Genomic DNA, 141,069 nt, shown 5'->3' with positions numbered 1-141,069 from the left:
AAGAGTTTTGTCTAAGCTGCAGGCATGTCACGGTAATGATAGTTCAATTTATCATTAGATAAAAAAGAAGTGATATCTGGCTTAGCCTCAATGTATCATCATTGGGTCATCATTGGGTCATGTGACAAAGCAGACATTGAATCTAAAGTTTTTTTGTTGTTGTGTGACCTACAGTAAACTCAAGATCACATGTAGGACACAATTCAAAGTAGACTGAACTGTGTATTTTTTTTGTGCACTTTTGTATCAAGTTTGAAGTCTCTCTTTATTAACCACATGCAGACAGTTCATGTTCCAGCTTTGAGTGCAATACCCTTACAATAGCCTTACATTACCGTTACTACCCTTACATTTTTGGAATTCCTGCAAAAAAATGCTCTGCTATTTATATGAATTGCACTCATAATCATATAAGAAAGTTATGAAGATTAAGTTATCACTCCTCGTCTATATTTAACTGAGGCATAATTGCAAGCATGACTACTCCCCTTGTAGTCCCCCCCTCTCTCTCTCTGTATGGGTGAGTGTTTTTGTTAGGGAAGACTGATTCTTCATACTTGGCTTAAACTTTATGGACAATAAAGATCCCATTTCAAAGTACAGCAGGGTGTTGAGCCTGGGGCCTTGGCTGAGTGTTCCTGGGAACAGCCCTAAGCAGAACTAGTGTATGTCTTTAGCTGACAGTGCTTCAACAATCCCTTGTACTGCTAGCATGTGCTTCATACTTCGCCCTTGCAACGTGGCTCAGCGTACTCACCTTTTCACACTGCCTTCATCCAACCATGAAATGGCTACCTACTCTCTGCCATGGGATTGCACCTCCTATCTCTGGTTACCAGAGCTTCATCTTTCTACCACACATTAGCCCTTTCTTTCTCAAATCTTAAAATCCCCTTAATCTGGCAAAAAGTCAGTCAATACATTCCCCTACGATTGTCATCCAAAATGATTCGAAATCCCATCACACATCATATTTTATATTACATTTCAAATTAAATTTGCCGCTAAGTCAAAAACACATGATGTATATGTGCATTAACCTTTTTAAACAAACCACAGTCATTTTTTTCACAACCGGTAAGGAAATTGTATTAGAAAACATCGATATTGCCACATGATACCACATATCTGTAAACACTACGTCTGTTTGGATAAAATAAATTGTGTTATGTCATATGATATGATGCCCTGACTACAGCAAATGAGGGAGACGGATGCAATATTTTCATCAAAATTGTGTAAATGTTTTAGGAAAACAGTAAATTGCTCAGAGAAAAAAAAGTATTATCTCGTATTCTCACATAGGCAAGGCCCGTTGGTGTTGACACCTACAAATCAATGTCACTTGTCTGCACTGTCACCTATGACCCTTTGCGGTGAGTCCAGACCGCATGCTTCCTCAACACAAACCTAATTCCCGTGCAGATTACGCATTCTGACTGTAAAAACTTGTTACATTTTTTACTGATCATGAGATCACCCCCTCAGCAGCAAATTGTCCCCTTAGAATCGGGCCAGCCTATTGGAAACATAATTAATTCCAGCAGTTTTCGCATCTTCCAAGTGCGTCACTTTTAATACTCCATAATAGCATCACTGTTGAACTTTTGTTTATTAGATTAGGTTTGGTCCAATCAATTGCGTGAAAGTGAGACCCACTGTCTCTCAGATAGTGTCTATCTGATAGTGTGTCTATCACTTATATGCACAGCTGCTTTTATATCACCAAGATCTGTCCTATTGGGCAGGGTCATTTTACACGAAGCCATGGAACTACAGATGTGTTCTTATCTTGGGCCTGTGTTTTAAAAGACAAAGAGACAAAAGGAGAGAAGTGGCGCTGCTTCTGAATTTCCGTTCACTGAACATGCGTCTCCATGTGCTGCCTTGCATCAACGGTGTCGGTGTCTTACAAAGGAAATACAGTATTTATGTACTACTAGTGAATCTCTCCTGGGAGAGAATACTCAGAGGTCTTTTGTTGTGTTGCACATTTTGCAGGGAGGTGATCAGAAGTTGACAGGCCACACACTGATCACTGGAATGATAAATCCAGTTCATGCACAGTGCTCACAATGAGATGTACAGTAGTAAAACATTGTCGGACACAGTGTGCAACCATGGGAGAAATGCATTCCCTAGCATGTACAACAACATTGATGATAATAGTTTCTTTACTTTTGAAAAAACATTTCCTTTATTACTTTTCTTTTCATTACCTTCACTACATTATTGTTCATTATGATACCTCATGACGGTATGTACAGTAGGTACACTACATAGTCAAGCCCTGCTACTTTGGAAATATTCGTTTTGTCTGATTTGTAGGCCTGTTGAATGAAAAAAAAACTTGAGAAGAAATGTGTTCCTATATGAAAAACACTGAAATGGTTTATTAGTATATAGCGCCACATTGTGGAAATATATGTAAAGAACGCTTCAGAGAGAAGAGAGGAAAGAATTCATGACCAGCCTTGGCTACTCTGTAGTGTGAGCTTTGATGTCATCAATTATTTAATGAGATGTGCCATGAATTTATAAACATAGAGATCATATTAAAACCCTATACGATTCGATTCCATGCAGTATTACAGTATTCTACATTAAGGATAATGTGGATGCTACAATAATTTCCAATATGCTACATGTAATCTCTCTGAACGTTCTGCGCCCCCCTGAACCAGTCTCTGGTGTCACAGGTCTGAATCAGAATGAAAACCAGTAGCCTACTGCTGCGGCCGTCCAGTGGACCATAATTGATGTGATGATCGTTGCTTGCGAGTGCGACTTTGGTAATCAGCGGTTGAGTAGTTGAGCAGCCTCAGAGGCGAAGCGATGCCCCACTCCCGTCAAAATCTATCCACGCGAGAATATAGCGATAATCAGACCATGTGGGGATTTTTTTTTGCATGGAGATATTTGAGAGTGTCGGATTTGGTCAACAAAAATATGTGATTGCTAATTTGCTAAATGAGGCTTATTTGATCGAATACAAGTGCTGTAATATATCTAGGTTGTTACGAATATTCTGATATAAGTGGACGCACGTGGCATTTTGGCAACTTTGAGAAAAACGACTTTATATTTGAGTTGTGTCTGTCGTTCACACACGAGTATCTGCCCTCTCATTGGCTACAATGTTCCCACCTGATCTCACCTCCTTTTCCTGTCTTTGCAACGACTCCCATTGTTAGAGCGGAAACAAGACCATCTCGTCATTAAATATATATATCATTTTATTTAACCTTTTTTTAACTAGGCAAGTCAGTTAAGAATTTTTTTGATTTTACAATGACGGCCTGCCCCGGCCCAACCCCCCTAACCCGGACAAGGCTAGGCCAATTGTGTGCCTCCCTATGGGACTCCAGACAACAGGCTGGTTGTGATACAGCCCGGGATCAAACCAGGGTCAGTAGTGACACCTCTAGCACAGAGATGCAGTGCCTTAGACCGCTGTGCCACTCGGGAGCCTAAACACATTATATAGAGTATCTCTGATAGCCTACTCAAAATATGTTAGTGCCGGAAGAGACATTTCAGTTGAAGGCATTCAGTTGTACAACTGATTAGGTATCCCCATTTCCCTTTTCCTATTCAGAATCCTACCCTAAACCCTTACAATAACCTTAAAGGCCCATTGCAGTCAAAAACATGATTTTCTGAATTTGATATATATTTCCACACTATGTGGTTGGAATAATACTGTGAAATGTTGAAATGTATGATGCCCTTTTTAGTTTAAGAGATGTTTGAAAAGACTGCCTGACATTTCTGCCTGTTTTGGTGGGATGGAGTTTTGGCCTGTCTGGTGACATCACTAGGCAGAAAATGTGTTAATAGACCAATAAGGAGAGTTTCAAACCTCTCTGCCAGTAACAGCTACTTTTCAGTTTTCATCTCCCCACTCAGACCACTCCCAGACAGTCATAGTAAAAAGCTATTTTTGTATATTTTTATTGAGAAAATTCACAGTAAGGTACTTAATTGTTACCCAGAAATATTGATATTGAGATAAAAACGGCTGCATTGAGCCTTTAACCACAACCATAACCCTTACCTAACCCTAACCTTAACCCTTACCGTAACCATTTACATTTCAAATTCAATTGGGTAAGGGCGTCCCAAGGATCCCGATAGCAAGGAACACTCAAAATAGGTTGACCTTCCGGTGATTTGGTGCACGTCTGCCTCGTGAAAATGTTCTTGATTTAATTTGCTTACCGCATCACAGATGCATTTGGAAATCTTCACGAGCAATGCATGTATGCAAAGTAGCCAAGGTTACTACCTGTGTTATCTGCTGCTTCAACGGGGAAGTGAAGGGCAAAAAGTGAAAATATGTGTCAAATGACATGGTGCATTTGGTCGCATGTTGGATCTTGCCAAGAGGTGGACCATAAACAGCTATTGGGAGAGGGTGAAGCAGATCATTTTGCACAACCCAAAACCCCTAATTTCTTATATCCTAAAACAAATGCACCAAGTGGTTAACAAGGTCCATTCATGTATAGGCTCATGTATAGGCCGGTGACTTTTATCAGCACCTCCCAAGCTGAACACTTCACTCCCCATCCCCCACGACCCAGAGCCCGAGGGTCTAGGCTACCTTATAAACCAGCCTCTCAAACTCTCTCTGACCTGTGTGCCCTGGCCCTGATTGGTGGTTGCTGATAGGTTATTAGGGGGCAGGTAGGTTATTAGGGGGCAGGACACCTGGCAGCTCTTCAGACTGTGCAGGCCACAGTCTCCTCACTTCTTCTCTGAGTGGACTTGTGGGATGGGGGTGCGTGGAGTAGTGAGTTGTTACTGTTATTGTAACTTGGTGTGTTTATTGTTACTGTTGGGTGTAGTTGCTGATAGATGCTTCCATATTTAGCTCTATTATACAGTCCTTTGCTATGAGTGTTATTATTGCTCCAGTTGTCCTATTGTTGTTCGTAGTCCATTGCGTTCTGTGTTATTCTGGATCCATGAGCTTATCCTGTGTCACAGAACCACATCCTTTCCACGCCCCTATCTGTTGTTTGTGTGTCTATATGGCAATAAAGTGTTCTTGTGTCTAACTTTGAGGTTGCCTTATTCCCCTCTGACCGGGGGAGGTACTAGTGGGTCACAGATCAGCCCAAACGGAGAGTCGCTCTCGTTCAGGTAGGTTAATGCTACCCCAAGTTGATATGGTTGATATTTTTTTAAATGGGCCTATTACAATAATATATTGGAAATATGGCCTATTTTGCAGTGTACCATCTACAAGTTTGTTTTGTAGTGTCAGATCTAACTGAGTGTCCACTATCACCGTTTATGTGCCCTAGTTCCCATAGCCTCTAGTAAGGTGTCAGGGCTTATAGGACAGTGACCTGGAGAAAGATATGCAGTGTCATTCTAAACACACGTAACGATTTCTTTCTAATCTAGGGCCTTTTTAGGGCCATTTTTACAATCAGAGAGCATTATCCTCTAAAATTGCACATATCCTCATAGTCCTCTATTTAGTCTCTTAGGGACAGTTTCTCAGACACATATTATGAAAAATACATACATAATCATTATTCTATTATTTAATTAGCATTTGTAGGCCTGTGACACCCCAGGCCCTTCATAAAACCAGGCCAAGGTTTCCAAGTCAAGAAGACAACAACAATATTCTTCTTGTGGGGCATGTTTGAACAGTCATGCAGCTGAATATTTGTTTTATTTCACACACTAACCGTGTATCATGAATTCATAGTAACCGTGAGTCATTATTATTTGATTTTGTCTTAACCCGCAAATCTGGGCTTTGTGTTTGATTGAATGTGACTCTAGGATGCCCTCTAGTGTGACAGCGCACCTCTGTAAATAGGCTTTTCAGCTGAAGCAAGGATTTACTTAAAAACAGCTCCTTTTTTTTTAAACCAACATTTATCTAGGCCACAGTATTTTGATCTATTTAGCCATGGGCGAGGTCGGTGGATTTTATTTGACCAATTCTGCGATTCAGAAGGCTACAGAAAGAGTGCTGGAAACGCCTATGCTAATGTATTTCTGACGTTGGTGTGTTTTATTGGGGCGGAGCTAGAGACCACTGACACGTAAGGATCCTGCATTAATTCCAAGGGAGAAGCTACATAGGCCCACATCTTTTTAGTCGAGAAGGATGTCCTTTTTAAATATAACCAGCTGCTAATATTTTCTATTTGGATTGATGTATATAATTACCCAAAGAGTCACACATTAGGGTGGGTGTAGGCTGGCGAGAGGACTTACGTAGTCTATAGTCAACGTTGAAAATGAGATTTGCAATGTTTATTTCTCTGCTGAGGCCGATCGGGCCGGTTATTATCGGTGTTTCTTTGGGATTTACCTTAAGTTTACTTAGTGTGAATTGGGTAGAGGAAACTTGTGTCCTCGACGGGAAAGCGAGTGAAGAAATACGTTTGGCCCAAGATGGGAATTCAAAAGGAGCGAGGAGACCCAATTCGATATCGACAGTGGATGCCGAGGAAGATTTTGAGCCAAGAATAGTGCCATATAAACCAGTCCAACAAAGCCAAACAAAGCAACTTTTTCGGTAAGCATTCAAAAGAGATGTTTAAAACCCGAAAAGGTCAAATGTGTTATTATAAACATGCTTCAACAGTGTAGCCTACTTATATCTTATTTTTCCAGTTGATTTCTACAGTCTGTTTTACTGTCTGACGCTATTGCCCCACAACTTTTTTCAGAATGGATATTTTATTGTAAATTTTCCCAGAAACTCCTTACAATGTTGCCAATTGTCCTTCAGCGGTATATTACGAGCCTAGGTTAATTTAGGCATGTGGCGGTTTTCACCTCTTTCTTCGTCAGTTGTTTTTTTTTGGCATTATTTTCAACTCATAGATGTCAAGCACACTTAAACGACATCAGTTAGCAATTGATGAACAATATAACATTACATTGGAAATCAGTCCGTCTTGGAGTCTGCTTTTATTATGCCCACTAAAACAGAAACATCTGTGAAAGGCCAACATTCCTGAAACTAAATCACTAATTTTACAACCTTCACCATATCTGTGCCCTTCAGTCTCCAGCTACCAGACTACAGTATTTTTGGCCATAACAAATTATAGTAAAGTTCTATTGATGTAGTCTACCTACTGTATGTGAAAGAATATTTGGAGAATTGCTTTTAATATGGTGTCATGTGCTTGCCTAACCTTGTGTAGCATGCACAGTCAAGTTTTGCACCATGGTGTAGTTGTGTATTACCCTGGATGTAGAAAATAGTCAAGTTTAACAAAAACCCTTGAATGAGTAGGTGTGACCAAACTTTTGACTGGTAAATATATATATATTTAGTGAAGAAAAAGTGTAAAACAAATCAAAATATATTTGAGATTCTTCAAAGTAGCCACCCTTTTCCTTGACCGCTTTGCACACGCTTGGTGAGTATATACCAAGCGTGTGCAAAGCTGTCAAGGAAAAGGGTGGCTACTTTGAAGAATCTCAAATATATTTTGATTTAACACTTTTTGGTTACTACATGATTCCATATGTTATTTCATAGTTTTGATGTCTTCACTATTATTCTACAATGTAGAAAATAGTAAAAAAAATACAAACCCTGGAATGAGTAGGTGTCCAAACTTTTGACTTGTACTACTATACTATTCTCTCAACCAGCTTCACCTGGAATGCTTTTCCAACAGTCCCAAACCATCTCAATTGTGTTGAGGTTGGGTGATTTGTGGAGGCCAGGTAATCTGAAGCATCACTCTCCTTTAAACAGTTGATGTTGAGATGTCTGTTACTTGAACGCTGTGACGCAATCATCTGGGCTGCAATCTGAGGTGCAGTAATGAATTTATCTTCTGCAGCAGAGGTAACTCTGGGTCTTCCTTTCCTGTGGCAGTCCTCGTGCGAGCCAGTTTCATCATAGCGCTTGATGTTTTTTTTACAACTACACTTTAAGAAACTTTCAAAGTTCTTAATGTTCGGTATTGACTGACCTTCATTTCTTAAAGTAATGATGGACTGTTGTTTCTCTTTGCTTATTTGAGCTGTTCTTGACAATTTATGGACTTGGTCTTTTACCAAATAGGGTTATCTTCTGTATACCACCCCTACTGATTGGCTCAAACACATTAAGAAGGAAGTACATTCCACAAATTAACTTTTTAAGAAGGCACACCTGTTAATTGAAATGCTTTCCAGGTGACTACCTCATGAAGCTGGTTGAGAGAATGCCAAGATTGTACAAAGCTGTCAAGGCAAAGGGTGGCTGCTTTGAAGAATCTCAAATATAAAATATATTTTGATTTAACACTTTTTAGGTTACTACATGTTTCCGTATGTGTTATTTCATAGTGTTGATGTCTTCACTATTATTCTACAATGTAGAAATAAAGAGAAACCCTTGAATGAGTAGGTGTTCTAAAACTTTTGACTGGTACTGTATGTTTACGTACAGTGCCTTGCAAAAGTATTCAGACCCCTTGGATTTCTTCACATTTTGCTTCAAAGTGGGATTAAAATGGATTTAATTGTCATTTTGATAAATTAAGAGCTAAAATATAGTTGTGACAAGTATTCATCCACTTTGTTTAGGAAAACCTAAATTAGTTCAGCAGTCAAATTTGGAATCTGTGTGAAATGATAGCGGTTGAAATGATTTTTGAATGAATAACCCTTCATCTGTGCCCCATACATACTACATCTGTATGGTCCCTCAGTGAAGTATTGCATTTCAAGCACAGATTTAACTACCAAGACACGGGAGCTTTTGATAAGCCTCATAAAGAAGGGCAGTGATTGTTAGATGGGTAACAATAACAAATCAGACATTGAATATCTCTAAGCATGGTCAAGTTAATAATTGTGTGGGGTTTATATATTAAACCACCCAGACACATCAAAGATAATCGTCCTTCTGCTCAGGGATGTTACCATGAGGCCATTGGTGATTTTAGAACGGCTACATTGTTCAATGTCTGTGATGGTAGAACACTGATTATGAATAAACAACATTGTAGTGACTCCACAATAATGACCTAAATATTCCAAAACTTTTATCTTGTATGCAACGAGGCCCTAAAGTAATCCTGTAAAGGAATACATTTTTTTGCCAAAATGCAAAGCCTTATGCTTGGTGCAAATCCGGCACATCAGAGGAACTGCCTCTTTATTTTTGAGCATGGTGGTTGCTGCATCATGGTATGGGTATGCTTGCCATTGGCAAATACTGAGGTGTTTTTTAAAGGATAAAAATAAATGGAATGGCGCTAAGCACATGCTAAATCCTAGAGGAAAACCTGCTTCAGTCTGCTTTACACCAGAGACTGGGAGAAGAATGTACCTTTCAGCAGGCCAATCGCCTACAACACAAGGCCAAATCTACACTGGGATTTCCAAGACGACAGCGAATGTTCCTGAGTGGCCAAGTTACGGTTTTGACTTAGTCATGTGAAAAAGTAGGCACAGCCCCTGATTTTCAATATTTTTTAAACATATTTGGCAGATGAATATGTAATCTTCACTTCAACACTATTGACAGATAAAGGAAACCTAATTTACAAAATACACCAAAAGATTATACTTTGCAATCATCTATTCATCAAAAATCAACAAATGTACACTCCTAGCTTCAATAGATTGTGTTTCCCCCTTTGGCTGAAATAACTTAATGTAGCTGTTTCTTTTAACTGTCTATCAGTCTCTTACATTGCCTGGGAGGAATTTTTGTCCACTCTCCTACAGTACTGCTTCAACTGTCATGTTCCGAGGGCTTTCTTGCATGCATGGCCCGCTTCAAGTCCCCCTACAGCATTTCGATAGCATTGAGATCTGGGTTTTGCCATTCCAAACCCCTCAATTTCTTATTTTTGAGCCATTCTGTTGCAGCTTTGCTTCTGTGTTTTGGATCATTGTCCTGTTGCAAGATCCATGTTCGGTTCAGCTTCAGCTTTTTGACAGATGGCCCAACATTCTCCCCAAGAATTCTCTGGTACAATCTAGAATTCATTGTTGACTCAATTAGAGGTCGACCGATTAATCGGAATGGCCGATTTTTAATTAGGGCGACTTCAAGTTTTCATAACAATCGGAAATCTTTTTTTTACACCTTTATTTAACTAGGCAAGTCAGTTAAGAACACATTCTTATTTTCAATGACTGCCTAGGAACGGTGGGTTAACTGCCTTGTTCAGGGATAGAACGACAGATTTTTACCTTGTCAGCCCAGGGATTCAATCTTGCAACCTTACGGTTAACTAGTCCAACGCTCTAACCACCTGCCTCACGAGAAGCCCTCCTGTTACGCGAATGCAGTAAGAAGTCAAGGTAAGTTGCTAGCTAGCATTAAACTTATCTTATAAAAAACAATCAATCATAATCACTAGTTATAACTACACATGGTTGATGATATTACTAGTTTATCTAGCGTGTCCTGCGTTGCATATAATCGATGCAGTGCACATTTGCGAAAAAGTACATTCTCTTGCGGTCATTGTACGCAGAGTCAGAGTATATGCAACAGTTTGGGCCGCCTGGCTCATTGCGAACTAATTTGCCAGAATTTTACGTAAAATTATGACATAACATTGAAGGTTGTGCAATGTAACAGGAATATTTAGACTTATGGATGCCACCCGTTAGATAAAATACGTTTTGTTTTCAAGATGATAGTTTTCGGATTCGACCATATTCATGACCTACGGCTCGTATTTCTGTGTGTTATTATGTTATAATTAAGTCTATGATTTGATAGAGCAGTCTGACTGAGCGATGGTAGGCACCAGCAGGCTCGTAAGCATTCATTCAAACAGTACTTTTGTGCGTTTTGCCAGCAGCTCTTCACAATGCTTCAAGCATCGCGCTGTTTATGACTGCAAGCCTATGAACTCCCGAGATTAGGCTGGTGTAACCGATGTGAAATGGCTAGCTAGTTAGCGGGGTAAGCGCTAATAGCGTTTCAAACGTCACTCGCTCTGAGACTTGGAGTAGTTGTTCCCCTTGCTCTGCATGGGTAACGCTGCTTCGAGGGTGGCTGTTGTCGATGTGTTCCTGGTTCGAGCCCAGGTAGCGGCGAGGAGAGGGATGGAAGCTATACTGTTACACTGGCAATACTAAAGTGCCTATAAGAACATCCAATAGTCAAAGGTATATGAAATACAAATCGTATAGAGAAATAGTCCTATAATTCCTATAATAACTACAACTTAAAACTTCTTACCTGTGAATATTGAAGACTCATGTTAAAAGGAACCACCAGCTTTCATATGTTCTCATGTTCTGAGCAAGGAACTTAAACGTTAGCTTTCTTACATGGCACATATTGCACTTTTACTTTCTTCTCCAACACTTTGTTTTTGCGTTATTTAAACCAAATTGAACATGTTTCATTATTTATTTGAGGCTAAATTGATTTTTTGGCCCTCCAATAATCGGTATCGGCGTTGAAAAATCATAATCGGTCGACCTCTAGACTCAATGATGGCAAGTTGGCCAGGCCCTGAGGCAGCAAAGCAGCCCCAAACCATAATGCCACCGCCTCCATGCTTTATGGTTAGTATGAGGTTCTTTCGTTTTTGCCAAACGTGGTGTCTGGCATTGCGGCCAAACAACTTCACCTTTACCTCATCTGTCCAGAGCACATTGTTCCAGTAGTTTTGGTCTTTACCCAGGTGTTGTTTGGCAAACGTCAGTTGTGTCTTGAGGCTTCTTCCTTCCTGAACTCCCATGTCAGATCTTGGGCTGAATTTGGTGGGATGACCTGTCCTAGGTAGATTGCCAGTAGCCTGGAATTTTATCCATTTGTAGATGAGCCGTCGGACAGTGGAATGATGTACTTCAAATTGCTTGGAAATGCATTTGTAACCCCTCCCAGACTCATGGGCATTAATTATTATTATTTTGAGGGCCTCGGATAGTTATTTTGCTTTTGGCATGATGTGTTACCACACACCCATATGGTTATGACCGAACCAGACCAAGTTTCTAATCTTAATGGAAGGCTGGACCCTCCTAAATTTCTCTCCAATGATTTTCTAATCACTTGCACCTGGTTCTAATTTTAGCCATTTTATATGATGGTAAAGGTAGGGGTGTACTAACTGTTTCTGCATAAGGAAAATGCATTTGTTTATTTTAATTGCGTAACATTTTCAAAGTGAATTTTCTTGTGTGTGGTTTGTTAAATTGGGTTACCTTTCAACGAATGTGGTGGGAATTTAGCTCAAATATGCATGTGTCCAATTATGTAAAATAAAAATATCTATATACTTTCTAGGGCGTGTACGTACTTTTCACATGACTGTATATCTGCTTAAATCTTTGATAAGACTTGAAATTGACTGTCTAGCCATGATCCCCAAAATTCTGCCAGCTTGAATAATTTTGAAAATAATAATGGGCAAATATTGTACAATCCAGGTGTGCAAAGCTCATACAGTATAGACTTACCCAAGTTGACTCGCAGCTGTAATCGATGCCAAATGTGTTTCTAACATGTATTGACATAGGGAGCTGGATGCTTATGCAACGACTATATATTTGTTATTTAATTTCTATTAATATATTAAATGTTCAAGTTTTTCCTTCCACTTGGACATTAGTATTATGTATAAATTGTTGCCAAAAAAGAACAAATCAATTGTAATCTCACTTTGTAACACACAATGTGAAGAAATCAATGGTTCTGAATACTTTTGCGAGGAACTCTTAAAAATATGTACAAAATCTCTGTATAGTATGTTTTTTTTTGTACTTGATTCTCTAGATTGAACTTTTCCCATTGAAGATAGCAGCAATCGCTTAACGTGCCGATCCATAGTTGCTACATACATTTTTGGATTGATATGTACCCATCTGATTCTTGAAGAATATAACATAAATGCCTCATGAGCTTAGTACAACTGTCGTACCCCAAAAAATAAACTCCAATGTTTTGTAAATGTAAACGACCGCTGTTTTAATACCATTTTGATATCATGGATGATTGGTCCTTGCATCCATAGCCTAGGTTCCATTTGTCCAGCCTCATCCCTCAACTTTTTCCTGAAACTGTGTTTTGGGATGACACTTAATGTTTTCAATTTAAGGATCGCGTCTTTTTTTTTTAATGAGTGTGTATGCTTTCCAGGGCTAAGTACATCAGTACAGAGCTGGGGATCCGGGAGCGCCTCTTCGTAGGGATCCTGACGTCCAAAAGCACCATCAACACAATGGGAGTGGCCGTGAACCGCACCATCAGCCACCACCTGGACACTGTGGTCTTCTTCACAGGCATGCGCAACCGCAAAGTGCCCCACGGCATGTTCGTGGTCACCCATGGGGACGAGAGGCTCATATGGAACATTTTCCAGACCATCAAGTACATCTTGGAGCACTATGTCCATGAGTATGACTGGTTCTATCTGGCCCAGGACGACACCTACACAGAGGCAGACCGGATCAAACAGCTGGTGGATCACCTGAGCATAGACCGGGAGCTTTACATGGGCAGCCCTGAGGAGTTTATAGGTGGGGAGATGGAGGGGAGGTACTGCTACGGTGGGTTCGGATACCTCCTGTCCCGTACCCTGCTGCTCCGGCTCAAACCCTTCCTGGAGAACTGTAGGAATGACATCCTGAGCGCCAGGCCTGACGAGTGGCTGGGCAGATGCATCATTGATTATGCCAACACCAACTGTGTGGATGAGCATGAGGTAGGCTGTGTATTGCTACTGTCTTGTACAGACGAGTTCCATGAAGAGAGTTCTGTTCCATGGGTTTATGATCCCTTTGTCCAAGAGAATGTTTCCCGTAAATAGATTAGGCCTAGTCCTAGAATAAGAAGCATGTTTAAAGGAGATTCTCTATTCAGTAAGGAGATTCTCTATTCAGTTTTTTTTTTTAGGCCCCGACTAGGCTTAATCTGTGCCCGAAAAAGCATCCCCAAGTGTTTCTCAGTAAGTGAATGTTTCTTGTGTCAACAAACCAGAGCTGTGTTGAATACATAATATGTCAAATACTTGCGCTGCGCATCATTTAGTTCGTCCAGTCCAATAGAACCAATGTATAGTCACAAAAGTGGACGTTCAAGAATTGAACATGTGTATTTGGCCCAGGTCTGCTCTGAATAGAAACTACAAGCCAGTGAGAGGCAGTTGACATCTCCCCCCCCAAAAAGATGAAACGGAGCCTGACTTTATGAAGCCTCATAAACTTGACTCATTATCTGTCAGTGTAGTCGGCTGGTTCCTGCTCCGTAAACGCTTGAGACACACGCACACCATATAGTAAAGATTGAAGGCCATATACTACAACATCAAAACATAAGAGCCATCTTTCAAGATCCACCAGCCTCACGTTAGAACACTTTCTTTCCAAACTATATCTGTAGTTAAAAAGTAGCCTCCGTAAAGTGTATACTAGTGACATCTATAGAATAAAGCATGTTGCACCATATTAGTGCTAAAACAGAGTTACAACACCAGTGTTTTAGCACTGCATTCTCTGTAGAGACAGAATTGCCTGTCTTCACACTGTGGCCCCTGAGGGTACTTGTCCCCTCTGCTGTGACGGGGAGCTTTGCTTCTCCTGTTCTGCACTGACAGTCAGGGACCCAGTGGAGCCCTGTCACAGTCACACTGCTTGTCCAAGTGACAGTTTAAAGACTGTGCACCTTAGATAACTACATTGATTTAATCTGTTTGTATATGTTACCCGTTTTGGCCCATAGTGTGGCCGCATGCACATTACACCTGCATTTGTTCCAACAATATCACCAGTTATACACCATTCTACCGCAATACTATTTAGAAGTAAATTTTTTTTACATAATGAGTAGTTAATGCAAGACAGTTTGAGTTTGCCTAAACTTTTTTTCTGTGGCATGTTACGTTCTATACCCTCTTTAATTGGGCTTCCATTTTTTTTTTTTTTTTTTTCTCCTGTGGTCTGGCATTTGAGCAGGAAACCATCTTGTTTAAGAGTCTGTATTGGAACAGAAACGGAGGGCCTGTTTCACTGCTGCGTGGTCATCTTGCCTCAGGGCCAGCACAACTCCAGGAGGGAGAAAGGAGAAGTAGGGGAAAAGTCAGATGAAATAACATGGGAGAGTGTTATGTGGAAGTACAACTCACATTGTGTAGACTGCTTTGAAATGAACTTTAATCACCCAAAGCTTTACTAAAAGGTCAAATTTGGAAGCAGCAAAACAGTGAGTGCATACATTATTTCAGCCAGCTCCCATTATTATTTTGGACGTGCCTAAAACCTCCTATGTCCATATGCCCATAAGAAATGTGCCGGTCGGTGATTCTCGTATTTATATATCTTTAAAAAATATATATAAAAAAAAATATTTTATTAGGATGATTCAACGTCCTTGGCTTCATGGTGAGAGCGCCCATGGCTCGCATGCAATTTAGGAGCTGTCTGCTATTTCTGGAGAAGTGCGACTACGATCTGTAGAGCGGATGTGATTTATAAAACATAATATTTGGTAGCAGTAGCCTATAATGATGAGGGGACATCACCCCCTCTTTATATTGAATTTGAATCTTTGCTTGGATCTCCTGTGAAAAGTTTGGAAGTGCGTAAAACCCTCCAGTCTACATTGCCTCACTATTATGTCCTCACAGGGAGCGGTTGTTGTGGCTGTAACTATATTTAGACGGCCTATTTAAAACGAGCTGTTTTGATTTTTATAATCATTCACTCGCTTTTTAAGCCGTGTCAATAGTGACTTTAATCTTGCTTATTGACAATGTTTGGCATGTCCGTCGTTCAGACATGGCAGACAATGCAATTTTACAGTTGGCCTAGACCCATATATCAATGAAAAATGCTATGGTAAACAATACATCTCCATATTGAAGCCGTCGCAATTACTTCTTAGAACAATATGCCTTGCAAACATGTTCAACATATTTAGCAAATATGGGACAGGCCTACATACATTTTGTTATTTTGTTTCTGTAGGCTATTTAACAAAGTAGGCTATAACAAAATACATTCAAATCAGCGTTGATGACAACGCAAAACATAAAAGACCGTAAATACACAACTTGAAGCAAGCACATATTTAGCCATGGAGCAGCTTCTGATTGGCCAGTGAGGGGTCAAGCCTCCACCTACACCACCTGATTCCATGCGTTATTTCATAGTTGATGTCCTCACTATTATTCTACAATGTAAAAAATAAAGAAACTCTGGAATGAGTAGGTGTGTCCAAACCTTTGACTGGTACTGTATGTACATTTTTGTTTTGTTTTCAGGGGCTGCAGTACTACCATTACGAGATGGGCAAGAACTCGGATCCGAGTAAGGTGGAGAATGTGCAGTTTAAGAATGCCTTGACTGTCCACCCGGTATCTGACCCTGAGCAGATGTACAGACTACACAAACACTTCACTGAAATCGAACTTCAGAGGACATACGATGAGATCGAGAAGCTGCAGGTAAACGATCTGATCCTGAACACCACAAAACATCCTTTGTTCAGTGAACACCGACGGTCAGTCTCCCCTGTCTGTTTTCATTTAACATCAAGCGCTGAAGGCTTATTTCAGTTGAATATTTGTTTTGTGAATGACTGTTTTCTTGGTTGGACATAAGGGGCAGTTAAAGATATGCTTGGGAACTTTGCCAACTAGTATTTTTTTAAACCTCCTGCTTTGGGCTGGATGAGTTGTGTAGTTCATTCATGCAGAATTCCCTAGTTTGAAAGTTTTCTGGAAGCCTTGCGGTGCCATTTTCCCCAAAATGTTCCCCACGTGGGCCAGCTCCCTAGCAATTTGAGTTCATGCCAATGAGATTCAGCCCCTCGCCATTTGAGTGACAGCTAACAAGATGTACACACAGCAGAGGGAGAGAGAGAGATGATGTGCAAATATCTGCATGTGACGTGGTATGCAATTTTCTAAGACCACTTTTGGCTCGTGAGCACTACTTTCAGAACTACTGGCTGAAACATATATGAAAGTACTGGAGAATCTCTTCAATTGTAGCAGTACAGTATCACTGTCAGTATGACTTTAGAGGTATTTTTATATCTGTACATCTCATGTGTCCACAGGCAGAGATAAAGAATGTGAGCAAAGTGGCTTTTGATGGCAACCGGAGCGCCCAGTGGCCCATTGGGATCAATCCTATGTTTGAGCCGAAGTCTCGTTTTGAGGTCCTCCGATGGGACTACTTCACAGAGGAGCAGGTGTATTCATGCATTGACGGCTCCCCCAAGTGTGAACTGCGTGGCATTGATCGGTTGGATGTTGCCGACGTCATCGAGATAGCCATGGGGGAGCTGAACAAGAAGTACAAGCCTGTCCTCCACCTGAAGAAGCAGCAGCTGATCAACGGCTACCGCCGCTTTGATCCCACTCGGGGCATGGAGTACACACTGGACCTGCAGCTGGAGGTAGTCAACCAGAAGGGCCGCAGTCGCTCCATCACCAAGAGGGTCCACCTGGTGCGTCCTCTGAGTCGCATCGAGATCATCCCCATGCCTTATGTCACAGAGGCCACCAGGGTTCATATCATCTTACCGTTGACTTTTCAGGAACGGGGTGCCGTCAACCATTTTCTAGAAGTGTTTGCCACCAATTTGTTTGAGACCAGTGAAAACGCCATCTTGACTTTACTGTTTATCTACGACCCATTCGAGGCCCAGCAGGTCAACCAGAATGACATATTCACCGGTGTTAAAGCGCAGATCAATGTATACGAACGCAAGTATCCGGCAGTGAAGATCCTGTGGATAAGTGTCAAGACAGAAACCCCTTCTCAAATCAAATTCATGGACATCATTTCCAAGAAGCACCCAGTAGACACGCTGTTCTTCATCACCAACGTCAACACCAACGTCAACTCCGAGTTCCTCAACCGTTGTCGCATGAACTCCATCAACAACTGGCAGGTGTTCTTCCCAATCCACTTCCAGGACTACAACCCAGACATCGCCTTCCACAACCAGGAGCCCCCACCCACAGTAGACCTGGTCAAGGACGCCGGACACTTTGACCGCAGTTCTTTCGAGGAGGCGTGCTTCTACAACTCCGACTACATGGTGACGCGCACGCGCATGGCCTCCGACGTGCAGGAGAACGAGGAGATCATGGAGACCTTGGATATCTACGACATGTTTGTCAAGTACTCCATCCTGCATGTGTTCAGGGCTGTGGAGCCGGCTCTGCACCAGAAGTACCGCCACCAGGCCTGTAACCCGCAGCTCAGTGAGGGCATCTACCACAGGTGTGTCCAGAGCAACCTGGATGGCCTGGGATCCCGTTCCCAGCTCGCCATGCTGTTATTTGAACAAGAGCAAGGAAATAGCACTTGATCAACACCCCCCTTAGAAACTTTACCTAGTATGTGTGCGATTGTGTGTATGCGTGCTTGTTTGTTTTAAAACCAATGCAGTACATTCCTAAGCGGGAAACCTTTTTTACTAAATGTTTACAATAAAAATGTGCTGTCCGTACAGAAAACGACGATGGAACCAAATGTGGTTTAAACCTTCGGATTTGGTGGTCATGTTGGTCATCTCATTATTTTAACATGTTACAAAAGTTCTACATACCTTGGTGGCTCTTGAGGGTATGGCTTCAAACCTGCACAACTTTTGATACTTGCTCATTTTGCAGTTTAGTAATCACTACTAAAGCACATCTGTGTGCCTTTTTTAAAAAATGTCTGTCAGTCCTCTTGTATTTTCATGTCTGTTATCATATCAAGCAAAATAAGTAGAGATTTTTTACATCGTATACATTTGATCAATATTTGAGTCCCTTACTTTCACATGACACTTCTCACATTTGAATGAATGAGCTGGCATCTGCAATATAGATTCACTCTACTCACATGTTAAAGGGGAGGAAGCTTTATGTCACTGACGTCATCAGATGCAGAATGAGATTACTGTTGGGTTGTGAGGATTGGATGGTATGTGTTTGTACTGTAGGTCCCCATAAGTGACATCACAAACAAGCCTGTAGATGTAGAGCCTCTTCAGGAGGTTACAGTAAAAAAAAACGATATGATTGTCTCTTACTTAGAATAGGGAATTATGGCATCTTTATCCATTACATTTATATCTGCTACGTTCTGAATGTTTTAACTCTGAATACACCCCTGGTCAGATACGTTTTGTCTGAAGATATTTTTGGGAGAGTCCTTGTTGAGGCTGACGCACAGTTCAGACGCTGAATTTTTGGTTAATCGAACTGAATAGAAATTAAGAGGTTGAGAGGTTTTGCTTGACATACCGATTGGTTTCATACAACCGTTTTCAACACTGCAGACTTCCTTGTAGGCTTTGGGTCGAATTCAGGCACAACACCTCTTGTTTTAAAGAAGTTCATTGCACTAAAATGACAAAGACAGACGAATCCCACACCTATGCAGCGCGGAAGTTAATGTTTGAAACGGTGAATATGATCGGTTTAATGTGTATGTTATAGGGATGGGCATTTTACAATTGAATGTTCGTGACACCTTTTTTTCGAGTACTCAAATAACCCAAATCCTAATTGACCAAAATATATATTAAAACAAAAATGCAAGTGCCATTTTAAAATGAATTTATTGAAGCCGTAATATTAACTGGTTATATTATGGAACACAATATTCAAAAAGGCAGTAATCTCAGCAGTGGGCTTGCTTGTAGAACCCTGTGGCTGTTCAATGGCTTAGCCTTTTGTTAATTTTTAGCAGACAATACGCTCTTATTTCCAGAGCCCTTATCACAGTCAAAACACCTATTTCATAGTTTAAAAAACAAACATGTTGTAATATATATATAACAGAATAAAATGGAACGGAATATTTTTCCAAATGAAAAAAAGTTGCCAGTGCAAAGTGATGCGCATTGCATGTCGAACAGTTATAATCAGTGATCATTTGAAACGTTTCTAAATGGATGAACACTCACATTGAACACTGCATGGTGATGAATTATGGCCACATCTGTTTGTTGAGTAGGCATATACTTATTTATTCAGATAAATACGCTCTTCGTCTTCATCAAACTAATGTTTTTGCATATGTTAAGTGTGGAACCTGTATGTTTATGGGGGTTATGGCCTAGGCTAACCAATTCTAAATGGCACTAACAGTTCGCAAAGTAACTTTGGCGGAAATAGTCAGGACACAATTATTCTAAAACTGCAGCTCGTTGCTGGAACACATTTTCGAACTTCAATCAACCAGTCCATTTTGAATTTGTAAGTGTATTCATTTGGCATGGAATGTAGCTTGTGTATCCAATCCGTTAGATACGTGTTTATAGGCATTTGTTTCTGTAGGCCCAACGCGAGCTTGTGTGCGCACGTAGCACTTGTGTGGAGGGATCGGTCAGAACGCAATTGCGTGAATGGGACATGGAGGGGAAAGGGTATTTGGAGAAGAAAGGTGTGATGCTTGGCTTGGTTTCTTTCTCTCCCCCCCCCCCCGCAAATGCACATGTTCATATGGAACACAGGAGTCGAGACAAATTTGAACGTTGTCCAATAGACAAAATGTCACTTGCCCGTTTGGGCAGCCACAAAGCACATTCTACCAAATAGTTTTACAGTGGGCAATTTGGGGGGAAAAAAGTGATCTCTGGTTAAAGATTGAGCTTTTACGTCCGTTGGAGTACTAATTGACTCATGCCTACTCCGTTAACGCAACGTGTCTTCAGATTTCCTGTCTCCCAGTCCCATCAAACTTAAAATAAACAATGATGTTAGCGATATTACTGTGCAACGTATGTTATATTTTTTCCCCAGATATTGCAAATAAATCTGTACGTTGCAGTGCCCATCGGTTATGAATGTTTCAACCTCTGTGTTGAGAAGGGACACACTCTGAAGTGATTTTCGTACCAGGTTAGGAGAGTATTTTCGCTAACCCTTTTCCTCAGGCTCCTAACTTGCTACCTTAAATCTCCCACCCTGCTGCGTAAATTCTCCTAACCTGCTACGAAAAAGTAATCTAAGTGGCGTGAGAAGAATGTCCAGTGTTGAGAAGTCGTGTTTTTGCCATCTGTTCCGGGTTTCAAAGATCACCAAAAACTACTAACCATGAGCCTTAGCGTTTCTGCCGCCACAGAAACAGACCCTGGATCTGTTCTAACGTGACCAACAACCTGTGAATCAGAGGCCATGATTGTGCTTTTGTTGTGCGTGGTATACCTGAATATACACTACCGGTCAAAAGTTTTAGAACACCTACTCATTTTTACTATTTTCTACGTTGTAGAATAATAGTGAACACATCAACTATGAAGTAACACACGTGTTAAACAAATCACAATATATTTGAGATTCTTCAAATAGCCACCCTTTGCCTTGACAGTGTTGCACACTCTTGACTCTCTCAACCAGCTTCACGAGGTAGTCACCTGGAATGCATTTCAGTTAACAGGTGTGCCTTTGTTAATTTGTGTAATTTCTTTCCTTAATGCATTTGAGCCAATCAGTTGTGTTGTGACAAGGGAGGGGGGTATACAGAAGGTGGCCCTATTTGGTAAAAGATCAAGTCCATATTATGACAAGAACAGCTCAAATAAGCAAAGAGAAAAAACAGTCCATCATTGACTGACCTTTGTGTCTGAAAGTAATCTGGAAAAGAACTTTGAAAGTTTCTTCAAGTCCAGTTGCAATAACCATCAAGCACTATGATGAAACTGGCTCATGAGGACCGCCAAAGGAATGTAAGACCCAGAGTCTGCTGCAGTGTATAAGTTCATTAGTTACTAGCCTCAGAAATTGCAGCCCAAATAAATGCTTCTGAGATCAAGTAACAGACACATCTCAACATCAGCTGTTCAGAGGAGACTGTGAATCAGGCCTTTCATGGTTGAATTGCTGCAAAGAAACCACTACTAAAGCACACCAGTAAGAAGAGACTTACTTGGGCCAAGAAACACAAGCAATGGACATTAGACCGGTGGAAATTGGTCCATTGGTCTGGAGTCCAAATTGGAGAATTTGAGTTCCAACCGCCTTGTCTTTGTGATGCATGGTGTGGGTGAACGAATGATCTCAGCATGTGTATTTCCCACCATAAAGCATGATGGAGGTGTTATGGTGTGGGAGTGCTTTGCAGGTGACACTGTCTGATTTTATTTAGAATTCAAGGCACACTTAACGAGCATGGCTCCCACAGCATTCTGCAGTGATACACCATCCCATCTGCTTTGCGCTTAGTGGGACTATAATTTCGTTTTTCAACAGGACAATGACCCAACAAACCTCCAGGCTGTGTAAGGGCTATTTGACCAAGAAGGAGAGTGATGGAGTGCTGCATCAGATGACCTGGCTCCCACAATCCCCCAACCTCAAACAAGTTGAGATGGTTTGGGATGAGTTGCACCGCAGAGTGAAGGAAAAGCAGCCAACAAATGCTCAGCATATGTGGGAACTCCTTCAAGACTGTTGGAAAATCATTCCAGGTGAAGCTGGTTGAGAGAATGCCAATAGTGTGCAAAGCTGTCATCAAGGAAAAGGGTGGCTACTTTGAAGAATCTCAAATATTGTTTAACACTTAACACTTTTTTGGGGGGTTACTACGTGATTCCATATGTGTTATTTCATAGTTGTGATGTCTTCACTATTATTCTACAATGTAGAAAATAGTAAAAATAAAGAAAAACCCTTGAATGATTAGGTGTTCTAAAATGTTTGACCGGTAGTGTACATAGTTTGAAATTACATTTGATATTGACATTTCCCTGCAACATTTATGGAAGTTTTTTTATTTTGATAAGTATTATTATGTATTTAAATGGTAACACATTGTAGCCCTCAATATCTAATGGTTTGCTATCAAACATAGCTGCACACCCCAATTCCCGCTCAGTATTGTGCAACCAGAGGCCTTTTGAGCGGATGCAGCTGGTACTAGAAAAATATGTGCAATACTGTATAGATTATAACAAAAATGTACTCCAATCAAGAACAAGGATTACATTTTTGTGACGTGTCGCAAGTTGAATACATGCTCTAAATTATATTTATTTAAAACTTATACCAAGGAAATATCCTGTGTAACAACACTGAATGTGACAAGAACTACATTAAGACTTAACTTGCATTACTGTTTTGTGTGTTAATACACCACATTAGATTTATATTGTATTATACTGACAAACAAAACGGACACAATCTATCATGACATGAAAACCTACTTAAAATAAATAACTTTATTCCCTTAAGTCTTGAATTTTAAATGTATGTCCTGATTTTTTCCAAGTGGTTTTGTAATTGCATCCACAATTCTTAATGCGTGTCTACTTCACCAGTGACTATGAGGTTACATTATGCAAATTCAGAAGGCTGAAGCTCAAATAGAGATTCCAATTTGTTTGCTTTGTATCTCTGTGATATATTTGTTCTGTTATTAGCTTTGTTTACACATGGTAATAGTGTGCGTGATAGACGTTTCCTATTTTTGTATTTTACACAATGTATTTTCTTTTTACTACCACTGTAATTCCATGTATTGGATTCAGAGTTTGATCAATCATTTTATTTACCAGTAATTTGAAGTGTCCGGTGCACTGTATTATGTTTCTAATGGTAGTGTTAACCAAAGCCATTACTCATTGAATTGAGAAACCGTGGCAGGTTAGAAATTCAAACCATATCCTCCCTTTTTTAAAGCAGCTGGCCCAAGGCTATCCAGATATATATATGAAAAGGTCCTGTATACAGTACAAACTGATGTTTTGCCCCCATCTTAGGACATTTGTTACACAAATGCAGAACAGTTCTTATCTACCAACAGAAAACCAAAATACTATATTGGTAAGTCTTCTGTTACAAAGATTTTGCATGTCATGTTAATCCAAATGAGTTATGTAGATAAAACACTCAATGGTATACTGAAATCTTCAATGAACTGTGAATTATTGTAATAAACTATTTCAGTATGAACATTTTGTCTTAGTTCCTTTTTTTCAAATGTGTAGTTTGGTGATGAACTAGCGTGGGGAAATGGTGAGCGGAACATTACATTGAGGCAGTGGAGCCAACAAAGCCAAAGTTGTCCTTTAGGTGTCAGCAAAACAGCACATAACCATTCAGCCACGGCCAAACGTTGGCTGTTTGTCAATATTGCCAAAAGTATGTGTGACGACCAAATTTTTGTTAAGTGTTTTTAAAACCACACACTTTTTCAAACTTTCAAAGCCAGTACGCTATATTTGGTATATTCTCAATCTTATTTTTACTTTGTCTTGTATCAAATGTTCTTTTCAAATTTGTTTGGGAAAAATGAGAAACGCTAAATGATATGTATAGCGGGTGTATTTCAAGGGCCCAATACATACTACCCCCAGGCATGCTGTGAAACCACCTAACTATATGGCAGCTGGGATCAAATTGTATGTCATTATTTTGCACTCCATTATTTTGCACTCCATTTTGGACTTTCTCCTCCCACAAGGGAGGGTTCATCTGAAGAATTCAGACTTGAGGGTTGTGTCCCAAATGGCAACCTATTACCTATATAGTTAATTACTTTTGACCAGAGCCCTATGGGTAGTGCAATACATGGGGAATAGGTTGGCCATTTGGGATGCACCCTTTTAGGTGAGCTGAATTACTAAACTTTTGCTGTTCAACTTTCACATTAGTTACACCAACTTGTTATCAAAAACGCTCTTGTTTGTTCCTGTTGATGCTCTGCAGAGAAACGGTTGAGTCACACTCAACCTGTTGTAAATGTATGAGCAACGTAAGTTGTCTTCTCCTCTGTCTCTGAAATGATTTTGACGACAGTCGCAGTGAGTATTAATAAAAACACCTGACGGCTAAGCTCCTTAAAGCTCGAGAACAAAGTGAAGAAGGCAAGAAAGAAAAAGTGAATTTACAATAGTTCATATAGGAGGCATTTTAATGTACCAATCTAAACTTTAATATTTGTACTTACCATAACATTTATAAAATGTGTTCTAACAGAAGAAACAGTTACAATAGCAGACTTCTGAACAAAATGTCTTCAGCATTCTCCTGTAAATCTTAGTGAATTTCCATTGGTGTCATACTGTTTGATAGAATTGCTCTGATCCGTTTTTCATCTTGAGCTGTCGACAGTGTGACGGTGCATGCTGCATTGCCATTTCACTCAATGAAACCCCTATTGCTGTCATGTGGAACATTCAGACCAAAATGAGAAATTCGCAATACACATTGTTATTACAGAGAATTGATTTTGATTGTGTGAATATACAATATGTCAACAGTATTTGTGAAACTGAACAAGCAGAGAAGAGCGAAATTCAGGGAAAGAACGAGCAGAGTGGCAAATTTAGTAATGGTAATGTACAGAATGTTGTCAACTGGGGAAATCAAGCAAGGTCAACTCCAGCTCCACAGCCACCATTTAGTTCCACTGTAATATGCACAGATGTAATATTACATACCAAATTATTTCAGAATTCTATGGACACATTCTCAGACAAGCCAAACATGTATGCTATACACACAGGAAATCACAGGCCGACTGAGGCTTTCCTGTATCTATACATGCATGACCGCCTATACATGACTGTAACAAGTGAAGTCAAGCTTTACATTGATCATTTGACCCCACATTCACCCTAGTACAGCATCTCCTCAGTGTGTGACCTGTCCTTCAGTGTTATTGATGACAGAGGAGAAACTTGGTATAGGGTGCCATCAGAGACCATGATTGGGAACTTTTGAAAATGTCATAGTGACACATGATTATGAATATTTTAAAAGCCATGTATGGCCCATGATTACTTAACATGGGCAAGAGTAGATTCTATTTACGCTGATGAATGGGTCATTTCATTGTGGACTTGTCAAACAAAGCACAGCTCGGAGCACTCAGCAGGGTTACCGATATTAAAGGCCCAGTGGGGTCAAAAATGAGAGTTTCCTGCGTTTTATATTTCCACACGGAGGCTGGAATAATACTGTGAAATTGTGAAAATTATGATAGTGCCCTTTTAGTGTAATGGCTGTTTGGAAAGACCGCCTGAAATTTCAGCCTGTTTTGGTGGGATGGAGTTTTGCCCTGCCTGGTGACATCAATTACTTCATAGACTAATAAGAAAGAGTTCCAAACCTCTCTGCCAATAACAGCTAGTTTTCCCCTCTCCACTCCCAAATTCTTGATTGAGAAATTCCTATTTGCTAAGAACCTTTTTCTTTATTTTTGACCATTTTAATTTAATCACAGGATGGTACTTAATTGTTATCCAAATGATTTGATATTGAGATAGAAATGGCTGCATTGGACCTTTTTTAAGATCACAAGCAAAAAAAAAAAAAAAAAAAGTTATATTCAAACATCTTTATCTGTTTATGTGATCATGTGCTGTAATGTGAGGTATAAATGAATAACCCAGCAAAATACAAAATCGTATACCTACAGTCGATTTTCAGATAGTAGTCAAAGTGATAGGCCTTTCGCTGAGGCTGTTCTACACGGGAGTGGACAGCAGTTTTAGTCCAGGATAAACCTTTACTGTAACAAATTCACTATCTAAGCCAAGAGATTGTGCAGGAGACATAAAACTATTATTTTGGAAACAACTTTGCTTCCAACAGGGATTTATGGGAAAGGACTCTTCTGGCCCTTTCTTTAAATAGAGGCGCTCAGCTACTACAGACTGTGGAATGTGCTCAATTATGTGTATTATGATTCATCCATGTCAAGGGGATTCACAGCACAGCTTGTTGCTTGCTATTCATTGCCTTTTTGAATGCTGACCTAATATGGACACCGTAATTGTTGTAAGAACTTCACCCATGCCCAAGTCAGTAAATAAAATTAAAATAATGACAGTAATATTAACCATATCTATGTGCATTTTGTTGCTTGGAGCAAGACAATTCCAATCATCTTTCTGACTGGTTTCGCTAATAAACAAAAATACGTCAGTGTGATTACTACAATCATAACGGCTATATATATATTTTTTAATCATTTTCTCTAAAATATATAAATCAATTACAAAAAATAGTATTAGTGTTATATTAAATTAATCATTATCCATTTAAAACAGTGCTTTCTCTTTGTGTTCAGGTTGAACCTATGTAACTGTATAATGCTACTCTCTAAAACACCTTTCCCATAAACCAGACATGTCAATCTCTCCTGGCTCAAAGTAGAGGAGAGATTGACTTCCTCACTGCTTGCCTTTGTGAGAGGTATTGACGTGTTGAAAGCACCGAACTGTCTGTTCAAACATCTAATACACAGCTCAGACACCCATACATACCCCACAAGAAATGCCACCAGGGGTCTCTTCACAGTCCCAAAGTCCAGAACAGACTCTGGGAAACTCACAGTACTACATAGAGCCGTGACAACATGGAACTCTCTTCCACACCAAATAACTCAAGCGAACACTAAAATCAGATAAAACAACACCTCATGGCACAACGCGGACTGTGAAGAGACACAAACACGTACACACAATCTAACACACTCACTCTACACACACACACACACACACATATTTGTAATGTGGTATTGTGGATTTTATACATTTGTAATAAAAGAGTAATAATGTAATATATTGTATGATGTGTTTTATTTATGATTTAGGCTGTTGTGTTTGGTTGTGATGTAATTGTTTTTAACCCTGCTTGGACCCCAGGAAGAGTAGCTGCTACCTTGGCAGCAGCTAATGGGGATCCTAATAAATACTAAATAGTGTATAGCTGGTACGCAGTATGGGCCCTATCATCAAAGCGAGGGTAGTATGGTTTTAACACGCTAAAAGATCAATGTAATTCCTCTGATTTTGTTTGATATCTCAGTATAATGGTTCGATTGAATATGACCACCTGTCTTATACTCATCTTGTATACAATATAAAGGGGAAATTAAATTAATTAAATAATTACATATTTTACAATGATTCAAAACAGTGAGCTGAGTGAGAACTTATTAAGAAAAGTACAGAAATCAAGATACTGGAGTTGAGTATAAATGAATCAAGATGGCTCAAAATGACATGCAGTCCTTGTCTTGTTCCCATGTGGTGACCATGTACCAAAATAACCAGTATAGAAATCGCAGAGTGGCCAGCTGTCAATTGGAGGAAGATCGAAGGTGGGCGTCTCCAGCTGGACAGTAATGTGGGGTCCAATCTGTGCCTACATACAAGTGGTCTGTTTGCAGCACAGGTTTGGTGTTCAACTTTGGCTGTAGCTTTTTCACTGGTGACAGCAAGAAATATATAGAACTGAGGTCCCAGGGTCTGTTTTGATGCCCGATCCAGCCCAGAGAGGACAACTTTTGTTGTCATCAGGATGGAAAGATGGCCACTGGCTTTAGCAGGCAAAGTCCTCAAACACTCCATGTGGCTGTCCTTGGTGGTGGGGGAGATGGTGGTTCGGTAGAATCGTATTGGCGTAAGCTCCTTCAGGATGACTTCTGGTCATGGTCATATCACTGGACTCCTGGTGGCCACAAAGACCACAACACAATAAGATATACAAAATGGGCCAGTTTCCCAGACACAGATAAATATTAGTCTTGGACTAAGGGCTCTATTCAATTCGTATCGCGGAAGATCCACGTATACATTTTAAGGTAATTTCCAATTGAGCCAAAATATGCAGCGCTTACTGTGAATGCAGTCTCAGCGACCGCGAGTACATTAAGCATCTCTACTGATCGGTGTCCCACCCACGGGACGGTTGAGCTAATGTGCGCTAATGCAATTAGCATGAGGTTGTAAGTAACAAGAATATTTCCCAGGACATAGACATATCTGATATTGGCAGAAGGATTAAATTCTTGTTAAACTCACTGAACTGTTCAATTTACAGTAGCTATTACAGTGAAATAATACCATGCTTTTGTTTGAGGAGAGTGCACAGTTATGAACATGAAAAGTTATTCAAATTCCAATTAGGCACATTTGAGCAGTCTTGATCCAAAATGTTGACCAGAAATGCAATGTTTCATTGGATCAGTCTAAAACTTTGCACATACATTGCTGCCAACAAGTGGCCAAAAACTAAATTGTGCTTGGGCTGGAATAATACATTATAGCCTTTCTCTTGCATTAACAAAATTATGGTACAAAAAAATAAAAAATAAACGTTTTTTTTCTCCTTTGTATTTTTTTTTAATACCAGATCCAATGTGTTATATTCTCCTACATTAATTTCACATTTCCACAAACTGCAAAGTGCTTCCTTTCAAATGGTATCAAGAATATGCATATCCTTGCTTCAGGTCCTGAGCTACAGGCAGTTAGATTTGGGTATGTCATTTTAGGCAAAAATTGAAAAAAGGGGCGGATCCTTAAGAGGATCAATCGCGCTCTAAAGCAGATCTTCAGCGCTACGGATTGAATAGAGCCCTAAGAATGTTCAATGGAGGCTTAGTCTGTGTCCGGGAAACTGGCCCTAACTGATGTACAGTTTAACATTGGCTCAATAAACCAAAATTACAATGCCTTTGAATAAACCAAAATGATAATACCTTTGATGTAATGGTAGATATTTCATGTAGATGATTTTTTTACATCAAGGGAAAATGGAGGATTTTGGATGATTTTATATGAACTCGAGAAGTAAATTTGTTCCTCATGAGAGAGGGACCTGGGTATTGGAGTTGCCTCTGGGGGGATGTAATCCTGTACAATGGGATAAAACAATATTTTTAACAGGAGACTAACCTGATGTCCTTGAGAAAGACATGCAGTGATATAGCTTGTAGTGATATATACAGATGTATAGTGATATAGCTTATAGTGATATATAAAGATGATATATAAAGATTTGTAGTGATATATAAAGATTCATAGTGATATAGCTTGTAGTGATACATAAAGATTTATAGTGATATATAAAAGATTTATAGTGATATAGCTTTAAGTGATATATAATGATGTATAGTGATATATATAGATTTATAGTGATATATAAAGATGTATAATGATATAGCTTGTAGTGATACATACATATTTATAGTGATTTATAAATATTTATATTGATACATAAATATTTATAGTGATATGTAAAGTGATATGTAAAGATTTATAGTGATATAGCTTATAATGATATTTAAAGATGTATAGTGATACATAAAGATGTATAGTGATATAGCTTGTAGTGATATATAAAGATGTATAATGATATAGCTTGTAGTGATATTTAGATTGACAACCGTTGTGCCAAATTGTTGTACATCACGGCTAGAGTGAACTGAACAACCCCATTTTTAGGAGGTTCATTCTCCCTTCATGCACATACTATAGATGTGTAGGCCCACAACATGCCTGATGCATCATGCCTACCCTCCACAAGCAACACACTCACCTTACTGGCTTTCATATCTTGCAGATCCACAGTTGCAACAGTGGTCGTCTGTTGTTTCTTCTCATCCTTCTGTGGCCTCAGCAGACGCTGCAGCCTGTGCTTGATCACCTGCATGAAGGGATAGAAGAGAGAACGTCAGGAGTTCACTCCATCAGCACATCTGACATATCCCAGTGCTCAGCGAGCGGAGGCTATCCATATCATTAGCCTCGTATAACACGAGTGAATACATTCACGCTTGTAATTGACACATTAGCAGTGATCGGAGTCCTCACGTAAGAGTTGAAAAGGTCAAAGTCCCACTGACACTGATTAAGGCTGCCATTTTAGAATGGTGTCCTTGGGGTTTACAGACTAAGAACAGCTGGAATGTGTGTAGGGTTGTAAAATTCCAGTAACTTTCCCGAAATGTACAGGTATTACAGAAATCCCGGTTGGAATCAGGTGGGTATAAGCAGGAAATCCGGAATCCTCCAACCAGAATTTCTGGGAAAACTAACAGAATTTTGCAACCCCGAATGTGTCATCTTTTGTGAGCTTCATGCACATACACTTATAAGACAATGTACCTCGTAAACATAATCCAAAATTTCTAAGATTGTCAAAATACTGGCTCCAATGAACAAGCCCATCTGGCCTCCAATGTCACCTGAAAAGAAAGACATTGTATTAAGATTCCTCCTTCTGGTATGGTTCCAGGTGATGCCAATGATTATTCATATTTCAAACCCATTATCTGATTCCAAATTCCATTTATTACTAGAGTCAAAGAACCACTGTCAGGCAGTTTCTATATTAAGACTCATCTTAAACCACATGAAACACCAATTGTTGAAAACTTTGAATAAAACAATGGCGAGAGAGAAAGGGGTCATGGCAGAAAAGAGAAACTCACCTAGTAAACCTGCAACATCGTATGCTTTTTTTTGTTCAATTGTTTCATAGTTAAGAGCCTCAAAGAAGATGTCCAACACCAGAAAGTTGTCTCTGGAGACGGAGAACATTTTAACATTAAGAAAAGATAACTGCATATGTTTATTATACGTTGTTATAACCAATAGTGAAGTGTTATGAAAAATAATACAACTTGCGCTTTCCTTTTAACCTCAACCACAGCACTATAATATTAACAGGATAATACGTCAAAACATATACTGTACCATGTCATTTTTATGGCCATCATAAATTGTCACGATGGCACTTTCATGCCTTAAAGCAATTAAAAGTAATCAAGTTAATGACTGTCAGATTATGCGGTCTTTAAGATTTTAACAGCATTGAGCAGTGAACATGAAAAGCATGGGCTGCGTCTGAAATAGCAACCTAGTACCCTACTTTTGACCAGGGTCCATAGGTCTCTGGTCAAAAGTAGTGCACTATATATGAATAGGGCGACATTTAAGACACACATGATCTGTAGCCAACCCCTGAGGGTATCTCCATTTTCCAGCGCTGATGTCTTCCAGGTCTTAGTAATATAAATCGTCAAGTTAGATCTACCTGATATATTCCTCAGACTTGTCGTATTTCCTGGACAGGTAGCGAGCGGAGCCTTTGCTGGGGATCTTGACCATGGAGAGCTCCTTGCCGTAGCGGGTCAGGTTACATGGTGTCTCACAGGGACAGGTGTCCCCAGTGCTCTTCTGGAGAAGGGCTGAAACACAGAGCAGATTGTTACATCCTGGGTTTGCGACATAGCCTGGAACACAGAGCAGAGTGTTATAGCCTGGGTCTGGAACATAGCCTCGAACACAGAGCAGTGTGTTAGCCTGGCTCTAGGATATAGCTTGGGTCAGTAGGCCAGTCTAAAGCCAGGTGATCCTAAATGAGCTATAGGCTCCAGTGACGATAGAACAGCTGCCATGCACAAAGTGAGGCCCTTGTTCTCCTGCATGGGCACCATCAAATAGGATGCAGGTGTGTTTGGGTTCCATCTTTGCCTCCCTAATAACCACTGTTGATGTATTTCAGTTAGCAAGTTAAAGGGGAATTCTGTTACTTTTTATCCTCATATTCATTATCTCTAGTGTCTATGTGCTGGAGATAATGAATATGAAAATTGGTGGGATTTCCCTTTCATATAATTCAATGTCTACTAGTTTCAAGTTTTTATTGTCACATGTACTGTACTAGTACTGTGAAATGCCTTTCATGCTCTCTCTTTCCCAACAATGCAGTAGTTCTATTTAAAAAATGAAGTAGACCAAAAAAAGAAGAACACGAAAGAGTAACTCATCTATATACAGGGTTAGTTCCAGGGTCAGTGCTAATATCATATTTACAATGGGCAGGGGTACTGGAGTGATACGATTAGATATGTATAGGGGTAAGGTGACTAGGCATCAGCATATATGATAAACGGAGTAGCAGCAGCGTGTATGATATTTGAACGTGAGCGTGTGTGCGTATGTAGAGTCAGTATGAATATATGTGTGTGTGTGTGTGTGTGTGTGTGTGTGTGTGTGTGTGTGTGTGTGTGTGTGTGTGTGTGTGTGTGTGTGTGTGTGTGTGTGTGTGTGTGTGTGTGTGTGTGTGTGTGTGTGTGTGTGTAGAATGTGCATAGAGTGAGCGTGCATAGAGACAGTGCAAAAATAAAAGAGTCCATGCAGATAGTCCGTGTAGCCATTGTGTTAGCTATTTAGCAGTCTCATGGCTTGGGGATAGAAAGCTGTTCACGAGCCTGTTGGTGTCATACTTGATGTTCTGATACTGCTTGTCGTGCGGAAGCAGAGAGAACAGTATATGGTTGGGGTGGCTGGAGTCTTTAACAATTTTCCGGGACTTCCTTTCAACACTGCCTGATATAGAGGTCATGGATGTCAGGGAGGTCAGCCCCAGTAATGTACTGCCTGTCCGCACCACCCCTTGTAGCTCCATGCGATCGAGGGAAAGGTGCCGTTGCCATACCAAGCAGCGACGCAGCCAGTCAAGATGCTCTCAATGGTGCAGCTGTTGAACTTTTTAAGTATTTGATGGCCCATGCCAAATCTTTTCAAACTACTGAGGTGAAAGAGGCGTCTTCTTCATGACTGCTTGTATGTGGTATGTGGACCATTTTAAGTCCTTAGTGATTTGGACACAGAGGAACTTGAAGCGCTTGACCCACTCCACTGCAGCCCTGTCGATGTGAATGGGGGTGTGTTCGCTCCACTCCCGTTTCCTGTAGTACACGATCAGCTCCTTGGTCTTACTGACGTTGAGGTAGAGGTTGTTTTCCTGGCACCACACTGCCTGGTCACTGACTTCCACACTGCCAGGTCACTGACTCATTGTCGCTGGGGATCAGGCCTACCACCGTTGTGTCATCAGCAAACTTGATGGTATTGGAGTCGTGCGTGGCCATGCAGTCATGGGTGAACAGGGAGTAAAGGAGGAGACTAAGCACACATTCCTGTGGGGCCCCCGTGTTGAGGGTCAGTGTGGCAGAGGTAATGTTACTACATGCTTAATATACTTACTGAAATAATGGCTATTTCATTGGGTGCACACGCTAACACATACAGTGCATTGACTTTTTCCACATTTTGTTACATTACAGCCTTATTCTAAAATGGATTAAATCGTTTTTTCCCCCCTCGTCAATCTACACACAATACCCCATAATGACGAAGCAAAAACATTTTTTTAGAAATATCATATTTACATTTGTATTCAGACCCTTTACTCAGTACTTTGTTGAAGCACTCTTGGCAGTGATTACAGCCTCAAGTCTTCTTGCTTGGCACACCTGTATTTGGGGAGTTTCTCCCATTCTTCTCTGCAGATCCTCTCAAGCTCTGTTAGGTTGATTGGGGAGCGTCACTGCACAGCTATTTCAGGTCTCTCCAGAGATGTTCGATCGGGTTGAAATCCGGGCTCTGGCTGGGCCACTCAAGGACATTCAGACTTGTCCTGAAGCCACTCCTGCGTTTTCTTGGCTGTGTGCTTAGGGGTTGTTGTCCTGTTGGAAGGTGAACCTTCACCACAGTCTGAGTTCCTGAGCGCTCTGGAGCAGGTTTTCATCAAGGAACTCTCTGTACTTTGCTCTGTTCATTTTTCCCTCGATCCTGACTAGTCTCCCAGTCCCTGCCGCTAAAAAACATCCCCACAGCATGATGCTGCCACCACCATGCTTCACCGTAGGGATGGTGCCAGGTTTCCTCCCTATGTGACGCTTGGCATTCAGGCCAAAGAATTCAATCTTGGTTTCATCAGACCAGAGAATCTTGTTTCTCATGGTCTGAGAGTCATTGCCTTTTGGCAAACTCCAAGCGGGCTGTCATGTGCCTTTTACTGAGGAGTGGCTTCCGTCTGACCACTCTACCATAAAGGCTTGATGGTGGAGTGCTGCAGAGATGATTGTCCTTCTGGATGGTTCTCCCATCTCCACAGAGGAACTCTGGAGCTCTGTCAGAGTGACCATCAGGTTCTTGGTCACCTCCCTGACCAAGGCCCTTCTCCCCCGATTGCTTAGTTTGGCCAGGCAGCCAGCTCTAGGAAGAGTCTTGGTGGTTCCAAACATTTTCAATGTAAGAATGGCTATTGTGTTCTTGGGGACTTTTTTTTGGTACCCTTCACCAGGTTCGGTATCGGAGATCTACGGACCATTCAATCAACCTCATGTCTTGGTTTTTGCTCTGACATTTACTGTCAACTGTGGGACCCTATATAGACAGGTTCGTGCCTTTCCAAATCATGTCCAATCAATTGAAATTACCACAGATGATGATCATTGGAAATAGGATACACCTGAGCTCAATTTCGAGTCTCATAGCAAAAGGGTCTGAATAGTTATGTAAATAAGGTATTTCTGTTTTATTTAATTTTAATTTTATTTTTATCCCCTTTTCTCCCCAATTTTCGTGGTATCCAATCGCTAGTAATTACTATCTTGTCTCATCGCTACAACTCCCGTACGGGCTCGGGAGAGACGAAGGTCGAAAGCCACGCCTCCTCCGAAGCACAACCCAACCAAGCCGCACTGCTTCTTAACACAGCGCGCCTCCAACCCGGAAGCCAGCCGCACCAATGTGTCGGAGGAAACACCGTGCACCTGGCCCCCTTTGGTTAGCGCGCACTGCGCCCGGCCCGCCACAGGAGTCGCTGGAGCGCGATGAGACAAGGATATCCCTACCGGCCAAACCCTCCCTAACCCGGACGACGCTAGCCCAATTGTGCGTCGCCCCACGGACCTCCCGGTCGCGGCCGGCTGCGACAGAGCCTGGGCGCGAACCCAGAGACTCTGGTGGCGCAGCTAGCACTGCGATGCAGTGCCCTAGACCACTGCTCCACCCGGGAGGCCCTGTTTTTCTTTTTTAATACATTTGCACCCAAAAAAATTTGACCTGTGTTTGCTTTGTCTTTATGGGTTATTATGTGTAGATGGATGAGAAAAAATTATAATTTAATCCATTTTAGAATAAGGCTGTAATGTAACAAAATGTGGAAAAAGTCAAGGGGTCTGAATACTTTCCGAATGCACTGTACATGCATGAACATTTTCTCATTCACAGCAATAAAAACAAATATTTGCACAATCAGAAAGAAACTCACATGCTACATAAACATAGACCACAATACATGGCTTACTCAAGCATCCCTCTTTTCAAGACAAAATTAAATTCAGTTGGACAAAATGGCCAGTGTCTATGACCTGATAACAGTAATTCCAATTTTATAACTCTTATAATGAGGTTATTTGTATGCAGGGGCAACACATAATCTATTCTTGGACTGAGGCACACAAAAAAATCAACTATACAATACAAATATATAAATAATGTTTTAAGTTATTACCTTTCACAATGGGTGAATTTATTCTGATTATTTGAGTGGAGAATATAACCGATATAAATAATGAACAGTTCTTGTAAGATATATCTAGATTTAGCTCACCCACCCATTAAATGGGCTTGGATTCTTTTTGAAGAAGATGATAATTAAATGTCTGGCTTATTAGGCTTGAAAATCCTAATTGTACTAATATATCTCTCATCACACAATAAAGCGTCTCTTTTATGACCGTCATAATATCTTTGAGACAAGGCACCTCTGCACAGAGATAACCCGAACCAGCCAGTGGGGAGTCAGCCGCACCGTATGGAGTTGGTTTGGTGAAGGAATATCAATGTATTGTGAAAGCTCCAACGTGAAGTTGAGTAAGGAGTTGGGTAACATCGGTGTCACTCACAGCTTGCGCATTTCCTTCTCCTACAATTGACATATCAACATGGAGGCAATTTCATTTTGAAATCTTTACCCAGGCTATCTCCACCCATACACTGAAACCCAATATTTCCTTATAAAGTGAGTCAACATTCTGAGTTACTGATTTCACTGTCGTTTTACTCTATTATAATAGAAAATAAAAACATTTCTTACCAAGCGCCTTGTCAACACACTTGATGTTACTGGGAGTGCAGATATCGGCAGTTCCTGGAGTACAAAACATGAAATGAGTTTGATCAATCAAAAACAAAATGGTCACCACCCGTATCTCTGCCAACATGGACAATTCTCATTGAGAACAGAACACTAGCTTATCATTCATCTACGAACGCAGACATGGGAAGATGAGTTCCAGGGATAGGGTGTCCGCCTCTGATTGCATCGAGAAATGGAGCACCGGGGCCCCACCCCAAAGGCATATTTAGAAAGTCTAAAAACCAATCAACGATTTACCTTCTCACCGTGACAAACACAGCGCAGGGGGAACTAACGATAGGAATTCATCAGGAGCACAATTAATCGCGGGAAATATGTGTGGCAACGCAGATGACAAAATGTTCTTTGAGTTAATGTTTTGAGAACAGTCGCCTTTCCAATTTGCATTAGGGAAGATTGATTTGGTGACATTAAAGTCGGGGGCACAGAGGAGCAGAGTCGTCATTATGATCAGGGTAGCAGGAATGCACAGGAAATCTTTCACCATATTTTCAATGGAGAGAGGTCAGGTGTGTCTGTACAGGGGATTTTCATCAAGGAATTAAAAGAAGCAGATTGGTATACCACATAGGACTCTAGTCATGCCTAGACATACATATTGACACAGTGTGTGAACATGAAATGGTTAACAGGGGAAAATATATAATATCAGTGACCCACTGGTTGAATCAACGTTGTTTCCACGTAATTCCAATGAAATTAGGTTGAACCAACGTGGAATAGATGTTGGATGGATGTCTGTGCCATGTAGGGAGTGAAGTTTACAGTAGACTACTTACCGGGCATGTGCACCATCCTGCAGTTGCACTCCCGGAGCACCTCCTTAGTTTCGCAGCGCAGGCGGCAGGCACTGATGCTGTAGGTGTCGTATCCCGGGATCATCTGGTCACTGGTGGAGCGGCAGTTCCCCCAGGGCTGGGGCAGGTAGGTCAGCTAAACACAGAGTGATTGATTAGAGCCGTGTCTGAGCCACAGGGAGGAGAAGTGGGTAAAGTACTGAGGAGGTGGTAATCTGGGAGAAAGCAGTGCCGGGGCCTACCCTTTGTTCCTGACATGAAACAAAGGTCTGGAATCCCGGGGAGACTCCGAAGCCCAGCTGGTGGATGTAGGGAGGCTCATCCTGGCTGTGGATCTGCACGCGGATCCCTGCCTCTAACGACGTCTCATCTTTCGGGATAAAAGAGGCACGCGCAGGCAGTACAAAGACACACATACAGAGTGGATTCAATCAGCCTTTTATTCATCAATCCTAGGGGAGGGCTAATTTTCACTACGCCTATCTCAGTCATGAGAAAAATGAGACACTGACAATGTGTGTGTGCGCCTGTGTGTGTGTGTGTGTGTGTGTGTGTGTGTGTGTGTGTGTGTGTGTGTGTGTGTGTGTGTGTGTGTGTGTGTGTGTGTGTGTGTGTGTGTGTGTGTGTGTGTGTGTGTGTGTGTGTGTGTGTGTGTGTATAGTATATGACTAACAGCGCTGTCAACAGATGTATCCCTTCCAGTAATCATTTTACGAAAACATTATTCAGGATGGTGGTGCCATTGCAAGAATGTATCGCTAGGGTCCCATACAAACATGATTCAGAGATTTATGACAACAGAAACAGGATCCCGCAACATCACATAAGATTTATGGCTTACTTGTCTCTTTCCAGATGGGGAGATACTCGTCCTGTTGAATATCCAACATAATCTCCAGGCCATTTCCCATTCCACCTTGCTTGGTTTTCCTGGATGTCGACTTGTTCCCGTTGAAAGTATAACATTTTCCATATCTGGTGTAGACCTACAGGAGAATATGTTCATGTCAGAAATGTCACAATAAACATGCCAATATCCATCTCTACTATGACAGACATACTCGTGAGGTGTCGTAATGAAGTTGAAGATATGGCCTGGAAAATGAACAAGATTGTCTACGTGGTTTACATTCTCTGTCTGTAATAAACCTAGGAGATGTGTTTTGAGGGGAGTTATATACCAACAGTCTTGATCTTTACTGATAAAAACATATCAAAAACACAAATTGTAACTTATACCTATATTTTAAGATACTTACTGTATGACTACGATAAAATTATCCATTCAGGATTCCACAGAAATCCACAAAAATCCTTTTAATCTACGTGAATAAGAAAATATAAAAAAACAGAAGCATTTGAAACTGATGTACAATATCATTCGAAGGCTTGACAGCAGCCTTTTAAGGAAGTGAATTTTCTTTGTTTATGGGCCTCATCTCACTACAGTACAAGCCAAAGTGACACATGTCTATTATTTTGACTTGACACCATAAACCTTGTGAAATGAAAGAATGACAGATGAGAAAATCACATGACAAACAAGATGAGCAGATGAGACAGCGGGGTTGACAGTAAAATAACAACGGTGTCAAATCCAGAATGTTTCTGTAAAAACAAGCCTGTTTTTACTTCAATATCACCCCACTTAGAGTTGCATAATTCCAGTAACTTTCTCAAAATGCCCTGGTTTTCCAGAAATAGCAGATGGAAGATTCCCGGAACAGGAGGGAATAAACAGGAAATCCAGAAATCCTGGGAATTATCAGAATTTTGCAACCCTAAACACAAGCCTTATAATGACTGGTGTGACGACTAAATTAGGGACAAAAATGAGACAACACTGATAGTTACACACAAATTAAAGCCACGGTTGAGCTATAAAACCTGTACACTGTCATCTGGCTCTGCAGCTGGCTGTTGTACACCATCCATAACAGTCATTAAGACCAGTTTTGTTGTTGTTTGACTCCCAGATTGCCCCTTTAAGCACAAATCAAAGTTTATTGGTCGCCTACACAGATTTGCAGATGTTATCGCGGGTGCAGCGAAATGCTTATACAGACGCTTACAGTTGAAGTCGGTAGTTTACATACACTTTAGGTTGGAGTCATTATAGCTCATTTTTTAACAACTCCACAAATTACTTGTTAACAAACTATAGTTTTGGCAAGTCGGTTAGGACATCTACTTTGTGCATGACACAAATAATTTTTCCAGCAATTGTTAACAGACAGATTATTTCACTTATAAATCACTGTATCACAATTCCAGTGGGTCAGAAGTTTACATACACTAAGTTGACTGCGCCTTTAAACAGCTTGGAAAATTCCAGAAAATGAAATACATCAACAGGTACACCTCCAATTGACTCAAATTATGTCAATTAGCCTATCAGAAGCTTCTAAAGCCATGACATCATTTGAGTCAATTGGAGGTGTACCTGTTGATGTATTTCAAGGCCTTCAAACTCAGTGCCTCTTTGCTTGACATTATGGGAAAATCAAAAGAAATCAGCCAAGACCTCAGAAAAATAATTGGAGATCTCCACATGTCTGGTTCATCCTTGGGAGCAATTTCCAAACGCCTGAAAGGTACCACGTTCATCTGAACAAACAATAATATGCAAGTATAAACACCATGGGACCACGCAGCCGTCATACCGCTCAGGAAGGAGACGCGTTCTGTCTCCTAGAGATCAACATACTTTGGTGCCAAAAGTGCAAATCAATCCCAGAACAAAAGCAAATGACCTTGTGAAGATGCTGGAGGAAACAGGTACAAAAGTATCTATATCCAGAGTAATACGGGTCCTATATCGACATAACCTGAAAGGACGCACAGCAAGGAAGAAGCCACTGCTCCAAAACTGCCATAAAAAGCCAGACTACGGTTTGCAACTGCACATGGGGACAAAGATTGTACTTTTTGGAGAAATGTCCTCTGGTCTGATGAAACAAAAATAGAACTGTTTGGCCATAATGACCATCGTTATGTTTGGACGAAAAAGGGGGAGGCTTGCAAGCCGAAGAACACCATCCCAACCGTGACGCATAGGGGTGGCAGCATCATGTTGTGGGGGTGCTTTGCTGCAGGAGGGACTGGTGCACTTCACAAAATAGATGGCATCATGAGCCAAAATGATGTGGATATATTGAAGCAACATCTCAAGACATCAGTTAGGAAGTTAAAGCTTGGTCGCAAATGGGTTTTCCAAATGGACAATGACCCCAAGCATACTTCCAAAGTTGTGGCAAAATGGCTTCAGGACAACAAAGTCAAGGTATTGGAGTGGCCATCAAAGCCTTGACCTCAATCCTATAGAAAATGTGTGGGCAGAACTGAAAAAGTGTGTGCGAGCAATGAGGCCTACAAACCTGACTCAGTTACACCAGCTCTGTCAGGAGGAATGGGACCAAATTCACCCAATTTATTGTGGGAAGCTTGTGGAAGGCTACCCGAAACGTTTGACCAAGTTAAACAATTTAAAGGCAATGCTACCAAATACTAATTGAGTGTATGTAAACTTCTGCCCCACTGGGAATGTGATGAAAGAAATACACGCTGAAATAAATCATTCTCTGTACTACTATTCTGACATTTCACATTCTTAAAATAAAGTGGGGATCCTAACTGACCTAAAACAGGGAACTTTTACTAGGATTAAATGTCAGGAATTATGAAAAACTGAGATTAAATGTATTTGGATAAGGTGTATGTAAACTTCCGACTTCAACTGTATTACCAAACTGGGATGTTTACTAAAACATAGTACACACATTTACATTACATTTAAGTCATTTAGCAGACGCTCTTATCCAGAGCGACTTACAAATTGGTGCATTCACCTTATGATATCCAGTGGAACAACCACTTTACAATAGTGCATCTAAATCTTTTAAGGGGGGGGGGGGGGGGGGACCATACACACCTACCATACGGTTCCTTTGACAGAAAAAAATTTCAAATCTACTGTATGATCGTTCAGTAAATGGGTACACATATAGAATATGTAGCCTAGTATGTAGGAACAAAACAATGTTGTCAAATGATTCAAAGGCATACAGTATAATTGTGGCTAAATCAATAGTGTATGAAGAGAACAATGGTGTGCAAGCCGCCCTCTTTGACTGACGTGCTGTTAGTGTAAATTGGTTTAATCTGTGGAAGGCTGGCACAGAGCAAGCAGAGAAGGTAAGCTGTACCTATCATTGATTTAGCCTGCTTCATTGACATACTTAAGCCTCCACCGCTGCACTCAATCTGATCCAGCAGGCTACAGAGGGATTCAAGTTTAGAAATGTAAAAAAAAGAAAAAAAAGTAAGAATACTCTCTTACAGAGAGTCCCCGAGTTCTGCTCTAAAACTTTGGCTGTTTTGAGAATGCCGGGGTGTTCACAAATGATGTCCCCAGAGAGCAGGGGAAGTTTTCCCATCATCTCAGCCTGGAAATCGTTGCTGGCAGAGCCTCCACTGATTCATTTCTCAGCTTTAGAGCCTCTCTCTCGTCGCTCCAGGAGTCTGTGTGATTGATGGTGCATTTTCTCCGTGTTACATCTCGCACCAAATTTAGCAAAGTAACAGCTCTGACTTTGTCAATTCCAAGGAGGAACAAAGTATCCTCAAATCACACTGAGGGAGTTCTAAAAGAATCCCTCAAAGGCATCTATAGCTATACACCTTTAAGGTAAACCATGCTGTGGACTAGTGTTCTTGGTAACTTTTAATGAATGTAATAGATAGGTACATTCATGACAAAACTTCTACAATGTTCTCTGTCAAGGTATTGGTTATATTTAACAGATAACCCTGTAAGCCAGATGTCCAGTGACACAAATTTCCTAGGTGGCAAAGGTCCGGATGGATATCGTCCTTTATCAGCGTTGTGGTACAGCGTAGGAACAAACACAGTCGTCTACGACTTAGGAAACATGTTGTTATATAAAATGTACATTAAAAACATTCAATCAGACAAGACACATTTGAATTAATTACAACTTTTTTTCTTCAGAATGTAAACATGTGCATCATTGCATCAACTTTGCTGAAGACCAAAAGTGATAATTGAAAACGTGGCATAATTGTCTATCCAAAAAAGTGTACTGTGAACCAATCGTAGATGGTCTTTGAATAAAAAACAAACACGTTTAAATAAAATAAAATGCATGTTTTCTGGAGAACAAAGGAGAGTTTAACACAAATAACAATTTGAATGTCTCTATGGGCCGTGCAAACTTAATGTAGAAGTCACTCTGGGCCTTGCATCAATGAGAGAAATTACACTTTCTGTCTCTGTCTCCTTTGGCACAAATGGTGTGAGAGCAACTCTGAGACACTGGTGCCGTTGTTCATTGGTGAACCTGGAGCGGAATTTGTTTTAAATAAAGTTAATTGTGGAGAAAGCTGATTCACAGCTGTATGCGGAGCCAAACATGGTCAGGATGTATAGTGCCAGTTTCTTGAGAACAGGGACATCAGCTGCAGGCACCATCTTTCCCCAGAAAGTAACAGGGTCACAGTCACCAGTCTGCTCCTTCAAAGACACATTTTTTTGCAGCTCAATCAACTCCATTTGCAGTGAGGCAACATCTACCCATCTGAAGATCTGTTTTGCTTCTTCTGACAACTTTGTCACATTTGTGACCAAGAAGGGGTTCTGGATGAGCAGCAGCAGTTCTCTTCCAACCGTGAAGTCATCAAAGCGAGCCTTGAAGTTTTCCATCAGCTTCTGGATGAAATCAACATGGTTTGGGAACATCTTTGTCTCCCTGCATTTGCACCAGAAGATTGGGGATGTGGACAAGTTCTCCCTGGAGATCATTCTTGAAAAGCTCCAATTTCTTCTGGAAAACCCGGGACTGCTGTTATCATATCACACACTGTGTTGTGCCATCCCTGCAGTTTAACATTCAGTTAATTAAGGTGTGTTGTAATGTCTGTCAAAAATGCAACTGTTCCCATCTTCTCCTTATCTTCCAAAAACTCCAAAAACTGAGTTGCCTTGTCACTCTTTTGCTCTGATAAGAAAGCTTTGATTTCTTCCTGAATGGCCCAAAAGTGTTCCAAAACCCTGCCTTTGCTGAGAAATCTTACATTGTTGTGCAGTAGTAAGTCAGCAAAATTGGCGTTGACCTCTGTCAGAAAGCCTTGTAGAAGGCGGTGTTGTAGGGATGATGTTGCTCTCAAAAAAATTGATAAGTTTCATTATCGTTGTCATGACCTCAGGATACTCTTTTCCCAGACTGGCACACAGAACAGATTGATGGATGATGCAGTGGTATGATGTCAGGTCAGGGTGGTCCTCTTTCAAATGTGCAACCAGTCCCCTCCCTCTTCTTATCATGGCTGGAACTCCATCTGTGATGATGGAGACCACAGACTTCAGATCTATCCTGCTTTTTGTCAGCATCCCTTTGATGGCCTCATGGGATATCCTCTCCCCGTGTGTGTGTGTGCTTCTAGATTTGTTAAGCCCAACAGCTCCCCACAGAATTCCTTCATTGTTTCATTATAAAATATGAGAAACACCAGAAGCTGGGCATTATTAGTGTTATCTGTTGATTCATCCACAGCTAATGAAATGCATGGTGAATTCTGAATGGCCTCATCAAGTTGTGAAGTTATTATATCTTCAGCTAATATTTCAGTTCCCCTCATTGCTGTGGAATCTGACAGTGAGCTCTGTTTGATATTTTCCCTGAGCTCATGTTTTTGTTAACCTTCAAGCAGAGTGTCAGCAACTTCACACATGCCTTCTTTAACCATCTCAGCATTAGATATTTTTTTGGGGGGGGGGTTCCCAAAACCCAAGATATTCCTCAGTGAACACTCCATTGCATGTTGTTGGTCTGTCAGGCAATTGACAAGGACTTTGGTGGGCCTCTCATATTGGGATTTGAGTTGATTAATCTGGTTTGTTCTCACCTTCGTGTTCAGTGGATACGTCTCATCCAAATTTCTTGGGGTCATAATCGCGCTTAACATTGGCACTTTTCACGAGGGCTACGGACTCGCTGCATATCAGGCACATTGGTTTTGTGCTAGTTGCGGTGAGAGTTAGTATATACTTTTCCGTCCACTCATCTTTGAATATACAGTTTTCAGCGTCAACTATTTTATTATTTATTAAAAAAGATACAGGTAACTAAGCTCCTGCTATCTGTGGCATTAACAGTTGAACCGCGGTCAAATCTTTCTGTTTCTTTCTGCCTGCTTATCCCAAGTTTCTGCAGAGGATATTTGCATTGAAGTTATTGGGTAAGACGCGGCCTCTTGTATTTGCATTTAACCATGCGATTGGATTAGACGGGGTTGTGAGTTAGAGAGGCCGGGTTGATTTTTAAAAGCTGTCAAAAAATTTTTTATTTACTTTTATATAACAAAATGCAATGTTGTCCAGTCCGTATTGACCCGTCTCTGGGTCCGGACCCACACCACGGTCCGCCAGTTGAGTTTGCCTGCTGTAAGCCAATCATAGACAAGTACATAAACAGATGTAAGGGACATACTGCACGTGTAATCCAGAAGGTGCTGAATTACTGACCTATGCAGCTGCTGCTACGCTATACATGATGTGACATGTCTATTTTCTCAATGAACAAGTGAACCTTATCCAGGTCGTTGGTTCATTTGACATGCTGTCAGAAGCAGTACGGTAAAAGGGGAAGAAGCTGGACAAAATAACAGAATCCGGAGTTTAACCTGCTATAAAAAGTTGACTTTGAGCGTCCAGCAGTTTTTGGCCCACGTGGCGCCAGCAATTTCACGTGTTACAGAATATCTACCAAGCTAAGTGAAGAAAACAGTGACATTTAAGTGAGCAGACTCATGTACTCTATGCGCCCAGAGGCCAAAAATATTTTGAAGACATTCACATTTGACGAAAATGAAAAGGAGGACTGCAATATAAATGCCAGCTAGGTTTGAAGAGAACTTAGTGGCTAAGAAAAATGTCATCCATGAGAAGGCATGCTTCTACTAGCGAGTCCAGAAACTGGGGGAAAAGCTGAAATGTTCATCAGAGCACTCTACAATTTCACAAAGAACTGTGACTTCGGTGAGCAGAGAAATGAACACATCAGGGAACATACAGCGTGCAGGAGGTATTCCACCGACGTTCGGCACGGAGGAATGACACACTTCTGTAAAGAAAGAGACACGACAGAGGCAATAGGAGAGAGAATGCCTAGTCAAAGCACACAAGCAGCAGATGCGTAAAATGTGGTAAAGCTCAGCACAAGGTGGCATCTAGATGCCCAATGGCAGTTTCGATGTGCAGGAGATGCAACAACAAGGGACACTGGGAGCCACTGGGACGTTACAAACGATTACGAGAGTGAGAATGCATACTACCTAGGTGCCGTTGATACAGAAAATAATGGAAGAAAACAACATAATTGAGAAAGTGACACAACCCACAGACTTGTTCGCACCAATGGTGACAGTGATGAAACCGAACGGTGAAGTATACATTGGTCTGCAGAAACTTAATGAGAATGTGAAAAGAGAGCGATTCATATTTCCTACTACTGAGGAAACACTAGCCAAACCAACAGGTGCCACTGTGTTCTCATGAAAACCACGCAGCAAGTGGTTTTTGGCAAATACCATTACACAGCGAGAGTAGCCTTCTGACGACGTTCCTAACGCCATTCAGACGATACGGTTTTAAACGTCTCCCTGTTGGAATTAGTATAGCACCAGAGACAATCCAATGCACAATGACTGAACTATTGATTCTGTAGGGCTGGAGGGCGTTTCAGTGTAAATGGACAATGTCATTGTTTATGGAAGTAGCATGACAGAGCATGATGAGCGACTGAAGCTCGTCCTGGAATTCATCGAACAGACTGGTTTGAAGTTGAACAAGGACAAGTGCGTGTTTAGGAAAAGTGAGCTACACTTCCTGGGACACATCGTTAACAAGAATGGGATCCGGACAGATCCAGAAAAGGTATGAGCCATCTCCGATCGACCCACCAACATGAGCAGGAGCTGAAAAGAGTCCTGGGCATGATAAAATACATGGGGAAATAAATTCCAGACCTGTGGACAGTTGGAGGTTGACTGCGGTGTCAGCTGATGCGAGCAGTTATAGAGTAGGCGGAGTAATGCTACAGCTCAATGGGGACAGCTGGAAACCTGTTGCACACTGTTTGGAGTTTGGGCATGTGAACATTTCCAAAAGTTGGCATTGACACATTCAGTCTAATAACAGGCCGTAAACCCCTAATTCCATTGATAGATAGCAAAGACTTAGATGCAGTGCCGATAAGATGTCAGAAACTTTTACTGAGATTGATGCAATTCGGGGCAACAGCAGAATATGCGCCCGGTAAAACATTGGTAGTGGCAGACACTATCACGCAGCCCACTGTGTCACTGGTCACGACAAAACACTGGGATTGACAGCCTACCCTGTACAGAGACTAATAAATCAAGGCTGTCCAGAACATTCTACAAGTATACCAGCAACAGTGTTAGACTATTATCCTATGAAAGATGCTTTCTCAGTCATAACTAATGCAATGAGACTACTAGATTCTATTCATGATAGGCATGAGGGACTAAATGAAGAGAAAGAGCAAGAACGTCAGTGTGGTGGCCAGGTTTATCATCGGATTTCAAAAGCAGAGTACTGTCATGCACGTTTTGTTGTGAGACACGCAAAACACAGCAGAAAGAGACACTCAGTCCGACCCCACTCCCAGAGCGACCAGGCAGCGTATAGGCACAGATTTGTGTGAGTATAAAGGTCAAAACTACCTCGTAGTGTCAGACTATTATTCACGCTACTTAGAGATACGACATCTGCCTACTACAACAACAGGGCAGGTTATAGCTAAACTGAAAGTGACATTCGGCAGGTTCGAGGTTCCGACCCAAATAGTCAGTGATAATGGACCCTGTAAACCAGTGAAGCCTGGATAGTTTATTAAACAGTAAAACTTTGAGCACAACCTCACAAGCTGCATTGGAATGAACATGCTGAACTTGTGGTCCAGACAGCAAAACAGATCTTACAGCAATATGACCCACTGTTGGCTCTCATGAGCTACAGAGCGACACCAGCTACATCTACAGGTGCGAGCCCGGCAGAGCTGCTGATGGGACGGAAAATCCGCACAACACTACCTACACTGGAAAATAACTGAAATCCGAAATGGCAAAACTGAGCTGTTATCAGGCAATGAGATGCGGCAGCAAAACAACATGCTTTCTACTCTAACAGACGTCACGGAGTACGAGACCTACCCACTTTGAGACCGGGGAATCCGGTACTGGTCGAGCTGGAAGGGGGAAAAGATATGGAAAGGCCCAGCTTTGGTAGTGAGAGAGAATGTGACCCAACGTTCTTACCTTCTGAGGACTCCGGTTGTGGGAGAGAAGAGGACAAATCGGCGGCATCTTCAAGCACTGCCTGTGTCGGGTTCCCAAGAAATGGAACAGAGACTAGCTAGCCCTGAGCTAGGTTCGCAAGAGAGGGTGGTGCGGTCAGCCCAACGCTTCACTGGGGGCACACTGCCTAGCCTCCAGGACATCTACAGCACCAGGTGTCACATATTGGCCAAAAAGATCATTAAGGACCTCAGCCACCTGAGCCACGGCCTGTTCACCCATCTAGAAGGCGAAGACTGTACATGTGCATCAAAGCTAGAGACTGAAAAACAGCTTCTATTTCAGGACATCTTAAAGCACTAGCCGGCCTCCGCGCAGTACCCTGCCTTGAACTTTAGTCACAGTTACTAGCCGTCTACCACCCGGTACTCTAGCCTGCACCTTAGAGACTGCTGCCTTATGTACAGTGCCTTCGGAAAGTATTCAGACCCCTTAACTTTTTCCACATACATTTTTCTTACGCCTTATTGTAAAATTGATTAAATATATTTTTTTCTCATCAATCTACACACATTAATCTAATCCCATAATGTCAAAGCAAAAAAAGTTTTAGACATTTTTGCTAATTTATAACAAACAAACAACTTAAATATTACATTTACTTAAGTAGACCCTTTACTCAGTACTTTGTTGAAGCACATTTTGGTAGTGATTACAGCCTCGAATCTTCTTGGGTTTGATGCTACAAGCTTGGCACACTTGTATTTGGAGAGTTTCTCCCATTCTTCTCTGCAGATCCTCTCATGCTCTGTCAGGTTGGATGGGAGTGTCGCTGCACAGCTATTTTCAGGTCTTTCCAGAGATGTTCGATCGGGTTCAAGTTTGTGCTCTGGCTGGGCCACTCAAGGACATTCAGAGACTTGTCTCGAAGCCACTCCTGCGTTGTCTTGGCTGTGTGCTTAGGGTTGTTTTCCTGTTAACAATTTTTTGGTTACTACATGATTCCATATGTGTTATTTCATAGTTTTGATGTCTTCACTATTATTCTACAATGTAGAAAATAGTAAAATATAAAGAAAAACCCTGGAATGAGTAGGTGTTTCCAAACGTTTGACTGGTACTGTATATAATGGTGTGTATAGACAGTATGGACAGCATATATATAGAAAAGGTGTGTACAGCAGTAGTTATATGGGATATGTCATGACTAGAATACAGCATATATATACAAAGTGGGTAAAACAGTATGTAAACATTATCAAAGGGACCAGTGTTCAATTACTTTATGTACATAGGGAAAAGCAGCCTCTAAGGTGCAGGCTAGAGTACCGGGTGGTAGCCAGCTAGTAACAGTGACTAAGGTTCAGGGCAGGGTACAGGGCGGAGGTTGGCTAGTGGGGACTGTTTAACAGTCTGAATAATAGTCTGAAAAATTGTGGAGCTACAAGCAGGCAATGCCAACAAACAACGTACAAGAATGTTTATTGTGTTACAGTTGTTCAAGTTGTGTTAAACGAATGATCAGCAGAGTACGGAGAGGTCGGTTAAACGAATAGAAAAGATGTCTAATGCTGATAGACTTGCTTATTTTGGAAGTCACTATAAGCAACTTGAAGTTCGAGTTGAAGTGATACCTCAATGTTGACATTACAGATTGCATAGTATGCTTGACAAAGCAGGAAAAGGGTCATTATCTTCAAGGAGGAGGTGTCAAGGTATTAGCCATATCTATTAACAGACAACCCTGTAAGCCAATCATAGACAAGTATGTGAACCGATGTAAGTGACACACTGCACCATGTAAACCAGAAGGTGCTGGACACAGACCTATGCAGCTGCTGCTGTGCTATGCATGATGTGACATGATCTATTTTCTTAATAAACAAGGGAACCTTATCCCGGTCGTTGGTTCATTTGACATTCTCACCCTCTGCGGAGGGACATAGGTTAGAAAGTAAAAAAGGATACAAATTCATAGGGCAACACCCGCATGAACAGCTGGATAGTTACATGTTGTCCACATTAAAATGCAACCCAAGTCCGTTGCAGTATCTTTGCTTTGGAAAGATGCCTAGCTACGTCTCATTTGCATAAATCTATCCTGTTCTAGCACCCAACTTAATTGGGCTTAATGTCAGGCCATTAACAGTGTTTTGGCATTGTTTTATCCTTAAATTGCTTTCTTTCTCCCCTTGTCTCTCAATTTTAAATACATTAAGAGGCTCACCACTTGCTTTATGACAGTCCCGGGCACTTTCCTTTTAAATAACCCAAAAACAATCGCTTGCGCGCATCTCCAGAGGACATCCATTTCTTAGCATGTGGCCGTGTGTCAGCGGCTTCTTTTCGTGTGTGGATGAGGAGGAGGATTGGAATTAATTTCAGAGGGTAGTGGAACATGCTGCATGGCTGATTGGCAGTTGAGTCCCATTAAAGGCAGCTCACGCAGGTTTAAGGGTGAGACAGAACGTTTTCTCGTTTAATGGCTTCATTACAGACCTCTGGCAAAGTGCTAGGGATCACACAGTGGCATACATTTATGGAATATTTACATGAGTGCTGCACAACCCTTGGATACATATCTTGTCTTTTGGTTGGTTGCTCTCGTGTTAAGTTGCAAACAGGGTGGCAAAACACTGGTAACCTCCCAAAACTTTCCCAGGTTTTCCAGAAATCCCACTCGGAAGATTCACGGAATCAGGAGGGAATAAGCAGGAAATCTGGAATCCTCCAACCAGGATTTCTGCGTAACCTGGGAATTTTGGGAAAGTTTGTGGAATTTTGCAACCCTATTTGGAGACATGTCTTGGTTGGTAGCTTTTGTGTTAAATTGCAAGGCAGGGATGATTAAGTAAGGACTATCTATGAAATCTCACAACTGCCTGAATAGCACATACAGTAGCTAGGTGCCAGAGGAATTAAGGAACTAAGGGAGGCGGTTCTACCTCACTGCTTAAGGTGCAGTGGCTGCTAGACTGCAGTTTAATCACTTAATTCTCAAATAATCCAGAATCAAAGTATGCTATTAGAGTCTATCAGAGGCAACATGAAACATATGAGATTTGTCATGGGTCAGACACCCAGACACTGGTTAAAAAGGAGGAGACATCGAAACATAGTCTAAACAGTGTGGATAGGAATGTGAGGCAATGCAAGGTTCTGCACCATTAGCTCCTGTCTCAGGGGTAAGCCACTCAACTCGGTGTCTAGGGCACACTTTGGCACACTATCAAACACATTACATTTATTGTATATCAATTCCTAACTTCCTTAAACAACTGACTGGCAGCATCTCTTGAGTGGTGGCCTATCCCTCTCGCATACACCGCAGTAAGTAAGGCTTGTCATCAAGGACTTGTTTGCACCACTTTAAAATCAGAGTGGATTATGACGGTATTATAAATCATTATTTTAATTGGATATTTGTAGTAAATGATGTAGTTTAAGGACAGACGCCACAGCGGTGAGATTATCCTTTATTAAACTATCGAGTCTATAATCACTGTTGAAGAGAACCAAGAGGAAGAACCATCTATATTTTCAAACGTTTCTTTATATTTTCTTTTCACAGTTTGGTTTATCATCAATATCCTGGTAAATATACAGTATATTGGGGGGGGGTTGGAGGTGGGTAATTACAAATATATATATGTACTGAAATATCAATTACTGTATCGTTCAACAACAACAACAATTCTGGGACTTTTATGTTTCTTCTTATCTCCCTCACTCAATCCCAGAAATAGGAATGAAGGGGGAAAAAATGCACTATACTCCTTAGAATACACATATTGTCAAAGGGCTACTTCAGGATTTTAGTAATATTTGGCCCTTTACCTACTTCCCCAGAGTCAGATGAACTTGTGGATACCCTTTTTATGTCTCTCTGTCCAGTATGAACGAATTTAGAGGTAGTTTTGCGAGCCAATGCTAACTAGCGTTTAGAGCAATGACTGGAAGTCTACGGGTATCTGCTAGCATGTTAGCAGATACCCAGACTTCAGTTAGCTAACCCTAGTTAGCAACTGCACTAGCGCTAGTTAGCAACTTCCGTCAAACTGCACGCGGAGACATTAAAATGGTATCCACAACTTCATCAGGAACTAGCAGGCTGTATAGCCCTTCTCCCTCTCCTCATGTTGGATTATAACAGGCTAATGGAGCAGCACATGAGCACTTGACAAAGCTTGCGTCCCAAATGGCACCATAATGCTCTGATCAAAAGTAGTGCACTATGTAGGGAACAGGAGGTCATTTTGGACGCAAGCAACAGCTCAGACAGATGGGGGGGAAATCTACCTTGACAGTGTTGACAGAGTGTGCCAACATCCAACAGCGTATACACGGGCACACAAATGAGCCATTTGGAAATGTGATTAGATACCACTAATATAACGGAGATCTATTAATTTCTATCACCAGAGGCATACAATTCTCTAAGCAGTCTTTGCCGGTAATGGAAATGAGTCCTCCCTTGCTTGTAAAGCTTTGGTAAATGTCTTGGAGGACTGAAACAACTGATTGGCCACCGAAACTATGCCCCCTGATCTCCTCTATAAATCAAATGATTAAATCTTCCCATTTTTAAAACACCCAAAGGCTTCTATACATGTATCATTGGGAAACATTTGATGCAGTATGTGCTTCATTTATATGTACTTCTGTAGTCATATCATTCTTTCAGATCTGTATTCAAATTAGCACATTTGTTTACTGGATTATGCATCATGTGTCTAAACTACACTAACCATTTGTGACAGTTGACTTATGTGCCTTTTCTTGCCCATGGCATTATAGCTACAATCTCTGGCTCTTTTTTCCACTTGAATGGTCAGGATCATAGAGTGGATGAAAGGACTGGGGAAGATTAGTACAACAGCACTGCTGACTGCATGTTATCGTAGGTCACAAGGGTCCTCACCAATTTATAGAATCCACGTTTATCAAATACGTGCCAGGCTATTCCCTTTGGGTCAATTTGCTCTTTGTTCTTATCAGTGATTCTGTTTGGTAATATTTGATAGAGCTTGAAGGGGAGAGGAGAAATCGGCCCTGGGCATAGTGAGCAGAAACAGCCCTGCCTGAGGCATTTGTCTAACTGTCGACTTTGTTTTCTTGCTGCCGTTTAGATTTTTCTATTTTAATTAAGGCACCTCTTTCGTTAACATAGACCTTCATTTCCCCAGCTCTCAATCTTCCACCTCTCTCTCCTCCAGACTCCCTGGTGCCAACGCTAGAAAGCTACTCCCGTCGCCGTCACCGGCTTAGCCGGGCTCCACTTTTTTGCCTGGCAAACGTTTTATTTGGTATTCATCAGGTGTGAGACACTGTCGCGGTTGTTTTAATTTCTCTGGGAAGGAAGTCTGGGGAAACAATATTTGTTAAGACTGACAATTCCATGTTGGAAGAACAGCAACTATCAAATTACCACCACATAACTCATCAGTATAAAATATATGGTGTTCATTGGTTTAGTGTTTTTTCCGTTTACCTGTCAATGGTCCTTTTAGAGTCTAGACCTAGACTGAACACATTAACTATAAACGTAAGGATTATGGTCATTTGGGAAAATGCCCTCACCCAGCATTATTACACATCTATTACAAATGTTGTTAAATAAGTTATACATATAATACTTATAGATCACCATAGCCCATGGTATGATATTCCAAATGAGACATGCAACACTCCCTTTATTCACAAGGTGGTGCAATAAGCGCAACTTATCAGGCTTACCCAAACCTCTTGTTTTGGTGGGCTTAACACGAACAAGGAAACAATGTTTACCTTGTAATATTGATGATCCTGGGGACCAGTGTGGTACATGGTCTGTGAGTCAGCAGACTGTGCCTCCGAGCAGCATCTTTACTCGGGCCTATACACTTGTTCTTAGAACGTGTGAAAGTTAGTGGATGACACATTTTGCACACTTGAATTACTTTCTTTGGTTAGCATGATTGTGGGGATCTAGTGCTAGCCACCACTGTGACCTTTGTGAACACCATAGAGTTAGATGGAGGGTGCACTTTCCACAAAGCCCAATCCCAAATGGACCCCTAGACCCTAAGAGGATTTGATTGGTATAAGCAATATGGTGGAACTTCAACCTATCAGAGGACAAGTTGGAGCTATTACCATATTGATTGCACCGGTCAAATCCTCTCAGATCTCCACAAGTGCATAGGGCGAAAGGTCTAGGGGTCCATTTGGGATTGGGTTCCTCTTTTAGCATTACCAGCGCCATTGATTACTTTCACCATTTTGAAGTAGACAGCTGGGTGGGACTTCCTCTGGGTTAAGCCATAAAGCGAAAGATGCAAAGACATGCTCTCTATCCAACTCTATGGTCAACATATCAAAGAGTGGTGGAGGAGCTGTCCAATCCAACCAGGTCCAGATATATGATGGGCTATTAGCAGCAGCGCCGGGTGCCATCCTCACAGATGTTTGGCATGTGGACTCTTGAGCTGCCAAATTGGGTCATGAGACACAAGGATATTCTCCAAGAGGCCTGTGATGCTCGCAAAATGCTCCCATCAAGGGTAAGTCTGTGGTCAGTCAATAACACCCCAAGGTGGCTAACATTCTGGGAGAAAGGATACTACTTCTTACATGTCAAGTCTCAGAAAGCTCACCCCAAAGCTGTTGGACTTAAATATAACCAATGCTGTTTGGTTTTCTGTGCCAGACTTCTCTGAGAGGATTAGTAAGGTAAATATGTGTGAACTCTGTATATTTTGTTATAATGGCAACCCCATACTGGTATGAATGTTGTGAGGTGAGTAGACTACTAATGTCAGGTGAAGGACTCGTTTGGTATACACAGGTCTACACATATTAGAAGGGCTCCTGCAGTTACAGCGCTAACTGTCAATGTGGATTTGATCTCGCTGGTGTTGAGCAATGATGACACACATTTGCTTTTATTTACAGCCAAACTCAGAGCTAGCGCTGATGTTGTTCTGCTCTTGGGGGAAGATGAGTTGGAGGTCAAACTGATGCCAGTGCACGGGTCAAGTGAGGGGAAATTACTTCTGAGTGAAAAGGATCCACTGTGTTGTACCAACACCAGAGATGATGATCAATGATGATGATACAAACACATAAGCAGTGAGACCCTGCATATAAGCAACAATTCTTTTTACAGTTTTTTAGTTCCCTCAAGGTAAATGGGTGTAACATTTTCTGTCAAATCCATTTTAAACTGGATATTAGGGTAGAACATTTTTGGTGAGCAGTGGAGATGCTATCAAATCCCATACAGGGAATAAAACAAAATAGCCTTGTCAGAATAAGCATTCAAAACAAAAATTTCAATGATTTTGTGTTATTTACAGTATAATGTCATTGACAAATCCATTTGTAAGCGGTTAACCTCTGACTTAGACTACGTCCTGTGGATTCAGACTGTTGAAGTTACATGAATTCCCTAGGAAATGCGAGTAGTCTAAATCCCTGCTATTTATTTTCCTATAATAGACACCAAGGCGAGAAGGACGTTACTAAATAACACTAGCGCAATTGCTAACTAGCGTTAGTGCAATGATTGAAAGTCTATGGGTATGTGTTGCTACCTCTACCTTCCTTCGTACTGGACACAGAGACATACAAATGGTATCCACAAGTTCATCTGACTCTGGGGAAGTAGATAAAGGGCCTCATTGCCAAAATCCCAAAGTATCCCATTAAGAGGGTTCATGTCACATTTGACTTTCTCCCTCTCCCTCCCTCTCTTCCCTTTACTATAATCACATTGCTAGTCACCATAGGTGGAAAAGCCAAGTCAAACATTTTTGTTGTTGCTAACATTGACCTACTATATGACCAATTTGGGTCCTGTCAGCCACCTCGAAAATGTCCCAAACACTTTCCTTTAGTCTGAGGAAATCTACAATCACTCATTTACAGTGTTTGTTTTTTTCAAGATCATTTTAAAAGATGGAATGAAGGAGCCTGAACAAAGACAAATGACTTATGTTGGCCTTGACGCCTTGATGCCCAGCAAGGCTTCATACGAGGATGGAAAGTCTTCCGCTGAACTTGTCTGAATAGCAGACATCTGATATTGAGGTTTGAAGGGTGCCTGGTGTTAAGAAAGACCCTTAGAAATGCAATGGTAATGGATTACGTAAGCAACCATGGCCCTCTGCTCAGTGAAACACTCCGGCTTCCTCCTTTGGTCTTGTTAAAACAAGGGTAAACATGCCGTCTCCCAGACGCATCATTCACCCAAGTTTCGTCAAAATCAGGCCAGTGCTGTTTAAGATATCGTGTGACTAACAAAAAAACGTACTAACTGACGGAGGCAGATCCACGGTCCCCATCGTCGGGGACAACAAAGCAAGGGATGGACAAACAAGCGGAAGAGCTGTCAATGACCAGTTGTTAACTCACACTTTTTCCCCAGGCGCTCTATTTACTGGAAAGCAGTATGAGCTACACGTAGTGTATCTTAATTGTGTGTGATCAAGCATAAAAAACAACTATTATAATTCAAGGAAAAAAGAGCCACAACTTCACAATGCAGATATAGGAACCGATTTTCAAAATGGCTACCGTACATTCAACCGATTTGCTGCACTTCAAGGCACGTTTTTGAATGTTGCCTTATTTCCTCTATTAAATGAGAATAAGTGTTGTGTAATGGCTGATTAACAGGTGTCAGGTTAATAAAGTAATATTAATGCTTAGCGTAGGGTAAAGGCAGACATTCATTATTTAGAGGTCAAAATGCTTAATAAATCAATGAATCAACATGAGACAGAGCACGTCGGCCATGTGCAGTAGATCACCTGTTGGGTGTCAACCAACGTGTAGAATCGTCAGGAAATGAAGATAAAATGAGGGCCGATGTTCTGTCGTTACAGGCGATATAGGACATACCCACTGTGTATGGCTGATGTTTGTGTTGGTCCTTCGTGACCCTAAAATCAACCCTGAACGCATGCTTCACAGCAAACATACTGTAGACATCAAGAGGATAATTATGAGTACCTGATTATACAGTATGTAATTATTCCACACACACTTTCATCCCACTATCATTCAAGTATTACCCTGAATGTTTTCCCACTTTTTGTGCTACATTGTCTAACTTCTGCTCCAAATGTTTAAACTTTGCCTAAGAATGAAGAGGTACCTGTGAAATGAGATGATGAAGTCCGACGTCGATGTCCCACGGACCAAAATATTAAATTAGCTGGGAATCCTTTGTGATGCAAGATATCAAAGAGAAAGGACAATGTGCCCCCCCCCTCAAATATTTGTCCGAACCTTGGTATGCTTTATTTTTTACTGTATCATCTTTCTTCATCTTATCACCTGAAGTTATTGCAACACACAAATCACTTATTGCGCAACCCATGGGGGGTGACCAGTCCCCAAAGTGGTGACCCTAAAAGTCTGAACATGCTTTAGGAGTTCTAACAAAGAACATAAACAGATAGATATGAGAGCTTGACCCGTCCAAATTCCCAGTTTAATTAAAGACAAGTCCCCTGTTCAGTCATTTGAAGTCTCCTTTATTAGAAAATGTAAAAAGTCTCCTCCCCAGAGAGTCTCCAAGTCATAGGGAAACTGTGCCCAATATGATTTTAATTTCCCAGGAGACCACAGCACGGTAACTATTTAACGATGGGAGGTGCGGCTCTACTGAGCGAAACAAAACGGGGGCACTTTCTTTTCTTTGTCATCAAATGTGTCCTCCTCTTCATGAAATATTTGACTGATTCAGTTGACATTCAATTGCCCTTTAACTATCATTCAACTCCAACCTGGGCCTCATTGCACTCATCACCTAACTCAGATATAGTACAGTGTTGGGTGGGGGTGGGCACTGGGTTTGGCACTGTAGGCCTATTACTGGAAGATCAAATGGACAAACCTTATCTGTCACCATAAACGTTTGTCTAAAAAAATATATAATTTGCCATTCCTCCAGAAATAATCCATGAATTACTCTTCTTGCGGGACTAAAATGTCCATTGAAGTGTAGCATGTAGGAAAAATGCTGGAGGGTGGAGGCATAGAAGACCAGCAGTCTGCCAGTGGTACCAGGGATTCATTTTCCGATAAGAAAAGTTGTGGGACTGATAAAGCAATCACCAGCATTGTACATCTAACTGTTAAGCACCTAGAGAAGCCTAAGCCTATGCTAGACTGTTATTTGTTGATTTCAGTTCAGCATTTAACTCGCTACAGCCACATGTCCTACTCAGTCAGTTCAAGCAAATGGGTGTTAAGCCGTACACCATTAGGTGGTACCACTCATTCCTGATTAGCCAAACTCAGCAGGTTAGAGTTAACGGTACACTTGCTGAGTATAGAGACATTAGCACTGGTGGCCCCGCAGGGTTCTGTGAGTTATCCCATCTTATTCATACCTTTTACACAAATGAATGCACCAGCAGTAATCCTGATAAGTATATTGTCAAGTTTTCAGATGATCCCGCCATTCTTGGTCTGCTGTATAATGATGCTGATACTATCGTGTACAGGTCAGAGATCCAGAGGTTTGTCCAGTGGTGTGATGAACACCATCTCGTCCTTAATGTAAAGAAAACGACAACGCGCCTATGGTTGTCCACTATTCCAACACAGCACAGGTTTGTCCAACAACGTCGCTATTTCCTACGTAAACTCAGGCTTTTTGGAGTTGACCAGAAAAGCATGCTACTGTTCAACCATGTGGTCATTGAGAGATATGGCATCACAGTCTGGTTTGGTAGTGTATCCGTCCAACTAAAATCTCAAATTGCCCACCTGACACAAACTGCCATGAAGGTTATGGGTGTCAGGCAGGAGTGGAGGATCCTCAGAGGAGGAAGTGGACGACCAGCCTCCCCAGTGAATTTCAAGAAAAAAATGCAATAAGTGAAAAATAAAAAAAAGTTATCCTTTTTAAATAAAACTATACTAATTATATTCTTGTAACTACACAATTGATTAAAACAGATTGTTTTGCAATGAAGGTCTACAGTAGCCTCAGCAGCACTGTAGGGTAGCTGGAGGACAGCTAACTTCTGTCCTCCTCTGGGTACATTGACTTCAACACAAAACCTAGGAGGCTCATGGTTCTCACTGCCTACCATAGACTTACACATGAATTATGACATCCTCCAATTTATCAGAGCTCTTGCAGCATGAACTGACATGTTGTCCACCCAGCACTGCAGAGCATAAAATGTGCTAAGTAGTTGAATCAAAGAGAGAGATAGAAAATAGTTAATGCCAGAGAGAGAGACATCTATCTATATTTCGTAGTAAATATACTTTCATGTACTTAGCTAGCGTCGAATGCAGCTAGCTAGGTTAGCCTACTCAAACACCCGGCTCAAATAAGGAGGAAGCCAATGTTAGCTAGCTGGCTATAGCTATCCAACACTGGAACTCTTCCAAGTCAAGGTAAGCTTTTGGTCTTATTAATTTATTGCCATTGTGGGGCCCTCCGGTGTAACTGCTAAACTGTTTGCTGCTGACTGTACACTGTATGCCATGATTGTAGCGGGATTGCTAAAGCGTTAGTTCTAGTAACTACACTACATGACCAAAGGTATGTGGACACGCCTTCAAATGAGTGAATTCGGCTATTTCAGCCACACCCTTTGCTGGCATGTGTATAAAATTGAGTACACAACCATGCAATCTCCACAGACAAACATTGGCAGTAGAATGGCCCGTACTGACTTTCAACGTGGCACGGTCATAGGATGCCACCTTTCAAACAACTCAGTTCGTCAAGTTTCTGCCCTGCTGCCCTGGTCAACTGTGCTGTTGTTGTGAAGTGGAAACGTCTAGGAGCAACAACGGCTCAGCCGCGAAGTGGTATGCCACACAAGCTCACAGAACAGGACCGCTGAGTGCTGATGTGAATAGAGCTTAAAAATCATCTGTCCTCAGTTGCAACACTCAAATTAAATCAAATTGTATTAGTCACATGCTCCGAATACAACAGGTGTAGACCTTACAGTGAAATGCTTACTGACGAGCCCCAACCAACAATGCAGTTTTAAATATGGATAAGAATAAGAAATAAAAGTAGCAAGTAATTAAAGAGCAGCAGTAAAATAACAATAGCGAGACTGTATACAGGGGGGTACCAGTACAGAGTCAATGTGCGTGGGCACCGGTTAGTAGAGGTAATATGTACATGTACTGTAGGTAGAGTTATTAAAGTGACTATGCATAGATGATAACAACAGAGATTGGCAGCGGTGTAAAAGAGTGGGAGGGGGGCAATGCAAATAGTCTGGGTAGCCATTTGAGTAGGTGTTCAGGAGTCTTATGGCTTTGGAGTAGAAGCTGTTTAGAAGCCTCTTGGACCTAGACATGCACTCCGGTGTCGCTTTCCGTGCGGTAACAGACAGAACAGTCTATGAATAGGGTGGCTGGAGTCTTTGACAATTTTTAGGGCCTTCCTCTGACACCGCCTGGTATAGACGTCCTGGATGGCAGGAAGCTTGGCCCCAGTGATGTACTGAGCTGTTCGCACTACCCTCTCTAGTGCCTCCGTGTCGGAGGCTGAGCAGTTGCCATACCAGGCAGTGATGCAACCAGTCAGGGTGCTCTCGATGGTGCAGCTGTAGAACCTTTTAAGTATCTGAGGACCCATAACAAATCTTTTCAGTCTTGTTAGTTTGTTGGTGATGTGGACACCAAGGAACTTGAAGCGCTCAACCTGCTCCACTGCAGCCCCATCTATGAGAATGCGGGGATGCTCAGTCCTCTTTTTCCTGTAGTCCACAATCATCTCCTTTGTCTTGATCATGTTGAGGGAGAGGTTGTTGTCCTGGCACCACACGGCCAGGTCTCTGACCTCCTCCCTATAGGCTGTCTCATCGTTGTCGGTGATCAGGCCTACAACTGTTGTGTCATCTGCAAACTTAATGATGGTGTTGGAGTCGTGCCTGGCCGTGCAGTCATGAGTGGACAGGGTGTACAGGATGGGACTGTGCACCCACCCCTGAGGGGCACCCACCCCTGAGGGGCATCTGTGTTGAATTCAATGAATAGCATCCTTTTGTCCAGGTGGGAAAGGGCAGTATGGAGTGCAATAGAGATTGCATCATCTGTGGATCTGTTGGGGCGATATGCAAATTGGAGTGGGTCTAGGGTTTCTGGGATAATGGAATGACCAGCCTTTCAAAGCACTTCATGGCTACAGATATGAGTGCTACGGGTCGGTAGTCATTTAGGCAGGTTACCTTAGTGTTCTCGGGCACAAGCACTATGGTGGTCTGCTTAAAACATGTTAGTATTTCAGACTCGGACAGGGAGAGGTTGAAAAACTCAGTGAAGACAATTGCCATTTGGTCAGCGCATGCTCGCAGTACACATCCTGGTAATCTGTCTGGCCCTGCGGCCTTGTGAATGTTGACCTTTTTAAAGGTCTTACTCACATCGGCTGCGGAAAGCGTGATCACACAGTCTTCCGGAACAGCTGGGGCTCTCATGCATGTTTCAGTGTTATTTGCCTTGAATTTCTGCTTGTAAGCAGGAATCACGAGGAAAGAATTATGGTCAGATTTGCCAAGTGGAGGGTGAGGGAGAGCTTTGTATACGTCTCTGTGTGTGGAGTAAAGGTGGTCCAGAGTTTTTTTGGTTACACATTTAACATGCTGATAGAAATTTGGTAAAACAGATTTAAGTTTCTTGTTTGCTTATGGCGGAACAGAGCTCATTCAATGCTGTCAGTGCCAGCCTCTGACTGTGGTGGTATGTAAACAGCTACGGATGAAAACTCTAAGTAGATAGTGTAGTCTACAGAATATCATGAGATACTCTACCTCAGGCGAGCAATAGCCTAAGACTTCCTTAGATATCGTGCACCAGCTGTTATTTACAAAAAAATGTAGTCTGCCGCCCCTTGTCTTACCAGACACCTCTTGGAAAGCCATTCTGGTGTGTCTTTGGCATTACAACACCAAGAGGTGTTGAGCGTTCCAGTCTCAGTCCCGACTTACATTTGCTCGAAAATCAGAGACGAGGTTTGAATAAAAATTCAATTGAATCCCTTTTAAGATTTCATTTTAAGGAAACAACATGTGAAGACTGTGCAAGGGGTGTGTAGACTTTCACTAGGCAATGTATGTACTACGTTGCATGTGTAATATATAGCAGTGTTTAGACCACCTGAAACGAGACCGATTCAAGACCAACACTGGAGCATTTCGACTAGTTTGCAGTGGCTGCAGCAGGTGTTATCAAAGAGGATGTTGTTGCTCATTTGTTAGCATCTCCCTTTTCAAGAATACCTTTGAACAAGAAGTTATGCTTCAAATGATCACCATCTGGTGAGTGGAACTGTGTGTTTTATTGCAGCGCGCTTGCTGTTGTTAGCCATCTCTTTGAAAATAACTTATGTGTGTGAAACATTGTTGCATTTAAAGTGGAACTGACAGCATTATAGAAACATGAAATCGTATTCAAATCTGTTCATTTAGACCCCCAGGAAGTATATTACACTTAGATATGGCCATTTTCACGTTTTCATGAATTCTTAGTATGTTTGGGAATTACGCATACTAAGGCATTTGCGAAAATTCTATAGCAATATGGAATGGGAAAGCGGCCGTGTGTTTGGACAATTAATAGACATTGCAGTAAATAAAACAGAAGAAAAACATCTGTCTTGTCCAGGACCGGAGTCTACACAGACCGGTGCGCTATAGCCAATCAGAGCTACAGTACGCCTTTATACAAACAGCCAATCAGAGCTACAGTAGGCCTTTATACAAACAAGCCATTTGCCACACGGGCCTAACATCATTCACTTTGAACTGGACTGTGTGTTTACAGGCAGTTGTGACAGCGCGACTTTAGATCATTAGAACTCATTCGCCAAAAGCCACAAAATATTATACAATCCTATTGATCAAGCAACCATGAAAAGGTAGTTTTAGTTTAGTTTATTAATTCGACCATTTTAAAAAACAAGCACACATAAAACATAAAAGCCATACATTCACATGAATAAAATCATCAAGGAAAACACAAATAACGTCTGGGACTTATTTTCATTGTGGTCCTCTTGAGACAAGATGGCTATACAAGATCAAACACAGTATGGCAGTGAAATAATAAAACAAAAACATAGAAGAAGAACATCTATCTCATCATTCCAGTTACATCATAGGGGTTATGTATATGGGCACAGAGGACATCAAACATATTTTTACTTTATTTTTAAAGCTGTCCAGAGAGGACGTTGTTGTTATGGGCAGAGGCAACTCATTCCATTCTGAGGCTCCAGTATTCTAGAAAGTACCTTTCCTAGCATTACTCCTGAACCTGTATAAGCACACATCAGCAACACCTGATCTGGTGCTGTGATTGTGTGCATCCCTATCACGAGGAAAGTAATCACTTTGGTAGGCTCTCTCTCCCGCAGTTATGCACATCAACAACAAAAAGATCAACAACTAATGCTAGCCAGAGCAAGATGAGCTAAAATCTAACAAAGAAACATTAGATAAACCCTCTCAAACTTTTTCAGCTAGTTGGCTGTCAAAATTGCACTGATAATCGATGGGGAATTATAGTGTCATCGACCTTCTGCAGCTTGCCTGCCAATGCATGCTTGTACCAACCAAGCACCCAAGCTGACTGGCTAAAGTTGGCTAGCTTGCTAGCTTGCTACTTCCAGACACAAATGAGAGAACACCTCACTCTGACCATTTTACTCGCCGTAGCAGAGCTAGTTGGGCTGTTTACATGTTATCCAGAGCTTTCTTGACAAACTCTTACTTTTTTTGCCTACGTTTACTGACACGGGTCACATTCAGCGAGTGTTGCGCGTTCGTAAATTCATCAGTTGTTCTGCGCTCTGGCACAGTCAGACGAGAGTGCTCTGAAATAGGAGTAGATAGTCAGAGTGAATTTGCGAACGCAAGAGATACAGTGCCTTCGGGAAAGTATTCAGACCCCTTGACTTTTTCCACATTTTGTTACGTCGCAGCCTTATTCTAAAATTGATTCAAATACGATCCGCGATCTACACGCAATAATCCATAATGACAAGGCAAAAACATTTTTGGGGATGTGCATATTTATAAAACATTAAAAACAGAAATACCTTATTTACATAAGTATCCAGACCATTTGCTATGAGACTCGATATTGAGCTCAGGTGCATCCTGTTTCCGTTGATCATCCTTGAGATGTTTCTACAACTTGATTGGAGTCCACCTGTGGAAAATTCAATATATTGGACATGATTTGGAAAGGCACACACCTGTCTATATAAGGTCCCACAGTTGACAGTACAAACCATGAGGTCAAAGGAATTGTCCGTAGAGCTCCGAGACAGCACGGTGTCAATACACAGATCTGGGCAAAGTTACCAAAACATTTCTGCAGCACTGAAGTTCCCCAAGAACACAGTGGCCTCCATCATTCTTGAATGGAATACATTTGGTACCACCAAGACTCTTCCTAGAGCTGGCTGCCCGGGCAAACTGAGCAATCGGGGGAGAAGGGTCTTGGTCAGGGAGGTGACCAAGAACCTGATGGTCACTCTGACAGAGCTCTAGAGTTCATCTGTGGAGATGGGAGAACCTTCCAGAAGGACAACCATCTCGGCAGCACTCCACCAATCCGGCCGGAAGCAACCACTCGCTTGGAGTTTGCCAAAAGGCACCTAAAGACTCTCAGACCGTGTTAAACAAGATTCTCTGGTCTGATGAAACCAAGATTTAACTCTTTGGACTGAATGCCAAGCATCACGTCTGGAGGAAACCTGGCACCATCCCTACAGCGAAGCATGGTGGTGGCAGCATCAGGCTGTGGGTATGTTTTTCAGCGGCAGGGACTGGAAGACTCCTCAGGATCGAGGCAAAGATGAACGGAGCAAAGTGCAGAGAGATCCTTGATGAAAACCTGCTCCAGAGTGCTCAGGACCTCAGACTGGGGCGAAGGCTCACCTTCCAACAGGACAACAACACTAAGCAGACAGCCAAGACAACGCAGGGGTGGCTTCGGGACAAGTCTCTGAATGTCCTTGAGTGGCCCAGCCAGAGCCCGTCTTGAACCCGATCGAACATAACCGGAGAGACCTGAAAATAGCTGTGCAGCGAAGCTCCCCATCCAACCTGACAGAGCTTGAGAAGATCTGCAGAGAAGAATGGGAGAAACTCCTCAAATACAGGTGTGCCAAGCTTGTAGCGTCATACCCAAGAAGACTCGAGGCTGTAATTCAACAAAGTACAGAGTAAAGGGTCTGGATACTTATGTAAATGTAATATTTAATTTATTATTTGCTGGTAGATATCAAAAGTTGAAACGTCTTTCCTACCGATGTCATTCATCTGTGAGCTGCTCCATTCCAAAACCAGTTGAGAGCTGCACGCTCTTGCTGCCTGCAGATGATATTCTGCTGAAACTAGGCTTTCTGTGCGACGTGCATGTGAATATATGTCACGTATTTTGTGCATGATTTCTCTATTGTACTACATAATTGATAAGTCGTATACCTCCACGACACTACTTTGATACAAATCAGTAGGGATTAAGTAGTGAGTACACACAATCCCCACTGAAAAAGAACTGGGTATACGGTTTATACCTGCGTAAACCCTCCACTACACCACTGGCCCTTTGTGTTTGACAAAAAGTCTCCTACAGGAGTGCACTGGTAATTTGGTTGCTGTCCTTTCAGAATCAGAAACCTGTCACACACTGAAAGCCTATAGGTTCGCCACTGCGCAAAAATGTCTAGAATAGATAATGCTGTTATTCATATTTCAAGAAAGAAGTGTATATATTTGGCCTGGTGAAGTAGTTGTATGCGATGACTGAATGGAAGCTGAAAATTATGAATTTTTTACTCCGCTGGTCTCGGCTGGTCTCAGGAAGAAATTATGAGTCCTCACTGTCTGAGTCAAGACCGAGACACTCAATATGTGGTCTCGAGTACTACACACTGATATATAGTGTCTACTTTGTATACAGCAGTACTGTGTGTCTAAGACAATTTTCCCCTTGGGGACGTTAAAGTTCATCCTATCCAATCCTATCCTATCAACTGCATCATGGTAGTCTACCTTTGATCCTGTTTGGCATGTGTGGCATCTGTACTGCGCTTCACTGAGACAGACAGACGGACCTGAGAACGCCTTGGCCGGTCTGCATGGGACAAGTTGTCAGCACTTTGTCAGGCCTCATGATTTCCAATCCCCTACAGGGCCACGGAGAGGACACAAAGTGTGCTGGGGTCTCCAGGACAGGTGGGACTCCATTTGAAGTCAAATCACCCTGACAATTATTGTCATGCATTTCTCATTTCGAAGAGCTTGTGCAAAACCAGCCTACTAGGAAAAGGCCGAATGACTTTCAATATGTAGTGTCATGAGGGAGACTGTCAAGTTTTTGATCTTTGCTTACGAAACGAAGTGGGAAATTCCAATTCGATTTTGTAAATCGCAGAGCCTATTAGAGATCTGTGAAATCGGTCAATGTAAATGTATAACAACAAAACACTGTTTAATTAATGCCCAATTTCCTTTATAAAGAAACAATTTCAGATCCCTGTTCATAAAACTGCAATAACATCTGCTCAGAGGCAATACATCTCAGAGTAGAAGATATTTAGCATTGCCCTGGATTTACCCATGTTTTTTTCTGTAGGGCAAGGTCAGGTGGGGGCAAATCTACCCCCTGACTTCCAAGAAGCCTCCTGTTTGAAGCAGCTGTTTGAGAGACATGCAAGTCCTTGACCACCCTCTTTGCCTTTCATTTAAATGTTGACAGATACTGTCTAACTAATCTGCCTATAATACACTGCATGTAGCTGGTGATGACAGAAATCAATAGACACTTAAAGGACGTTCTAATCCTATTGTATCCAGTCAGGCAGTCTTTTATCCTTAAGGATTTTCACACACTAACTTAAAATCTGTTGAGTGGTCTTCAGGGCTGAATTCTTATTCCTGTCAGCGATGGGGGGATTATGGGTAAGATTTAAAGCTTCTCCCTCCAACTTTTGCCAGGAAAGGTGGGCGAAAAAACAAAGGAGAAATGAGTTTTACATTTTGAGTGAGCCGATACCCCATTGCATGGCGTAAAGAAACAAACAAAAATCACCCATCAAAGTGGCAGATGAAAAGCCATCTGCTATCCTTTATCCCAGACATTGTTCGACATCAGTCATGAAAATATAAAACTGTTCTCCGTGGAGAAGAAGCTCATTCTCCTGTTTCAGGATTCACAACAATCTACGGCGGAATATACCTCTGACAATAAAATGGAACACCTGCCTTTTTCCCAAGGATCGCTTGATACAACATATGCACGTTTGATAGTGCCAGTGTGATCTGCTGGCGTGTTTGTATTATTCTTAATCAATTCAGTTAGCCCCAGTCCCCATTACACCTGGCTAATAGCAAGATTCTGCATGCAGGTGATTATCTGGAAAGGCTTTAGAATGATCAGTCAATTTGGACAATTACAGAGTGCAAGCTATAAATGTGGGAGTGTGGCTTTATGTTAAAATCATAACTTTCCATTACATTTTCATTGTATTACGATAAATGTTCCCACTTCCCATTAAATAGTGGGCAATTTTTTTTATGAATGCAGGGGGGCTACTTTGATTTGTTTAACACTTTTTTTGGTTACTACATGATTCCATATGTGTTATTTCATAGTTTTGATGTCTTCACTATTACTCTACAATGTAGAAAATAGTAGATATAAAGAAAAACCCTGGAATGAGTAGGTGTGTCCAAACTTTCTACAGGTACTGTATGCTGAGACCTTCTTTCTGCTCTTTAATGGAATGATAATAATACGTAATAATTACAGAATATGTGTGGTATAATCCACTACTGTGTTTGCCATAGTGATCCTCTTAGCTAGACTTACTCCACATTAGGGCTATTGTTGTGTCAAAATGTCCCTGCCTGCTCCCTCTTCACATCAATCTCCAGCTCAAACGCTGGTCTTTGCTGCTATTTTTAGGATGAAGCAAACTGGGTAAAAAAAAATAAACATGATTGACGTTCAATTATTCCCCAATCCTTGAACTGTGTAGCAAGGCATGGAGTTATGACTCAAATCACAACTAAGAGAGGATCAGATTGGCACAGTGGAAAGTGTTGGCGGGTAATTGAATTGAAAAGCACAAAGCCGCTGTAGATCACTCAAAATTCCTCAAGCCCTCCAATTCAAAACCAAGTCACGACCCTGGTCGCCATAAGTGCAATCCAAGTCAAATCCCAGTTGGTTGCATGTGTGTCTCTCTGTCACGAGCAATCCAAATTCCCCCATCAATCGGGCAGCGGAAGACACGATCCCTGACAACTTTTCACATCAGCCAGGGATTAGGAAGAGGGGTTTACGCTAGCCTTGCCAGAAACACGGATAACATTTTTTGAATCAGCAATTTAAACTAATTTCAAGGCTGGCTCCGCAGCAATTTTCTGGATCAATGGAACGTCATAGCTCACTTGGTCACTAGCCCTCTTATCGCAGGTACCTACAGCAACGGGTTGTAGGGGGGCCTATGCTAATCACGGAGTCTGGAGGGGTGCAGGGGGCATGTTCCTCCAACAGGGCATCTCTGCCCCTTTCCTGCCCAGTTCAAAATCCTAAACACATTTGATGTTTCTGTAATTCAAAGTTAACAGTTATTTTATCCTAAAAAGTGGCATTTAGGGACAGAAATATAAACATTTTGCAAACACTAAATGTATAAATGAAGTGTACAAATTCATTTGCTTTATTTTGAACAAGAAATGTGTGCATTTGATCTTTCATTGAAATGAAGGTACTCTTAAATGAGACTTGTAAGAACATTACAGCTACCACTCTCCTTAACAATCTTTGTGAGACAAAAGTCAAACAATCAGATTACACTACAACAGTGGGTATTGGTCAAAGCCTCCCTGGGCCATCTCAGAATATAAATGATGTAAATACAAACCATTCCATTTTAACAGGACGCATTTAACATATATTATTGTGATTGCCATTCAGTGGTCATGAAACTAAGCACATCTGAGGGCTGGAGACATACTGTATACTTTTGTAGAATATGGTTATGGGGGGGGGGGGGTAAAAGTAAGTATCTACAAATCATTTCTGTTGTGTGGCTTCAGGGTGGCACAGCTGAGGACAGCATTATCACAGCCACTATTTATTTGGTGCTGCTGGCAACCCTATTCCATTGAACACGAATAAGTCAGATGTGCGACTGAATTCCCAAAGTTATTAAATCTGGCAGTGAAAAAGAAAATCATCAAAGATCATTCCATTGTAATCTGTGGATTACTCTGCAGTGCTTGCACTTTTTCCAATGTCCCCATGCTTGCTCATGTCAAGTCTGGGACAGCGGGAGGGAATACGGGGAAATAAAACACAATGAAAGATACTTTGAACTCTCCAAGACTAACACACCATGCTACTTTTGTGTTTAGTCAGTGTCAGTTCCATTTGTTTTTATGCTTCAATTACCAGAGAGGGAGTGCCGCAAGGGGTTAAAAAGCAATTTCCCCCATCATGACATCTGTACAAATAATGGTGCCAAATGTTGGAGGAAAAAGGGGGCCAGATAAGGGGTGAAAAAGCAGTGGTGTTGGAGGAGAGAGGTTAATCCGCCTGTTTAATCTGTGGAGGTATGGGGAGGCCTTATCTCTGCCTCCTGCTGCCTCTGCACACTCCTTCAGCACCCAGGCAGTCTGACTGTCTGAGATCACTCAGTACTGAGAGGCGGGCGGGCCGGGGAGAGCTAGGGGGGAACCAGGGACAGCATCCGGGGTACTGCCATCCCAGCCCTGCCTAACTCAGCCCAGACATCCCCCATTCAGCTTTGTAAGGGACATAGAGAGGGAGCGGAGAGTACCATACCACTGATTCTATCGGACACCCAGGGGTTGGCCACTCATTCTTTCCTTCCTCTCACTGTTTGTTTTATAGAGGGTGTGATGAATCTGGGCCACCGGAGCCTTGGCACTACACTTCAGCTCATTCGCCTGGTTCAGTGGGCTGCAAAAAGACTGCAAATTGTGTTTGTAAACTCAGCAGCTGTCAACTACCAAGAGGCTTAGTACAATGTGGGAAAATCCAACAAACATAAATATCACTACAGTGATAAAAAAGGCTATGGACTATATTTTAACAAACCTAACACAATGGTAAATCTTATAGTGGTAGCTATACTGTAGGCCCGGGGGTGTGTCAGAAATATTTTAGCTATTTTCACAGTGAGAATTGTGTGTGCAATAGTTGGCAGTGGCGTTAAAAAAAACGGGGTTTTGATGAATAAATAAGTTGTAGGTATGACGAGGGCTTGACCGTTCACTGGCCAATCAGCGTGTTCCATGACTTAATACTTGATGATGTTGTCTCGATGCGTTGTCATCAACTCCAATTCGGCTTGGGGGGCACAAAATATTTGCGTCCTAGTCCATTGTATATTGTTGCCGTTTATTAAATACGTTATAGTGACAAATAAGTGACAAATCAAATTGTTTTTGTCACATGCTTCGTAAACTATAGGTGTAGACTAACAGTGAAATGCCTACTTTCGGGTCCTTTTCCAACAATGCAGAGTTAACTCATTACCAAGGTGTTCCTAATGTTTGTAGGTAGGGGTAAAGTGACTAAGCAACAGGATAGATAATAGACAGAAGCAGCAGCGTATGTGGTGAGTGTGAAAGTGTGTGTGTGTGTGTGTGTGTGTGTGTGTGTGTGTGTGTGTGTGTGTGTGTGTGTGTGTGTGTGTGTGTGTGTGTGTGTGTGTGTCAAGATGATCTCAATGGTGCAGCTGGATAACTTTGAGGATCTGAGGGTCCATGCCAAATATTTTCAGCCTCCTAAGGGGCTGTCGTGGACCATGTTAATTCCTTAGTGATGTGGACACCGAGGAAGTTGAAGCTCTCGACCCGCTCTGCTATGGCCCCGTCGATGTGGATGGGGGAGTGCTCGCAATAGTAAAATACATACAGTTTTTTCGAAATATGTTTGGAGTGTTGGTAGTCAACATTGTTGTCGTTGCTTTAGTTGTAGTTGCCATACATGTCTTTACACATCGCACTTCTCCTAAAATAAAAATGACTGGGCTCCCCTTAAAATGTAATGTGTTGTATGTGTGAGGCACGTTTGCAATATCCACTGTAGATATGACATTATAGGACTAAATCATTCAAATATGTTTGGAGGAGCACGTCTTTGGTAACCGGACAAGAGTTGCTCTTTGGAAATGGGGATGGATACAAGCGAAATTGGTTGGCATATGTGAACTGTGAATAATGCAAAGCATGACGGCAAAAGCCTCACAAGTAGACCATTTAGAAAACCTTTTACAGGTAGGTTACTTTGCTAATGCATAGCCAGGATTAGACTCATTGCATAGCCAGGATTAGACAACCAAAGCACTGCTGTTAAACCAATTTTAGTTATATTAACGTAAGCTACTGAGGGCTTGGTTTTTAATAGAATAAAATGGAAAACAACCAATTGTTACAGAAAAATGACTTAAATGTTTCTAGATATGAGGGTCACAGGCATCATGTCATCTGTCGTTCCATGATGGGTATATGGAGGGGGTTTTACACAACATCCAAAATAATAACAGGAGCTGGCTAAAATAATGTTCAATACATAGATACGAGGTTCAGGGGCACAAAAAGCACATATTTTGTTCCTGTGCAAATGGACACTGTGCGTCACGGCTAGATAAGCTGCACTTTCACTGTCAAAATCTATGGCTTAACCAACCGCGTTACCGCTAAGAGCTGCTTTTGGAGAGTCTTACATCTCCCTATTTGCACTGAATGAAATTGACACTTTTGCACTTGTTTTAAGGACACACCTGAAATATTAACACCCCTCCCACTTCAGCTCAAGTGAGTTGACGTTAGACAGATACATTCCAGAACCTGTCGCAAGGGGTGGAGCGCCAGTTTTTACATGCCAAAATTGACAACTAACGTGCATTTGACACTTGTGCCGCCTTATCGCCAGCCGAAAAATAGAGCCTTACATCTATTCACAGCCTTTGCATTTATTTTGTATTTTTTATTACAGTCAGGCTCGGTCTTCATTTGTCAAGCATTGACTTTTGAAAAGAGATAAATTGTCAAAAGTAGTGCACTATGTAGGGAATAGGGTGCTATTTGGAATGAATGCTAGATCTGCCCTCACTCAGAAAAAGCCCAGCCCACTGAATCAGGAACAGGACTAATGACTATATTATTTAAAAACCTTTGTTTCTTGTCGTCCCTCACTTGACCTTACCATGAGCACTTTGTTTTAGCCTTGGATCGAATGGGTCTTTCTAGTGGCATATTTGCTAAGTGTCATGTCAAAATGCTCCGTATAGCACTGAATGGGGAGGCACAGCTTGAGACTGACTTCGCTTACTGCACAGCTGGGAAAACTAGTCAACTGCCACAAATAACAGGAAACCTAAAATGTTTATCCCAATTATTTTGCTAATGCTCTGAACAGCAAAATGATTGTGCAGACATTGATGATAACATCTTATTAAACAAACTAGTCCGCGGGTTATCCATGATGAAACCATACACAGAAGGGCATCACTTCTAGGTAGACATTAATTTAATTAATCAATAGTGTAGATATTTACTAGCTAGGTTCTCTGCTGTTTTATGAGCTGTATCCCAATTGTTCATCAAAGTCTTATAACAACCAAAGGCTAAGTGATCAGCCGTAGAATTGACTGAGCATGACACTGCATCGGGATGGGCTGTATTTGAAATATGTCATTAGTATTTGAAAGGCTTGGAAAATGGGTTTGTTGTTTTGAAGATGCAGTCTGCCCATCCCTGACCAAGCAGAGCAGAGGAGAGAAAAAGAGGTGACAGAAAATTATTGACAGGTGTTCCTTCTTCCAAAGAGAAGGATAGGCTGTGTTTCCGCTGTCAAATTCCATGCCTTAACCAACCGCGTTACCGCTAAGACCGACTTTTGGTGACTCTTAAATCTACCTATTTGCACTGAATGAAATTGTCACTTTTGCGCTTGTTTTTAAGGACACATCTCAACTATTGCCACCGCTCCCACTTCAGTGTAAGTGAGTTGATGTCGGCCAGGTACATTTCCGAACCTGTCGGAAGGGGTGTAGCGCCAGTTTTAACATGCCGAAATTGACAACTAACGTACATTTGACCAGTGCCGCCTTATCGCCTTCCGAAGAATAGAGCCTTACGTCTATTCATAGCCTTTGCATTTATTTTCTATTACAGTCAGGCTCAGTCTTCATTTGTCAAGTATTGACTTTTGAAAAGAGATAAATTGTCGAATGTAGTGCACTATGTAGGGAATAGGGTGCCATTTGGAATGAATGCTAGATCTGCCCTCACTCAGAAAAAGCCCAGCCCACTGAATCACGAACAGTACTAATGACTATATGATTTAAAAACCTTTGTTTCTTGTCGTCCCTCACTTGACCTTACCATGAGCACTTTGTTTTAGCCTTGGATCGAATGAGTCTTTCTAGTGGCATATTTGCTAAGTGTCATGTCAAAATGCTCCATATAGCACTGAATGGGGAGGCACAGTTTGAGACTGACTTCGCTTACTGCACAGCAGGGAAAACTAGTCAATTACCAAAAATGTTTATCCCAATTATTTTGTAAATGCTCAGAACAGCAAAATGATTGTGCAGACATTGATGATAACATCTTATTAAACAATCTAGTCTGTGCGTTATCCATGATGAAACCATACACAGAATGGCATCACTTCTAGGTAGACATTAATTTAATTAATCAATAGTGTAGATATTTACTAGCTAGGTTCTCTGTTGTTTTATGAGCTGTATCCCAATTGTTCATCAAAGTCTTATAACAACCAAAGGCTAAGTGATCAGCCATAGAATTGACTGAGCATGACACTGCATCGGGATGGGCTGTACAGTACAATCGGAAAGTATTCAGACGCCTTCAGTTTTTCCACATTTTGTTACGTTACAGCCTTGTTCTAAAATTTACTTAATCGTTTTTTCCCCCTCATCAATCTACACACAATACCCCATAATGACATCACAATACCCCATAATGACATCACAATACCCCATAATGACATCACAATACCCCATAATGACAACAGGTTTTTAGATTTTTTTGCAGAAAAAGTACTTTCTTGAAGCACGTTTGGCAGCGATTACAGCCTTGAGTCTTCTTGGGTTTGATGCTACAAGCTTGGCACACCTGTATTTGAGGAGTTTCTCCCATTCTTCTCTTCAGATACTCTCAAGCTCTGTCAGGTTGGACGGGGAGCATCGCTGCACAGCTATTTTCACTTCTCACCAGAGATGTTTGATCGGGTTCAAGTCCGGGTTCTGGCTGGGCCACTCAAGGACATTCAGAGACTTGTCCCGAAGCCACTCCTGCGTTGTCTTGGCTGTGTGCTTAAGGTTGTTGTCCCGTTGGAAGGTGAACCTTCGCCCCAGTCTGAGGTCCTGAGCACTCTATTCAGGTTTTCATCAAGGATCTCTGTACTTTGCTCCGTTCATCTTTGCCTCTATCCTGGCTAGTCTCCCAGTCCCTGTCGCTGAAAAACATCCCAACTACCACCATGATTCACCATAGGGATGGTATTGGCCAGGTGATGAGTGGTGCCTGCTTTCCTCCAGACGTGACGCTTGGCATTCAGGCCAAAGAGTTCATACTTGGTTTCATCAGACCAGACAATGTTGTTTCTCATGGTCTGAGAGTCCTTAGGTGCCTTTTGGCAAACTCTAAGCGGGCTTCAATGCTGCAGACTTTTTTTAGTAAACTTCCCCAGATCTGTGCCTCAACACAATCCTGTCTCGGAGCTCTACGGACTATTCCTTTGACCTCATGACTTTGTTTTTGCTCTGACATGCACTGTCAGACCTTATATACTGTAGATAGGTGTGTGTGCCAAATCAGGTCCAATCAATTAAATTTACAACGGGTGGACTCCAATCAAGTTGTAGAAACATCTCAAGGATGATCAATGGGAACATGATGCACCCCAATTTTGAGTCTCATAGCAAAGGGTCTGAATAATTATGTAAATAAGGTATTTCTGTGTTTTATTTTTAATACATTTGCAAACATTCTCAAAACCTGTTTTCACTCTGTCATTATGGGGTATTGTGTGTAGATTGATGAGGATTTTTTTTTATTTCATCCATTTTAGAATAAGGCTGTAACATAACAAAATGTGGAAAAAGTGAAGGGGTCTGAATACTTTCTGAAAGCACTGTATATGAAATATGTAATGTGTTTGTTGTTTTGAAGATGCGGTTTGTCCATCCCTGACCAAGCAGAGCAGAGGAGAGGAAATGAGGTGACAGAAAAGGATTGACGTGCTCCTTCGTCCAAAGAGTAACTTCACATTTCAGTTTGGTCTAGTCTAATTAAAGTGGCAGAAGGAACCGGTCTTTTCGAACGATATGTTGAAATGGGCTACCTTTCTCTTTGATATTCAGAGAAATAAACAGTCCTACTAAACGATTCCGCATCTCTGGCCTCCAGCTACAAAAACAATTACCAGAAAATCAATTTCTACATACAGCTACCTATTTTTTTATGAGTCTGTTAATGAGAACATTCCATTGACTTGCCATGGTCCTAACAACACCGACCACCATTTTTTGTTTTTTTGTTTATTGTCCTTAGCTTCAAAGTTGGTCAGAAAAAAATTGATTTTTGTTTTGCCAAAAGTAAGTGTGAGATCCTTAAAAGAAACATTTTCATTTCCCATTTATTCACACATTGCCTTTACTTGCCTCAAAGTTTCTAACATATTGTAATAACAATCTGAGGTGTGGCCTATTGTGTTGGATCTCTGAAGCAGGCTTTTGAGGCTGCGGGTGCGTCCCAATACCATCTTCTTTCTCCTAAGATGTACACACGTTCACTACTTACCACACTTTTAAACACATTGGATTGGTGGAGGCATGGGCTAGCTAGAGGGAGTTTTCACCTTATTTCTTTTTGAAGGGAAGTGAACAAGTGCACACTTTGGGAGGAAGGAGAGATAATTGGGATGTAGCCGAGGTTTCTATTAAGTTCTGTATTCTCCTGGAGCAAGGGCCCGATGATTTGCACTGTTAATGGACAGCCGATGGCTAATGACAGGTGTATTAAGTGATCATAGGATTTTAATGGGCACTTAGCCCCGACCCTTGAAGACAGAGTCAACACAGAGCTGCCGAGAACCATCAGAGCAGCTGTCGCACTGTCAAACATAAAGGGAGCTCACTCAAATTATCTACTTCCACTCTTTTTCTATTCGTCTTTTGCACTCTTTCGCTCTAGACTCAAACTTCAAACATGACGCAACGTGACATTTGTTTCAAAACAAATGTGGCATTTAACAACATGACTGCATCATGTATCTACTGTATCTACGGAGGTTCATTTTACAACTGCAAATGTCATTGGCGTCATCTTGGATGTCGCACAACTAGAGGATGGGAGTAATATGAATTTATATTCCATTTTGACTCTACTGCCAATCACTGTGGAATATAAGGTCTGTCAAAATGGACGTCCAAAAAGGTAATGGATCTACTGTACGTCTACCTTTTTACGTTCACAATCTCGCTCCTCTAAGATGAATCATTTTTATCTGATGCAAACATCCGGGGTGAAATTCCAACGTGATAACAGAACAGAATGGGCAGAGTTGAACACTTTTTACTTTTCACATATTACAATTCAAACAAAGAACATGTTGTGCCTGAATATGAATTTGTTTCTCACATAAACATTGAGAACAAACGTTGTGGGCACGCAACAGAAAGAGATTCACAGTAAACATTATTTCCTCTTTGATTGAGTTCTCACACATTTGTATTGAAATTGTCACGTCTACCCCCGCCGCTCCGGCGCTCGACTTCACTGGTTTACTAACCAGCGGTCCTGGAAACTCATCATGACGCACACCTGGCAACCCTCATGACTCACACCTGCGCCCCATCATGAGGCACACCTGGCAACCCTCATCATGCACACCGACACACCTGGACTTCACCACTACCCTGATTACTTCCCCTTTATCTAGCACTCCCTATTATCACTCTTCAGGCAGTATTGGTTCAGCTCATGTCTAGACGCTTCGCTTGTTTTGTAACTCTTCATGTTCGTTATTATTAAACTCACCATCTGCACCTGCTTCCTGACTCCCTGCGTCTACGTTACAGAAACATGATGAATACATTCACCAGAAACGAACACTCTAGGCAATCTACCCTAAGTTACCAGGGCATTTTGGCATTGATAGGTAGAGGTAGACATTTCCTATCATCATTTATTAATTTGTACTGGAAATTTCAGCTCCTAAGTGTGGCGCAGCTAGAGACGGCACATGTTTTAAGACATTACAGGAGCAGGCTGCTTTAGACTAGACTGTAGTAGCGTCATTTGGAGACTTAAACCTGCACCTATCAATCATATTAAAACTTGATTTATACCGTCTGCAAAAAAACTGCACCTCAGGGAAACTACAGGATCCTCCCTCGGCGAATGCTGTTACCGCAGCCAAAGGGGATCTCAGTCTGAAAGGTAAACAGTTTAATACCCTGCCATAAACAAACAGCTAGATTGACATTGCAACACGTCGGTCTGTACTTTATACAATAGTTATCAAATGGGGGAAGGTCATTTGCATTGAATTGTATGCTTGAGAGAACAGAGGTAAACTGTGTCGCTTGTCACTCTCTATCTCTCTTCTTGCACTGCGTCACTGGCAGACAGTATTATGTGACTGTAATTTGTCTTAATATAGTGCATCCATCTTCTAAGGTTTTAGCCAGGTGCCTTAGGGCAGTGTCTCAAATGGGACCCTATTCGCTTTATATTTACCTACTTTTGTAGTCAAAAGTAGTGCATTACATAAGGAATAGGGTGGCAAAAGTAGTGCACTATATAGGACAATAGAGTGCCATTTGGGATGCAAACCAGGTTCCCTTGGACACCAGTGAGGTAAAGCCTAGGTCACAGAATCAGGAGTCCCACAGAGTAAGCACAACAAGCAGGGGCGCGCTGTGACGTTCAGCCGTCAGTGTGCTTACTCTCCTGATCATTTAATTTCCTTTTCTCTTGGCCACTTCACACATTTCATCAAGCCACATTTTAAATGCCAGCGGTTTCATTGATTTCCATTAGAGCAGCTCACATCTCTTGGCTGAGGCCACGGCAGGGATATTTTAGCATTCCACTTTAACACACTCCGCTGCCTCTGGATATCATTTGCCACAGCCTTCTCCTCCGCCTTACTGAACAATGTAAGTTGTGTTTAATTGAACAGCTGAAAATGTTCAAATCACATGAAATAGGGTGGAGGGCAACAAAAATGGAACAATTGGATACAGGAGAATAATGACCTGTGTTTATGTTTCGTTCCCCCGTTGACATTTTCACACACCTTTCAGTGCACTCCTCCGCTGAGGTTTTAGCAGTACTCGGGCCCTCTGTCTCGCCCCAGGGCTCACCCTGAGACCAGCAGACCACTGGTTCAATCCCTGTCTGACGGGCTGTAGCACAGACCAGAGAGAGATGCATCTCTGTTCCCAAACAGGCACTAAGAGCAGGCCTTCGATCCAGGGGACATACTTGAATGTCACCTTAGATCCCATCACAAAAATCTGCAGAAAAGGTCAGCATCCATGAGCCATTATTGAGAATCCCTTACAAGCAGAGCTGGAAATAACATGAGGGTGCATTAGGAACACGGAGGATATGTGCCAAATGGCACACTATTCCCGATCTAGTGCACTACTTTTGACCATATGGACCCTGGTCAAAAGTAGTGCACTCGTTAGGGAATTGGGGCTCTGATCAAAATGAGTGCACCATCTAAGTAATAGGGTGCAATTTGAGATGCAGGCAGTGACAGAGGCACCCCATTTGTTCCAGTATGCTTTGCAGGGAGGGAAATGTGTGTACTTGACTACAGAGGCCACCCAAGCAGAGGCGAACTCAGCCTGTGCCACTAGTGTAATTCTCAGAGTGAGGGCTTTACCATAATTGGCCTTGGCATTAAAAACAAAACAAAAAACGAATCAGAACTGGTGATTAACATGGCACGGTCAAATGTATTCCTCCGCCATGAGTGACCGAAATACTCTCCGACGCAACACCGTCTCCATGGCAACGGACAAAACAGGGCGATAGTGGCCAGCCTCACAAGTCTAGTTTTAATGGGATCAATATATGGAATATATACTCGGCTCGGAATTTGACAAATAATTGCTCATAGCATTGGCCTGATGAGAACATGAACATAGTGAAGGAGCAAATGTTTGTCACACAGAAAACACAAATGTATAATCATTTCCCAATCAATGTCTTATTCAGATCGAGTTCTGAACATGTCCGAATCCTAATTCAAGTTAGGAGTTGACCGTAAAAAATAAATAAAATAAAAACGATTTTCTTTGGCCTATATCAATGTTGACAGGGGAAAGCAAGCATTGATGTACACCTTAGGTTTCACCCAGTCTCTGCCGAGCAACGTTATTCAACTGGTAAAAAAAAACGTGCTATGTCAACATAAAACCCAACTCCCTGCTGGATGCCTTTATCTCACCAGCGAGCTCCCACTGACCGCTCAGGTGACAGCATTTGTGATGATGCCTCAGAGCTGCTCAGATCAAGGGAAACCTTGCCTTGGCTGTGCTACCTTACCATCCCTATATGTTCCCTATATAGTGCACTACTTTTGACCAGAGCCCTATGGCCCCCTGTTAAAAAAATAGTGCACTACATAGGAAATAGGTTGTGCCATTTGTGATGCAGACCGTTTTTACAAAATGTCAGCTAACAAAGCTGTTTTCAGTGGACATGCACAATCTCAAAACAAGCTCATTAAGGTGTGCTGTGCTCAAGTATTATCTCTCGGCCCTGCTGCATGCCTCCAGGTCTATCAGTAGATATTGTTATTGGAAGAATTTGGACGTTCGTGAGCGAGAAGGTCAATGAGCTGATGATGAAAATGAGTCCCCTGCTGCAGCTGATAAACTGCTATTGATTTGACCATGAGAAATGGCAAACGGAGGGAAAAACATGGCTGCCTGTGTGAGAGAAACTGTCTAAGGTATGGGCCAGGTACATTTCCAGATGACAAATATAGGAAAACCTTTATTCCGTTTTAAGCTCTGATATCATACAGTATATTTTGAAAAAGGAACTCCAGTGCACAGGTATTCTGATGGAGCAAAACGCTGAACACAACATTGTAGAGACTGAGAAAAATTCTAGGCTAAACTTAAAGGATATTATAGACCATCCAAAAAAGACCTAGGCGTTGCATCCATGTAGGAAGATTGAGACATTGTAGAGAACACCAGCATGCTGGAGAATCTTTTTCCTCTATGCACTGGGTACTACATCAGGTGTGCCAACAACCCTCTAGTGTACAATACATATGTTAACATAGATGCTTGTTAAAAACACCAAAGAGATACTGAAATGGAGACGTGTGGTGACCAATGTTCCCTAAAACAAAATTGGGCACTGAGCAAAATTCACAGGTCCGCTGAGCGCAAACTTGAACATTGTGAAAATTCTGTGCCACTTCCAGCGTGCGTTTACTGGTAACACTGAGGCTGTACCCACTTTAAGTTACAGTTTTAACAGTGGCCAAGTAGGCTACTGTGGCTATTTGATAATAATATAGTCCTACCAGAGTGTTGCCTACCATCAAAAACAATGGAGAAAATGCATCCCATATCATTTTAACATTGGAAATAGCTGTTCTACCATTCAGCCACAGTAGCAGCCAATGTGTGGTGTTCAATATAGGCCTACATTCCATGAGACTTTTGAAAAAAACATGCAGGGCTTGATGTTAACCTATTTATCCATTTGACTGAACATATTGTTGTGTTGATTGATGCAAGAAACCACTTTACAAAATAAAATGCATTATTATTCCAATACCATTATTACAGAGAATCAGACAAATGATGCTACCCTCTGCCTATTGGCTACTTAGCTTATTCAAGCCTGTTTTAAAATACAACACTGCCCCTTTAAGAAAAAAAAGCTCTTTACCTGACTCACTTTTCAAAGAGGTCAAGAAATGTACATGTTCTGTGCTCTTGTAGGAAGCAATCAGTCCCCTATTGCTGACTACAAATTATGCATAACTGGGCTAATAACTCACTAACTAGCAAAGGATAGAAACAAAATGTGCACACGTGGCTACATGAAGCTCTCGCTTTGATCTCAAAACAAGCACATCTACTCACAACCACTCATGCTGTAAACAAAGTCCAGTTCAAAGTAAATGGCACACATCCATATATGGTAATGGTCTATTTGCATATAGGCCTACTGCAGCTCTGATTGTTTATGCCGCATTGGTCTGTGTAGAGTTGTCGTGCGTGTCAATGCAATAGAATCCTAATCCAATGCATTCTTCCTACAACAAAATCTCTTGCATAGTTCATTTTGTTTTGGTATGTTGCGTTGAAAGTGGATAATATTGCGTTGATTAGATCAAAATTGCCACAGTATAGGAAAACGTTGATAGTGTTAACAGGGAAAACTCTAGAACAGTGGTCACCAACCTTTTCTAAGTCAAGATCACTTTCTAAGTCAAAATGCAAGCCAAGATCTACCTCACAGACTTAAAAAAAAACATGAGCCTATGCAACATTAACCAATTAAAAACAGCACTGTACCAATGAGGTTTGTGCATTAAGCTATAGGCCCAAAACATTATCACCGCATATTGGTTTTGTTTGAATTGCACTGCCAATGCATTGTTGTTCGGGCCAATATATATTTTTAAATGTGAGGTAAGCTGTACAGTATGATCACACAGGTAAAATATCCATTGTTGTATTACTTGTGAGACACAGCAGAGTGAGCATTCATTTAAAAAAAAAAAAAAGAAGCTTTATTTTTATTTTACTGGGCTGATGGTGCCTGCATCTGATGGTCAGTCTCAGCCTGGGGGTCTGCCTCTTAACATCCCTCCATTCTCCCTTTCCTCCACTGACACTGACTAAAAAGGGACACCGTCTTCCAGCTGATGGTGAAACTCGAGGTGCACCACATTATTTCTGCCTCATGTTGTTACTCCTATGAACACAGAAAGTGAAATATTCCTTGATATTAAAAAAGACCCAAGCCGCTAATAATAACAACAACGCAAGCCTATAGATACATTTTCCTACTCATTCATTACTGCTGCACTGCTTGTTGTGGCGCTGAGTGAAAATAGGAAGAACGCTCATTTTATGGCTTATAAAAGTGTTGAGTACAAAGTGTTGACAGTGCTGAGTAAGAACTTAAACATGAACTCACTCATAAAAACAGCAGCTCTTTGCTGTATTCATTGACAGTCTCTCTCTAGTCATGGTTTTAAACATTTGTAAATCTCACAGCATGAACTCTGCTGTAGCTTCCTTTTATGTCTGCTACATTACTGCACACACGGTAATCGGAGTCTTCCGATTGGCCAGCTGTAGGCCTACAGTGCACTTGATTTGCTCTCCGGGGGAATGTAGATTTTGTACCTTCAGACACATAAATTCAAAATGGCAACAGTTGCCTTCCCGGTTGTTTTTTACAGGAATGTTTGGCGATCGACTAGGAATGACCTGTTGATGGCCACTGCTCTTGGTCTGTTGAACTTCTGCACGGCTGCACGGAAGTCTCGGGCGCAGCATAGAGGCAACTACCACCCCTGCAACATCAAGAAATACCGTACATTTGAGTCATTTAGCAGACGCTCTTATCCAGAGCGACTTACAGTAGTGAATACATACTGGTCCCCTGTGGGAATCCACAACCCTGGCGTTGCACGCACTACGCTCTACCAACTGAGCTACACAGGACTAGAGAGCTGAGCCACTCTCCATATTTAGTAATATGTATGAGCAGCTGGCCAGTTCATTTTTCACAAGAGTAGGAAAAAGAGAGGGCTGAGACCGGGGTGTTAGCAGATGAACTGATGGCCTTTGCTGTGTTCTACAGGACCTCAGTCAGTTCGCTAGCATTGTTTACCTCCTCCCAGAAGACACCGGTCCATTGCTGCTGCAGGCTAATATTAATTAGTGCTTGTCAGCAGAGCACTCCTTTAAAGCAGGTCATGCGCAAGGTCAATGTGTTATATTATAATTACCTTACATGTTGGAACAAGATCTTCCCTTTGAAATTGGCTGGTACACATAACTGATCTGATATTCCCCTTTTTCTCTCTGCTATCAGCAGTGAAGTGTTACTGAATTCCAGTGGTGTGTATCTGTGGATGTCAAGGGAAGCCATGCTTCCCCAAATATTTGACCAATACATTTTTTTAAATGACAAAATAATGTATATTTTTGTCTCTGTTTTTGTCTTTTACACTTTTTAAATCAATTTTATGATTTTATAATTTTATTTTAAACTATGCTCACATGCCCCTCCATCACTTCCATTGATTGTTAGCTTGTGGTGCGGTGCCTAAGGTTAGCTGAAGTTTGTAGTGGCTGTTTAAAGAAAACTGAACCATGGATTAGACTTTCTCTTGACCCATCACGTTGTAAAATAGTGAACTACTCCTTTAAGAGCATTGGGCCAGTAACCGAAAGGTCGCTGGTTCGAAACCCCGAGCCTACTAGTTGAAAAATCGGTCAATATGGCCTTGAGAAAAGCACTTAACCCTCATTGCTCCTGTAAGTACCTCTGGATAACAATGTCTGCTAAATGACTGAAATGTAAATGTAAAATATCTCTACATTACAGCAAAGTTACAGTGTATTACCATGTCTGATCTCTAAGGTATACAGTATGACAGCAGTGGTACATCCTGTGGCTGTGGAGGCTGCTGTGGCCTACACCATAGTGGCACACAACTGCCTGTCCCTGTATTGACCTTCTAAATGTGTGTGTGTCCCTGATCTAGTTCATCTTCCCTTGCAGTGGCAGACACAACTCTCCAGAGGCCAAACACCGAGCAACGAGTGCATCCGCCCCGTCTCTGATCAAACATCCCTCCTAATGTAACCATCTGAAACCACAGCTTTCTCTTCTTCCCTCTGGTAAAGCCCCACAGACAGGTAGACAGGTAGGATGTGTGTCCCGCTGCAGGACATTCATCACATTTGCTGTGGATCTGCTAAACAAAAGTCCAAGAAAATAAAGCATTTGTGTCCTCACCATCATTGTGACATTTTGTTACGCCTCAGAGGGACAGGCGCTGATCCAGCCCATGTTTCAACATCACGTCTGTAATCTGTGTAAATGAGTCAAAGGCCAGTGTGGTTTAGGAGTGGTGAAGGGGCATTACTCAGAGAAAGACACAGAGGGGAATTGGGGAATATAGTGTATTCTGGAGATGATAGTGTATTGCCATATCAACAGGAAGCAAAACAGTCCTGCCCTCTATTTACATGTACCTCTACTGAGGGTGCATCCCAAATGGCACCTTATTCCCTATGTAGTGCACTACTACGGGTATAGAATGACATTTGGGACTTGGTCTAAGCCTTGACAATGCATAATCCAAGACGAGAGTCCTTCTGAAACGAGAAGAGCCCAGCTCAGATCCTCAATCATGGGCCATATATCGCGAAACAGTGTGTGACGTTTGAAAATGACATTTTTAATCTGCGGTCCGTTGCCCCCTGATGTGATCTACAGTACCATCGCCAAGGACTAAGACAAGCCCCGTAAATCTGACATATATTTTACACAGCATCAAGACACCAGATCGATTTGTATCCCTTCCCCTTGAAACCAATAATGAATTCCTGATAACTCATTACCGGTTGGTGGCAATTTACAGCACAAATATCAAAGTGGAAGTTCAATTCAAAGTTACTGTATATTAACGACACATCACAGGCCGCTGGTTGTAATTTCAAGATGTAAGAGACAACACGCAACTCTCTACGGTTCAATCATACAATTGCACAGCTGTTAGGAAAAGACAGAGAAAAACAGTGAAAGGGTCTGTGAAAAATAGGTACATAAGTAATCTGACTCCATTTCTCTGGAGACTTCCAAGGCGTAATTTATTTAAATCAAACTCAAAATTGTTTAATCATCCATGCACGGCTTAATTGAATAATTACGAATGTGCCTAAATGGACAAAAATAACCTTCAAAAATAAATGTTTCCACAGACATTTCAACGTGCAGTAGAGATGTATTTATACAACTTCATACTAAGACTTAGGCACGCACGCTAACAAAACAGCAAAAACATCCAAGCATGATGTCCAAGTTACAGTTGTTCGTATTTCTTTGTCCAGACTGAGAAAATATTGACATGGATAATAGTATATTCTCTGTGCTTTCAGAAGTGCGTTTGATTTGTGCTGGCCGGACAAAAACACCATCTAACAATATTGAATTCTGAGTTGAAACAGCTTTGCCAGTGCAGAAAGAAGGGGCGTTGTTGTCCTTACTGCACATGATGTGCCAATGCTGTTCTCAAAATATGAGCATAACGAGGTTGTCGGAAACTTCGTGTTCTCATACGCAGAGGGAGACGGAAGAGTCGAGGTAAAAATCCCTGAGGGCTTTAACATGAAAGTCATTCCCTCCCACACCTCAACCTCTACCGCGCGGAGAAGAACACACACACACACAAGCTGCATCTCTTCTTCAAAAGCAGTCTTCAAAAGCAGTCGACGTGATCTTGTCGCATAGCCCGATCACAATGAGTTCGTCCTGAATGGCCCAAACTAGCTACTTTTAGCGATCTTATTGAGCTCTTATGAAGTACTCTTCCAAAAGCACAAAAAAAATGCCTTCGCCCAGAGAGGAAAATACAACATGCACACAACTTCTCTCTTTTGAGACAGAATTTATGAGCTGCAATATTATTTGCGTGGTTTGCAAAGGTCAGGGAACCTACATTTACAAAGCACTTTTCATCTGTCTCTTTGGCAATCGTTGTTCAAAATGGCCTAATTATGATGATGACAACATCAAGTGTCCCCCTGAGCCGAATGTCCATTCCTCCTGAATTGTGTGAGCACCCTACTTATGCAGAGTCACAGTTGTCCACCGCTGGGCGTGTTAGATCAGATGGGAGACATAGGTCACAGAACACTGGAGCTTAGCCTTGACAGTGAGCTTCTTAATTAATCTCAATCCTCTCCAGGTCCAACATTTCCATGATGACAACAACAGGTTATAGGTCATACAAGTCTACAGGTCTCCACAGTGCAATAGCCAGGGCGGATGTAGTTTTATGGGATACTTCTCCATTGAGAGTTCCTCATATTGGTCCATGCATCACAAATCAAATCAATCAAATCAAAAATCTTCGTAAAACAACAGGTGTAGACTGACAGCTAAACACTTACTTAGGGATCCTTTTCCAACAATTCAGAGTTAAAGATAAAGATACAACAATTTAAATATAAAGAGTGACACGAGGAACAAATACACACGAATAACAATAATGGGTAAAAAAATAACCCGGCTATTTACAGGAAGTAACAGTACAGAGTTAATGTGCAAGGGTATGAGGTAATTGAGGCAGCTATGTACACTGTGGGAAAAAATAGAAACGGAGCATGCAACAATGTCGACGATTTTAATGAGTTACAGTTCATACAAGGAAATCAGTGGATTGAAATGGATTCATTGTGCCCTAATCTATGGATTTCACATGACTGGGAATACAGATATGCATCTGATGGTCACAGACACCTTAAAAAAAGGTAGGGGCGTGGATCAGAAAACCAGTCAGTATCTGGTGTGACCACTGTCTGCCTCATGCAGCGCAACACATATCCTTCACATAAATTTGACCAGGCTGTTGACTGTGGCCTGTGAAATGTTGCCCCACTCCTCTTCAATGACTGTGAAAAGTGGCTTGATATTGTCAGGAACTGGAACACACTGTCGTACATGTCAATCCAGAGCATCCCAAACATGCTTAATGGGTGACATGTCTGGTGAGTATGCAGGCCATAGAAGATCTGGGACATTTTCAGATTCCAGGAATTGTGTACAGATCATTGCGACATGGGGCCCTGCATTATCATGCTGAAACGTGACAGGTGATGGTGATGGCGGCGGATGAATGGCACAACAATGGGCCTTAGGATCTCGTCACGGTATTTCTGTGCATTTAATCGGTTACAGAGAGCGAGATGACACAGTCATCCAGAACAGCTGGTGCTCTCATGCATGGTTCAGTGTTGCTTGACCCGAAGGTAGCTTTTCTGTTAGGCTCACATCGCTGGGCAGCTCGCGGCTGAGTTTTCCTTTGTAATCCGTGATAGTTTTCCAGCCCTTCCACATCCGTCGAGAGTCAGAGCTGGCGTAGTAGGATTCAAACATAGTCCTGCATTTACGCTTTGCCTGTTTAATGACTCGTCGTAGGTCGTAGCGGGATTTGTTATAAGGGTGGATTTCAGTTTCCCTGCATTAAAATCACTGGCCACAAGAAATGCCACCTCTGAATGTTAATGTGTGAATGCGTGAATGCCACCTTTTTTCTTGTTCGCTTATGGCCCTATAAAGCTCATTGAGTGCGATCTTAGTGCAGCTTTGGTTTGTCGTGGTAAATAGCGAGTTACGGAACATATAGGTGAAAACTCTCTTAATAAATAGTATGGTCTGCAGCTTATCATGAGGTATTCTAACTCAGGTGAGCAAAAACTTGAGACTTCCTTAACATTGAGACTTCATTAACATTAGAGATCGTGCACCAGCTGTTGTTAACAAAGACCCCCCCCCCCCTCTCGTCTTACCCATGTCTGCTGTCCGGTCTTGGTAATGCATAGAAAAACCAACGAGATGTACATTATATTCATGCCCTCGTTCCTCGACTCTGAGAAACATAGGATATTTCAGTTTTTCAGGTCTCGTTGGTAGGATAGTCTCGAAAATAGCTAATCCAGTTTGTTCTCCAGTGACTGCACGTTCGCCAACAGAACAGAGGGTAATGGTGGTCCGTTTGTTCGCCGACGTAATCTCGTCAGGATTCCGCCTTGCCTGACTCTTTCGCATCCCGGGGATTAGGGCCTGGTCTAGAGTAAACAGAACGTCTGGAGCTGCCGACTCGTTGAAGTAGAAATTGTCATCCACACTAAGGTTAGTGTTCACTGTTCTAATGTTCAGAAGCTGTTTTCGGTCATTGGAAATGATGGCACAGACATTATGTACAAAAACATTTAAGATCAGATAAATATAAAACGCAATACAGAACAATTGGTCAGGAGCCCGTAAAACAGCTGCTATCCACTGCAGCGCCATCTTGGAAAACACGTTGGATGTGCTGAGATAGGTTGTTATGAAGATGAGTAATAATCAGAACCCCATGAGATCATGTCATATAGATTACCCATGTAGTTTGCCTGGTAAGGACAACAAAAAAATCGGAACAAAAACATCAAGTGTTGCTAATTCCAGTTTTCTCTCTCTATATATATATATAAACTATTCATTAGATGTATTTGCCACGTATGTGCTGTGCTCTGGTTGGTTAAAGACAAATCACGTACCGTTTTGAGTGTGGTGCGGAATGATTCAGGACACTGTTCAATCAGTTTGAATTGGTTATTGCCTGCATCGATCTGAGTCATTTCTGCTCTACGAGAAAATGTGCCACTCACTGAACATTTAAGTGCCCAAAGGTCTCATTGATTCTAAAACAACAAAAGATCAGGCAACTCAAAGCTTTTGATAAAAATGAGCAGCGATACATTTTATTAATGACATTTTATTATGAAGCTCAGACCAAAAACATTTCTAAGAATTGTCACATTAATGTGTCATTCGTGGGTGGCAGGTTTACAATAAGTAAACATTAGATATTTTGTGTGTCTATTCTTAATAGGGTCTCATACCTGGGCAAGAGGAAGAAAATATGCACTTGACAAGCACAAGGCGGCTAGGGCCACAGAGAGCTAATCATATGCACACAGTGTACAAACACTAATTACACAGTGCAGTTAAAGCAGCAGCTAAAACCAATACGGGTCCTGGAAGTTATCAGTGTATGTTGATAACCACCCAGACAATTCCGACCATCATTAACCTCTCGACGACCCTAATTCAGCTCCACAATCCCTGGGATTCTGGGGGATTAATGCTACATTTACATAATTAGGGTCAGGAACGGACAAACCGCGTATTAATAACAACTGGGCTGACATGATCCTCATTGAACTTAATAGAAGTCTCCCGCTACAATAAGCTGTCATCATAATACAAAGCTGGTTCGAAACAATGTGATAATAACCTCAACAAGCAGCCGACATCGTTGATTATGTAGAGAGGCACGTGATATGACGCGGGAATAAAACATGCAGCGCTATTTAGATACACATTTGATCAACTGTGTACATACAGTACACTGTGTACATTGCAGCAACACAACCAATACTAAAGTTTTTACCACCGAAGAACACGTAGAGAATACAAAATCCAACGCTTCAGTAATTGTAGCACCACAAATGTCATATACATTCTCAAATGCGTCTGCAGGGTTGCTTACATTGGTCAAACTAAACAAGCATTGCAACTCTGCATCGCAGAACATAAGGCTGCTATTTGTAGTGAAAACACGGACTATGCGCCACTGCATAGAAGCCACTGGCGTAATACAGTTTCTCTGGTCACCCGCAGAGTCAGAGTTGCAGACACCCAATTATCACCTATGTATATACTTTATTTGGATATGGCCTATAGATTAATGAGAAAGATGGTTAATCTTATTATTAGTATTATTTTGTGCTATAATATGCCATTTACCTTGAAACATTATTATTATTTTCTTACGTCGGTGTGTCTCAATGGGCTACTAGGCTATAAATAGGAGCTAAGTGCAATGGTCAGGTCACTGAGGAAGATGTCAGCTTGGAGTTGAAACGTCAGTCACCTGTTGTAACCCTGTACAATGGATTAAAGTGAGCTAAAAGAAATCAATCTCTGCCTTTTTTGTTGAGTGCTCTCCTTTCTGCCTCGAATAAGTCCTTTTTGAAGTTCTTCTTGGAAAGCCCTTCTCAGGACTTTTGTCATTGTTGTTGAGCACCCCTCCTTTCCTTTGTTTGCTGAAGTGCCTGACCTGAACTCTGTGCATAAGTATATTGAATTTGAACTTTAGCGAAGGGAGTGCAAGACAAAAAAAAAATATGAGTAATTTAAACCCAGGATTTTATTAAATTGTGTTACTTGACTGGCTAATGGCCAAAAGTCCTGTGTTAGATGTACTTTTTTGAACATGAAATCACAGCACCTGCTTATGCAAGTCATGTCACTTTTCTTCGCCACACTTCTGGTGTTTCTTTACGCTGCATCTGTTTAACACCTGCCAGTCCCACATTGGCAAGGCATTAGTCAAATTAGAAATGTCAACATTCATATCAAGCCTGAGGCCCTATCCCTGCTTGCAAATGAAGCGCTATTCTTCTTACTAAATTGCCTATTTAGCCAAAAAGGATGGAAAGTGTAGGGTAATTCCACGGTAACGGAATTGTGCTGAAACTCAGATTTTTCACTTCATTAACATGTATGCCAAACAAAAACTATTGATTTCAAAGTTTAAGGCCAGGCACCACTTACTAATAGGGATTTTCCCCCCTTAATTATATCACAATCAACTTTTACCGGTTGACGTAGACACAAATATAATACTGTTTTGTATTACAATTTTTCTGAAATATTGTATACAAATATCAAAATGAGGCTATATCTCATTAAATATAGGCATATTTGCAAATCACACAAATACATTTTTCAGGACACTGGATTATGTCAGCCTAAATGTTTTGGTTTTATTTTGTTAAGACAGACCCGGACTGAATTTACTCAGAAATATAAAAAAAGTATTTATCCACAATGTTCTATCTGTATTTTTGCAAATTTTTCAAAAGAAAATGTTATCTAGAATTTAAAAAATTACAACATATCAACAATTCCCTCTGGGCAAGTCTAGAGAATATATCTAAAGATAATCACACCAAATTTGATGAATGTGGCTGCTTCTGAAGCTAAAGAAAATGAGTTGGCAAGTGAGAAGAATCTGACTTTTGGGAAATGGCAGTTAAAGATCCTGAAGTACACTGAATTTTGATTACCAAATGCCAAACACCTATTTTGACCCAATCACAATCTCTTCAGAGTAAGTTACTACATATAGTCCAGTTTGTTACATTTTCTATGAAATGGCCTTTAAAATTGTGTAATTCCATATAGTGAACTTTGAAATTATGGATGTAATGTATGTCCATTTTAAAGGGGTAAAATTTATGAAATTTTGATGACGGTAGTATGACAAACTAATAAAATACATTTTACATTTTGACATTTACTTTTTTTAAATACTAATATTAATGGACCAAACGTTTTGTTTTTTGCCCTAGCACTAATACAGGTGTGCGACAGCTGATTCAAATAACAATCTCATCACCAAGCTTGGATTATTTGAATCAGCTGTGTAGTGCTGGAGTAAAAACCAAAACATGCACCCAGAAATGCATAATTATGGATATGAATGTCATTCTCTTCATGGTGATGTATCCTAAATAGGTCCACAAAGGTCGAAATGTGCAATACCCTCCTTTGCATAGTTGGGTATTATTCTACACACTGGCTATTCTTTTAATGAGCTCTGCCACCAAACAAGACCAAATACTTTTCTTTACTGTACTCTACTGTATTGTACTGTATAGTTCTGTACAGAACTATACTCAATTTTTTTTTTCTTCCGTTGACACTGTGCTGTCCAAACATGTGAAACATAGACATCTATGATTGGTTCAGATTTGATCCTGTCCAGACAATTGTGGCCTGGACCAAATCTGAACCAATCATGGACGTCTATGTGTGGGCCAAATTAAGTCCAGTCCAGACGTTTGGGGACATTGAAATCAAGGCTCGTTTGGACCAAAAAATTATGTTGTGGACGTTGAAATCAAGGACAGGGCGGACTGACCTCATTTCAACTACTTTTCAACACCCATTGACATCAGGTGTCATTCAGTGCTCGGTGGTTGAGGATGCTGGTTACAGTAAATGGAAATAGAAGGGGCGAGAGAGAAGAGAGAGAGGGGGGGGAGGGGGGGAGGGGTTTTCCAGACTTTTCACACTCTTGCTTTGACCACCAGATGACAGAAAGAGAAAGAAAACAGTTATGAGCTGAACATAACAGCATGCCAGTGGACGGGAGGACAGTAGCAGGTGACCACTCTGTGGTTTATGACTATTATGATTTCCCATTGTAGAAATTCCATTACCAATTGTTCGGAAATACAAAAACTCCTCTCTTTGCTTAATAATTGAATAATTGATCTGCTTAATGTGGACAGATTTTGGGCGGAGTAAGCCCTCTCGCTTCGCCTCTTCCTCTCTGCCTGTAGTAATCTGTTGTTGGGTTAAGACAAAATGATAGCCGGTGCAAAATAAGATAAGAAAGATAAGTTATACAGTGCCTTCGGAAAGTATTCAGACCCCTTGACTTTTCCACATTTTGTTACGTTAAAGCCTTATTCTAAAATGGATTTAAAAAAAATGTAAATCCTCAGCAATCTACACACAATACCCCATAATGACAAAGCAAAAATTAAAAATTAAAAATAAGAAATCAGAAATACCTTATTTACATAGGTATTCAGACCCTTTGCTATGAGAATTGAAATGGAGCTCAGGTGCATCCTTTTTCCATTGAACATCCTTGAGATGTTTCTACAACTTGATTGGAGTCCACCTGTGGTAAATTCAATTGATTGGACATGATTTGGTAAGGCACACACCGATCTATAAGGTTCCACAGTTGACAGTGCATGTCAGATCAAAATCCCAGTGTATCAAGGCACAGATCTAGGGAAGGGTACCAAAAAATATTCTGCAGCATTGAAGATCCCAAAGAACACAGTGCCCTCCATCATTCTTAAATGGAAGATGTTTGGAACCACCAAGACTCTTCCTACAGTTGGCTGCCCTGCCAAACTCAGCAATCGGGGGAGAAGGACCTTGGTCAGGGATGTGACCAAGAACCAAATGGTCACTCTGACAGAGCTCCAGCGTTCCTCTGTGGAGATGGGAGAACCTTCCAGAAGGACAACCATCTCTGCAGCACTCCACCAATCAGGTCTTTATGGTAGTGGCCAGATGGAAGCCACTCCTCAATAAAAGGCACTTGACAGCCGGCTTGGAGTTTGCCAAAAGGCACCTAAAAACTCTCAGACCATGGGAAACAATATTCTGGTCTGATGAAACCAAGATTGAACTGTTGAATGTCAAGCGTCATGTCTGGAGGCGAAACATGGTGGTGGCAGCATCATGCTGTGGGGATGTTTTTCAGCGGTAGGGACATGGAGACTAGTCAGGATAGAGACAAAGATGAACGGAGCAAAGTACAAAGAGATCCTTGATGAAAGCCTGCTCCAGAGCGCACAAGACCTCAGACTGGGGAGAAGGTTCACCTTCCAACAGGACATTGACCCTAAGCACACACCCGAGACAACGCAGGGGTGGCTTCAGGACAAGTCTCTGAATTTCCTTGAGTGGCCCAGCCAGAGTCCGGACTTGAACCCGATCTAACATCTCTGGAGAGACCTGAAAATAGCTGTGCAGCGATGCTCCCCATCCAACCTGACAGAGCTTTAGAGTATCTTCATAGAATAATGGAAGAAACTTCCCAAATACAGGTGTGCCAAGCTTGTTGCATCATACCCAAGAAGACATGAGGCTGTAATCACTGCCAAAGGTGCTTCAAGAAAGTACTGAGTAAAGGGTCTGAATACTTATGTAAATGTGATATTTCCATTTTAAAAAAAATATTTTTTGCAAAAAAAACTTTTTTTGCTTTGTCATTATGGGGTATTGTGTGTAGATTGATGAGGAAAAAATACTATTTAATCAATTTTAGAAAAAGGCTTTAAATGTGGAAAAAGTCAAGGGGTCTGAATATTTTCCGAAGGTACTGTATATACAGTATATCACAAAAGTGAGTACACCCCTCACATTTTTGTAAATATTTGAGTATATATTTTCATGTGACAACACTGAAGAAATGACACATTGCTACAATGTAAAGTAGTGAGTGTACAGCTTGTATAACAGTGTAAATTTGCTGTCCCCTCAAAATAACTCAACACACAGCCATTAATGTCTAAACTGCTGGCAACAAAAGTGAGTACACCCCTAAGTGAAAATGTCCAAATTGGGCCCAAAGTGTCAATATTTTGTGGCCACCATCATTTTCCAGCACTGGAACCATCTTAACCATCTTGGGCATGGAGTTCACCAGAGCTTCACAGGTTGCCACTGGAGTCCTCTTCCACTCCTCCATGACGACATCACGGAGCTGGTGGATGTTAGAGACCTTGCACTCCTCCACCTTCTGTTTGAGGATGCCCCACAGATGCTCAATAGGGTTTAGGTCTGGAGACATGCTTGGCCAGTCCATCACCTTTACCCTCAGCTTCTTTAGCAAGGCAGTGGTCGTCTTGGAGGTGTGTTTGGGGTCGTTATCATGTTGGAATACTGCCCTGCGGCCCAGTCTCCGAAGGGAGGGGATCATGCTCTGCTTCAGTATGTCACAGTACATGTTGGCATTCATGGTTCCCTCAATGAACTGTAGCTCCCCAGTGCCGGCAGCACTCATGCAGCCCCAGACCATGACACTCCCACCACCATGCTTGACTGTAGGCAAGACACTTGTCTTTGTACTCCTCACCTGGTTGCCGCCACACACGCTTGACACCATCTGAACCAAATAAGTTTATCTTGGTCTCATCAGACCACAGGACATGGTTCCAGTAATCCATGTCCTTAGTCTGCTTGTCTTCAGCAAACTGTTTGTGGGCTTTCTTGTGCATCATCTTTAGAAGAGGCTTCCTTCTGGGACGACAGCCATGCAGACCAATTTGATGCAGTGTATCCATGTCCTTAGTCTGCTTGTCTTCAGCAAACTGTTTGCGGGCTTTCTTGTGCATCATCTTTAGAAGAGGCTTCCTTCTGGGACGACAGCCATGCAGACCAATTTGATGCAGTGTACGGCGTATGGTCTGAGCACTGACAGGCTGACCCCCCACCCCTTCAACCTCTGCAGCAATTCTGGCAGCACTCATACGTCTATTTCCCAAAGACAACCTCTGGTTTGAGTGCACGCTGAGCATCGTGCACTCAACTTCTTTGGTCGACCATGGCGAGGCCTGTTCTGAGTGGAACCTGTCCAGTTAAACCGCTGTATGGTCTTGGCCACCGTGCTGCAGCTCAGTTTCAGGGTCTTGGCAATCTTCTTATAGCCCAGGCCATCTTTATGTAGAGCAACAATTCTTTTTTTCAGATCCTCAGAGAGTTCTTTGCCATGAGGTGCCATGTTGAACTTCCAGTGACCAGTCAGTATGAGGGAGTGTGAGAGCGATGACACCAAATTTAACACACCTGCTCCCCATTCACACCTGAGACCTTGTAACACTAATGAGTCACATGACACCGGGGAGGGAAAATGGCTAATTGGGCCCAATTTGGACATTTTCACTTAGGGGTGTACTCACTTTTGTTGCCAGCAGTTTAGACATTAATGGCTGTGTGTTGAGTTATTTTGAGGGGACAGCAAATTTACACTGTTATATTTTTACTCCGGACGCTGACATTGCTCGTCCTAATATTTCTATATTTCTTAATTCCCTTCTTTAACTTTAAAAAAAATGTTTGTGTATTGTTGTGCATTGTTAGATCTTACTGCACTGCTGGAGCTACATAGGAAGACAAGCATTTCGCAACACCCGCAATAACATCTGCTAAATCTGCTGTATGCAACCAATAAGACTTGATTTGAATCATACACTTTTTTCCAGGGGGGAATACTTTCATAAACTGACTGGCTGAATACTTCTGAATACTTTCATAATACTTTCATAAACTGACTGGCTGAATACTTCTGAATACTTTCATAATACTTTCATAAACTGACTGGCTGAATACTTCTGAATACTTTCATAATACTTTCATAAACTGACTGGCTGAATACTTCTGAATACTTTCATAATACTTTCATAAACTGACTGGCTGAATACTTCTGAATACTTTCATAATACTTTCATAAACTGACTGGCTGAATACTTCTGAATACTTTCATAATACTTTCATAAACTGACTGGCTGAATACTTCTGAATACTTTCATAATACTTTCATAAACTGACTGGCTGAATACTTCTGAATACTTTCATAATACTTTCATAAACTGACTGGCTGAATACTTCTGAATACTTTCATAATACTTTCATAAACTGACTGGCTGAGCTGTGGGACAGTGGCTGCGCATTGATCAAATATAAAGGAACTCTTAACAGGCATTCCCGGAAAATGTGCATATTGTGGTGAATAATTCCCTGCTATCAACCAATTGGCATCCAGGATCTAAAAAACTATTTATTTACTGATTTATAAATATATACAGTATATCTACACAGTATATAAGTAGGCAACAAAAAAAATCAAGATAAGATAGCAAGTTTTCACGTCTTCCTAAAGACCACGGTGGATACTGCTGATGCACAGCAAAAATAAGCAGTGGGAAGCAGTGGGATAGGGCTGAACCTACACATGTCCCTGGGAGACTCAGGAGCCTTCATTAGCAAGTTACAGGGTGAGAGTTACTGTAGCGTTATTAAGTAAGACACTTCAAACAGCCAATTGATCAGTGAGGTTGAAAATATAATCTCAAACTCTGATGACTACTTTGGGATGCTTCAGATGTGCTAATTAGGATTATCGATCCCATATCATGTCACAGTTTAAGATGATAAAGAAAAACTCCCACATAATTTACTGGGAGTGCGAGGTGTGAACCTTGCAACTTTCACGAAGGGCACAATCTAAAATAAAATATTTCTCCGATAGATGCATTTTAATGGCTCGAGAGGAAACAATGAGAGAAAAAATACTCTCACTGTAAGAGAACCTTGTATCATTGGGAGTGGAGGCAATGAGAGAAAAAATGATCATGATAGGAGAACCTTACATCCTTTATTTTTAGGGAGATAGTATGGCCACTGTAGAAGTGTTTGAGGTTTATAATTAGGGCTGCCTCCTAACTTCAGTGCCAAGTGAGTGACAGAGCAGTGACAGAATACAAATGTGAACCTTCATTGCACTGGGCATCCACATAAACATTCGCAACCCCCGAGCCCCACTTTGAATTGCTAATGTAGTTGTGATGAAGCTGACGGGAATGTGTTTTGAGAGGGAACCATGGGTTATACAAGCGATCCCGCCTCCCTTTACAAAGTCATCCATTTAGTACGTTTTTCACTTCCCCACTGCTCCCAGACAGAATGGACAGTCCACTATTTTCAACAACATTGATCAGCCGGGTGTGAAGCCGGGCCTGGGATATTAGAGGGAAAATGATCAGTTAGGGCCGGAGAAATGACTTACTGCAGGGAGACTTTGATTGACTTCCCTCCGGGAAGACACTGCGTTAGGACTCCATTGGGGTGGGAGGCTGTGGTTTACAAGGCTGTTGAATGGACAGCAGGAGAGTGGAGCTAAGTTAAGTAGAGCGATGTTGTTGTTGTTGAAAAGAGAGTGAAGTCACAAAAGAGAGCAACAAAGGACAACGCCAAAGAGGGAAAGGTGAAGATATGTCTAACCGTGTCTGTTTGAGATGCACAGGGTTGGAATAATGTATTACATTTCCATACACACAGATATGACCTGTCACCCTCTCGAAGGAGGCGGCATGAAGGCTTATGTTAGAGCTGGTCACATAAAGACATGTCTAAGGGGTTAACAGATAGTCAACTCCTTGGCATACTTAATCCACACAATTACATCCGTCTCTTTTTAAGTAGACTTACACAATCAATGCCATGCAATGCTCTTACAAAATGATGCAGATAATAAGAGAGGAAAGTGTTTGTTCATTTGGTGAAAGTTCTAATGCAACACATCGATGATGAGATATGAACCGCGAATGCAATCAAGGACAACAAAATCCAATTCTGCTGAAGTTATCCATTATCACATTGACTTTTTTCCCATTCTGGAGGACGTAGTTCGAGGAAATAAGCCTGTGCCTTTAGTTGCACGGCCACATGTCCGACCGCAAACCAATCAATTTCTACACATCTCCTTTCGCATTCTGCGCTAATGTTAGAGGATCCCTTGAGGTTGAATGTCTTTTCCATCTCTTGGCCAATTGTGTAGAATATCGTTCACATCTTCTGTACTGCCAGTGTCCCTTATGAGTTGTTGAGGCAAGCTTACTAAATGTGTGTGGATCTCCAGATAGGTCCCTGAACACACTTCTTATGTGGAAAATCTGGTCTGTTGTCTGTATAGAATTGTATATTTCTTGTGCTAAAAGATTTGAATATTAAAAGGACTAGAACTGATTGTTATGTTGATGGATGGAATATTAACTACATATCCATCTGTTCATTTAAGGAGATTTTCTGTGTTCTGCATTGGTCACTATCAACACGACATAATATGAAAGCTTGGTTGAATTTGGGGGGTGGACTGTATTCCTGTAAACATATATAATATTCCTGCAAATGCACAAGTACAGTGAAATGCCTTTCTTGCAAGCTCTAAACCCAACAATGCAGTAATCAAGGTAGCCAGGTGGTTAGAGCGTTGGGCCAGTAACCAAAGGTTGTTAGATTGAATCCCCGAGCTGACAATGTAAAAATCTGTCGTTCTCCCTCTGAACAAGGCAGTTAACCCACTGTTCATAGGCCGAAGAATTTGTTCTGACTTGCCTAGTTAAATAAAGTTTAAAAACATCAATTCAGAATTATACTGCATGACTCATTTTTACATATTTGGTGTAAAACCCAAGAAGCTTAATAGTACATGCATTAAAATAATGGGGGGGTTTTGTACTATTTTTTACCAGTATTTTACCTCCACCGCCCTCAAAATGCCATAATAGCCTGTCGAAAGAAGTATTCCTTTTTGCAGAGGGCTTCTCAGTAGAGACAACATTGCCCTGAATCTTCTAGATCTCATTACCAATGGAGATTATGGGAATGTGGCCAGGCTGATGTGGTAAAAAGCAATAGAGGTACCCGAGGATGGAGTAGAACGCTACGTTAAAGAGATTCCGACAGGCATTTCAAGTCTTCTAAGCAACTCCAGGCATGGTGGGGAGAACCAAACAGAATGCTAAATAATCAACTATCCACCCTCTTTCTAATCTCCATGACTTTCCATGCCAAAGCTGCTAAATAGCTTTAGACTGAACTTAATACATTGAGACCTGACACAGGCACAGCCAGCATGCAGCCTCTGAGGTTCAGGCGTTGCAGTTTACCCCAAACAAAGGTGAAAGGAGGAACTGAACTCTAAAGATGGGCGGAACACACCGATCAGGTAGTTCTATAACATAGGGTGAATTCAGAAAAAAAGTGGGATGTCATATAAACTGGCACAGCTTAATCCTGATGTGTTCAGTTCTTGATCTGACGAGTGAAAATCAAAACTATTGTTACTAAACCCTTGCAGAGAAATCACATGATAAAAATCACATTACTTCATTGGTGTGACATCATAGAGGTGGGCAGAGCAAGCTTCTAACAGGGAGCTCACCCTGCGAAGCACACGAATAGGTCAGTGACATCGTTTCATAAAACATCAAAACAGAACAAAGCGGCACAATGCTAAATTGTGATGTAAATGGTGCATCAAAATAAAACATTTAAAAGATACATTTTTATAAATGCATTTTGTAATTCAGTCATTTTTTTGTTGTTGTCCCACTTCACAGCTACAGTTGAAGTCGGAAGTGTACATACAACTTCGCCGAATACATTTAAACTCAGTTTCAGAATTCCTGACATTTAATCCTAGTAAAAATTCCCCATCTTATGTCAGTTAGGATCACCACTTTATTTTAAGAATGTGAAATGTCAGAATAATAGTAGAGAGAATGATTTATTTCAGATTGTATTTCTTTCATCACATTCCCAGTGGGGCAGAAGTTTACATACACTCAATTCATATTTGGTAGCATTGCCTTTAAATTGTTTAACTTGGGTCAAACATTTCGTGTAGCCTTCCACAAGCTTCCCACATTAAGTTGGGTGAATTTTGGCTCATTCCTCCTGACAGAGCTGGTGTAAGTGAGTCAGGTTTGTATGCCTCCTTGCTCGCACACGATTTTTCAGTTCTGCCCACAAATGTTATATAGGATTGAGGTCAGGGCTTTGTGATGGCCACTCCAATACCTTGACTTCGTTGTCCTTAAGCCATTTTGCCACAACTTTGGAAGTATGCTTGGGGTCATTGTCCATTTGGAAGACCCATTTGCGACCAATCTTTAACTTCCTGACTGATGTCTTGAGATGTTGCTTCAATATATCCACATAATTTTCCTGCCTCATGATGCCATCTATTTTGTGAAGTGCACCAGTCCCTCCTGCAGCAAAGCATCCTCACAACATGATGCTGCCACCCCCGTGCTTCACGGTTGGGATGGTGTTCTTCGGCTTGCAAGCATCCCCCTTTTTCCTCCAAACATAACAATGGTCATTATGGCCAAACAGTTCTATTTTTGTTTCGTCAGACCAGAGGACATTTCTCCAAAAAGTATGACCTTTGTCCCCATGTGCAGTTGCAACCCGTAGTCTGGCTTTTTATTGGCGGTTTTGGAGCAGTGGCCTCTTCCTTACTGAGCAGCCTTTCAGGTTATGTCGATATAGGACTCGTTTTTGTGTGGATACAGATACTTTTGTACCTGTTTCCTCCAGCATCTTCACAAGATCCTTTGCTGTTGTTCTGGGATTGATTTGCACCTTTCGCACCAAAGTACGTTCATCTTTAGGAGACAGAAGGTGTCTCCTTCCTGAGCGGTATGACGGCTGCGTGGTCCCATGGTGATTTTACTTGCGTACTATTGTTTGTGCAGATGAATGTGGTACCTTCAATCATTTGGAAATTCCTCCCAAGGATGAACCAGACCTGTGGAGGTCTACAAAACTTTTTCTGGGGACTTGGCTGATTTCTTTTGATTTTCCCATGATGTCAAGCAAAGAGGCACTGAGTTTGAAGGTAGGCCTTGAGATACATCAACAGGTACACCTCCAATTGACTAAAATGATGTCAATTTGCCTATCAGAAGCTTCTAAAGCCATGCCATAATTTTCTGTAATTTTCCAAGCTTTTTAAAGGCACAACTTAGTGTATGTAAACTTCTGACCCACTGGAATTGTGATAGAGTGAATTATAAGTGGAATAATCTGTCTGTTAACAATTGTTGGAAAAATGACTTGTGTCATGCACAAAGTAGACGTCCTAACCGACTTGCCAAAACTATAGTTTGTTAACAAGAAATTTGTGGAGTGGTTGAAAAATGATTTTTAATGACTCCAACATAAGTGTATGTAAACTTCTGACTTCAACTGTAGCTTAAAGTAGGACATCACTGAGTAGCTAAAGTGGTGATAATCTTATAGGTTTTTCCAATGGAAAGAGATCCAGTTTACATTAAGGACCCCCTGTACTTAGGTTAGGCAGGGCTCTGGTTATTTTAGTACTGTTATCATGTTCATTTTTGGCACCAATGGCACCAAGCAGAACTTTTTGCACTTTTGTCTTCTGTAACCTCTTTCAACATCCATCCAACATATTAGCCCAACACATGATCAAGATGTTTCCTAATCAGTCCTTTTTGTGTGATTAGGAAAAAATCTTGAGGATTTCAGAAATGTATCATGTGTTAATGGGCTAATATGCTGGATAGATGTCGTAAGAGGTTACAGAAGAATGGAATGCAAAAAGTGTCCCACTTTTTCCTAATTCACCCTACTCTATTTGACATTCAGATCAATTAATATCCATTCCACCAACAAGAGACTACCTTTCTGTCTATTCCATCTTCATTTCTGCCATTGATTCAAAGTGTACGTTATATGAGTCATGAAATATTCTAAAAAACCAAAGAGAAGTCTTCTGACATATTATAAAAATGCAACATGGGAAAAATGTATGCAAAATATAAACAAATGAATAATACGGTTGAATTCAAAACATGCATTCACAGGGGTGTAATCCCTGTGTAATTCAAAGTATGCCTCTCCCACTAGTTACTACCTGGAGTTGAGCGGGACTCTGGTTAACATTCAAATCATGAGGCTGCTGGCTAGTTTAAAAAAAAAAAAAATGTCAGGTCATTATAGATTGCAATTTTTGCCAGAGTAAAATGAATACATTAAATCTTTATTACCCGCAAGACGATGTGAGAGAGGCAGGAAAGACACCTTCAGAATATTTCAGACTTTTCCTGGTTTACCCGTCAGATCAGAAGAAATGGGATTTTTTTCCTTCTTTTTTTTCTTCTTTTAAAAGTTTCTGGGGCCTGTCATGTCAGGGTCAGCGTCTAATCACATAAGGGTTTGATCAAAGTTCCAGTATCTAGAGGGAGAACACAAGACCTAATTTCTCAGTGTGGGAGATTAATCTACCATCAACTAAACCAGCAGCACCAGCAGCACCCCGCCCACACTACCCACCTCCGCAACCCACCCACCCCCACAAAGCCTTCTGCTGACTGCTAGCAAGGCAAGACAGACAGCTCCTGAACCTGTTGTAATCAGGAAGATAGAATAAACAGGCAGAATCCAGACTCCATATCCTAGCATAAGATAGATGATCGTAGGGATAAAAAAAGAAGGGTAAATCACGGGCTGAACGTCTCCTAGGTGGGTGATCAAAAGATCTTAAAGTTGAGAGCGTGGGGAGAATGCTGGAGTAATATTCCTCACAAATTCCATCGTCAATATTTTAAAAGGAGCAGTTGCCAGTCTTTCATACCTCATCGGTCTTTGGGATCTAAAGCCCTCGCCGTCGAAATCTAGTCTAGACCAAACCAGGGCTGTAACTACATATGAAGACACCTCTGTAATTTAAAAAAATATATATACATATATATATATATATGTTATATATATATATATATATACACTGAACCAAAATATAGATGCAACATGCAACATTTAACTGAGTTACAGTTATATATAAATCTGTCAATTTAAATACATTAATTAGGCCCTAATCTATGGATTTCACATGATTGGGAATTTTTATTTTTTATTTATTTAACCAGGTAAGTTGACTGAGAACACGTCCTCATTTGCAGCAACAACCTGGGGAATAGTTACAGGGGAGATGAATGAGCTAATTGTAAACTGGGGATTATTAGGTGACCGTGATGGTTTGAGGGCCAGATTGGGAATTTAGCCAGGACACCGGGGTTAACACCCCTACTCTTACGATAAGTGCCATGGGATCTTTAATGACCTCAGAGAGTCAGGACACCCGTTTAACGTCCCATCCGAAAGACAGCACCCTACACAGGGCAGTGTCACCAATCACTGCCCTGGGGGATTGGGGGATATTTTTTAGACCAGAGGAAAGAGTGCCTCCTACTGGCCCTCCAACACCACTTCCAGCAGCATCTGGTCCCCCATCCAGGAACTGACCAGGACCAACCCTGCTTAGCTTCAGAAGCAAGCCAGCAGTGGTATGCAGGGTGGTATGCTGCTGGCAAATACAGATATGCATCAGAAAACCAGTCAGTATCTGGTATGACCACCATTTACCTCACGCAGCACGACATCTCCTTCAGATAGAGTTGATCAGGCTGTTGATTGTGGCCTGTGAAATGTTGTCCTACTCCTCTTCAATGGGTGTGCGAAGTTGATGGATATTGGCGAAAATTGGAACATGATGTTATACACGTCGATCCAGAGCATCCCAAACATACTCAGTGAGTGACATGTCTGGTGAGTATGCAGGCCGTGGAAGAACTGGGACATTTTCAGCTTCCAGGAATTGTGTACAGATCCTTGCGACATGGGGCAGTGCATTATCATGCTGAAACATGAGGTGATGGCGGCAGATGAATGGCATGACAATGGGCCTCTTGTCACGGTATCTCTGTGCATTCAAATTGCCATCAATAAAATTAAATTGTGTTCGTTGTCTGTAGCTTATGCTTGCCCATACCATAACCCCACTGTCATCATGGGGCAGTCTGTTACAAACATTGACATCAGCAAACCGCTCTCCAGCACGACGCCTTACATGCTGTCTGCCATCTGCCCGGTACAGTTGAAACCGGAATTCATCCGTGAAGAGCACACTTCTCCAGTGTGCCAGTGGGCATTGGAGGTGAGCATTTGCCCACTGAAGTCGGTTACGACGCCAAACTGCAGTCAGGTCAAGACCCTGGAGAGGACAACGAGCACACAGATGAGCTTCCATGAGACGGTTTCTGACAGTTTGTGTAGAAATTTTAGGTTGTGCAAACCCACAGTTTCATCAGCTGTCCGGGTGGCTGGTCTCAAACGATCCCGCAGGTGAAGAAGCCGGATGTGGAGGTCCTAGGCTAATGTGGTTACATGCGGTCTGTGGTTGTGAGGCCGGTTGAACTTACTGCCAAATTCTCTAAAACAACGTTAGAGGCTGCTCTGGTGGACATTCCTGCAGTCAGCATGCCAAGTGTACACTCCCCAAAAACTTGAGACATCTGTGACATTGTGTTGTGTGACAAAACTGTACATTTTGGAGTGGCCTTTTATTGTCCCCAGCACAATGTGCATCTATGTAATGATCATGCTATTTAATCAGCTTCTTGATATGCCAAACCTGTCAGGTGGATTATCTTGGCAAAGGAGAAATGCTCACTAACAGGGATGTAAACAAATTGATGCTCCAAATTTGAGAGAAATAAGCTTTATGTGCGTATGGAAAACACTTTACATGTTGCATTCATAATTTTTGTCCAGTACATATATATATATATATATATATATATATATATATATATATAGATTGATTTTCTTTATTTTGTACTATATATATATACATATATATATATACACTGTATATATAAATAGTACAAAATAAAGAAAATCAATTAGCCTATGGGTCAACATCTAAATAGTGCTCCCAGCGTTGATCAATGCTCAGAACGTTTATATTCTTGATCTAATCGCATATGCCTCTTTGTGAACGAGTGGAATCATGAACAGTGGTTTGTTCGTTACGTTCGCCTGCGTCCCCCGGATTTGCCTCCCAGATTTGCCTTTTTAGCAGCACTTTCACCACTCTCTCAAATGGCTAACTCCACCCTTTCGTGGCGCAGACCTCGAGGGCCTGAGATATGAAATACGAACTACCAGCTCGGAGCGGGCTCAAGTAGGCAACTAGAGACGCTGACAGTTTGCGAGACGTCGGACAAAAGCCCATTTTTAAACCGTCCCTCGACTTCCTCCTTGTCTACAGCCATTCCTTAAAACAAACAAAAAATACTTTCGGAGAAGGAGTGCACAACTAGTAAATAGTCGCTTACAGTCAGGTGGCTATCAGCCAGCAGAGACTTCTATTGCAATAACTTTGAAGGGCTTTGGCTAGTACTACTTAGCCTCTGACTTCCTCCTTCTAGCTGGCTCATGTTAAACAAAGCCTACAGACATGAATGTGGTGCTCAGTGGTGAGGCCGAGGCAGGCTGCATGCAGCAGGAAGCAGAGGAGACAGATATCCCTTTCATACACCGACCAAAATCCCACTAATGTACTATGCCTGCTTTCATTTTGCCTGTTTTTATTTTTATATCTGAAAGGGGAAGGTGGTAAAAAAACAGACATTGAAAATAAAACCAACCTAAAGACCTAGTCATGATTCCTGCATTTTCACAGACCCTTTAACCAAAATACTGGTTTCAGGTCTATGTGAATGGTTCTCTGCTTTTTTTGCAGGTAAATTCATTAACACTTCCATTGTTTCTCCCTAATTTGAAATGCAAACAGCCCCCTTGGTTAAACAACGCCCCCCTGCCCCCACCAATCCCAATGTGCCTGTTACCTACTGATATGTATAAAAGAAAGTGATAGATAAGGGGCTGTTTGAAAGGGGATCATTTAAACATGGCCTTAAAACATTTTTGCAGGTAATAATACCACATCTTCTGTCCGAAATGGGTAATAGAGAGAGAGGAACCAAGCAGAGAGAGAGAACATTGTAAGTAAGAATTTGTTCTTAACTGACTTGCCTAGTTAAATAAAGGTTAAACTAAAAACAAATATATATATATATATTTTATTAAATATATTAATACAGAATTGTAAGTCATATTCTAGTTCATGTGAATGTGATAATACGATAATCTGTGTACTCCATTAATTAGTAATGCCTAGGAATACAAATGTGAATGCTATGTAATTTGACAAAAGAGATATCTATGTAAAGAGTTGAGGATTTTATGCAATTCATCACTACAACTGACTGAACAGTAGCTGATGCTACGTGCCCGTGTGAATCATTTCTCATATTTCCCATCTTTCAGGGGTATAACATTACAACTGTATATCTAATAGGCTATGTGTTTGTAGATTGACTGAGGTGAATGAACCTACAGCAGCCAAGGTGATAATGGCTGGGGTCATTTAAATAATAAAATCTCGACCGACTTCAGCAATATTAATAAAAAAGTGTATCCTGTCAGTGTTTACCAAGGTCATCACCAATATTCTGCATTCCCACCTGTAATCCTACACACTAAATGCTAGTGAATTGTCGGGGGATTAAGGAATTATCCACCCCTGCAGGTAAACATGTTGCTAGAATGGGAGTTGCTGTGGGGAGGAAATTTAAGAAGTACAGTGCCTTCGGAAAGTATTCAGACCCCTTGACTTTTTCCACATTTTGTTAGGTTACAGCCTTATTCTAAAATTGATTAAATTGTTTTTTCCCTCACCAAACTACATACAATACCCCATAATGACAAATCAAAAACAGTTTTTTTTAAAACATTTTTGCTAATTAATAAAATATAAAAAACGGAAATATCATATTTACATAAGTATTCAGGCCCTTTACTTTGTTGAACCACCTTTAGCAGCGATTACAGCCTCAAGTCTTCTTGGGTATGACACTATAAGCTTGGCACACCTGTATTTGGGGAGTTTCTCCCATTCTTCTCTGCAGATCCTCTCAAGCTCTGTCAGGTTGGCTGGGGAGCGTCGCTGCACAGTTATTTTCAGGTCTCTCCAGAGATGCTCGATCTGGTTCAAGTCCGGGCTCTGGCTGGGCCACTCAAGGACATTCAGAGACTCCTGCGTTGACTTGGCTGTGTGCTTAGAGTCATTAATCTGTTGGAAGGTGAACCGTCAACCCAGTCTGAGGTCCTGAGCACTCTGGAGCAGGTTTTCATCAAGGATCTCTCTGTACTTTGCTCTGTTCATCTTTCCCTCTATCCTGACTAGTCTCCCAGTCCCTGCCGCTGAAGAACATCCCCACAGCATGATGCTGCCACCACCATGCTTCACCGTAGGGATGGTAAGGGTCAAGTGATGAGTGGTGCCTTGTTTCCTCCAGACATGACGCTTGGTATTCAAGCCAAAGAGGTCAATCTTGGTATCATCAGACCAGAGAATCTTGTTTCTCGTGGTCTGAGAGTCTTTAAGTACCTTTTGGCAAACTCCAAGCGGGCTTTCATCTGCCTTTTACTGAGAATTGGCTTCCGTCTGGCCACATTACCATAAAGTCCTGATTGGTGGAGTGCTGCAGAGATGGATGTACTTCTGGAAGGTTCTCACATCTCCACAGAGGAACTAGATCTCTGTCAGAGTGACCATCCGGTTCTTGGTCACCTCCCTGACCAAGGCCCTTCTCCCCCGATTGCTCGATCAGGGGAGAATACTTTCCGAAGGCATTGTATACAACAGCAGATAAGTACAGCAAGGTAAGCCATCATAGGGAGAAGACAGACACGGACATATTCCTACATCTCCAATTCTGCAGCTTTGTGGAAGAAAACTCACCCTCACTCTAGTGGTGTATTCTGATCCATACATTATAATTGATGTATCACAGTTACTGATATACCCTGGTTCCATTGTGTACTGGTCAACACAAATATGAGTTGTGTGAATCACAACTCACTCCCCATTCAATGGTGAAAAAAAATTTGCTTAGAGTCTCTCAGATGCAAGTGTAACGTCACGTGACCATGCAATTTAACTCACTTTGTGAAGTTCCTGTTTGTATCACTTGAAGTGGTGCAATGGGACGCCGTCTGTCACTGAGGCCATCTAGGATTTCACTCCTACCCTTCCCACACACTGCCCTGAGACATCTGCCTACCAAATCAGCCAGGATACAGGATAGTGTAGCCCTCGTGGGGAGTGGAGCAGCGGAGTCTGAGCAGACCCACTTCCAAGTTTCATCAAACAGTTGAGAGGAATACAGACTGGAGGTTTTCCCATAAGCAACTTGAAAATAAGATAGAACTGCATCATCGCGCTGCTTTATCCAACTAACTATAAACACAACACACTACAATATCCAAATTAGGGAGAGCGTATTCGTTGTCCTTCAGAATCAGATGCAGCGTAGCTACTGTCAATGAGTCGCTTGTCTACCGTGGTTGGCTGCACGACTGAGCTTGTACACTTATCAGTGGGGAGTGGAATCAAGGGCAATTCCATGTTCATGGCACAGAACGCAGACTGGCCAGCAGCAGGAGACTTGTAGCTTTTGCCAAAATATCTCTGTGGCAAACTGTCTCGCCCAACGTCTCAAGAGTAGTGTTGACTCAAACAGCTCACAGTTTAGGTTGGGAGACATTGCTGTGAAATATCCAACCTGGATGCACCACTTCGGACGGAACTAAGCAGGGAGTGTAATCATGTCTCACAGCAAGTTTGCCGCAATAACAGAACCATTTTTGGCACATTTTCTCTGTTGTGGTGTCAATCCATAGTCAATGCATGTTTATCCAGAACTCCCGGGAGGAACCCAGCGTCCACGACCTCTTTCATATTCAGAGAGGGAACTCTCCCAGTCCCTCTTTTGCTCCCTCACACCCCTTTGTCCACAATTCACAGCACTCCTTTGTAACGAGATGCTAATCCTCTGCAACTTATTCCAGTGTTTGGGAGAAAGAAGGCTTTTTATTTATTCAGTGTCTATCTGTATACATGTTTCGTGTAAAGAGGTCTCAGGTCTACATCCGACATTATCTGCATTTGAACGAGGCGTGTGGTTAAAGGTGACTTCTCCTGAGCATCATTTTACCTACTTGGTACGATGCTGGTTTCAGATTTAGTTTCCTTCCTTAACTCAATTTATCCAGCAGGACATTTAATTATTCAAGCAAAAAGTACATTATATTAATCTTGTGGACGGCAGAAGAATTCATTTGTGATTCGTTGTTCATTTGCGATCCAAATCTAAAATAAATATTATGCTCCCAAATGTATAGTTTAAAAAAAATGACATGCCACAAACAGGCCCGGTTTTTCCTGAAAGATGCCATGCACCTTAACATAGAGATAGAGAGCAGTGACTGGCAGTCCAGTTCTGTCGGTGCCGTGTGATTTCTACCTACTAAAGGGTGAATCCATTGTGTAAAGGTGCTCTTTCTGAGTAGGAAATCTGCTTGACTTCATTACAAGCTGAGTCAGAGGGGCAGGAAAGGAGGCAGATAACGCCCCCGTTTGGAACACTCCAATAGCATACGGAACGTTGGCACACGGGGTGGCTCCAACTTAGCTCCCGAACCAACTGGTCCAGCACAGAAGTGGACAGCAAGGGACAGACGCAATCTCGCTGACCACTCTGTTTCCCACTGAGCTCACTGAGTACCACTTTGGGAAGAAAAAGCTGTGCCAAGGGGCGTGGCGCTCATTCAAATCCGCCTTTCTCCTCTCCTTTATACTATAGCTGGAGTGTATAGTCATAATATAGTCATGTATAGGACTCTGCTGATATCGATCCATAGCTGTTGCGCTTCCTCAGGAGCTGTCAAGTAATACCCCAAGCTCTCTTCAGAAAGTATGATAATACCTAATAGATCATCAATATTCCAGAATAAAATGGATTCACGAGCATAAATGATATTGTCAGGCCTCTTTCGGCACAAGGAGCAGACAATTTTGTCTATAATGACAAGTCTCGTTCGATATATCTCCATCTCACTCCTATATCTCAGGTCCTATTGCACATTATCTTCCCTGATGTCCCTCAATGTCGTGGTGATTATTTATGTATTAGCGTATTACCTCAACTTGCTAATTAATTGTCAGTTAAGAGGCATTATAGCTAATATGGAAAAATATACAAGCAGTCTCAGGGGAGAACTTTCATTATGGTACACATACTAATGAAACATTAGCATCCTGTTAATTTCCCGTAGAACTGAGTCGACGGTGAAGGTCAAAGACGAAGGGAAAAAGCGTGGTGATTTGTGAGTGAAGCGGCGTGACATTTATTTCTTCCCTGGACATTGGAGATCTGTTTCGAAGCATGCTATTATACCTTCCTTCCTTTACTCTAAAGCTCTGTAACCAAATGGCAACCTATTCCATGTATAGTGCACTACTTTTGACTACAGCCCTATGGCAAAGGCCATGGGCCCTGGTCAAAAGTAGTGCACTACCATATAGGGAATATGGTGCTATTTGGGATGCAGCCTCAGAGAGAATGTCAAGGACACACGTAAACATGGACAGGAAGGGATGCCATACCTCATTAATGGCCATATTTATTCTAAGTGATGCCCTTATCACTGTGTTTGTAATGAAATGGATGAGATCACAAATTTGAAAGGATCTATCTTTTTTTTTGGTGTGTCCCGAGGGCATTTAGAGGAAAAGCGATTTACATTCTTCTCCCAGGAATGGACATGTAATCTTAACTTATCTTTAGATGAGAAAATCACAAACGGAGAAGCTCTAATTAGAGTATTTACATTCAAGTGCTCCGATCAGCTGCACACACACGCACGCACGCACACACAGACACACACACACACACACACTCTGTGCTGATCATCAAAAGTGCTGTGAATTTTGCTGTTAAAATAAGTGCTTCGTTTTATGCATCTCACCGTCAACAAAATACAAGGTGCTTCTTCACAGAATCTGCTCTGATCTTTTAAAAGAATAGTCAGGCAGTCATGGGTATTGGATTTCACCTACAGTATCTAACTGGTGTGATGTTGATGTTAAAAGTAGAAAAATATATGATAAAGATATGAGCAGAGACAAACCAGTAAGCTCTTCACTTGGCATACGTTTTCAGCAACAGTGTTTGGTGGTGGGCAGGACTCTCCCATGTCCAAGTATCTCTTTACCCCATTTTAGACTTCCAACTTAGGTCCTCATGAAGAAGAATGTTCCTATGATCATGAGGGGAACCCAGGACATGAGGACAGTGTTGCTATCAATGGCCAAAGGGACTTCCCTCTAGGGACAGCAGTGTTAATCGGAGCCACTAGGTCCTCTCCCCACTGGATCAATGTCAGCAGACATTTCCTGATGCGTGCCAAGTTATCTGTGTTTCAACTTTAATAGGTTATTGAACGGAGACGTCATTTAGGGAGCAGGGCCGTATTTCACGTTATTGACAATGAAATGCACAAAACCTTCTCAACAGCATGCATTAGGATTAACAGAATAAATCTTGACAACACTGTTAGGGAGGAGGAGTACAATCCCAAAGACAACGAATAAAACTCTAGCAACATCAAACACTGCTATTAAAGCGAGGAATGCCGTGTCTCTGACTCATTAAGACAACAACAACAAAAACATGTATAATCAGAAAAATGTGGTATAATTAGTTTAGGTAATAACATACGGGGAGGTTGATTAGCAGAACTGAATAACTATTTCTGAAGGACATGTCCTCCTACTTCAGCCGGGTTCATATGAGTTCAATCTAAATCATTTCTGAACGTCAACACTGAATTAAAGACCATCCTCTTAAATGCTGCTGGATGCCCTTGCTCCATCACATACTGTCACAACCTTGGATCCAGTCATGATCAACAGCATATCAACAAATGTCACTTCAAAGCTCGAGACGGTAATCCAGGAGCAGCGTCCTAAATGACACACTATTTCCTATATACTGCACTTTTTTTGACCAGGGCCCATAGGGGCCTATAGGGCTCTTGTCAAATGTAGAGCACAATACAGGGAACATGGTGCCAGTTGAGATGCAGACAAGGTGAAAGCCCTGTGTCAGGCAGAAGACAAAAGGACAGGAAGAGTAGATCAGACCATCCCACCACAGCCCAGAGGGACACAGTCCGGCCCTGTCCGGCCCACCCAGGAACCAACCAAGCACAGTTATGGTCTTGGCTCCAGTCGTGTAATCTGCTGCAGCACCAGAATTAAACGGTTTCACAATGTTTACTTTAAGTTGTGTAAATGTGTGTATATCCACAAAATGCATTTATTAATATCATATTGGAATCTAATAGGAAGTAATTTGGTTGCTTTTTAGTGCAGTTCATTACAATGTAATGTATTTCCTGCACCTCAAGCACTTCATAAGTGAAATGTACTAGCAGGATGACAAAATGAGAGGTGGCAAATCAAGCACTGGGAGATAAATCAGATGGCATTTTTGTGCGTCTGAAGGTCGGGTGGTTTGTCAACATCACATCTCCACATCTGGCACATGAGGAAATTGTCTGTCTGGAAAGATTAGCCGATGTACAGAAATAGAAATATATCAACGATCATGAAAATGGTCTTGGCATAACTTTATTCAAGGTACTGTAAAACCTTGTTCAAGTAACTACCTTCAGAAATTCTCTCTTTACTTTGTTTGAATATATTCAATCCCTTTTTTTAAATTATTGTTAGGTATTAGAAACTAAAGTACCTTCAAAGGTTATTTCCATCTTTACCTTGTTTAAATATAATCCCTCTTTTTCCACTCAACGTAACAGATATCAATTTACAGTTACCGTGCACCACCACATAAATCTGGTGTTCTAAGTTAGGGGAGGAGGGGACAAAGCTAAATCATCACTATGTTTCATTCCCTTCTGAAACTAAAAAGGTGCAAACTTTGCACTATAGTGCAAATGCTTATTAAATCAGGCCAAATGGTTTCTAGAGTCTAGCCTATATTGCACGATACGTAATTGTAGGAATATTTCAGGCACACATTTGTTAGCAAAGGATTGCTAGGATTGCTACGATGGCAACTGGGGGGCATCCGCATTACCGTAAGGCATTCTCCATTACACTACGTCCTATATCATTCAGAGAGCTTTAACATGACTTAAAAGGGATTTCTATGATCACACAAGACATCTGTGGGGGGTCAACCTAAGGCAGTGTATTTGCAGTTGGCTCAAATGTAACCGTCATGAACCATTCCACAATTCGTTACAGCCATTTCAAATGTAGCCACGACACTACGCTTTACCAAACCTCTCTCACAGGGAAAGAGGTTCTAGGGTCAGTGTCGTCTTCAGGACACTGTTAGGATTTAATAGATCAAGACAGAATATCACACCTGACACCCAATGGCACTGTGTGTCAATAGAGGTCATACCTGGTTTGCGTCAATCTTTTGAGCAATAGTGCCAAATATGCAAAGAATGATATAAAATTGGCACAGCAATTGAAATCCCGCTCGATAATGTTTTGCAAGTGTGGGGCCAGGCCACACTCGAAAGATCAGCAAGGGGCCGAGCCAAGTGACATTAGACATAATTCAGGACGCAAGCCAATTCTCCAGCCAAGCAGATACACCAGGCACAGGCAGTTCCTCATGCAGATACAGATAGCGCCGGGGGTAGATATGCTACCGTGACATTTGTGCTCCTTGTTATTTCCTGCCGCTGAATGGTAGTCCAAGTGATCAATGACATTTCCATGCAAATCTCAGCCACAATGGCTTCTACAATTGGAATCTCTTTGAAATGTTCAAATATGCGGTCTCCTTCAAGGTAATTAAGTGATACTGGTAAAAGGAAACGAGAGGCCCACATCCATTATCTGGTGTGGTCTAAAAGCAGGCTTGATTCATTTTTCACAAGCATTTCCACTAATGTGTTCGGGGACTCTCACGGCTTGCTCCCCGGGAAGAAAGGAAAGAGTTTACAGTGCACCTTTGGTCAGCAGCTTTCGTCATCATCACCTAGGCTGCGACCCAAATGACGCCCTATTCTCTACATCGCGCATTACTTAGTGCACTATTCCCTATAGAGTGGACTACTGCTCACACAAAGGGAATAGGGAGCAACTTGGAATGCAGTCCTACTGTATTCCGATGGAGACTGTAAACACAGTTTTTGAAAACATACATAGAGAATGCAGAGTGTATTTTCAGCCCACTATTGTATGAGGTGTGGAAATGGCTGCTCGTGGTTCAATACGTAGCAGTACTAGACCATTGGAGCACCCTTTACATGTAAATGAGGAAAGGTCTGACATATTGACCGAGTTCGGCCAACAACTCTGTGTTTCTTCTAATAGAAATGTTCAAATCTAACTCTAACCCTGGGCTCTGGCAGCACTAACAAATGCAGCAGAGACTCGGCCCAAAACACAGCAACCAGATAATTAGTCACACCAGGCTTAAGGGCTGGGAAGCAATCTGACTGAGGGATTTATCGATCCATTGGAAGGGGGAGGGCCACAAAGTTAGGGGTTATTATCAATCTTGTTGAATCAAGTCCTTCAGCCTGTGATGAAACACACACACACGCGCACACACACACACCACCAACAGCTTGGTGTACTAGTTATCAAAAGAAGACATATGTGTATGTGAGTAAAGACTCCCAGGGGTTAGCGGGGGTTAACTGCACCAGAGCATTAGAAGCCTTTATCGCAGAGTTAAAAGCCATCCCTAAGCTCTAGCTTCATCTCATATACAGCCTAGTGCTCCAAACATTGCAGAGCTAAGACATTTTAAATGTGATCAGAAATGATTAAAAAAAAGCCAAATCCCCCCCCAAAAATAAACTGTTTGGTTTTGTATTATACAGTAACTGGTCACAGGTGGGATTTATCTGATTAGATGTTCATGATGCATATCGAGTAAAGCAGCCGACCAATTTGACTGTAATTCATCTCCAGCGAGCGTGGCAGCGTGGAGGAGGAGGACAGTGTGTGGGACAGGGCTGGGAAAGGTTCCACCGCCAGTACTCTTCACATATCCCCCATCAGAGCAGCATGATGTGGGATCAACTGGGGTATTCTTTACACGTGTAGGAGCAATAAATATACAGACTGTGCATTGGTCTGGCGAGCTGCTCATATCCTAACCGAAGATGGGCTCTGAATTCAGAGTGAGTCTGTACATCAAATGTGGAGTAGCATGGTAAGCTGTGAAGACTGGAGGGAAAGAGGCCCACAGCAGTGGAACTGTATGGCTAATTGACAGGCTGTTTCAGATGGAGCTCCAGAAAAGCGGTCACTTTCACGGTCCCCAGTCCTCTGTCTCTATCAGGGGGCTGGAGGGATGCGGGGAGGGAGGGCAGATGCTGAACCCACTGGGGGAACTGTCATTCACATACTCCTGCGCTCATGTGCAGCACTCACTCCAAGACAAAAGAGACATGCCACCCCGGGAGAGGGTGGGTGCCAGCCACACAGAGACACAACACAGAGCACCTGTTCATGGGAAAAAATTTCACAGGACGACACAAAGGAATCAGATCTAGAGAGTGCCTTTTGTTGTTGACTGGGAGGTTTTTGCCTATATGAAATTCACTGGAGCTTGTATGTACAAAGCCCCAGATCTCTAGTTAGGCAGTTGTCAGCCTCGGTAAGGATCAACAACAGCATCACCATACATGCTTGCCGAACCCTTCTGCATACTATTGATTTGCATCATCCTTGTTCCAACTCCTTGTTCCAACACAACACATATGATCAAAATAGATGAGGTGGAAATCAGGAATAGTCAACCGTTCAGGTTCACGTCGTTCAATTTTAAATGATCTACTAAAACACAGCAGCCTCTCAGCAAAGACTTAACACGCAGAAATAACAAACTGCAGACGGGGGACCTTTGATGGCGACTGCGTTAACCCAGGTTTCATAGGTTGCTGCACACCATTACAAGTCCAACGCCACTTAGTTAACCCCATGAATATATGCAGAAGGGTTCTGTCCCGGCTGAGAGATAAATCTGAGAATGCAGCTGCAAACAGAGCCGACAGAGAGCAAACAAATCCAAAATATCCTGTTTAAAAAGCCAAAGGCTCTCTGCCAGATCTACACGATAGCGCCACACAATGAATGAACAATTATCCTGAGGTTACAAAAAATGAACAACAAATAAAATGTGGATATTTTTTCAAGGCATGTCGAGTTAGCTCTATCTGGTGCTGATTAATTCATCTGAGTCAATAATATGACTTTTTTATTATTAAAAATGGCATAAAATGCTAGTCAAACAATGCTACCAATCAGCAAAGGTATTAAAGAGAAACAAATCATTTTGATGCATAATTATGTACGATCGCATCCTAAAATAGATCATCTATTTGTTTTTCTATTTGTTGACCAGTCAACACATTCTTAGATTCAATATGAAACAACAAGACCTCTATGGAAAACAGGTTGGTGAATTGAATATGGACTGGGAATGGCTAACATTGGGTATCTGTACAAATAAAACAAAACGACTATGCTAGTAGCTGCCTTTTTCTTTGCATGTTCTTTTCAATGCAGAAGAACCGCTCCTAAAAATACAACTATCAATCTTCTGAAAAATAACAACAGGTCTTTGATAGTCCACTTTCATCAGAGGTGTTTCTGACGATACGGTTCCATGGAGCTACTGTGTTTGGATGACAAAGACACAGGTTTAGAACTATGTCTATTTTCCTTCAACAATCATTTCACCAGACTGTATAATAAATTGCTATGTATCTCTATCTTGGTAGGGTCTTGAGTGCCTCGAGCGCAAATGCATGGTTTAAATTCCTTTTTCCCTTTTTCCAATTATTGCATTTCAAAGCACACGATTCAGACGCACAGTGACACACTTATTTTTCAATACAATGTTGTGTTGTGTCTAACTTGAGACCATTCAAGTGTTGTGAGAGACCATTTCTTAAAAACAGTAGAAAAATATTTTTTTTAAATGGCAGTTTCAAGGTACTATCTCTTTCCTGCAATCAAATGACCTAGTGGCTTCATGGGTGGAATGTATTCATATTTTTCATAATTTCATAATTAATCAACATTATTTCAAAAATTGCGCTGAAAATCCGATGTTTCTATGTCAAACGGTTTTGTTATATTTCAGTCTTCTTTAATGTATATATTGTAAAGTGTAATATTGGGATGCAAACTCAAAATTGAATACATTTCAACTCCATATCTGACATGGTACAGATTAGCCCATAACCATGTGTGTGAGTTGAGTACACTTGTTTCAAAGTAGATTTGTTCAAGACTACCAAGAAACACTCTACGTGACCCTGATTTACCCGACTGCAGTAAAAGGATAAAGACAGACGGAATGTTTCTTGAGGTAAAAAAAAAATGAAACGACAAGGGCCTTGCGATGAGACCATTCATCAGACACTTCTCCTGAGCACCATCTTAGTCATTACCTGAACAAAACATCTGGAGTCCTCCAAACCATCCATTGAATCTCACGACGCTGTGCAACAAGGCAATCCCGATAAATGCGAATCAATGAGAAGAAGAAGAATGAATGCGTGTACCGAGAGAGCCGGAGAGCGCACGTGTGTCTGTGTGTGTGTTAGTGTATTAGTGTGTGTGATTGATAGCATTTCAACTGTAATAACCATGCTTCTATTGAGTTAGATTAGTATTCAGCCTCAGCTACTGTGGTGCACACTTCTGTTGCTCCACGCACCTCAGAGGCACGCACACATGAAAAGTGGAGTAAATGCCGTGTGAAAGAGACTCTGTGGCTGGGCTTAACATCTGTTAGCTAGCTAGAGCACATCCCTCACATCCCATCCCTGTCTGCCCTCACTCAGAGCTCCCAACCCAGGCTGGCTGGCTCCTCACACGGACGCTCCCTCCAAGTTCTGCTGCCCTTGGGGGTGCAGTAAATGACATGTCATGCGTGGAGGCAGTAGGAAGCCTGTAACAAATCTAACTGACAGCCCCCCCCCCCCCCCCCCCAAAATGCAGACCACAGAGCTGTACAGAGAGAAAACAGCAACTTAAGGATCTTTCTACGGGATCTTCATCTGTGCTGAAGTCACTCCCCATCCAAGAGAACTAGTGAGGTTTCAACAGCTGACACGGGACAGCCCCGTTCCTGGACGTCCACGATCCTCCCCTAATTAACGTACCGCGAGAGAAGTGACTGTCAATGTGTCAGAGGACATTCTCATCAGCTGGTGTAGAAATACTGTAGCTTGAACCTGAGTGCATAACAAACTTTTGGAATCACATCTCCACAGCTGCCAGTGTTTTGCCATCTCTTTGCCCATCTTTTCTGTCCCCTAGGATGCATGGCATTTTCCCTGGCATGTTAAAATAAAAAATGTAAATCTTACTAAATGTACATGTCAGGGTTAGTAAAATGTCTATGTGAGTGATTCTTTAGGATCAGAATTACTACAAAGAGGAAAAAGCTGCCTATACATTGCAACAGCCAGAGAAATCAGGGAGGACACGTCATTATTACTTCCTTGGTCTGTAACTTGGCATATCAAAGGTTAAAACTGTGTAATACCACGATAAGAGAGAATCCCTGGGTCTCAGGAAGGTGAGCATATCAATGTTCAACAGACCCTATTAACACTTGACACCAGTACTTTATCATCACTAAAGCAATTGCATATTCCTGTTCCTCCTTGAGAGAGGGAAAACAAATCCATCTCCTATCAGGACTGTGGCTTTAATAAATAGTGCACAACACACACATGCACAACACACACACAGAGAGAGAGAGAGAGGACATTCCTGACTGGATGTGAGAGAAGCTTATGGAAATGGTTTAATTCCTTTTAGTCAATCTGGCTAATGCAAAAATCATGTATGTCTGTCTATAAATATTTAATCTTAACAGCAGCGAGATTGAAATACAACATTGGTGGAACATTACTCCTTCCCTCCTGAAAGGTACAAGAGCTGTGAGAGCTAGGGAGCCACAATCCCAGACAGAGAAAGAGAGAGAGGGCGTGAGGGAGAGAGAAGTTAGCTTTTAAAAGGTGATTTTGTGGCCGTGTACTCTCTCAGTTGCAAACAATTTTTCTCTTAAGAGCAGCCAGAGCCGTTGTTCCATGCCGTTACATTCTCAAACGCTAGGAAATCATTAGAGAACTGTTGCTCCCCTGTATATGACGAAAGATAACAGAGACACAGAGCTCTGAATCCTATTTATTTAAGCTTTTCCCAATAAAAAGCACATGGCTCTTGAAGTAACACTAAAACACAGAGAATTTAAATTACACTGCCTTTAAAGTATATAGCCGACTCCAACATTATCTTTCATGCATCCAGGTGTTTTGCAAAAACAAGAAAAGTGTCCAAGGATCTATGTTTTTGATCAAATGCAGAATATTTAACTTCCAAACATATGTGTACTTATTTTTCTAATGCCCTGTGTTTTCAGTGTCTGTAATGTTTTAGTTCAGAAGAACACTGAATTAAATGTTTTTTCTCAGAACAAGAAACAGGTATGTCAGCTACTTTGGGAAACTTTTCAACTTACCACAGAGAAGTCCTCAGCAGAGCAGTTCTGTCCACTGAAGTTGCAGCTCTTCAGCATCTCTTCCAGCTGATGTCCTGTCCGGTTGAAGATGTCCTGCATGTCCGGTGCAGGATAGTCCAAATCAGTGGGCTTGTGGCCATCCCGGTTTTTTGGCGGTAGACCTGTGAGGTTAGCCAGGTGGTAGATGTCGGCGTCGGTGAGAGCGGAGAAGCGGAAGCGGTTGATGTTGCAGATGGTCACAGCGGGAAAGACCATCTCAGGGCTCGCTTCCTCATTCAGAGCGGTGACGTGGGGATGCTCCAGGTAAGAGATGGCACACTTTGCTGCCTGGTACAGGAAGAGTGCCAGAGAAGCCAAAAAGGCAAGTGCCCAGAGGGTCTGCCTAATGCCCAGGCGCCCCGAGACAAAGATGTGGTTAATCCCGTGGAGAGAGCTGGAGTTGGCGAAGCCGACCAGGTCCTTAGCTGGAGGTGTGCAGCTCTCCTCAATCAGGCTCTCCTTGTCCCCATCCTGCTTGCCTTTCTGCTTCTCATCCTCCTCTGCAAATTTGATTTTGCAAACAAATTCGATCGGCATGTGGGCAGCCAGCTCTGCGTTTGGGGTTGTTTTGATGACAGCTGTCAGCCCTGATCCACTTGTCCCGTCTTCTCTGGCTGTTGTCCTCAGAACAGATTACAACTCCACAAAGAAGAAGAAAAAGGCACGAGAGAGTTGCTGTTGCTGCTGCTGCTGCTGTTAGTGCTGCTACTGCTCCTGCTGCTGCTACTGACTGCCACCGCTCGTAGTGAATAGTGCTGCTGTGCTGCTGTTCTGGATGCGTGTCTCAGTACTTGATCATCTCGCAGAGTCTTGCTTATCAGCAGTAATACAGCTGTCAAAGAAACACCCTTGCTCTCCGCTTCAGACCCACAGATGAAAATGCAGCATTTTGAGTCAAGCTAAAAGAGGCAGGGGGCTACTTAATAATTCATGAGAAGGCAACATTGTGATTATTTCCTCCTCACTGGCGCGAACTGCAACTTCCCCCGTTGTACGTCCCTGTGCTTCCCACAGCCCGCTCCTGCTTAATCCACTTGTTTGAAACAGTCTTACTCCTTGACCGTAATACGTCAGGGTCAAAGGTTGTTCTGCCAAACATCCGGTGCTTTATGTGAATTGCAGGGTGTCACTAGTTTTGAATGCCACCCCCCCCCTCAGATCCCCAGAGAATGCCTAATTGGAACAATAATGAGGAGTGAGAGAAGTGGAAAGGAGCACCAGGCAACTCCTAGCAATCAATCTCCTCTTTGGAACAAAAAAAAAGTGAAAGACTATCGATCCGGCTGAAGCGTCTGTCAGAGATTAAGGAAGGCAGTACAACGGTCCTTTCTTATCAGGAATTAATGGTAGCGTCACAGGCTCCAGCACGAATTTGAATTAGTGGACGTCTTCTGATCTGGGACCATGATGACGCTGGAGATGTTGAAATAAAGTATTGATTTCCCCCACTTCACCCCCACTCCTCCTCTTTTACAGTGTGCACCTTCATGTTATTAATGGCCAAACAAAATGATGTAAATAGGAGGCACAAAAGTGGGCTCCTTAATGCGTGATATTCCCCTTTAAATTGGATTAGTCATGTGATTCACATCACACAGGGCTGGGACCTGTAGAGGAAAAAGGCATATTTGAAGATGAATTAAAACGCTTTCAACACACGTGCCAAGTCCTCTCAAGTGGAGATGGTGAGAGGGTAGAGAAATAGGATAATTACAGATTGAACAAGGAACTACTGGGACAATGAGGCTTTTAAAAGCTTCATAAAATACATATTTCCGCTGACCCTCCCCTTTCTTACTCACTCACTATATAGACTGGGGGGACTAAATAAAACTGAAAGAGCAGGAAAGTTATTTTTGACTTTTGAAAGTTAATAACCGAATAGCATGAAATCTTGTCAAATTATAGAAAGAAGAAATTATCAAGAATTCAGATATTGATTGAAAAGACAAGAACAATCAATATACGCTTAGTTTGTGCGAGCCAAGGAAATTCCCATCCACAGTGAGAGCTGACAAAGTGCCCTCGAGTAACTGCTGAAGCCATATCCTTGACCCTTCTCCCTTGATCAATGTCATGGTAGTCACTTCAACAAGGGGTTTTACTCCGTCAAACATAAAGGGATGGACCCTTGATCATAATTCCGTACAGATACATTGAGATACTGTATCTAAGGAATATTACATTCACTTGGTGGGAATGATGTTTAGATGGATTAACCATGCTTCTGGCAGTGAGGTCTGCCGGACATGAAGTATTTTGTTTAGAAATACCCTGAAGATGCTGAGGTTCTTTACAACAGAAAACACGGAGGACTGGGCAGATCATCATCCCGGGGGAGGGGTACAGCCCTCATTCTTGCCTACAAAAAATATAGCAGCCACATCTGGCAAATTCAACAATTTCACATACTGTATTGGAGAGAGTTATATTTGTATTCAGCCAAGACAGTTTTTTTCATCTTACAACCCAAAAAACACAGTCCACTAACTGAAAAAAATGTATAAAGCGCAACAATTTCAACGATGTTAAAACTTCTCTGGGATATGTGGGACGCTAACGTCCTACTTGGCCAAAAGCCAGTAAAAAATGCAGAGCGCCAAATTCAAATAAATTACTATAAAAATCAAACTTTCATGAAATCACACATGAAAGACACCAAATTAAAGCTACACTTGTTGTGAATCCAGCCAACATGTCTGATTTCAAAAAGGATTTACGGTGAAAGCACACCTTGCGATTATGTTAGGTCAGTTCATAGCCACAGAAAAACACAGCCATTTTTCCAGCCAAAGAGAGGAGTAACAAAAAGCAGAAATAGAGATAAAATTAATCACTAACCTTTGATGATCTTCATCAGATGACACTCATAGGACTTCATGTTACACAATACATGTATGTTTTGTTCGGTAAAGTTCATATTTATATCCAAAAATCTGAGTTTAGGCGGGACGCTACTGTCTCACTTGGCCAAAAGCCAGAGAAAATGCAGCGCGCCAAATTCAAATAAATTACTATAAAAATCTAACTTTCATTAAATCCCACATGAAAGATACCAAATTAAAGCCACACTGGTTGTGAATCCAGCCAACATGTCAGAATTCAAATAGGCTTTTCGGCGAAAGCAAACAATGCTATTATCTGAGTTAGCACCATAGTAAACAAAGACAGATACGCATATTTCAACCCTGCAGGCGCGACACAAAACGCAGAAATAAAAATATAATTCATGCCTTACCTTTGACGAGCTTCTGTTGTTGGCACTCCAATATGTCCCATAAACATCACAAATGGTCCTTTTGTTCGATTAATTCCGTCGATATATATCCAAAATGTCCATTTATTTGTTGCGTTTGATCCAGAAAAACACCGGTTCCAACTTGTGAAACGTGACAAAATATCTCAAAAGTTACCTGTAAACTTTGCCAAAACATTTCAAACTACTTTGTAATACAACTTTAGGTATTTTTTTACGTAAATAATCGATAAAATTGAAGACGGGATGATCTGTGTTCAATACAGGATTAAAACAAACTGTAGCTAGCCTTCTGGTCATGTGCCTCTAACTAACAGGACACTTCCAGTGACCCTCGTTCAAGATGGCCGTACTTCTTCATTACACAAAGGAAAAAACCTCAACCAATTTCTAAAGACTGTTGACATCCAGTGGAAGTGGTAGGAACTGCAAGAAGGTCAATTAGAAATCTGGATTCCCAAAGAAAATCCATTGAAAAGAGAGTGACTTCAAAAAAAAAAAATCTGAATGGTTTGTCCTCGGGGTTTCGCCTGCTAAATAAGGTCTGCTATACTCACAGACATGATTCAAACAGTTTTAGAAACTTCAGAGTGTTTTCTATCCAAATCTACTAATAATATGCATATCTTATCTTTTGGAGATGAGTAGCTGGCAGTTGAATTTGGGTGTGCTTTTCATCCAAACGTGAAAATGCTGCCCCCTATCCAAGAGAAGTTTTAATGAGTTACAGTTCATACAAGGAAATTACGCACAAATCTATGGATTTCACGACTGGGAATACAGATATGCATCTGTTGGTCACAGATACCTTAAAAAAAGGTAGGGGCATAGATCAGAAAACCAGTCAGTATTTGGTGTGACCACCGTTTGCTGTTGATTGTGGCCTGTGGAATGTCGTCCCACTCCTCTTCAATGGCTGTGCGAAGTTGCCGGATATTTGCGGTAACTGGAACATGCTGTCGTACACATTGATCCAGAGCATCCCTAACATGCTCAATGGGTGACACGTCTGATGAGTATGCAGGTCATGGAAGAACTTGGACATTTTCAGCATCCAGGAAGTGTGTACAGATCCTTGCGACATGGGGCTGTGCATTTTCATGCTGAAACATGAGTTGATGGCGGCGGATGAATGGTACAACAATGGGTCTCAGGATCTCATCACAGTATCTCTGTGCATTGAAATTGCCATCGATTTAATTCAATTGTGTTCGTTGTCTGTAGCTTATGCCTGCCCATACCATAACCACAACACCACCATGGGGCACTCTGTTCACAACGTTGACATCAGCAAACCGCTCACCCACACGGCGACATACACGCTGTCTGCCATATGCCCGGTACAGTTGAAAACGTGATTCATCCGTGAGGACCACACTTCTCCAGTGTGCCAGTGGACATCAAAGATGAGCATTTACCCACTGTAGTCGGTTACGACGCCAAACTGCAGTCAGGTCAAGACCCTGGTGAAGATGACAACCACGCAGATGAGCTTCCCTGTTTCTCACAGTTTGTGCAGAAATGCTTTGCTTGTGCAAACCCACAGTTTCATCACCTGTCGGGGTGGCTGGTCTCAGACGATCCCGCAGGTGAAGAAGCCGGATTTGGAGGTCCTGGGCTGGAGTGGTTACACGTGATCTGCGTTTGTGAGGCTGGTTGGAGCTATTGCCAAATTCTCTAAAACGACATTGAAGGCGGCTTATGGTAGAGAAATGAATATGAAATGATCTGGCAACAGCTCTGGTGGACATTCCTGCAGTCAGCATGCACAACATTTTAGGGAAATAAGCTTTTTGTGCGTATGTAAAATGTCTGGGATAATTTCATCTCATTAAACATGGGACCTTTACATGGGACCTTTACATGTTGAATATAATTTTTGTTGAGCATAGATTATAAACAACTTTTTTGCTGTTTTTATCACATTATTAAAATATTTTGAGAGCTCAAAAATAAGGAGGAATGGGTACATCCAGCGGTACTGTAGCTCTAGTATTTGATAGCAGCTAGTAGCTGTAGTCTTTTTATCCCAGTGAAAAGGAAAATGGTGCTACTGATAAGCTGTGAAAGGAAGCACCTGCCACTCCCAGCAGCATGGTAATTCCCTGCCGTGTGTTGTACCTTAGTTCAGCATCTTTGTGCTTTTTGTCAGACCCTTCTTTATGTTGAGATGCAAAAACTACAAACCTTTCAGCAGCCATTGTTCACGCACAAATCAAACATGGAATATAGGGTATTTCTGATTGGTTGGTGTATTTCAAAGACGTGGTGTAAAAATCATAAAATCTTAAAGAAAGTTATTGTGATGATAGGATTCAATAGAACTCCAGTAAAGTGACTGAGTGAACCTTAGAGACTATGGTAAATATTAGGGATTAGGGAAAAAATCTATACATTAAGACATCACAATATTATTTTGGGACGATATTATATCGATTCTTTGACTCCAAGTATCAATTTGTTTAGATAGCATTAGCTAGCGCTAGTCAGCTGTATCTGTCCCAAAACGCCGGTGTTTTTCGTTCTATAACTTGTTCTCCATCTACTTTTTAAATAGTGGGCCGACACGTTTTCGACTCTTTCATTTCCATGACTGATCAAATCCCATTTTCTCATGCGCTCTCTGCAGCAGACATAACGTGAACAATATGATTGGAACATCAAATATCAATAGAATTGCAGTATCGAATCGCAATACATATAGAATCGTACGAATCACAGTACATACCGCATCGGCACTTAAGTATCATGATAAGATGGTATCGTGAGGTTCCTGGCAATTCTCAGCCCTAGTAAATATCATATTACATTTCATATATTTTGGTAGCAGCAGCCGAGCAAATGCCACTCGTTGGCTTCAGGCTATTCAACACCTTTGTCAATTAAAAAAACTATTGTGATGGAAGGAATTACTTGATACTGTATGCAACATACAAAATCAACAACATGTAAGTCTACTGAACAAAAATATGAACACAACATGTAGAGTGTTAGTCCCATGTTACATGAGCTGAAATAAAACATCCCGGAAATGTTCCATACGCACAAAGAGATTATTTATCTAAAATGTTGTGCACAAATTTGTTTACATCCCTGTTTGTGATCATTTTTCCTTTGCCAATATAATCCATCCACCTGACAGGTGTGGCATAGCAAGAAACGGATTAAATAGCATGATCATTACACAAGTGCACCTTGTGCTGGTGACAATAAAAGGCCACTCTAAAATGTGCAGTTTTGTCACACAACACAATGCCACAGATGTCTCAAGGTTTGAGGGGGCATGCAATTGGCATGCTGACTGAATGTAATGTTAATTTATCAACCATAAGCTGCCTCCAAAGTAATTTTTGAGAATTTGACAGCACATCCAACCGGCCACACAACCGCAGACCACGTGTAACCACGCCAGCCCAGGACCTCAACATCCGACTTCTACACCTGCTGGATCATCTGAGACCATCCAAATCAAATCAAATCAAATGTTATTTGTCACATACACATGGTTAGCAGATGTTAATGCGATTGTAGCGAAATGCTTGTGCTTCTAGTTCCAACCATGCAGTAATATATAACAAGTAATCTAACAATTTCACAACAACTACCTTATACACACAAGTGTAAAGGAATGAATAAGAATATGTACATAAAAAATATATGGATGAGCGATGGCCGAACGGCATAGGCAAGATGCAGTAGATGGTATAGAGTACAGTATATACATATGAGATGAGTAAAGTAGGGTATGTAAACATTATATAAAGTGGCATTGTTTAAATTGGCTAGTGATACATTTATTACGTCCAATTTTTAATTATTAAAGTGGCTAGAGATTTGAGTCAGTATGTTGGCAGCAGCCACTCAGTTTTTGGTGACAAGCCGAATTTCTTCAGCCTCCTGAGGTTGAATAGGCGCCACTGCGCCTTCTTCACCACGCTGTCTGTGTGGGTGGACCATTTAAGTTTGTCCGTGATGTGTACGCCGAGGAACTTAAAACTTTCCACCTTCTCCACTACTGTCCCGTCGATGTGGATAGGGGGTGCTCCCTCTGCTGTTTCCTGAAGTCCACGATCATCTCCTTTGTTTTGTTGACATTGATTGTGAGGTTATTTTCCTGACACCACACTCCGAGAGCCCTCACCTCCTCCCTTTAGGCCGTCTTGTCGTTGTTGGTAATCAAGCCTACCACTGTAGTGTCGTCGGCAAACTTGATGATTGAGTTGGAGGCCTGCATGGCCATGCAGTCATGGGTGAACAGGGAGTACAGGAGAGGGCTGAGAACGCACCCTTGGGGGGCCCCAGTGTTGAGGATCAGCGGGGTGGAGATGTTGTTTCCTACCTTCACCACCTGGGGTCGGCCCGTCAGGAAGTCCAGGACCCAGTTGAACAGGGCGGGGTCGAGACCCAGGGTCTCGAGCTTAATGACGAGTTTGGAGGGTATTATGGTGTTAAATGCTGAGCTGTAGTTGATGAACAGCATTCTTACATAGGTATTCCTCTTGTCCAGATGGGTTAGAGTAGTGTGCAGTGTGATTGCGATTGCATCGTCTGTGGACCTATTGGGGTGGTAAGCAAATTGAAGTGGGTCTAGGGTGTCAGGTAGGGTGGAGGTGATATGTTCCTTGACTAGTCTCTCAAAGCACTTTATGATGACAGAAGTGAGTGCAACGGGGCGATAGTCATTTAGTTCAGTTACCCTAGCTTTCTTGGGAACAGGAACAATGGTGGCCCTCTTGAAGCATGTGGGAACAGCAGACTGGGATAAGGATTGATTGAATATGTCCGTAAACACACCAGCCAGCTGGTCTGCGCATGCTCTGAGAATGCGGCTAGGGATGCCGTCTGGGCCGGCAGCCTTGCGAGAGTTAACACATTTAAATGTTTTACTTACGTTGGCTGCAGTGAAGGAGAGCCCGCAGGTTTTGGTAGCGGGCCGTGTCGGTGGCACTGTATTGTCCTCAAAGCGAGCAAAGAAGTTGTCCACCTAGACAGCTGATGGAACTGTGAGCATGCACAACCGAAGAATTTCTGCATAAACTGTCAAAAACCGTCTCAGGCAAGCCCATCTGCATGCTCGTCATCCTCACCAGGGTCTTGACCCGACTGCAGTTCGGCGTTGTAACTGACTTCAGTGGGCAAATGCTCACCTCCGATGGCCACTGGCATGCTGGAGAAGCGCGCTCTTCATAGATGAATCCTGGTTTCAACTGTACCGGGCAGGTGGAAGACAGCGTGTATGGCGTCGTGAGGGCGAGCAGTTTGCTGAGGTCAACGTTGTGAACAGAGTGCCCCATGGTGGTGGTGGGGTTATGGTATGGACAGTCATAATCTACGGACAACAAACACAATTGCATTTTATCAATGGCAATTTGAATGCACAGATATACCGTGACGAGATCATGAGGCCCATTTTCGTGCCATTCATCCGCCGCCATCACCTCATGTTTCAGCATGATAACGCACGGCACCATGTCGCAAGGATCTGTACACACTTCCTGGATGCTGAAAATGTCCCAGTTCTTCCATTGCCTGCATACTCATCAGACATGTCACCCATCAAGCATGTTTGGGATGCTCTGGATCGATGTGTATGACAACGTGTTCCAGTTCCCACCAATATCCAGCAACTTCACACAGCCATTGAAGAAGAGTGGGACAACATTCCACAGGCCACAATCAACAGCCTGATTAACTCTATGCAAAGGAGATGTGTCGCGCTGCATGAGGCAAGTGGTCATCACACCAGATACTGACTGGTTTTCTGATCCACACCTCTACCTTTTTATATGGTATCTCTTACCAACATATGCATTTATATATTCCCAGTCATGTGAAAAATCTAAAAAATTGTTGAATGTTGCGTTTTTATCTCTGTTCGGTGTAGAACTGGAGAATTATCTTCACTTTTCAGTTTTGTGCCTCATAATAAATCCAGAATGTTGCGCTTCCGTTTTGCAGTTCAATATATTTTTGATTTATCTTGGGAAGAAATATATTTTCTTTTATCTCTGTTGAATAAACTTTTCCTTGGGGTGAATGTTTTCCACACAGGCATTTCTATTCATTCCCAAGAGTGCAACTATAAGATATGAAGTTTGACATTCTGACAGACCCTAGCCTTGCTGCTACACAAGCAAATGAACTTTGAGACTCTGAGGCTATGTAATTGTTGATAGAGAGGTATTAATTCTCTGACAGTTGTTAAAAAAAAAATTCCTTGAATGCAGGTGAGGTAACAAGCAGTAACAAAGGTGTTTATCTGCTCCAAACAGACAATCCAACTGCCTGAAACCGGCCAGGGAAATGTCAGATTTATATTTAAGCAAAACAATATTGTATTTCTAGTTGGTTTTCCTCATTTGAGGATAGGAGACTGTGAGAAATGGAAGGATGTGTTGATATTTACCATTCTTTAAGGAATAAATAGCATAGATCCCAGTTTGGGAGATTAAGGTGTTAAATTGAGGTAAGATAACAACAACAACAAAACACTAAAGCTGTGTTTACACATACAGCCCAATTCTGATACTTTTTCCACTAATTGGTCTTTTGACAAATCACATCAGATCTTTTCACATCAGATCTTTTTCAGAGCTGATCTGATTGGTCAAAATAACTGAAGTGTCTATCCTATATCTGAGAGTTATAAGAAAGATCAGGAAATTATATATTTTTTTACATGTATTTGACCCCTCCATATATCCTTCCATAAACTTTTTAAACTGGTACTGGGGAACCTTCAGACAAGTCTTGTGAGGTTTGTGGTTGTCCTAGAGCAAAACAACCGACGTGTACCTGTTTGGAGCCCAAACAGTTCCAACGCTACAGACAGAAGTTGTCAGTACAGCTGATCTGCCGAGTCCCAAGACGCTTGTGGGGGTCGTAGCAAAATGTCTCATCTTTCCATAGAGGGGTTATAGTAGTTTGTATGCCAAACTGTTCAGACGCTACAGACGGTTTCGTGAGAAAACCAATTTTCACGATGTCTCATGGTCTGACAAACGCTGCTCTAGCTCTGCCACCTTTCACAGAAGATGCAGATGTGAAACTTTGGTGGATGGGGCGTATTGAGACGCATTCATTGCAAAAAACGACGGATATCTCTAGTTTCAACTGACGGATCGTTGTGGGGATTTTTTTCTTCGTTTTTATTTTATTTGAGAGATTACATCATGCATCGCAGTGCTTGAGGCTTCGCTACAGATCCGGGTTCAATCCCGGGCTGTGTCGCAGCCGGCCGAGACCGGGAGACCCATGAGGGCAGCTGGGATATCCTTGTCCCATCGCGCTCTAGCGACTCCTGCGACTCCTGTGCACAGTGCACAGTGCACGCTGCCACGGTTGCCAGTTGTACGGTGTTTCCTCCAGCACAATGGTGCGGCTGGCTTCCGGGTTAAGCGAGTATTGTGTCAAGAAGCAGTGTGGCTTGGCAGGGTCATGTTTCGGAGGACGAATGGCTCTCAACCTTTGCCTCTCCCGAGTCCGTACGGGAGTTGCAGAGAAGGGACAAGACTGTAACTACCAATTGGATATCACGGCATTGGGGAGAAAAAGGGGTAAAAAAAATATATATATATAAATAAAAGAGGTAATATTGTTACATCAGGTAATAATGGAACAGCGGGAGGGGATTGTTTGTATAACGTTGTATTTTATATTTCTGTGACTGTCCTTGTCTAGCAGTGTATCAGTGTTTTGTTATATGTCATGTTTTGTGTTTTTTGTGGACCCCAGGAAGAGTAGATACTGCTGGGGATCCAAATAAAAAAAAGACATACACTGCAGTGAATGTATTAACATATTGCCCTGATATTTGTACTGAGGCCAACCTTGCTGCTAAGTATAGAATTGGAATTTCGGCTTTACATCCGGTTCACAATTCATTACAGATTGAGACTTTTTTTCTTTTAATTCCTCTGAAATTGCTAAAATAACTGGTATGACATTGAAAGCCACACACCAGACTTTTCCCCACATTTATGCTGAGATTGGACACGGTACGGATCAGTCGCATAGTTCAGCATTGGCCAGCACAAATCCTGCTACCATGGTCTAATACTACATGAAAGTCCAAAGTGCCAGGGCCTAGTGAGAGCTCTCATTATTAAGGTTAGACTATCTACTGAAGGACCATATGGATACTCATTTTGCTGTATGTATGAATGGAGCCCATTGCCCAAGGGAGAAAAAGAAAGAGTGTAACCAACGCAGTGGACTGAGGAATTGACATGCTCTGCACACATGAGCAGAAAGCTCAAGGTTCACTGATTATTTTCAGAGCCCCGAGGATCATTTTTATTCAAGAAGCAGTACACTGCTTTATTTAAAAATGCACAATGTCTTACTCATGTACACTACTGTTCAAAAGTTTGGGGTACTTAGAAATGTCTTTGTTTTCCATGAATACATACATGAAATGAGTTGCAAAATGAATAGGAAATATAGTCAAGACGTTGACAAGGTCATAAATAATGATTTTTAATTGAAATAATAATTGCGTCCTTCAAACTTTGCTTTTGTCAAAGAATCCTCCATTTGCAGCAATTACAGCCTTGCAGACCTTTGGCATTCCAGTTGTCAATTTGTTGAGGTAAACTGAAGAGATTTCACCCCATGCTTCCTGAAGCACCTCCCACAAGTTGGATTGGCTTGATGGGCACTTCTTACTTATCTGAAACTGCTCCCACAACAGTTCAATAGGGTTGAGATCCGGTGACTGTGCTGGCCACTCCATTATAGACAGAATACCAGCTGACTGCTTCTTCCCTAAATAGTTATTGCATAGTTTGGAGCTGTGCTTTGGATCATTGTCCTGTTGTAGGAGGAAATTGGCTCCAATTAAGCACCGTCTAGAGGGTATGGCATGGTGTTGTAAAATGGAGTGACAGCCTTCCTTCTTCAGGATCCCTTTACCCTGTACACATCTCCCACTTTACCACCACCAAAGCACCCCCAGACCATCACATTGCCTCCACCATGCTTGACAGATGGCATCAAGCACTCCTCCAGCATCTTTTCATTTTTTCTGCATCTCACGAATGTTCTTTTTTGTGATCCTACACCTCAAACTTAGATACGTCTGTCCATAACACTTTTTTCCAATCTTCCTCTGTCCAGTGTCTGTGTTTGCCCATCTTAATCTTTTCATTTTATTGGCCAGTCTGAGATATGGCTTTTTCTTTGCAACTCTGCCTAGAAGGCCAGCATCCCGGAGTCGCCTCTTCACTGTTGACGTTGAAACTGGTGTTTTGCTTGTACTATTTAATGAAGCTGCCAGTTGAGGACTTGTGAGGCGTCTGTTTCTCAAACTAGACACTAATGTACTTGTCCTCTCGCTCAGTTGTGCACCGGGGCCTCCCACTCCTCTTTTTATTCTGGTTAGAGCCAGTTTGCGTTGTTCTGTGAAGGGAGTAGTACACAGCGATGTACGAGATCTTCAGTTTCTTGCCAATTTCTCACATGGAATAGCCTTCATTTCTCAGAGCAAGAATAGACTGACGAGTTTCAGAAGAAAGTTATTTGTTTCTGGCCATTTTGAGCCTGTAATCGAACCCATAAATGCTGATGCTCCAGATACTCAACTAGTATAATGAAGGCCAGTTTTATAGCTTCTTTAATCAGAACAACAGTTTTCAGCTGGGCTAACATAATTGCAAAAGGGTTTTCTAATGATCAATTAGCCTTTTAAAATTATAAACTTGGATTAGCTAACACAACGTGCCATTGGAACACAGGAGTGATGGTTGCTGATAATGGGCCTCCGTACGCCTATGTAGAAATTCCATAAAAAATCTGCCGTTTCCAGCTACAATAGGCGGCAGGTAGCCTAGTGGTTAGAGCGTTGGACTAGTAACCAAATGGTTGCAAGATTGAATCCCCCAGCTGAAAAGGTAAAAAATCTGTTGTTCTGCACCTGACCAAGGCAGTTAACCCACTGTTCCTAGGCCGTCATTGAAAATAAGAGTTTGTTCTTAACTAACTTACCTACGTAAATAAAGGTAAAATAAAAAATGTACAACATTAACAATGTCTACACTGTATTTCTGATCAATTTGATGTTATTTTAATGGACAAAAAGGGTGCTTTTCTTTCAAAAACAAGGACACTTCTAAGTGACCCCAAACTTTTGAACGGTACTGTATATCTTCAATGTTTCAGTCCATAAAATCCATGGATATGTGAATAACATGGGGAGAGATCACGGAAAGTGCACATCCCTTCCTAGTAGTGCTCTCACAGAGAATGTTGAGGACCACAGTATATTAGTTCCCTGGCAGTGTATTGCTGCCAATCTGCTGCTCTCAGCTACAGTTCAGATGAAAGACTACTATTCTTAAGGGAACCAAAAATAGACCAAGGCTAACAAATGCAACATTATTGACAAAACCTCAAATAACAAAACAGAGGTTATTGACAATATGCAGGGTTTTCAAGTCTTGACAACCAAAATGGCAGAGCTCTGCATCTACAGTTAGTGAAGGACACAGCCAGAGTAGAGCAGACTAACTTCCCAACAGTATGATATTTTTGTGTCCTCACCCTTTCCCCTCCCCACACCCTTCCCCCAAGAAAAAGAAAGAAAGGCACTCTCTCCCATAAGCAAGTGGAACAAAAGCTAAATGTCACAGGCTGAATCTCCTTTCACAAAAATCATTCATGCGCAATTTCTACAACACATAGCTTTTTGTAAATAATACATGCACTTTCTTTTTAAGAGCTTCTTAATAAAAATCCCTCTCCCTCTTCGAGAGTTCATGGGAGTGTCAGGTTTTCTGTGGAGGCCGGCCAAAATAGCGATGGCCTGTAATGCCAGGGGAGAACGTTGACTGACTGACCCTGATACGTTTGCATCCGACACACAGAATAACAGTCCAGTTGAAAACAATGGATGACAGAAGACAGCAGGAGGAAAAACATGATAAATGTGAGGGGGGGGAACAGATATTTACAAATGAAAGATTTTTGGGGGGTTTACAAAGCAAAGTTTACACTGATAAAGCCAAGTTGTGTGTGTTGTAAAATGAATAGCAAGGCGCTCCGAGCCATCTTGTGATAATTGCTTACTTTGTACTTGGAGACATTGTGATTAAGTGGACTGATACGGCTATATTTCACATGGGACACCGCTCCCCCTGCCTTGATTATCTATATGTTTGTGTTTGATGTCTTGATGCAGAGCGGGAAGCCTCATTAGAGGACAGATGCTGACTTGTTATTGGGCTCACAGGCTGTCAGTGCAGGACAGATGGGATGTGGAGGGAAGCCTGGGAGGGACCGCTGACCCTCTTCCCCTCCCCATCAGCATTACAAACAAGACGGGCATCACACACCCAATCTTTCCCCTGCTCTGACAGAGCCTCACCTGCCCTCCAGCCCAAACAACAACAGGGCATGTTCTGCCGCCAGCTGTGTACCTCACCACCACACATGCCTCGGTAGAGTCTGTGTAAACACACTCCAGCCCTGTGAGGCTCACTAGGATTTCACACAACAGAGAGTCAGTGACGATGATAATGATTCTATTCTGTTTTGGGGGAGGTTGGTGGTGGTGGGAAGAGAGTTAAAAGTTGAAAACTGTCTCTCTGGCTGGATCTTATCGCTAATCCAGTTATTTTGAGAGGTAGAATCATTGTGTTTGTTTGTGCCGTCTTGGCTTTCAGAGGTGGGGAAACAGCTCATTAAATTGCCTTAACATAGCAACTACCGAATGCAAGACAAACAAACGGCTGTAAGAGAAGGGGAGAAGAAGAAAAAACAGTCCTAGAACAATAACTTATTAAATATAAATGACGACAATTTCGAGACGGTGTAAAAATTCATCAAAACAGCCGGGCTGAAGAGTGTCACAGCCACATCCTGCGAGAAAAGTTGAGGTTGCAGTTTGTAAAGAGGTTCTGATCCTCCCGATGATGAAAGAACAACATGCTTGGAGAACAGCATCCTCAGGGAGAGGCCCTGACACAGGGTATTAGAGGCAGAATAAATCATGTAATGTTGCTGTATCATCTCTGGCCTGATCAATCTACTCCAATCAATGAGCCCGTCTCCAGCCATGATATCTGAGGGACAGGAGAGCAGGCACCTAAGCTGCTCATTAGCATTGGGGAGTGATTGGATAGCTGAAGGAGGTACAAGGGGAGCATGGATGGATCAGCCAGGGGGCAGAGAGGGGTGAACTGAATAAATATTGCAGAAGAGTCACCCGATAATGGGATCCTCACAAAGGCAATGAAAGACAGATCAATTTTACACAATTTGGCAAGGTCTTGCTTCAAACATCTGTTGGGCACAAATGTGTTGATGTAGTTGTAAGCTGTAGACGTTTATTACTTTCCAGAACAAGACACCCTTCTGGTTCAAATGTGTTCAGTTGTTCCAAACTAAATTGGATTGACGGTACACTTGAGCCATTCAGAACATGCTGGTGTGATCTTACATGAGCCAGAACTTCATATTGTTGTCGCTATGAATGGGAGTCGATTTTATTTCTTCTGAATGAAAACAGATGAAGGAAGTTAGAACCCACTCTATTGAAAGTATATCAACGGCTTTGAGTACTTCAAAAGGAAAATGTAATACAGTATAAGAGTACAATGTGCAGCTAGCTACTTGTTGATTACCGTTATTCACATTGTACGTGACTTTCATTCTCACCAAGGAAAGTCCCATTCTGCCCAAACAGATCCAAAATGTCTTTATCATCAGCGGGGGGAGGAATCTATTGTGATGTGAAAATGTACTGCAATGCTCTGTCATTTGATCTCTTCATAGGTGCATTTTGGTAAATTACCAAGGTTGCAAATGAAAGAAGTCCAATGTGAATCAGGCATCAGTGTAAAACGTAACCAAGCTGTGAACATTAGGTAACCTTCGTGGCTCTGAGATGACCTTTTGCATCTGATCATAACACAGAGAATTCAAACATTAGCATGAGAGAAAAGCAACGAATCAAGTCTGCATGGCATTGCTATGGATACGATGTAATTTATGTCTTCAAAAAACTATGACAAAACAGCAATTCACCACAATAAAGCAGTTTGTTTATTATGCATAGACATTAAAATACAGAATATGCCAACAAGGGCTAGGGCTACATAAAAATACATTTTCAAACAGAGACCAAAATAGCTGCTTTCAGGTGACACATTAACTCACTTTTTTTTAAAGAGAGAATTTGTTTCACTTAAAAAAGGTTTTCGACATAATAATATGACTACATCCAAGAAATATTTTGGAATTTGAATTAATGGAGTCCTTGTGAGGGATGGTAGCAATAATTAGATCAGCAGCGGAACACATAATGGTGTCTGACCTTTCCTAGTGCTCCTGGCTTCAACCTCCAGATTGGGACATTTAGCTGTCGCTGTGGACAATTATCTCTCAGGTACTTCCTGCTGTGTTGGATAATAATACTTAATTAGCCAAAGAGCAGAAAACATGGGGAGGACTCTCTCGATCTGTTAGAACTGCAACTCTCGGCCAGAGTGTGCAGCATAGTCAATCATGTCCACTCTATTGCCTCCTCTCTCACCTGCACAGTGGGTTTTCCAGGCCCCATGCAGGCTGCACTGGTCTTAATCAGAGTCCTTGGTGGTATCATGCTTTCAGGGGACGCAGAGGTCAGGCCATCAGTGGAGAGGGAAAGATGAGGGCCCATCTGCCTCTCCAGCCCCAAAACCACTCTCATCCCCTAACATGGGTGGAAAAGGAGCATCCTTGCCAAAAGCTATTGAAATACGCGTGTTCTCTACTGAGAAACGGTGAGAAAGGTGACTTTCAACAACTCTGATGCATATGCGTGCATGCGGTACACGTGACATGATCAGGGAATGGAAGATTATCACCACGGTTTTAGGAGATTATGCAGTTTTATTTAGATCTATATCTTGTCATTAAATTAATTGATCAATTAAAATGCTTGCTATTACATGCTACTTACGGTAGTTAACATAGCTTGAGGCATATTTGCACATTGTTTGGGCCATCCCATTCTGTCCATGATGAGCATAAGACAGAGCAGAATTCAATTCCTTCTTCCCTTATGGAGGATAGAGTGTACCTGCTCTCCTTTGTAGCATATTGTCCAAGATACCAAAATAACATGAGTGAAAGTACTTTTAGATTCGTTTGTGTTCCATACCCACTTTCCCATATCTTAGAAAAACATATTAACCACTATCTCTGGCCATATCTGTACTACTGTACTACTGTCCCCATGTACTATCCAAATGTACATGCATCTGCATGCATCAAATAAAAATCTCACAACTGGTTGTGAAAGCTGCAATCAGTGGAAAATGTTGCCCGAAGTGTATAGGGGAGTTACGAAAAGAAGAGTCCAGAGGAATGGCTGACAACACATCATTTCATGTGAATAGATATCATTCATAGAGCTTTTTAAAAGGTCAGGGAGTCCACGCTTCAATATGATGTAGGCATTTGTGCACCAAAAATGACATTTGTCATCCATCTCCTGCCTCCATATTTGTTCCAAGATGTTGCCGGGGAGTCTATCATATCTGTACGGCCATACTGGATCAAGAAATACAGAATATACTTTAAATTAAGCACAAAAACACCCTTTTAAGTGAGAAGTTAGGCTGGTCTGACAAGCAACGCGAGGTCTAACTTCACACATGCACAACTTAGGTTTAATAGACTCACAGCTTTGACCTATTACAATAGCTATGTTGGTCTATTGTACTTCAAACAACATGTACTGTAGGCTACTCACCACAAGGCAGACTCAAACCTTCTAGCTGTATCTAGCTGGCTTACCTTAGCTACCCCAAGCTTGTTTGATTATGGAGTAGATAGCTATCTAGTAGCTACATATGTAGCAAGCTAGTAAGTTAAGTAATACACGTGAGAGTTAGCAGTGCTGCAGTTTCCCAAAGTTTGCTTTTAGCTTTGAACTTAGCTGCTATCTGCAGTATATTTTGTGGAAAATGTGGGATATCGTCAACATTTAGTTATGGTGCACAACATGTCCATATATACAGTCGTGGCCAAAAGTTTTGAGAATGACACAAATATTAATTTTCACAAAGTCTGCTGCCTCAGTTTGTATGATGGCAATTTGCAGATACTCCAGAATGTTATGAAGAGTGATCAGATGAATTGCAATTAATTGCAAAGTCCCTCTTTGCCATGGAAATGAACTGAATCTCCAAAAAACAATTCCACTGCATTTCAGCCCTGCCACAAAAGGACCAGCTGACATCATGTCAGTGATTCTCTCATTAACACAGATGTGAGTGTTGATGAGGACAAGGCTGGAGATCACTCTGTCATGCTGATTGAGTTCGAATAACAGACTGGAAGCTTCAAAAGGAGGGTGGTGCTTGGAATCATTGTTCTTCCTCTGTCAACCATGGTTACCTGCAAGGAAACACGTGCCATCATCATTGCTTTGCACAAAAAGGGCTTCACAGGCAAGGATATTACTGCCAGTAAGATTGCACCTAAATCAACCATTTATCAGATCATCAAGAACTTCAAGGAGAGCGGTTCAATTGTTGTGAAGAAGGCTTCAGGGCGCCCAAGAAAGTCCAGCAAGCGCCAGGACCGTCTCCTAAAGTTGATTCAGCTGCGGGATTGGGGCACCACCAGTACAGAGCTTGCTCAGGAATGGCAACAGGCAAGTTGGCCTGGTGTCAAGAAGGGCAGCAAAGAAGCCACTTCTCTCCAGGAAAAACATCAGGGACAGACGGATACTCTGCAAAAGGTACAGGGATTGGACTGCTGAGGACTGGGGTAAAGTCATTTTCTCTGATGAATCCCCTTTCTGATTGTTTGGGGCATCCGGAAAAAAGCTTGTCCGGAGAAGACAAGGTGAGCGCTACCATCAGTCCTGTGTCATGCCAACAGTAAAGCATCCTGAGACCATTCATGTGTGGGGTTGCTTCTCAGCCAAGGGAGTGGGCTCACTCACAATTTTGCCTAAGAACACAGCCATGAATAAAGAATGGTACCAACACATCCTCCCGAGAGCAACTTCTCCCAACCATCCAGGAACAGTTTGGTGACGAACAATGCCTTTTCCAGCTTGATGGAGCACCTTGCCATAAGGCAAAAGTGATAATTAAGTGGCTCGGGGAACAAAACATCGATATTTTGGGTCCATGGCCAGGAAACTCCCCAGACCTTAATCCCATTGAGAACTTGTGGTCAATCCTCAAGAGGCGGGTGGACAAACAAAAACCCACAAATTCTGACAAACTCCAAGCATTGATTATGCAAGAATGGGCTGCCATCAGTCAGGATGTGGCCCAGAAGTTAATTGACAGCATACCAGGGCGGATTGCAGCGGTCTTGAAAAAGAAGGGTCAACACTGCAAATATTGACTCTTTGCATCAACTTCATGTAATTGTCAATAAAAGCCTTTGACACTTATGAAATGCTTGTAATTATACTTCAATATTCCATAGTAACATCTGACATAAATATCTAAAGACACTGAAGCAGCAACCTTTGTGGAAATTAATATTTGTGTCATTCTCAAAACTTTTGGCCACGACTGCACTCTTGTTTGGGTCATTTTGGCTAGTTAGCATTACGAGATGCAGAGAGTTGATTGTGGACCTCCATCCAAGTAGATTTGCTGAGTTTTATCGAAATTGGTTATACTGGCTTAGATGTGATAGTAGGACGATTTGGTTTTAACATTAGTTCATGCGTAACTAAGAATATTGCAGAATTCTTAATATATACTATTATAGAACAGAATATAGATAAACCCCTCATGTGACACAAAATTTTCCAACACAATATGAGCCCAAATTCAGAGCATAAAGGAGGAGTGAAATAGCGAATTGCTGTGTTTGCAATCAATCACTGTAAAATGGCATATGCCACTGCCTGGAATCAGAACAATAGCACAGACACACACTAAATAGCTTCAGTGACTCATCAATTACTAGGGGACAGTGCGGAACATTACAAAAGCTCCCTAATTACATTTAATCTTCACTCTAGATGTAGAACAGGAGGTTAACATAATATCACTTAACCAATCTTCATGGTTCAATAGCTCTAAATGACTGATATAATGAAAGCCAGTCTGCTTCACTAACACTTTCTGACGGGTCATTTTTTTTGCAAGACAAGGCATTCTCTAAAATCCAATTTTCTCCAAGCTTGGTTTCTTTTTTATGTCTGTTAACTTGACATGTCTTATGTCTGGGAGATTTCCAATTTTTTTGTTGCCATTTTGTCAAATCTCTCCAAATCTATTATTTACTGCAGGTACAATGGTTGGATAGGGTAAATCCCTTCTGCATGAGCTCCCCTCTGTGCCAAGGACTTGAAAAGGGATTCTAGTTCAGAATGAGTGAGTTCTGGGATTTGAATATGTCATTTGGCTTCCTATTCTCAAGAGGTGGAGTAGAGTAAACTTTGACATTTAAGTGTCTAATGCTGCATCTCAAATGGCAACCTATACCCTACTGCACAACTTTTAACTACTCTGTTTAAAAGTAGTGCATTATATAAGGAATAGGGTGCCATGTGGGATGCAGGCTAAATTATTGGGAATAGTAAACCCTTCGCAAAAAACTTTGAGGAAGGTAACAAACAGATCCCCCAGCCAGATGGGACCTCAATTTACCCCCAGCCCTCGGAACTACAGTTGAAGCCGGAAGTTTACATACACTTAGGTTGGAGTCATTAAAACTCGTTTTTCAACCACTCCACAAATTTCTTGTTAACAAACTATAGTTTTGGCAAGTCGGTTAGGACATCTACTTTGTGCATGACACAAGTAATTTTCTCAACAATTGTTAACAGACAGATTATTCCACTTATAATTCACTGTATCACAATTCCAGTGGGTCAGAAGTTTACATACACAAAGTTGACTGTGCCTTTAAACAGTTTGGAAAATTACAGGAAATTATGTCATGGCTTTAGAAGCTTTTGATAGGCTTGATAGGCTCCACCTGCTCCTCCTTGCACAAAGGCGGAGGTAGCGGTCCTGCTGCTGGGTTGTTGCCCTCCTACGGCCTCCTCCACGTCTCCTGATGTACTGGCCTGTCTCCTGGTAGCGCCTCCATGCTCTGGACACTACGCTGACAGACACAGCAAACCTTCTTGCCACAGCTCGCATTGATGTGCCATCCTGGATGAGCTGCACTACCTGAGCCACTTGTGTGGGTTGTAGACTCCGTCTCATGCTACCACTAGAGTGAAAGCACCGCCAGCATTCAAAAGTGACCAAAACATCAGCCAGGAAGCATAGGAACTGAGAAGTGGTCTGTGGTCACCACCTGCAGAACCACTCCTTTATTGGGGGTGTCTTGCTAATTGCCTATAATTTCCACCTTTTGTCTATTCCATTTGCACAACAGCATGTGCAATTTATTGTCAATCAGTGTTGCTTCCTAAGTGGACAGTTTGATTTCACAGAAGTGTGATTGACTTGGAGTTACATTGTGTTGTTTAAGTGTTCCCTTTATTTTTTTGAGCAGTGTATTTCAAGGCCTACCTTCCAACTCAATGCCTCTTTGCTTGACATCATGGGAAAATCAAAAGAAATCAGCCAAAAATTGTAGACCTCCACAAGTCTGGTTCATCCTTGGGAGCAATTTCCAAACGCCTGAAGGTACCACGTTCATCTGAACAAACAATAGTACGCAAGTATAAACACCATGGGA

General features: G+C 41.7%; 2 protein-coding genes across 3 annotated transcripts; one reads left to right on the top strand and one right to left on the bottom strand.

Annotated features, from left to right (window-relative positions):
- Positions 1-6,092: 6,092 nt before the first annotated feature.
- LOC120058221 (chondroitin sulfate synthase 2-like) lies at positions 6,093-18,975 on the top strand. The gene is made up of 4 exons (XM_039006715.1): positions 6,093-6,550; positions 13,100-13,664; positions 16,221-16,403; positions 17,021-18,975. Exons 1-4 carry the CDS (start codon positions 6,270-6,272, stop codon positions 18,281-18,283), a joined length of 2,292 nt encoding a protein of 763 aa, XP_038862643.1. The 5' UTR covers positions 6,093-6,269; the 3' UTR covers positions 18,284-18,975.
- Positions 18,976-28,241: 9,266 nt separating this feature from the next.
- Positions 28,242-119,696, bottom strand: asic4a (acid-sensing (proton-gated) ion channel family member 4a). 2 transcript variants are annotated; one of them, XM_039006309.1, is made up of 10 exons: positions 119,121-119,696; positions 38,304-38,448; positions 37,705-37,832; positions 37,445-37,598; positions 36,603-36,656; positions 31,743-31,896; positions 31,138-31,229; positions 30,812-30,891; positions 30,243-30,350; positions 28,242-28,370 (listed from the first exon to the last, which is right to left on the bottom strand). In XM_039006309.1, exons 1-10 carry the CDS (start codon positions 119,694-119,696, stop codon positions 28,242-28,244), a joined length of 1,620 nt encoding a protein of 539 aa, XP_038862237.1. The 2 variants fall into 2 exon arrangements, with proteins under 2 accessions (XP_038862237.1, XP_038862238.1); XM_039006310.1 differs by having other exon boundaries at positions 28,242-28,367.
- Positions 119,697-141,069: the final 21,373 nt, after the last annotated feature.

Source organism: Salvelinus namaycush, chromosome 13, assembly GCF_016432855.1.
Source record: "Salvelinus namaycush isolate Seneca chromosome 13, SaNama_1.0, whole genome shotgun sequence".
Classification (NCBI taxonomy): domain Eukaryota; kingdom Metazoa; phylum Chordata; class Actinopteri; order Salmoniformes; family Salmonidae; genus Salvelinus; species Salvelinus namaycush.
Note: the sequence above shows the minus strand (reverse complement) of the source record. Positions and strands in the feature narration are given on the sequence as shown.

What these genes read in the sequence shown, in the direction of transcription:
- LOC120058221 (XM_039006715.1), top strand. Translation starts at nt 6,270, where the DNA reads ATGAGATTTGCAATGTTTATTTCTCTGCTGAGGCCGATCGGGCCGGTT. An exon ending in CAAACAAAGCAACTTTTTCG is followed by an intron (nt 6,551 to 13,099) that starts GTAAGCATTCAA and finishes TATGCTTTCCAG; the next exon opens with GGCTAAGTACATCAGTACAG. An exon ending in ATGAGATCGAGAAGCTGCAG is followed by an intron (nt 16,404 to 17,020) that starts GTAAACGATCTG and finishes ATGTGTCCACAG; the next exon opens with GCAGAGATAAAGAATGTGAG.
- asic4a (XM_039006309.1), bottom strand. Translation starts at nt 119,696, where the DNA reads ATGCCGATCGAATTTGTTTGCAAAATCAAATTTGCAGAGGAGGATGAG. An exon ending in CCCCATCTGGAAAGAGACAA is followed by an intron (nt 37,833 to 38,303) that starts GTAAGCCATAAA and finishes TTATCCCGAAAG; the next exon opens with ATGAGACGTCGTTAGAGGCA. An exon ending in CAGGATGGTGCACATGCCCG is followed by an intron (nt 36,657 to 37,444) that starts GTAAGTAGTCTA and finishes TTTGTACTCCAG; the next exon opens with GAACTGCCGATATCTGCACT.